At 40.2% G+C, this 121,896-nt stretch overlaps 1 protein-coding gene across 3 annotated transcripts; it reads left to right on the top strand.

The window, feature by feature from the left end:
* The first annotated feature begins 719 nt into the window (after window positions 1-719).
* LOC136114527 (homer protein homolog 1-like) lies at window positions 720-100,226 on the top strand. Of its 3 annotated transcripts, XM_065859900.1 has the most exons (10): window positions 720-1,449; window positions 4,023-4,143; window positions 37,881-38,037; window positions 48,325-48,456; window positions 53,539-53,631; window positions 63,116-63,258; window positions 79,412-79,568; window positions 90,491-90,601; window positions 92,272-92,352; window positions 96,754-100,226. In XM_065859900.1, exons 4-10 carry the CDS (start codon window positions 48,355-48,357, stop codon window positions 96,940-96,942), a joined length of 876 nt encoding a protein of 291 aa, XP_065715972.1. In that variant the 5' UTR covers window positions 720-1,449; window positions 4,023-4,143; window positions 37,881-38,037; window positions 48,325-48,354; the 3' UTR covers window positions 96,943-100,226. The 3 variants fall into 3 exon arrangements, with proteins under 3 accessions (XP_065715972.1, XP_065715971.1, XP_065715974.1); XM_065859899.1 differs by lacking the exon at window positions 4,023-4,143; XM_065859902.2 differs by lacking the exons at window positions 4,023-4,143; window positions 90,491-90,601; window positions 92,272-92,352; window positions 96,754-100,226 and adding an exon at window positions 81,640-84,084.
* The last annotated feature ends 21,670 nt before the right edge of the window (window positions 100,227-121,896 follow it).

Here is a 121,896-nt window from a genome sequence, read left to right as displayed (position 1 = left end):
CTAGAATCTACTTTTTTTCCCCCAATTTTAGAATGTCTGCTGTGTTTCTTTCCTGTTTAGCTAGTAATGCTGTCGAGTTTGAAGTGTTTGCAAAACAGGGGGAAGCAGGCATGTGTTTCGGACACGGGACCAGCTGCCTCTGGAGTCGGGCACCCTGCCCGGGGCAGAGGGCTGGAAAGTTGCCGCAGCCGCCTTCCGCAGGAGTTTACATCCGGGTCTCCCCGTCGACCGAAGAACACACTGCTGCTTCAGCGGCACCCGGTGCGTTGCCGTGGAGATAGCGCCGCAGGGGGCGGGGGCAGGAGGAAGCGACCCGAGCACCACACCGCGGCGGGCCCCAAACTCCCCTTCCCAGCCGCCATTCCCAATTATGTAAGCGCTTCCGGCGTCGTGGACCACTCTGACATCATCCCCCGCATCCCGGTGATGTCAGCGCCAGGAACGGTGCGTGACATCAGTGCGTAGGGGAGCGCGGTGACATGTGCTATTTAAAGCTCCCCGGGTGGAGGATGGAGGCACAGTGAGCAGGTGCAGTCGAGAGCAGTAGCAGTCGAGAGCAGTAGCGAGCTGGTTGCTCGTGACAGCGTGTGCGGTGGACTGTAGGGCCTTTCCCTTCCCGACGTGGCGTCTGCGCCTGCCCACCGCGAGGGGATGGGCGGGCGGAGGCGTGGGGCGGAGGATGCAAATGTACAGAGACAGTGGCTCGAGACCGTCAGAGCAGGCGGTCACCGCCTCGCACGAAGCTCCCTTCTTTCCTCCGTCCCACCGGCAGTGCTGAACCCGCGGCCCCGCCGCAGAGGAGCGCGGGCTCGACGGCCCCTCCCACTGGCAGTGACCGACCCGCCGCCCCTCAGGACGATATCCGCCCGCTCGCCGTAGAAGAAGGCGTGACGGCGAGCAGCAGACTCGCCGCCGCGGGAAGGAGGAGCGGCACTCCGCATCTCTCTAGTCGGGAGTGGGCGGATCCGGGGAGCGCGGCGCCTCGGTGCCGGGAGCCAAATGCCAGAGCCGGTGCCGCGGTTCGCTCTGCCTCCTCGGGAGAATGCATTAGTGACCGCCTCGCTGCTGGGGGTGGTGCTAGGGGGACCAGCGGCGTGGAGCCCTGCGCGCACCTCCTGCTCCATCCCTCTCCGCCTCTGAGTCGCACGGAGCCTTCGGCAGCCGCTCGCCTCCCGGCGAGAAGCGCTGCAGCCGCCGCAAGCCCCTCGCGGAGAAGCGCCTCCACGTCCGCCCGCAGGAGGGGACCCATCTGCCCCCGGAGCCGCCGTTGCCGCTCACCCGAAGGCCGGAGCCGCTGCCCGCGGGCGCCTGGCGAGGCCGGCGGCCATGGGAGCTCGGCCCGCGGGGGCCGCTCCCTAGCGCGCGGAAGGCTCCGCTCGGCCCGGGGCTGTGGAGCTGCCGTTGCGGCGAGGAGAGCCCTGGAAACGCGGCACCGCCGGCCGCCATGGGGTAAGGATGTCGCGGGGGCCGCTGGGGCGCGGGGATGGAAGCGGCTGCCCGCGCGAGCTGTTGCTGTTCAAGCGGGCCCCGCTGAATGCGCACGGAGTCGAGTGATTTTACTGACTGGGTGTGTAAGGAGCAGGAATCCTACTGAGATCGATGTTTTGCATCAACCTGATGAAAGAAAAGCAGGGCGTACCGTGATCTTCAGAGGTTTGCCTCCGCCGTAGCCACATCGGATCGCTGGAAGAGCTGCCTTGGCTTCCAGGTCCCCACCGTGAGGACCTTCCCCTGGTCTTTTAGGGCTGGTCAGTCCTGAAAACGACTGCTTTAAGATCAGTGTGACAAGGTGCAAATGAAGAGCAGCGAAGGCTCATTTTAACTCTTCTGGAGTCTTCAGAGGATATAAAAAAAGGTGTGAATTTTCCAATGTAATAAAGAAGGCTCTAGAGAAATCTACTTTACAGCAGGTCCCCTAAGTGAATTGGGATATCTACTTGAGACCGTAAGGAAATTAGAATGAATAAAATCTTTAAAATGAACCTTATCACATCTAATTTAGTAGCTATAAAAGTGATACAGATACCTGTGAAAACTTTCCACAGTTGTATTCTTAGTAATTTGTATAGTGAGATGAAAAAATAAACCTTGTGCTGACCGTTAACATCTGAATAGAACGGAAACATGTCCATATTCAAAAGTAACAGAAACCCAGTATAATTTGACTAACTGCAAGGTGGAGGCAGACTTCTAATGTGTTAACAAGATGCTGGTTTTCTAAGACTTTATGACATAGTTCAGAGTATAAAAGTTATAAGTCATGTCCTTTGTATTTTGGTCATTCAGGAATTCGAATGTGAAGTTGATATAGTAATGTGGAAGTTAAAAGTGTCTCTTTCCTCAAACTGTTAAGGATACTTGGAATTCTCCAATTTATTAACTTCCTTGCATGTAGGGTGATAACAGCTGTGTCCTTGGCTCTGTCCTAGTCACTGGGGCTCACTGTACATGATGTAAGAAGGAATGACTTCTTAGGCTAGCTTTTATTTTCCTGTTGTCTTCCCTTTCATTTGAAAAAAAAATAAAAATCCCAAACAGAATAAACCCAAGCTTGCAGCTGTCTACATATTCAAGGAAGTGATAATGTGTTTCAAATACCTACCAAAATGCTAAATGATGTTATAGTGGTTTTGGGAAATATTCTTAAAACAGCAGATACAGAATTATGTAGCTTTAAAAATTCAAATAATGGAAAACATCTCATTTATTTAAAATCAGTATTGTATTTGTAGATATGTCAGTTAAGTATATCATATTACAAATACAGATAACTGCTGAAGAGGAGTAAACTTTGTACTTTCTCCATTTCATGAACTCCAGTACTGCTAGTGTTTTAGCTTCTTAATGAACAGTGCAAATCCATATCTGTAGAGGGAGTGGAAATAATCCTAAATACTGAAGGACTATAAAAATTATTTGGAGAAAGGTTATAAAGTTGGTGTCATGACTCTTAAGTAGTATCTTGGCATGTTAAGGTCAAGAAGACAAAACTTGCAAATATTTTGAAGACTTATTAGCCAGTACACACTGGGGTACTGCAATATAGTATTCCTTTATAGACTGTCTTTTAACTAAGTGGTCAAAACCAGCAATGTAGGTATGTGTTACTGATAAGCTTTCTCCTTTCTAAGAGTGAGTGACTGCATCCAAGCCAGGATCAAGCACCAGTTCTGTGGATCTGCGGTTAAGTATCAGACATTTACAAATGTTCAGAGCAGAGGTCTTGTTTAAGTAGCTATTTTGTATTAGCATCTAAATGCAATTGCCCATGGATTTCAGACTATTTATAGACTGAGATGTACTGGACTGTTAACACTGCAGTTATAATAGTCTTCTGATGCTCTACTAAGTTCTGAAAATTGAGTGCTCTGGAAGCAAGTTGCAAAATGATTGATAATCCATGTACCTGGCTACGTGAGGGTCAGTGTACTATATTCAGTATTTAATGGGTACTGCTATCCTACAGAAGCTTGTACAGTGAGCTTATAGTACCTGGCTGGTGGAGAGTTTACCTATTCCAGTGGTCAGAACACAGAAAACGTGGGATGGGGGAGATGCTTAGTGCTGTATACCATCTGGGTAGACTGTTTGGTGGATTGAGGAACTGGCAGGATGATCGCATCCAGAGGGTAGTGGTCAGTGGCTCAGTGTCTGGATGGACACCAGTAACAAGTGGTGTCGCTCAGGGGTCCATATTGGGGTCAGTACTGTTTAATATCTTCATCAATGACACAGTGGGATTGAGTGCTGTTGCTTTCTGTGTGAGAGACGGAACCTGACACACCAATATGATGTTCACAGAGTTCAACTTTATTGTCCGACCGAGCTAGCTTTATACCAGAAGCTGCCCTGTCCACGCACCTTGCAACAATAGGATTGGTTACAGCACACGCTATACAGTAACGTGATTGGCTGCATGCACTGTCCACGCGCTCTGCACGCGTGTGTCGGTGATTGCTCATTGGCTGGTAGTTTCTTATAGGATTCCTTTTGTCTCTTTTGTCTCTGACTTCACCTTCTAGCCAGGCTGGCGACAACCCCATCCCCCCAGGATGAGCCCTGTCACTACATCTCCCCCTCTTTCATTTAATATGATGTTAACAATACGCCGTATCATGCTCTGAAGACAGTGCAAAATACAAGGTAAGAACATTAAAACTAATACAATTACAGTTAACAAGAACAGACCTGTTTTCAATATTCCTTTTAACCAAACAAAGCATTCAACCCAAAAACCCAACATCTTCTGTTATTTTCTGGTTCATGTTCTGCAAATTTTTTATCTTTTTATGTATAGATTCTGAATGGTCTTTTAAGTTCAAACAACACATACAATCAAACTCTTCACAACCGTGGCCATGGCCAATAACAAAAAATTAATCGCTGCTCTGTTTTGTAAAGTAGTATGCTCAACACTGGCTACATCCATTGCTAAAAGCGATAACAGGTCTGAGGTTAAGGGTTGTCATCATTGCAGTCGGTTTCTTCTTTGTTAGCTAGCCAAGGTCTCACCCACTTCGGGGGAATCCACAAATTTTTATGGTTACCTGTAGAAACACAAGCATATCCCCTTCCCCAGGTTATTAGTGACATAGGACCTTCCCATTGTTGTGTTATTGGATTAAACACGCTAACCTTAGGTACATTTTCAGAAAAATCTTTGACATTTTTGATATGGTGCATAACCTCTTCTGGACCCACACTAATTCCCCCTTGTTTTTTCAAAACAGACAAAAGATTTTTCAAGGTGCGGTGTGCACGCTCAATAATTGCCTGGCCAGTAGAATTATAAGGGACTCCGAACAGGTGTTGTACCTTCCACTGGACAAGGAAGGTTGCAAGTATGTCAGAACAGTATGTGGGGCCATTATCTGTTTTGATCTATGTAGGAACTCCCATGATAGCAAAAGCTTGTAATAAATGACGCTTTACCGCTTTTGCATTTGCTGAGGTCAAAGCTGTAGCCCACAACAGTCCTGAACAGGTATCTATGGACACATGAATGTAATTTTGTCAGCCAAATGGTGCAAATTCAGTAATATCAGTTTGCCGTGATTGGCCTGGCTGCAAGCCCTGAGTATTTACTCCCTTTTGTTGCAGAGGCACTATGCGAGCACAATCAGGACAAGCTGCGATAACGGATCAAGCTTGTTCCTTGGTAAGGGCAAACTGTTTTCGGAGCGATGCTGAGGACTGATGGAACTCGTGAGCTTGTCTGGCTTGTTCAAAAGGAGATACATCTGTCACGAGTTTGTCTATAATGTTGTTTCCCTCAACTAGCCCACCTGGTAGGTTAGAGTGGCTTTTTATATGCGTTATATATACTGGCACTGTCCTATAATCTAACACGTTCCACAAATCTAATAATGCCTCAAACAACAAGGAGTTGGAAACTCGCTGCAAAAGTGCTCTATGTATTCTTCGTACAACTCCCACAACATAAAGAGAATCTGCTACCAGATTAATTGGGCAGTTATGCCATTTTTGTAATGCCGCTATCACCACTTGCAACTCTAAAATTTGAACTGATCCTTCAGCTACAACAATTTGTGAATGCCACTGACCGTTCTCAAACCATACAAAACCTGCTTCGCGTGAGCGACTACTCGCATCTTTGAAAATGGTTATTGCATCTAATGGGCGCTCACTAACAATTGACATAGGCTCCAAGGGGAGGTTGGTTTTAAATATGGGATGCGGTGGATAATGATTGTCCACCTGCACCGGAATCCAGGTAAGAGCTAAGGCAAGATCGTCATGTTTGAGAAGGATCTGTTCAAACAGATTGAGAGAAATGGGGATCACAATTTTGGCAACATATGACCCAGACAAGGTCAGATATCGGCTTAGTCCTTTCACTACCACTTGGGCAATGGCTTCCCACCTCTGAATGATGTTTTTGTTTTTGATTGTTTAGAAATATCCATTCTAATACTAACAATGAATCCTTTTCTTCCGTACTCCACTGGGCCAAAAGTCCTGCCACCTCCTTATTGGTATTATAGACATGAAGAGTAACAGGCAATTCTGATCTTATCCACTGAGCAGTATTCTGTGAAATTTTTCTTGCAATTTGCTCAAGCACTTTTTGTGCTTCTGGTGTCAGGCACTGTGGTTCTTGGGGGTCTTGTCCCCCGCGAAGGAGACTAAACAACAGTTGCAAATCTGTATTTGTAATTCCCACAACATTTCTTATCCACTGCAAGTCCCCTACCAATTTCATTGCATTGTGAAGGGTTGCTACCTTTCCTTTCATAGTAAGCTTCTGAGGTCTAATCATGGCCTGGGTTAGCTCATATCCTAAATATTTCCATGGTGCAGTTCGCTGTACCTTTTCTGGTGCCACAACCAGACGCCATTGACCTAATTGCTTCGTCAACTGAATTATTGTATCCTCGCTAATTTCTTTTTCATTGCACAAAAGGATATCTTCCATATAATGATAGATGATCATCTGAGGGTGTTGTTGCCTAAACGACTTCAAAGCCAAATCTACATGCCATTGACAAATAGTAAGAGAACTTTTCATTTCCTGAGGTAACACTACCCAATGATATCTTTTTGTGGGAGCTTGACGATTAAGCACTGGAACAGTAAAGGCAAACTTTTCACAATCCTCTGGGTGTAATAGGTTTGAGGCCCTGGATCTTGAAGAGGAGGTAGGTGAGGATGTGGTGCAAGGCCCACCTATGAGGTCACATAGAAAGAGGCAGTTGACCACATGACACAAGACCGCCTCAGATAAGAAAGAAAGAAGGGTAACTGTAGCAGGCAATTCCCTTCTGAGAGGGACAGAGGACCCAATCTGCAGAGCTGACCCTCATCGTAGGGAAGTGTGCAGTCTACCTTAAGCCTGGATCAGGAACATCACCAGGATGCTCCCCAACCTGGTGCACCCAACAGACTACTACCCACTGCTGATCTTCCAGACAGATGGGGAGGAAGCTGCATCCCACAGTCTGACGGGAATGAAAAAACATTTCAAGGCTTTGGGACAGATGGTAAAAGAGTCTGGGGCTCAAGTGATTTTTCTCTTCCCTCCTTCCAGTTTTGGGTGATGATGTGGGAGGGAATAGCAAAATCCAATCCCTAAACAATTGGCTACAGGACTGGTGCTACAGGCAGGGCTTTGGGTACTTTGATAACGGCTGGTTTTATAAGACACCAGTCCAAACAGCGATACGTGGGAAAAGTTTATCTCGCAGGGGCAAAAGGATGATGGGACAGGAATTAGCAGGGCTCATTTGGAGAGCTTTAAAGTAGACTCAAAGGGGGATGGGGTGGTAGCTGGGCTTGCATCAGTAGGACATCACTCTAGAGTTCATGAGGGCTGGGAGGCCCCCCATACCCCTGAGGTGAAATCGGAGTGCTCAGCTCACTCTCTGAAATGCCTGTACACCAATGTATGCAGCATGGGGAATAAGCAGGAGGAGTTAGAAACCAGTGTTAGGGCAGGAGATTATGACCTAGTGGCAATTACGGAGACATGGTGGGACAGCACACATGACTGGAATGTGGTCATGGATGGCTATGTCCTTTTCAGGAAAGACAGGCCAGCCAGGCATAGTGGTGGAGTTGAGAGCAACTACAATGTATTGAGTATTGTCCAGGCACGGATGAGGAGCGAGTTGAGAGTCTGTGGGTGAAAGTTAAGGGGCAGGCTGGCAAGGGTGATACTACTGTGGGCATCTATTATAGTCCACCAGATCAGGGTGAGGAAGTTGATGAGGCCTTCTACAGACAGCTGAGAGCAGCCTCACAATCACAGGCCCTGGTTGTGGTGGGGGATTTTACCTTCCCTGATGTTTGTTGGAAGGACTACTCGGCCGGCCAGCCATAGTCTAGGAAGTTCCTCCAGTGTCATGATGATAACTTTCTGATGCAAAGGGTGGAGGAGCTGACTAGGAGAGGTACATTGCTGGACCTCATCCTCACTAACAAGGAGGGTCTGGTTGAAGCGGTAAAGGTTGAGGGCTGCCTCGGTTGCAGCAACCATGAGATGGTGGAGTTCAGGATCTCATGTGGTAGAAGCAGAATAGCAAGCAGAATTGCAACCCTGGATTTCAGCAAGGCAAACTTTGGCCTTTTCAGGCAATTGCTAGGGGAAATCCCATGGGCAAGGCTGCTTGAAGGTAAAGGGGCTTGAAGGTAAAGGATAGTTGGTTAGTGTTCAGGGACTGTTTTTACCAGGCACAAGATCAGAGCATCCCGACACGTATGAAGTCAAGGAAGGGAGCCAGGAGACCTGCATGATTAAACAGGGAGCTGCTGGGTAAGCTCAAGTGGAAGAGTTTATAGATCATGGAAGGAGGGGCTGGCCACTTGGGGAGAATATAAGGCTGTTGTCAGAGGGTGTAGGGAGGCAACTAGGAAAGCTAAGGCCTCCGTAGAATTAAACCTGGCAAGAGGGATCAAGGACAACAGGAAGAGCTTTTTGCAATACGTGGCAGATAAAACTAACACCAGAGGCAATGTAGGTCCACTGATGAATGAGGTGGGTGCCCTGGTGATAGAAGACACAGAGAAGGCAGAGTTACTGAATGCCTTCTTTGTCTACTCTGCTGGAGGCTGTCCTGAGGAGCCCCGTACCGCTGAGGCCCCAGAGGAAGTCAGGACAATGGAGGAGTTTGCCTCGGTTGATGAGGACTGGGTTAGGGAGCAGTTAAATAGTCTGGACATCCATAAATCCATGGGTCTGGATGGGATGCACCTGCGGGTGCTGAGGGAGCTGGCTGAGGTCATTGCTGGACCACTCTCCATCATCTTTGCCAAGTCTTGGGAAACGGGAGAGGTGCCTGAGGACTGGAGGAAAGCAAATGCCACTCCAGTCTTCAGTAAGGGCAAGAAGGAGGACCTGGGTAACTATAGACTGGTCAGCCTCACCTGCATCCCTGGGAAAGTGATGGAATGACTTATCCTCAGTGCCATCTAAAGCATATCAGGGATAAGAGGGTCATTAGGGGCAGTCAACATGGCTTCACCAAAGGGAAGTTGTGCTTGACCAACCTCATTGACTTTTATGAGGACATAACAAGATGGATGGATGATGGCAGAGCAGTGGACGTCCTCTACCTTGACTTGAGTAAGGCATTTGACACAGTCTCCCACAGCATCCTCACAGCTAAATTGAGGGAGTGTGGTCTGGATGATCGGGTAGTGAGGTGGACTGCGAACTGGTTGAAGGGAAGAAGCCAGAGAGTCGTGGTCAATGGGGTGGAATCTAGTTAGAGGCCTGTATCTAGTGGAGTGCCTCAAGGGTCAGTACTGGGGCCTGTATTATTCAATATATTCATCAATGATTTGGATGGGGAATAGAGTGTACTATCAGCAAGTTTGCTGATGACACCAAGCTGGGAGGAGTGGCTGACACGCCAGAAGGCTGTGCTGCCATCCAGCGAGACCTGGACAGGCTGGAGAGTTGGGCAGGGAATAACCTGATGAAATTTAACAAGGGAAAGTGTAGAGTCCTGCATCTGGGCAGGAACAACCCCAGGTTCCAGTATAGGTTGGGAAATTACATATTAGAGAGCAGTGTAGGGGAAAGGGACCTGGGGGTCCTGGTGGATAACAGGATGACCATGAGCCAGCACTGTGCCCTTGTGGCCAGGAAGGCCAATGGCATCCTGGGGTGTATTAGAAGGGGGGTGGTTAGTAGGTCGAGAGAGGTTCTCCTTCCCCTCTACTCTGCGCTGGTGAGACCCCATCTGGAATATTGTGTCCAGTTCTGGGCCCCTCAGTTCAAGAAGGACAGGGAACTGCTGGACAGAGTCCAGCGCAGGGCAACCAAGGTGATTAAGGGAGTGGAGCATCTCCCGTATGAGGAAAGGCTGAGGGAGCTGGGTCTCTTTAGCTTGGAGAAGAGGAGACTGAGGGGTGACCTCAGTAGTGTTTACAGATATATAAAGGGTGAGTGTCACAAGGATGGAGCCAGGCTCTTCTCGGTGACAACCAATGATAGGACAAGGGGTAATGGGTACAAACTGGAACACAAGAGGTTCCACTTAAATTTGAGAAAAAACTTCTTCTCAGTGAGGGTAACAGAACAGTGGAACAGGCTGCTCAGGGAGGTTGTGGAGTCTCCTACTCTGGAGGCATTCAAGACCTGCCTGGACGCCTTCCTGTGTAACCTCACCTAGGCGTTCCTGCTCCGGCAGGGGGATTGGACTAGATGATCTTTCGAGGTCCCTTCCAATCCCTAACATTCTGTGATTCTGTGAAAAAACAATCCTTCAAATCAATGACAATTATATCCCAATCTTTTGGAAGCATGGTTGGGGTAGGAAGACGTGGCTGCAGTGCCCCCATATCTTTTATTACTGCATTAACTGCTCTAAGGTCTTGTAACAAATGACACTTCCCTGACTACTTCTGGATGGTAAAAACAGGTGTATTCCATGGGCTGGTGGAAGGGACCAAATGTCCGAGACGGAGTTGTTCTTAACCAACTCCTCTAAATGCACGAGCTTTTCTATTTTTGCTTTCTCTGCCTCCTGTTGCAAAATCGGTACCCGTGTACAAGCTTCCACCATCTCTGCCAGAGAAGCAGTTTTTCCAAGCCGGCTAATATCTGTTGTCATTAGGTGTTTGCATTCATCATGGCCAAATCTTTCCCCACAGTGGCTTTTGCCTCTGGAGTCAGGTTAGGAGAAGCATCTATAGCTTCTTTTAAACGGTCCACAAACTTCATATAGGGTTCCCCAGGATCCTGCTTTATTGTAGAATAGGGTGGCACAGGAGTACCTGTATTTGGTAATTCTTTCACTGCCGCCAGGGCAAGCCCTTGCGTTTGCTGTAAAATCCTTGGATGAAGTGCTGCCGGAGTGGCACCATCCGCATATTGTCCACGCTAGCATAATTGGTCCATGCTAGCTAATCTTAATGGATCATCAGCTGTTAAATGAACATTTTCTAATACTGCCAATTCCACCTTCCCCTGCCACTTGTCCAAGAACATCAGATACCCGGTTGGGGTAAGTAATAACTCCATCAATGCCCCAATATCTGTCGGAGTTAGTACTTGCCCCTTGAAAAATGGATTAGCTGCATCACATGCTTATTATCCATACCATATTGCATCACTGCACTCTGCAACTGCTTAACTGTTTTCCAGTCAAAGGGAGACCACTGCCTTTGTCCTCTATTATCTATATGCACTGGCATATAGATAATACTGCCAGGTAAAATAATCCCTTCAATGGTTGCATCCCTGATTGCCCCTTGCCAGCGTTGCCCTGCATTATAAGAGTGATCTCGAGGAATACCTCTACCCTGACGCACAGGGGCAGCACCCAAACTGTCATTACTGTCACTGCTATAAAATTCCCCTGTGTTTCCCTGTGGATCAGTGAGTCGGTGCACATTCACGAACTGATCTGCTGACCCAGTCTCTAACCCTTTTCCATATCGCGCTCGCAAATATTCATCTGCTTCCCTTATTGACCACATCCCATCTTCTACACATTGCTTTTCCCATTTTTGTATTCGCTCCTTTTTTATTCGGAGCTCCTCAGGACTGAGGTCCAATTCCACCTCCTCCCGTTTCTGTTTTCCCCGTTTTTCACATTCCCTGCCAATTGCCTCCAGCCTGTCCTTAATTGCATCTGACACCTTTTTATATGCTATTAACCGCAAAGTTTTACTTGTACCACCATCTAACCGCTTCATTGCTTTTAACACTTCTTGCATCTGTATCTCCTGCTGTCTCAGCAAGTCCTTCAAGCTCTGCATGTGTCTCTCCTTCTGGAAGTCAGGGTGATTTTGTTGTCTGTTGTGGTGATCCATCGAGTCCTCCAGCAGAGGCACATCAGCTGGATTAGCTTGTCCTGGCTTGTTGAAACTTGCTGGTTGCTGCCGTTCATCGTCAGAGGCAGGAAATGGCTCAAAGGGCGCAGACAGTATAAGTGACTTGCCGCCTCCCCAAAACTCCAAGTCTGATACAGGGCATACCAGCGACATTGATTTTTTCAGAGTTCTCAGAGGGGAGGCAGCTCACGGTGGGTAGCTCTTGGGGAACGGCACATACTTCCGGCTCCCCTGAGACTTCCATCAGCAGCCTGATCTCCCGCCACGGTCCGGCGAGGTCGCAAGCCTCGTGACTCCCCCTTTTGACAGCCTCCCATAGTTCAGTCCCTATTTCCTCCCATGTATCAGGAGAAAAAATCTCGTCCAAAGCTCGAACACGCCCCTTCCATTTTGCAAAATGCAGGAGACATTTTAACACATCTCTCTCCAAATATCTTCCTGTTTGTGCAGCCAGCTGCAGAATATTTGTCACTATTGCTTTTTCTTCCGCGGATGCCGCGTTTCCCATGCCACCTGATTCCCTGTAGGCCTACTTTCCACTTTTCTTCGAGCGCCCGGCTTACCTTTGCCGGCCCGGTGGCCCTCTCGCATCTTCACTTCCGGCAATCTTCTTCGATACGAAGTATCACGTTGGGGTCACCAAAATGCTGCTTTCCATGTGAGAGACAGAACCTGACACAGCAATATGATGTTCACAGAGTTCAACTTTATTGTCCGACCAAGCTAGCTTTATACCAGAAGCTGCCCTGTCTACATGCCTTGCAACAATATGATTGGTTAAGCACGCACTGTACAGTAACGTGATTGGCTGCATGCACTGTCCATGCGCTCTGCACGCGCGTGTCGGCCATTGCTCATTGGCTTGTACCTTCTTATAGGATTCCTTTTGTCTCTTTTGTGTCTGACTTCACCTTCTAGCCAGGCTGGCGACAACCCCATCCCCCCAGGATGAGTCCTGTCACTACGGAGCGCACCCTCAGCAAGTTTGTGGATGACACCAAGCTGAATGGTGCAGTTGACATGCCTGAGGGACATGATGCCATGCAGAGGGACCTGGACAAGCTCGATATTAGGAAAAAATTCTTCACGGAAAGGATTGTGAAGCAGTGGAACAGGCCACCCAGGGAAGCGGTTGAGTCATCATCCCTGGAGTTGCTTAAAAGGCGCATAGATGAGGTTCTTAGATAAATGATTTAGTGCTAGAGTTAGGTTATGGTTGGACTCGATGATCTTGTGGGTCTATTCCAACTGAAATGATTTGATGATTTTATGATTCTATGATTCTCCCCCTCTCTCCTAGTTCCTCATCCCTGTTGCATGAAGACAAGTTCCTATTTTGTGTGGGCCTTTCTGTTGGGTTCAAAATGTGTCTCTTTTGTATTGCCACTGTTGAGGAACACTAAATTTGTCAGTTTTGTGCAATTGATTGTCTTTGAGCAGAGGTTTGATTGTATTAAAAATCCTTAAGAAATAGATCTTAAGTAGAAATACTCAGGATGTGTCTTGGTAGTCCAGGTTATTTTATATGTTGATCAGGTAAAGTCTGTGTTGAAAGCTGCAAACCATCACCTTATTTTACTGGTTGTTGGTACCACTTTTTGCTTTCTAGCAGGGGAATTAGAGGTTAGTATTTGCGGACTATGATGCAGTCATTGCTCAGGCGGGAATGAATACATTTCATGCTACAAGTAGTATGTGGACTGCACAGCCATGAATTCTGGTAAGGTTGAGAATTTGGTGTCCTGTTAAACTTAATCTCTTGGATTAATTCCTGGTTTATTAATGACTTGTCTCTCTGTAACTATTTTATGGTCTTCTGTGCTGTGGACAAATATACAAATTAATCTTACTACCTTTTCCCTTCACTCTTTACCTTGTAATTCCTCATCATTCAGCAAAGTTTCTGCAAGATGTGCTTGTCTCTGTCATGTCACGTTAATCAAGGTGTCTTTTTCTAAGGACTTTAGCTTGCCTTCACTTTTCTTGACCTATATTTAGTATGTTATCTTCATAAAGATGATTATGATATATATCAGTTTGAGATGGCAGATTTAGAATACTAGGGTTCTTAAGCTGGCTAGAGAATATTGTGGAAGATGAGTATTTTAGGATGTATTTATTAGCATTGTAGTTACCTAAAATAAGTATTTTAATTTATTTTTTGTCAGATAGGGGAAAATGGCTGTTACTGGTTGATCCACTCCTAGCTCTTACCCTTGTTGAAGGATGGGGAGTTAGTCAAATGCATTTCTTTAAAGCATTCGGGATGCAGAGTCCCCAGTTTCGTCAGCAGGGATATAATTGATTCTCTTCTCCACAACTGCTGTTTCTTTAGCTTCTGGTATGCAGAAAATGCTGGGAAACCTGATGTTGATACTTTTTGCTATGGAAACCAAGGATGTTCCTCAGTTTCCCATGTTATGCAAGTAAGCAGGTGTATAATTTGGGGAGGAGTGTATCCAGGACAGCTGACCCAAGCTGGCCAACAGAAGTATTCCATACCATGAACTTCTTCTTTCATGGCAAGGTTCACTCTATTACTTACTGCATTGAGGAAATATATCAAGCAGAATCAGGTGAGAGTTAGGGTTAGAGTTATTTCTATGGGGAAAAGATGCAAAAGGGTAGAGGGAAGCCCTCCCGTTGGGTCACAAGGTTCAGAATGGACCCCCTCACTTTCTAAACTTCTTCTCAGAGAGGAGTCTAGGCACATCTGGATCCAAACTTAGCCCCAGATCAATGGTTCATGTCAAAGAAACAGAGGGTAAGGGAAAACAGTTAAGGGATTATATGTGTTTATGGCCAAAGGATTATATGTGCACACTCAATTCTTTAAATCACTTGGCTAGGATTTCAAAGTTTCATGATTCTGCATCTCAACCTGCTTACCTCCCATCTAGTGGTCTGGTGCCAGGTTGCTCTGATGTCTGGATTCTAGTTCTCTCAAAGTGAGCTCTCAGGCATCGAAGTTCATTGGCCATGAGGATGGGATCCTAGGTCTCTTGAAGCAAACTCTCAGGCATCAGAGTCTGTAGAAATAAATAATTTAATGGAGTCGTACAGCAGCAGGGCTGGCTCGAGCTGAGTGCCTTGGCAGAGGTGCCAAGCTGAGCATAGAAGTCCCTGGGTAATTATACCCTTACAGACTATTTATCCATCTTTCACACCATGATTCAAGCTCTCTTCCCACACTTCTCGAGTTGAAAATGAACTGGGGGGGCAAAGTCCCTCCCACTGTAAGTGAGGATCTGGTTTGTGACCACTTGAGGAACCTGAACATACGTAAGTCTATGGGACCTGATGAGATGCATCCCAGAGTCTTGAGGGAATTGGCTGATGTAGATTTCAAGCCACTCTCCAAGGTATTTGAGAAGTCATGGCAGTCAGGTGAATTCCCTGGTGACTGGAAAAAGGGAAACATCACACCCATTTTTAAAAAGGGTAGAAAGGAGGACCCCAGGAACTACCAACCTGTCAGTCTCACCTCTGTGCCTGGGAAGATCATGGAACAGATCCTCCTAGAAGCTATGCTAAGGCACATGGAGGACAGAGAGGTGATTCCAGACAGTCAGCATGGCTTCATCAAGGGCAAGTCCTACCTGACCAGCCTAGTGGTCTTCTACGATAGAGTAACTACATCAGTGGACAAAGGAAGAGCTATGGATGTCATCTATCTGGACTTGTCTAAGGCCTTTGACAGGATCCCCCACAACATGGTTCTCTCTAAATTGGAGAAGTATGGATTTGATGGGTCGACTGTTCGGTGGATGAAGAACTGGCTGGATGGTCGCACTCAGAGAGTAGTGGTCAATGGCACAATGTCTGGATGGACACTGGTGACAAGTGATGTCCCTCAGGCATCCGTACTGGGACCAGTACTGTTTAATATCTTCATCAATGACATAGACAGTGGGATCAAGTGCACCCTCAGCAAGTTTGCATATGACACTAAGCTGAGTGGTGCATTCGACACACCTGAGGGACAGGATGCCATCCAGAGGGACCTGGACAAGCTTGAGAAGTGGGCCCATGTGAACCTCATGAGGTTCAACAAGGCCAAGTGCAAGGTCCTGCACCTGGGTCAGGGCAACCCTAGGTATCAGTACAGGCTGGGGGATGAAGGGATTGAGAACAGCCATGCGGAGAAGGCATTGGAGGTACTGGTGGATGAGAGACTGGACATGAGCTGGCAATGTGTGTTGGCAGCCCAGAAGGCCAATCATATATTGGGCTGCATCAAAACAAATATGGCCAGCAGGTCAAGGGAGGTGATTCTGCCCCTCTGCTCTGCTCTGGTGAAACCCTAGCTGGAGTACTGCATTCAGCTCTGGGGTTCTCAGTGCAAGATAGACATGGACCTGCTCAAGCAGGTCCAGAGGAGGGCCACCAAGATGATCAGAAGGCTGGAGCACCTCTCCTATGAGGAAAGGCCGAGAGTGCTGGGGTTGTTCAGCCTGTAGAAGAAAAGGCTCCAGGGAGACCTTACTGCAGCATTTCAGTACTTAAAAGGGGCCTATAAGAAAGATGGGGACAGACTTTAGCAGGGCATGTTATGACAGGACAAGGGGTAATGGTTTTAAACTAAAAGAGGGGAGATTCAGGCTAGACATGAGGAAGAAATTTTTTACAGTGAGGGTGGTGAAACTCTGGAACAGGTTGCTCAGAGAGAGGTGGTAGATGCTCTGTCCCTGGAAACATTCAAGGCTAGTCTGGATGGGCCTCTGAACAACCTGATCTAGTTGAAGATGTCCCTGCTTATTGAAGGGGGGTTGGACTAGATGGCCTTTGAAGGTCCCTTCCAACCCAAACTATTCTATGATTCAGTCCAACAGTAATATTTGAGACTTGGGTCTTCTTGCTTCTCATTGGATCCTTTCACTGACCTCAGACAGGCCTTTGTTTTGTTTAGCTGTAGACATTGTTTACAGTCCATAGCTACTTCATGCCAGCCTTGAATCATAAAATCATAGAATATCCTGAATTGGAAGGGACCCACCAGGATCATTAAGTTCAACTCCTGTCCCTGCATATGACAACTCCACAGTTCGCACCATGTGTCTGAGGGCGTTGTCTAGTCTCTTCTTGAATATTGTCAGGCTTGGGGCCATGACTACCTCCCTGAGGAGCTTGTTCCAGTGCTCCACTACCCTCTGTGTGAAGAAGCTTCTCCTAATGTCTAACCTAAACCTCCCCTGGTACATCTTCCTGTCATTCCCTCGAGTTTTGTCATTGGTCGCCAGAGAGAAGAGTTTACTGTCTACGCTTCCTTCTCCCCTTGTGAGGAAGCTGTAGACTGCAATGAGGTCTCTCCTTAATCTCCTCCAGGCTGAACAAACACAGTGACTTTAACTGCTCCTCATATGGCTTCCTTTCCAAACCCTTCACCAACTTCGTAGCCATCTTCTGGACACTCTCCAGTAGTTTAATCTCTTTTTTATACTGTGGCGCCCAGAATTGCACATAGTACTCCAGGTGAGGCTGCACCAGTGCAGAGTAGAGTGGGACAATCATCTCCCTCGACCAGCTGGCAATGCTGTGCATGATGCACCCCAGGAAATGGGTGGCCCTCTTGGCTGCCAGGGCACACTGTTGGCTCACATTCAACTTGCTCTCACCCCCAGATCCCTCTCCGCAGAACTGGTCTCCAGCCTCTTGTCCCCCAGTCTGGATGTACAACCAGGGTTGCCATGTCCCAGGTGCAAAATCCAGCACTTGCCCTTGTTGAACTTCATGCGGTTGGTGATTGCCCAGTTCTCCAGTTAGTCCAGATATTTCTGCAGGGCCTCACTGCCCTCAAGAGTGTCCACAGGTCCTCCCAATTTTGTGTCATCAGCAAACTTACTAAGCAATCCCACAAGTCCTGTGTCCAAGTCATTTATAAAGACATTGAAGAGTGCTTGCCCTAAGATGGATCCCTGCGGAACCCTGCTAGTGACTGGTCGCCAGCCTGATATAACCCCATTTACTAGAACCCTTTGAGCCTGGCCCATCAGCCAATTGTTCACCCACTGTATTGTGTTTATCTACCTGTATGCTGGATATTTTGCTCAGGAGGATACTGTGAGAGACAGTATCGAAGGCTTTACTGAAATCCAAAAAGATGACATCGACAGGCTTCCCTTGGTCAACTAGGTGGGTAACCTCATCGTAGGATGAAATTAAGTTTGTCAAGCAACAGTTCACTTTCCCCTCACCACAGTATCACAGTATGTTTGGGATTGGAAGGGACCTCGAAAGATCATCTAGTCCAATCCCCCTACTGGAGCAGGAACGCCTAGGTGAGGTCGCACAGGAATGTGTCCAGGCGGGCTTTGAATGTCTCCAGGGAAGGAGACTCCACAACCCCCCTGGGCAGCCTGTTCCAGTGCTCTGTCACCCTCACTGAGAAGAAGTTCTTTCTCAAATTTAAGTGGAACCTCTTGTGTTTCAGCTTGATCTCATTACTCCTTGTCCTATCATTGTTTGCCACTGAGAAGAGCCTGGCTCCATTCTCATGGCACTCACCCTTTATATATTTATAAACATTAATAAGGTCACCCCTCAGTCTCCTCTTCTCCAAACTAAAGAGACCCAGCTCCCTCAGCCTTTCTTCATAAGGGAGGTGCTCCACTCCCTTAATCATCTTTGTTGCCCTATGCTGGACCCTCTCCAGCAGTTCCCTGTCCTTCTGGAACTGAGGGGCCCAGAACTGGACACAATATTCCAGATGGGGTCTCACCAGGGCAGAGTAGAGGGGAAGGAGGACCTCTCTCGATCTACTTACACCCTCCTTGTAATACACCCGACGATACCATTGGCCTTCCTGGCCACAAGGGCACAGTGCTGGCTCATGGTCATCCTGTTGTCCACCAGGACCCCCAGGTCCCTTTCCCCTACACTGCTCTCTAATATGTAATTTCCCAACCTATACTGGAACCTGGGGTTGTTCCTGCCCAGATGCAGGACTCTACACTTTCCCTTGTTAAATTTCATCAGGTTATTCCCTGCCCAACTCTCCAGCCTGTCCAGGTCCCGCTGGATGGCAGCACAGCCTTCTGGCGTGTCAGCCACTCTTCCCAGCTTAGTGTCATCAGCAAACTTGCTGATAGTACACTCAATTCCCTCGTCCAAATCGTTAATTAATATATTGAATAATATTGGCCCAGTACTGACCCCTGAGGCACTCCACTAGATACTGGCCTCCAACTGGACTCCGCACCATTGACCACCATTCTCTGGCCTCTCTCTTTAAGCCAGTTTGCAACCCACCTCACTACTCTATTGTCTAGACCACACCTCCTCAACTGAGCTGTGAGGATGCTGTGAGAGACTGTGTCAAAGGCTTTACTGAAGTCAAGGTAGACCACATCCACCGCTCTGCCATCATCCATCCACCTTGTTACATTCTCATAAAAGGCTATGAGGTTGGTCAAGCATGACTTACCCTTGGTAAAGCCATGCTGACTGCCCCTAATGACCCTCTTATCCCTGATATGCCTTGAGATGACACCAAGGATAAGCTGTTCCATTACTTTCCCAGGGACAGAGGTGTGGCTGACCGGTCTATAATTACCCGGGTCCTCCTTCTTGCCCTTTTTGAAGACTGGAGTGACATTTGCTTTCCTCCAATCCTCGGGCACCTCTCCCATTTCCCAAGACTTAGCAAAAATGATGGAGAGCGGTCTAGCAATGACTTCAGCCAGCTCCCTCAGCACCCGTGGATGCATCCCATCTGGACCCATGGATTTATGGATGTCCAGACTATTTAATTGCTCCCTAACCCAGTCCTCATCAACCGAGGCAAACTCCTCCATTGTCCTGCCTTCCTCTTGGGTCTCAGCGGTACGGGGCTCCTCAGGACAGCCTCCAGCAGAGTAGACAAAGAAGGCATTCAGTAACTCTGCCTTCTCTGTGCCTTCTATCACCAGGGCACCCACCTCATTCATCAGTGGGCCTACATTGCCTCTGGTATTAGTTTTATCTGCTATGTATTTGAAAAAGTTCTTTTTGCTGTCCTTGACCCCTCTCGCCAGCTGTAATTCTAAGGAGGCCATGGCTGTCCTAGCTGCCTTCCTACATCCTCTAACAACAGCCTTATATTCCTCCCAAGTGGCCAGCCCCTGCTTCCATGACCTGTAAACTCTCCTCTTCTGCTTGAGCATACCCAACAGATCCCTATTCAACCACACAGGCCTCCTGGCTCCCTTCCTCGACTTCCTACGTGTGGGGATGCTCTGATCCTGAGCATGGAAGAAGCAATCTCTGAATGTGATCCAGCTCTCTTGGGCCCCTTTTCCTTCAAGCAGTCTTGCCCATGGGATTTCCCCCAGCAATTGCTTGAAAAGGCCAAAGTTAGCCCTGCTAAAGTCCAGTGTTGCAATTCTACTTGCTGTTCTGTTCCTGCCACACAAGATGCTGAACTCCACCATCTCGTGGTCACTGCAACCCAGGCAGACCTCAACCTTTACTGCTTTGACCAGACCCTCTTTGTTAGTGAGGATGAGATCCAGCAGTGCACCTCTCCTAGTCGGCTCCTCCACCGTCTGCATGAGGAAGTTATCATCAATGCACTGGAGGAACCTCCTGGACTGTGGCTGGCTGGCTGAATGGTCCTTCCAGCAAACATCAGGGAAGTTAAAATCACCCACAACAACCAGGGCCTGTGACTGTGAGGCCACTCTCAGCTGCGCATAGAAGGCCTCATCAACTTCCTCAGCCTGATCTGGTGGCCTATAATAGACACCTACAACAGTATCACCCCTGCCAGCCTGTCTCTTGATCCTGACCCATACACTCTCAACTCATTCCTCATCCGCTCCTGGGCAGAATTTAGTACATTACAGTTGCTCTCTCACAGAGAGAGCAACTCCACCACCACGCCTGGCTGGCCTGTCTTTCCTGAAAAGGGCATAGCCATCCATGACCACATTCCAGTCATGTGAACTGTCCCACCACGTTTCTGTAATTGCCACCAGATCATAATCTCCCGACCGAACATAGGATTCTAACTCCTCCTGCTTATTCCCCAAGCTGCGTGCATTGGTGTACAGGCATTTCAGGGAGTGAGCAGAGCACACCAATTTCTCCCTAGGGGCACAGGAGGCCACCCTGTCCTCATCCGTTTTAGAATGGTGCCCCACTGGGACAAGCCCAGCTACAACCCCATCCCCCTTCAAGCCTAGTTTAAAGCTCTCCAAATGAGCCCAGCTAATTCCTGCCCCAGCATCGTTTTGCCCCTGCGAGATAAGCCTTTCCCGCGTAACACTGTCTGGACTGGAGTCTTATAAAACCAGCCTTTATCAAAAAATCCAAAGCCCTGCCTGTAGCACCAGTCTTGGAGCCAACCATTTAGAGATTGAATTTTCCCATTCCACCCCACATCGTCACTTGAAGAGGGAAGGAGTGAAGAGAAGATCTCTTGAGCCCCTGAGTCTTTCACCATCCTTCCCAAGACCTTGAAATGGTTCTTCATTCCCCTCAGACTACGGGAAGCAGCTTCCTCCCCATCTGCCTGGAAGACCAGCAGCGGGTAGTAGTCTGTCGGGTGCACCAGTCTGGGGAGCTCTCTAGCAATACCCTTGATCTGGGCTCCAGGTAGACTACAGACTTCCCTAAGATGAGGGTCAACCCTGCATATTGGGCCCTCTGTTCCCTTCAGAAGGGAATTTCCTATTATAATCACCCATCTTTCTTTCTTATCAGAGGCAGTCTTAAGTTGTGTAGTCAACCGCCTCTTCCTATGTGACCTTGTAGGCAGGCTTGGCACCACCTCCTCACCTACCTCTTCTTCAAGATCCAGGGCCTCAAACCTATTACGGAGGGGCACCTGGGGAGGCAAAGCAGGCAGGGAGGGGGGCTGCCCGTGATGCCGAACTGGAATACGCTTCCACCCCTCATCTTCTTTTAGGTCCCCTACCTCTGCCTGACAGCGACAAGGGTGGGGCTGCCTCAGGACCTCCGCCTCTGTCTGAGAGGGCAGGAGGTCCATCTCCTTTTCGGGGGTACCTCCCTGGGGCCTTTCCGACTGGCACGTCAGGGTGTTACTCCACCAGTCGATCTCCCTTTCGCACTCCCTGATGGACCTCAGCGTCTCAACCTCCTCCTTAAGTTTCACAACCATGTCGAGCAGATCTTGCACCTGCTCACACCTCACACCAGTGGAGTGCTGGCCTCCCTCCTCCGGCAGCAGCAGGCTCTGGCACTCCCTGCAGCCGGAGACCTGAACAGCCACCGTTCGGGACAGAACCTCAGTCTGCGTTGCCACAGTCTTTTTGAGACAAGCTCTCCTTCTGGAGGCGACCATGGTCATCAGCAGTCTGGGACGCTGGCAATAAATCGGAGGGAATGACAAGCAACAAGTGCTCTCTGCACCCTGCTGCACAAGCTGATTGCTCCTCTCTGCACCTGGTGGGCAGCGACTAGTCCTTGCCGTCTCAAAGGCTTTTTCAAGGCAAGGGAAGGAGGTGTGGTCGCCGTCACCGTGGGAACGCCCCCCGCCACGTCAGCCGCTCTCTCGCAATGGCTGCCGGGGCTTCTGAGGGATCGGGACCGCTGGGAATCACGCTGTCCCTGTACGTTTCCCTCTGAGCTTTCTAATCTCGGCTAAACCTCGTAGTCGGCTGAACCTCGCCGGCTCTGGCTCTCGCTGCGCTGATTCCGATCAGCTGACTGTTACTTTTCTTTCTAGCATGCTAGCTTTATTCCAGCATCCAGACTTGCACAAATCTGTGATGGGCTGTATCTCGGTGTACTGAATTTGGCTCTGTTGTATGCACACCAGGTAAAGAATCCTGTTTTGGGATAACAGTTGTAGCACCCCAGATGAGATGCTAATAAAAGCCTTGCCCAGTCCAGCTTACTAAAGAATGGCAGGGAGGCAGGTGCCGATTGGGCTCCAGCGTGCACTGACCTATTTTGTCAGGGAGACCCTGTGGTAGTGTATAAATGTAGGAGTAGTTACATTTATACACTCCTAAAATTACATTCGGCCCTTTGAAGGCAACCACCGGGCTGATGTGGTCCCCAGTAAAAATGAGTTTGACACCTCTGATCGAAACAGTGCAAACACTTCATACGGGTTAGAAACTTAGCTCTTTCACTCTTTCAGATATCTGAAACTGTTTAGACCTAAAGTAATTTCCAAGAAATGATGGCTCTTCTAGTCCAGTAATAGTTTAAGAGGCATCTGGCAAGAGAGTGTGGTGTAGAAATATCTTATGAGGTTGAGACCAGACCTGGAACTCACATGAGTATATGTATATATATACACATAAAGAATTTCAATGTGCTTGTCTTTTAACAATGCGCCCTTTGTATCTGAGACAACCCTGCACGCTCTCAAGAGAAAAATCTCAGGCTTCCCCATGTGTGTAGTTACAGTCTTAGTAAAAGGAAACTGTAACAATGACCAAAGGGATAAAGTATTCTGTATTAAAAAATCAGAGTACTCAGTCCATCTTTTTTTTTTTTTTCTTAAGATACTATGTTAAATTGAAATGTGTATTTAAAGGCCCTACTTATGTGAAAGCCCTCTGTAAAAATTTTTGCAAGAACATGCTTTCTAGTTCAGGGTTTCATGCTCCTCTCCCTGAAAGACTTTTTCAGTTTTCTCTTAAAGAAATGTTCTTGATCCTAAGTTTCTTGTAGCATAGTCTCAGATGTCTGTACTTAAAAAAAAAATAATTTAATCAAAAAAAAAAAAAAATTGAAAGATGCAGCAAAGAAACAGTCTATACTGGGTGCCTCTCAACGGGAGGGACGCTGAGACAAAAGAGGTTTGGGCTTTTAAGCCCTCACAGTCTATGCACTCCCTTTTCACATCTCCTTCATGCGCTGTCCATGCACCTTTTGTTCCAAGAGTAATTCTGGGTCAGAGGCTTCTTTTTTCTTATTGGATTCTCTTTTCTCTGTCCTCCAGGCATCTTTTTGTTGTTCTCATCTTGATGGTTTGCAGCCTCTGCTGACAGTGTTTCCTCTTCTCCAAAGCTGTTTATGAGACTCTGCCAAGGTCGCAGTGTCCTTGCTGATTTTACTGAAACAGTCAGTGGTTCCCACTGCGGCCTAGCCTTGCTATTTATGCTAAGGTCTTCAGAATAGGCTCTGCTCGTACAACTGCTCTGCAGACCCATGTCCCTTATTTTTAAGCCATTCCTCAACATGCAACAAAGTAGATGACTATGTGCTGCTATTAAGAACTTGATTAGAACTCAAAGTTTATGATTATCATTGCTGGCTATGATCACTTAGTGAAATTTTGTATCTCACATTTGAAAAATGGAGTTAGCATTCTTCTGTGAGAAGCTTGTATTGAACAAGAAATATCCCTAACCAGCATGGCACAATAGTAATCAACCTTCATAATTGGAACTTGACAGTCATGGTGACTCACTTATGTCACCTGACACCTTAATGAACGTGATTAAGAAAAACAAAAACAAAAACAAAAACCTTCTGGTTTCAGATACCATTGAGCTTATAAATAAATATGCTTGTATGTCAGAGGTTTGGGAAATTAGTGGTCATGATCAAACTTCACACAGAGGAGGCTAAGTAATTATTAAAACTGCTACTTTAACTAACAAATACAAAATTTTGTTCTTGTCTGCTATATATGTTGTTTATCTTCCTAAAGAACTGTTTATCTTCATTCCCTTGTAAACACTGAGGGGTGTGGAATATTTTTTTTTGGGGGGAGGGAGGGGTGTTTTGGGGTTTTTTGCAGTTAAGTATTATTTTAGTACTTCCTACTCATGGCATTCTGTTTCTAAACACAAAACCTGTTCGAGAGTGGGAAATGGCAGTTTCTGCTACATGGACTTGTATTTGATGCTTTAGTTAAGCCTCTTTTGGACATGAACATGTGAGCATCTAAGTGCTCAAGTTATGCAAAACATGGTATAGTCTTCCCTAAGTAAGTAAAATGTTTTTAAATACAGCTTTCTTTAAAACTGACTTTGCAATGGCAAGCATTCTGTAGGTAAACCTGCTCATTTCTGGCCACTGTTTATTTCAAGGATATAGAAGCACACAGGCTTGGCTTCTTTTGTTTAATATCTATTCTGATATTTATGCAAAGGAGTGAGGGAGGGAGGCTTTTCTAGTTCTTCGTTCATACATAGGTTTTGAATGCATTGAACCCTACCAGTTCATTCAGGTGCCATGTAAGGAAAATAGTTCCTGTTCATAAAAAGAGGCCATACTGAAATAACTAACTAGCTCTTAAAAAGCACTGGTTCCTGGTCTTTGATTAGATGCTTCCTAACTGTAGTAACATAGGGTGTATGATGTGTATGGGATGGAATATTTGGTCAATTTTAGTCACTTGTTCTGTCCACCCCTCCTTGCAAATACACCCCTCTCATTTACAAGACGTGCAAAATTTATCAACAGCCTTGGCTGCCATAGCAATAAGTCTAAACCTGGGCCTCTTCTGCATACCATTGCTACTGTTATCACCTCCAGAGTGAATGGTGTGTGAAAAACATGCAGCCAGATTCAGAAAAGTGCAGTTGATGGAAAATGAGCAAAACACCGTCATTCAGATTTTTATTGTATTCTGAGAAATAGTAATGCAACTAGTGGTTTCAGTTAAAACTTCTCTACTGGTATCTTGAATTTGCTTGGTAAATGAAGAAAAAAAAATAAAGTATCTGTCATGCAGTGAATTTAACACTGACCTACCAAAATAATTTATTCCATCAGTCTCATGAATTTTAAGTTAATATGTTAAAGCCTTCTCCACCTGATGTTAGTCATCTGAAGAGGAGATGAGACACAAGACAATTCTTGGCTTCTGAGTGCTTTTGCATCTTCTGTGCCTGATGATGTGGTGAAGGCCAAGGAGGGCTGCGACAGGGTTGTTCTTAATGTAAGATACTGAGGGCAAAATCTGTTTGCTTGCTGTGCTCAAAGTATGCTAACTGATTTAGTGACCAACTTTATTTTGAATTTTGTGTGTCCTTTTTGCTGTTTGAAGAAATCTGAAATAATAGGTCAGTCTTGTCTGTGTAGCATGTTTGACACTTGATGTGTAATATCTTTGAGGTGTATTATCAAGGTTTAAAGCAAGGTGGCAATAAACCGTGGCAGACGCTCCCTGTTACCCCCTCACCTCCCGCCACCCCTTTCCTTTAGATCGGAAAGATGACAGGGAAGATAAGAGGGAAGGAAGAGAGACTCAGACTTCAAGTTGGAAAGTTTTAAAGGGCTTTACTAATGCTACTAATAAATAGAGAATATATACAAAGTATACAAAACCAATCTTGAATGCTCAATGTGGAGTTGGCGTCACTCCAGCAGCAGTGGAGCTGGGTGTGCGGAGCTGGCGTGACTCCAGCAGGTGCAGGTCAGGCCCCCGGAAGTCATGGGCAGGACTTCACAGCAAACCGGAAACTGGTTGCAGGGATTACAAATATTTAGGGAACATCTGTTTAAGGGACCCTTGTTCCTGCTGTCTTGTAGGGTTTCACAGTCAGTGAGATGTCTGAACAGAAGTGTTGGTGAAATAGATTGGAAAGGTGTATTTTCTAAGAGGAAGGGTGCCAAGGAAGGATTGGTCAGGTCATATTAATGACTTGCAATGAGGCAAGAAGGTAGGTCTGAGACAAGAATCAAAGCAAGGTCACTTGAGTCCCTGTCTAAGACTCACTCCATTCTCCTGTGCCTGGGGGTGCCAGCATAAGCAGTGTCCTCTCCTACCATCACCACTGTCCTGATGATAAACTCGTGCTTGGCTTTTCTTGTTCTCTGTGGAGAATTGGAACCTGGGCACAGATTTTCCTGTACTTTGCAACTCTGCCAGCTTCCATGTTGTTGATGTTATTAAATTTGTGAGACCGTAGTCTGTGCTGTGCTACAGTTGATTGATCTATGCTGTGGAAGAAGCTCTTTACTCTTCTAAATTTTACCAATAACTGCTATCCTTCACTGGTCTCTTATGAATTAGAAGCTTAGACAGAAGAGGAATGAGTTTAAATTAACTTTCTCATTGCTCTTCATAATCCTGGTTTTTGGGTTTTGTAGGGTTTTTTAGCAAGAACCTTATTTCCTTGAGTATGGTAATCGTAACTCTTGTGATTTTATATGATGACTATAAATTGTAAGTGCTAGTCTACAATCGTCTTACAGTCCATACTTGTAGGATGCTCTTCTGCCTTTCTTCTCTCCCTTCCTTCTATGAAATGTCTTATGTATGGGCTTCCTGAGCATTTAGTTGAGATAAGCATGTATACAGTGGTTAATTTATTTCCTCAAATGGACTGTTTTATAGGATTACATGGTCATCCACATCAATGGATGTGCCAAAATGTTATCAGAAGGAATCTGATTTAAAACATCTCTTCTGCCCTACCTTTTGAAGTTATCTGCTTTCTTGACTTGCCTCTTGTGTCATACAGAAAGTTTTATTCATTGATACAAATAATCATAAGTAGACAGTTTTTCTACTAATGAAAGTCCATAATCAATGACTTCTGTATAAAATTTTTTTGTTTTTGTTTTTTTAAGCCTAGGTTTTTAAGGTATGCAAATACAGTGCAACCGTTCCCCAGACTGACTGAATAACAACTTTCAACTAGTGTTTATAGGAACATTGATATTTGTGGTGGATTCATCTTGGCTGGTTGTCAAGTAACCATCAAGCTGCTCTATCACTCCCCCTTCCTCAACTGGACAGGAGAGAAAATATGACGAAAGGCTCGTGGGTCAAGATAAGGACAGGGAGATCACTCACCAGTTATATTCACCAGCAACAGACTCGACTTGGAGAAATTAATTTAATTTATTACCAATCAAGTCAGAGTAGGATAATGAGAAATAAAAACAAATAAAAACAAATCTTAAAACACCTTAAAACACCTTCCTCTCACCCCTCCCTTCTTCCTGAGCTTAATTTCACTCCCGAATTCTCTACCTCCTCCTCCCCTGAGTGGCACAAGGGGATGGGGAATGGAGGTTGCAGTCAGTTAATCACACATTTTCTCTCCTCCTCATTTTCTTCCCCTACTCCAGCGTAGGGTCCCACCCATGGGGTGCAGTCCTGCAGGAACAAACTGTTTCAGCAGTCACAAGTCCTGCCAGCAAACCTGCTCGAGCATGGGCTCCACAGAGTCACAGGTCCTGCCAGGAGCCTGCTCCAGCACAGGCCCTGCATGGGGGGCACAGCCTCCTTCAGGTGCATCCACCTGTTATGGTGGGGTCCATGGGCTGCAGGTGGATATCTGCTCCACCGTTAACCTCCATGGGCTGCCTCACCATGGTCTTCAACACAGGCTGCAGGGGCATCTCTGCTCTAGTGCCTGGAGCACCTCCTCCCCTCCTTCTTCACTAAACTTAGTGTCAGCATAGTTGTTTCTCTCCCGTATTTTCATTCCTCTCTTCTGGTTGCTGTTGCGCTGCAGTTTTTTGCCCTTCTTAGATATGTTATCACAGAGGCTCTACCACCATTGCTAATTGGCTCAGCTTTGGGCAGCGGCAGGTCCATCTTGGAGCTGGCTGGCACTGGCTCTATCAGATATGGGAGAAGCTTCTGGCATCTTCTCACAGAAGCCACCTCTGTAGCCCCCCTGCTACCAAAACCTTGCCATATAAACTAAATACAACATTTCAAAGACAACATATTTCTGAGATTTTTATCAAAATAAAGAGCCAGGTCAGAAAGACTTTATTAAAGTGCTTGTTGAGAGAGCAAGTGCTCAACTCCTAATAGTCACAGGGGAATCTGTTGAGTCAGATGTTCTGCCTCAAAAGCCAGGAAGTTTTCAGGTGGAAGTTTGCTTTTGTTAGACACTGGAGGTCAAACTGTGACTTAGAATTTGGTTTTAGACCAATTTTTATTAATTATACTATTTGTACAAACACTTAAAAAACAAAAGAAAAAACACTTGGTGTCACGGTCCATTTGGTGGACTCGTGATGGTTTGTTTACCTTGATCTTGAAGTGCAAAATTAAGGTGACCAAAATGCCAAGGGGTTATAATTCAATCAAACAGTGTAACTTTATTATTTTGCCCTTAAAGCGGCACGCGATAGAGCAAGTGGAGAAAAAGGAAAGAAAAAAAAGGGAGGAAAAAGGATTATAGCTACCATCACGGGTCCAAAGGCATCCCTATGGTCCCAGATCCCAAACAGCGTCCTGCCAGTCCTCCGTGATCCTTTGGTGGGGAGATCTCTCCAAAGTTCGGTTAGGAACCATCTTTTATGCTAAGCAACAACACCTCACACCTCCTCTCTCCCGTGGATTGAGGCCAATCTCCGCTTAATCCAGACTTAACTGCGCAGACCCAAAAAGTCCCCACTTCGCTTGCCAAAACTTGTCTGCGCCTGCGCCGCCTCGCGTTCAGGGGTCTCTTACTTGACCGCTGGGTGATCTCAAGACCCTCTGTGAGCCTCTGCGCATGCTCCTCTTCGTTGGCCTTAGTAACAGGGAGGAGGTGGGGGCAAGTTTGGCTGAGGCAGCAGGTGAAATCCATCTTCTGGACAGCAGCTACTTGTAGTCCCAGGTCAGAGACTCCCTATACCACGCAGTTCTTTCTCTCAGGCCATTTGTTTCTTGGTATCTCTCCAAGTTCCTGATAGCGATGTTGAGGCAAATACTGTTCTTCAGACCGACTCTTACACTTGGTAAAGAAGAGGAAAAGGGGTTTCCAGCATCACCAACAACTCCTTATTAAATTAACAGTGTGGGACTGTGTGATATGCTGTCTCTTTAGGATGATACAAAATGATACAGGTATAAAACTGGATGAACATGAAGTTTACTGCCACTTTCCCATTGGAATGTGTACCGCGGTATTTCTGTTACATCTTTATTCACTCTTGTTCTGTTTTCCACAAGTCTATCTCCCTCCCTTAATCCCTGTACTCAGATTGTTTTTCTGACATTGATTTATACTTACCCACATGATAATTTAAGGTTCCCATGGCCAAAACCAAATGCATAATTGTCTGCCTTCATTAGAAGTAATACCACTGCTCTAGAGTCTTTTCCTGTAAAATATTTTCCAGGGACTTCTATATGAACTAGTCACAGTATCATTTCCAATAGTAAACAACTTTTACAATTTGGACAGTAACTTAGAGCATGTTGTGATTTCCTCTTCACCAGACTAAAACTATTAAGTCAACTTGAATTCTAAAACCAGCTATAACTCAGTCTGTTTAACGTTAGTGTCACCATTGTGCAGTGCAGTTTGACTGAGAGGGGAGTCCATCAATGCTTTTGCTTTCTTATGTACCCTTTAATGTTATAAGTTGTTTCATCAACTCAGTGAGGGGTTTGCCATTGTTTTCTAAAGTTATTTGACATCTAAGGAACTTCAAAAATCTCATGTTTGAATAATTCTTCAGTATTTTCAAAGTCTGATCTGTAATTTAATAGGATTGGAATTATTTCAAACCATGCTCTGTATTTCTACTGTCTTCAAAACTTCATTGTTCATGTGTAAGACTAGAGCTAATGAGCAAGGAATGAATGTGGATGAAGCATAGATTATGTAGTGTGGGCAAAGGTGTAGGGGAAGGGACAGAGTTTATGGGATGGGGTTTGAACCTTTCCTTCCTAAAAATAGGCCATACTGGGCATCAAAATGTCTGTTGTAGATTTATAAAAATAAATGTTTAAAACATAGGCCACAACTTATCCTCTGAAAGGCAAAGCATTGGAGCTGGCCAAAGCTGATTAAACCAGTAGGCCTAGCAGCTGTCTTTTGGTATATCAGCAAGGCCTTGTCTTCTGATCATTCATGGCAAAATATAAATTTTATAGAAATGAAAATATGAGCAGATCACTAAAACACTTTATTTTTACTCGCTGTGTCTTATGTCCATTAAGTACTGCATGATATCTGATTTCAAGCTGAAACACTTCAGTTGCTTAAAACTTCAGATCCTTGAAAATCTGTCACCATTTATTGCAGGGAGACAATAAACCATGGCAGATGCTCTCCGTTACCTCCCCGCCTTCCCTGCTAAGGAAAGGGAATAGGAGGAAAAGGGAGAGAGACAAGTTGGAAAGTCAAAAATGCTTTACTAATAATACTAATAAGAAGAGAAAAATAATAATGCAAAATATACAAAACCAATATTGAATTTCCCAGTGTAGCGAAGCAGCAGCCCACAACAGCATTGCACCAGCGGCTGCAGGACAGGCACTAAGAAGTTCTGGACTGGACTCGGCAGTAAACCAGAACTGGATTCAGGGATGCATGGCCTGAAACCAGGCCTAGAATCACAGGCAGAACAGGCAAGATCCTCTTTGGATGCCTGCCATCAACAAAGAAGGCGAGACCCTCGTGATCTCCCAATTTTATATGGTTTATGACATGGATGGGCATGGAATACCTAGTTGGTCACTTATGGTCACCTGTTCCATCCGCCTCTCCCTGCAAGTACACCCCTTTCACTTATGGAATGTATAAAATTTATCAGTGACCTTGGCTGCCATAGCAATAAGTCTAAACCTGGGCCTCTTCTGCATACCATTGCTACCGTTATCAGTTCTGGAGCAAACAGTGTCGGAAAAAACATGCAGCCAACTTCAGAAAAGTGCAGTTACTTAGAAGAACTTAGTTGAAAGTTAAGCTTGACAGTATTCAATAAGAGACTGGACAACACCCTCAGACACATGGTGTGAACTGTGGACTTGTCATATTCAGGGACAGGAATTGGACTCTATGATCCTTGTGGGTCCCTTCCAACTCAGGACTTTCTATGATTCTATGAAAGGGAAATTCACTAAAAGAGAATTGGTCTTGTTTTAAACTAAACCAGGACACTAATGTACAGTATGTAATGATGTTTCTGGTAAAGGTAAATGTATTTTTTTTCTTAACCTTATAGGTTTAATGAGAAGTTCTAACCCATTTTTGTCCCTTCAGCTCCTGAAAAATTGCTGATATTATTTGTGATTTTATGCTAATTCAGAAGTGGTAAAAGATCTGATGCTAAAAGCTGATTGTTAAATGGGAACAAAACAGTTTAGAAAACAGTTTGAAGGCACTGCTCTGTGCAGCATTATGTAGCTATAAAACATATTCTATATACTATGGCATTGAACTTTATAGGTAAATAAATGTATACATGTATTATCTCATGATTAAATACAGAAAACTTTCCAAGCTTTTTAGGAAAAACTTCCTAAGCTTTTACTGACCATGAATAAACCTGACTCAAACCCAAAACATAACAGCAAAAGCAAGTCTAAGAATGTAAGTGTAAAACTAGATAAACCACTGCTGGTATGGGAGAGATTTCAATCTGGTTGCTTGAATGTAGCTTCTACTTTTTTTACTCTCTCAAAGCTTGTTTTAAAAATTCTTATTATATGCATGTAATATAGAAAGCAAAATCTTAAGATGTACTCATTTCACAAGTATGTTGAGCATGTTTTGTTTGAGTTGTCAGTGACTTTCTGTCCAGAAAAAGATTTTATTTCAGAGCATTTTCCATACAACAAGAAGCCGATGTTATACAATACTGTCGCACAAGCTATCATATACAGTATTTATCAGACTTCAGAGCATTTTTAGGAATAAGGAAAATTCTGTGTTTTCCTATTGCTTTTAATTGTGTTTACAGAGCTTGTTGACTCGGAGTCCTGAGAAACCATTGGTCATGTTTGGATGCCATAGCTGATAAATTACTTTTGACTATAGCTGCACTTTTAATCACTCTCCTTATTTATTTTCAGGGATCCCTCATGAAGCTGCTCAGAGTAGCAAAAGCTTGCTACAATTTTAGAAGCAAGCCAGGGAGAGTATTTTTAAGACTGTAGATGGGCATTGGGAGAAAGCTGTAGTCTTGGTACACTGTCATTTTGAAAAAGCAAAAAGGTTTTTGTACTGTCCTAAATCTGAGGATAATCAGCAAATGCCTGAAAGATCATGCAGGGGATTCGTGTTGTCTGATATGGGGAGAAATCACCTTGTATGAGAGATATTATAGAGGCTCAGAACTTGCCGTGTGCAAAATTAATACCTGCAAAAATGTGCATGTGATGCCTACCGAGAGAGTTTGCAGTCTTTGGGACTGCCAGAGTGCATGTGCTGAGCGTGCAGGCTGTCATGTTGCAGGGTCTGCTGTGCCCATCCTGGTCTCCCATCCCCTTGCCACAGGTAATACTCAAGAGATGGCAGTCAGTGCCTCTGGTGGCTGTTTTTTTTTTTACTCAACACCTCCATGGGCCACAGTCCCCTCAGTGTTGTACCTGCTCCCATGTCTGCTCCTGCTTGGACAGTCCCTGACTTCCTTCCACACAGTGCAACACTCCCACTACCAAAACCCCATCAATTTACCTCAACATGGGGGACTGTGTGTAATTTATATATTTTTTAGCATCATTAACAGACCAAAATTGGGAGACAAGTAGGACATCAGCTAATGTTGTACAAGTTCATACCTTCTTTTCAGTGGCCTTATTGTTTTTACAGTAACTAAGACAACAAAACCCCAGACTTGAGAAGTTGTAGATATTATGGCAATGAAAATAACTTTGGAGTCATGGTAAACAGGGTGGGGAAAGAAGTAAGAGGAAGGAGGTCTTTAGCACTAGTGTTGGCATGATCTGGAAGTACCAAACACATAAAAGAATAATCCTTTTTTTAAAGCAAATGTTAATTACAGACTAGCAAGGAAAGTTCTTTCTAACCTTCTATGCTAACTTAAGCTGCTTTTGTGAAAGCTTTAATTAATCTCACATGTGGAGAAAGGAACCTGTAGATTCTTATATTCAATAGTCTGCATTTTTTTGAAAAGGATGTGTTAAGATGTCAAAATGGAAAGAGGAGTTGAAAACACTGTTCATTCAACTGCTAAGACACAGGCTTTTCTCCTAAGCCTAGCCTAGGACTGATCACACATCAATGAATAGATTTCTGTATCAATGATAAAAACTGGTGTGACTCTACCTCCTTAAGTGGTACTTCTCATCCTTCTGTAGTCCTCATATTCCTGCTTAAGTCAAGGAGGACTTAGCACTTCTTTTTAGTCTGCATTAGACTGCAACACTACAGTGGTCAAAGTGAATTAAGAACAACAGCATATTAGCCTTAATGTTTCTGCCATGCTAGAGCAGACATTTTTAATAGTCAAACTGCGTTACTATGACATTTTGTTAGTTTCTTTTCTTTTTCTTCAGCATCAAGATATTTCTGGAAAAAATAATTAATTCTCTTTGTAATTAGTAATGAGTTATTGTCTTAGTTCCTGTTAGTATTTTTAATGAATACTATATACTTTGTGGTAGTGAAGGAAGCTGAAAGAGGAAGAGAAGGAAGAGTAAGGAACTGATAGTAGTTTTTACAGGATTTTTTTTTTTTTTAATTTGTTCTTTTCTTCTTTCTTTCTCAACTCTAAATAAGCAAAAGTACATTTATATTTTTTTAAGTATATGTGTCCAAGCACTTAGCAAGGGAAAAAGGAGACTACTCTCCTATTTAATATAACTAATACTACTTCAACTGAGCTAATTGAAACTTCCAGATTGGGAGGGCATCATGTCATGTGTGGATTATGGAAAAAATGGAAGTCTCATACTAAAGATTGTTTAGCTGAAGTTGTAAATCTTTTATATGTTTTACATATTAACTTTTGCTTGTTTCTGAATATTTAAGTAAATCTAAAATTTAAGTAGCTCTATAGTGAGTTGCCAAAGAAAAGTACATCAGCTTCGAAGGGCTTTAGTGGCAAAACAGTGACTAATTCTATAACACATTTCATCCTATAGACATAAGGTGTGTAACTTCCATTTGTTTGAAAAAATAATCAATAAAATCTTCATCATCAAGTGTCAAAATGTATTCTACAGGGTGTTTCAAAATGATGGACCCAATTTCAAAGCAGTTGCAGGGTTGCCATCTTGCAAATTCCTGAGGCTAGGTGCTGTTTGTGAGCTGGGAGAGGCATCTAGCAGTAATAATTTGAAACTCTATGCCCCACCCTTTCAAGTGGGAAAAGTTTCATTCATGGGCGGTTTGTGGTTGCAATGATATAGTGATTTTGAATTGGGTCCATCTTTTTGAAACACCCTGTAGTTGTTTTAATTCTAGAGGCATCTGAAGTTTGGCATTGTTATTGGAACAAACTCCTAATTACTCAGTAATTTGGCAAAATCACAATTTCTCCAACTAGCTTAACAAAGAGCTCTATGTTTTTTTGCCACAGAGTATAGACAGCTTGTTATTCAGCCAAGCTGTAGCTTCAGTTAAAACATGGAAAGAAAAGACTGTAACTCTAGTTTATCAGAAGTAACAAAAAAGCGCAGGTAAGCTTTATTAATGCTGTTGTGTACCTAACCGTGCCCTGCAAAGTGCTCTGGTTTGTTTTTGCAAAACACTGCTGAGCAATCAACAGGAATATGCAGGCCATCTCATAAAACAAATAGAGGCTATTTAGCTGGGGTTATAGAAGATTTTTGTGCTGACAGTGGAGGAGAGCAGCAACTCAAGGCTGAACAATTGGACTTTTACTGACACTCCTACTTGCTTTAGTTGTATAGGTTTTGCCTACATTTTACATATGAAAATCCTAACCTGTGGTATGTTGAAAGCCTCAGTTGTGTGATATACTGTATTGTGACAGAACTGAATAGCATTTCTGGTCAAATGTATGTGTACTCATTAAGCATACATCTATGATTTGGATTCAGTTATTCTTTTGTCTTTTTAGTTAATATGTCAGAGCCTTTATTTTCTTCTTCCAATGTCAATCTTCATCCAAAAAAATTGTCAGGTTTCTAAGACTTTTGTTTTGATGGTCTCTTTAAATTTCCAGAGTTAAAGAACTGGTTGCACTATAGTAATATGCATCAAATTGCATTTGGGTATGCTTAATTCAGAGGTAAATATATCTAATATTGCAGACAAGAACTAAAGTTTAGGTATGGCTGAAGAAGTAATTGTAGAGATTCAAAAGAGTGAGAAGTAGTGCAAAGGTTATGTTAAACAAAATGGCTATAAAAGTCACCTTTGCATAACCTTTGTGATTGTGCAAGGGATTGGAATCAAGAAAACAGCTATCCAATCTCCTATAGCATGGTGATTTAGAAGGAGAAGATGAGTTGGTGCTGAGGGTACAGTGACGTTTTTGTGGAGGACTAGCATGTGCATTGATTCCCCTGGGTTACCTTCTTCCTCCTTTAGGTTTGTCGCGCTTTAACCCCAACTAACAACTAAGAACCATGATAGCTGCTTGCTCACTCCCCCCTCCCCCTTTCCCCAAATAGGGGAGAGAACTGAAAGGGAAGGGAGAAACTCATAGGTTGAGAGAAAAACAGTTTAATAAAACAAAATAAAACTGATATACTACTACTACTATATATAAAATAAAATAAATGATACTTAATGCGCTCCCTCAAGAACCTCCAGGCATGCTGAACAGCCAGTCCCAGAGAGGAGAACACCCTGATCTCGAACAGCTGATCCCAGCGAGAGAGAGCAAAAAGGCAGAAAGGCCCAAAGGCCAATTGCAAAACGGCAGAACGGCAACAGGCTGAACTAACAAAACTAACCAAACTAATGGAACTCCCGAACGGAGATGAACCAGAACAGATCTAACGAGCCAGAAAAATCAACTCCAATTATATATGAAGCTCATGGTATGGAATATTTTAATTGATCAGCCTGGATGTCAGTCAAGATCTGTTCCCATCTATGCCCCCCTTCCTAGCTGCCTTGCACCTGCAGATAGAAAGCCTAGAAAGATCTTGGTCTCCCTGACAAGAGTTAAGATATTAGTAAATTCTTACATTCTTTTCATACCAACTCAAAACCACTGAAAAGTTACTTGAAGAAAACATTAACTCTATCCCAGGGTGCTACCTTATTATTCTCGAACTAAATCCAAATGACAACCATGCTAGCTACGAAAGTTTCTGACTGCATGAAGAAAATTAACTCAATTTCAGTCAAACCATCACAAGCTTTCAGTGAAATGGTGCTTCAGCATAGAAACAGATGGGCTTCAAGGAGCCTTAACTCCTAGCTGAATAATATGATTTTGCTGCTGAAAGCAACTGGTCTTGGTTACTCTAACTGCCAAGCAGTAGAGATATTTCTGACAGTTCACAAGTACCCCTTTGTAATGAAGCCAGATTGAAACCCTTTGACTATGAGTACTCCTATTTTTTTATTTTGCTTTTATTTTGGGAAGAAACATGTATTAAGAACTTATCTCTTACTTAAAGGGAGGTGAAGGCTGGGACAAAGGATATGTTTCTTCACATTCTGGAAATGGTAGAAAACAAGAGAGTTCAAAAACCTACAACTTTAAACTCAACTTAAAATTCTGGTATTTAATATCTTTGGGATTTGATGTCAGCATTTCCTGAACAATACAGCAATCTATCAGTAAAATGTAGCTAAATTTAAACTGACAACCATCTTAGTGATACTAAAACATTTTTAGATTTCTATGCAATACTATATGTCTTGGTAAGGATCATGGGGAAAAATAAGTTGTAAATTCTAAAGTACAGTATTTTTTTTACCTTACGTAATTTTATTTGCTAAGCAGTTAACTTTGAATCATGTATGTTATACATATTTAGTGTTGCTATGAAAACATTCAGATGTGAAGCTCCAAAGAGTGAGGGTTTCACAAAACATGTTCCTGACCCTAATTAACGTTACTTTTAGAATAATTGCATTGAATAAGCTAGTTAAGTTTCAGATTATGGCCTAAAATTGATTAGAATAATCAGAGTATTAAATGATTTTTGAGAAGATCAGAGTTTGAGGTAGTACATATTCAGCAAAGTGCAGTGTAATGAGATTAACTTACATATGTATTGATGCCAGTTAGTTTAAAGGCATAAATGGAGGGTGAGGGCTAGGAAGGTGATGGGAGAAGGCTGAATCTATATTTAGAGATGTCCATCTTTATCTGACTCTACAGCTGGGTGCTGATTTTTCCTTTAGAAGACTTGCATTTTGCTTGCATATGTATATTAATGCACTTATCTGCTCTATGCAGCAACACGTACAGAACTTAGGAAAAAATTATCATGCAAAATGAATCATGTACATCCCAGTGGGCACAACTGGCAGATAACTTGTGTGCAACGATATGATGTACAAATCAGATTAATGACTTTTACTCTCCTTCAGGGAACAACCCATCTTCAGCACCCGAGCTCACGTCTTCCAGATTGACCCAAACACTAAGAAGAACTGGGTTCCCACCAGCAAGCATGCTGTTACTGTGTCCTACTTCTATGACAGCACAAGAAATGTCTACAGAATAATTAGTTTGGATGTCTCAAAGGTAAGCTGTATTTCAGAGAACTTGCTTGCTGATCGACTTTTATATTTATTTTCCGGTCTGACGTCCTTTATGTATCTTACCAGTTGCTTTTGTCATTATCTGAGTAACAGATTCCTGATGTGTTAAAATGGAGCATCTTTCTTATGAGCTGATACTGAGAGAGCTGTATCTGTTCAGCCTGGAGAAGAGAAGGCTGAGAGGGGATCTTATCAATGCTTACAAATATCTGAAGGGTGGATGTCAAGAGGATGTGACCAGACTCCTTTCAGTGGTGCCCAACGATAGGATGAGGGGCAACAGGCACAGACTGAAGCATAGGAGGTTCCATCTGAATATGAGGAGAAACTTCTTTACTTTGAGGGTTGTCCTGTCCCAACAGATGGGATGAGGGATGAGTTAATTCTGAACACGACATGCGCCCTGACTCAACAGATGAGATCAGGTGTGAGTTAACTCCGGGTAATTCTGCGCGGCAATGTGAAGTGAATGACAGACAATCACTTCGAGGGTCCAATTATGAATTTACTAAAAGCACATGGTGGTATACAAATTACAGCAATCAGTGACTTGGCAAAAGTATGTTATAATATCACAAAACTTATCAATACATTGACAGCAAAAGCCCTTCTAAAAATGGTGGATTGGCAACAATTAGTAATGCAAAACTTAACAAGACTTTAGCAGCAGAACTTACAATGATATTACTTTATATGTTTAAGAAAAAGGAAGAGAGAGAGAGAAGAGGACAACTAAGATATCAGAAAGAGAAAGGGAGAGAGAGAGAGACAGAGAGGGAGAGTAAGATATCACCACTCCACAGGTACATCGGTCCCGCGACAACCTCTGGAGGGGGGGACGTGTTGAAGATTTACACGCCGCCAACCTGTATCATACGTGAGGTTGTTTTATAACCCAGTTCATTTACATGCGAGATAGGAGAAGGCGGTTCATCTCCTCCCTCTGCTCGTTCTTCATGCTAATTAGGAAGACTCTTCTGGAAATGGGTCTGGGGTCTTCAAATTAGAGGAAAGTTCATGGTATTGACCAGAAGTGAGTTGTCTTGCCCATCAGGGGTAGCTGTTGGTTCGTGGTTTCTTCTGATAGTTGGTTGTCCGACAGATGGTTCATCTCTATCATCCCAATTAGGCCATAAGACCTTTTACAGCAACACTGTTGAATGTCCTTATCTTCCAAGGTGTCTGCCTCCATGGCCATAAAACTTTGTGAAAGATAAGATGAGGTGTCATCTATCTCTTCCTCCCAAAGTAACAAAAACCAGACGTTTAAGGCATAACAAGGTCTTTGTTCTGCTAAGCATGGGGGGAGTGCTTCAAGGTTGTCACAAGGGTGACAGAACACTGGAACAGGCTGCCCAGAGAGGCTGTGGAGTCTCCTTCTCTGGAGACATTCAAAACCTGCCTGGACGCATTCACAGAATCACAGAATTGGCTAGGTTGGAAAAGACCTCAGAGATCATCAAGTCCAACCCTTGGTCCAACTTCAGCCCATTTACTAGATCATGGCACTAAGAGCCATGTCCAATCTCAGTTTAAAAACCTCCAGGGACGGTGAGTCCACCACCTCCCTAGGCAGGCCATTCCAATGCCTGATCACTCTTTCCGTAAAGAACTTCTTCCTAATATCCAGCCTAAACTTCCCCTGGCAGAGTTTAAGCCCATGTCCCCTTGTCCTATTGCTAACTGCCTGGGAGAAGAGACCAGTTCCCACCTGACTATAACTTCCCTTCAGGTAGTTATAGAGAGCAATGAGGTCACCTCTAAGCCTCCTCTTCTCCAGGCTGAACAACCCCAGCTCCCTCAGCCTCTCACCATAGGTCATGTGCTCAAGTCCCTTCACCAGTCTTGTTGCTCTTCTCTGGACCCGCTCCAGCACCTCAATATCTTTCCTGAACTGAGGGGCCCAGAACTGAACACAATACTCCAGGTGTGGCCTCACCAATGCAGAGTACAGGGGAAGGATCACTTCCCTTGTCCTGCTGACCACACTATTTTTGATACAGGCCAGGATACCATTGGCCTTCTTGGCCACCTGGGCACACTGTTGGCTCATGTTGAGCTTGCTGTCAATCAGTACCCCCAGGTCCCTTTCTGTCTGGCTGCTCTCCAGCCACTCTGTGCCCAGCCTGTAGCGCTGAAGGGGGTTGTTGTGGCCAAAGTGCAGGACCCGGCACTTGGCCTTGTTGAACTTCATCCCATTGGAATCAGCCCATTTTTCCAGTCTATCCAGATCTCTTTGCAGAGCCCTCCTGCCTTCCAGCAGGTCAACACTGCCCCCCAACTTGGTGTCATCAGCAAATTTGCTGATGGTGGTCTCAATCCCCTCATCTAAATCATCAATAAAGATGTTAAACAGGACTGGACCCAACACTGACCCCTGGGGGACACCACTAGTGACTGGCCGCCAGCTAGATGCAGCCCCATTTACCAGCACTCTCTGGGCCCGGCCCTCCAGCCAGTTCTTAACCCAGCAGAGAGTGCACTTGTCCAAGCCATGGGCTATCAGCTTTTGAAGGAGTATATTATGGGAGACAGTGTCAAAGGCTTTGCTGAAGTCTAGATAGATCACATCTACAGCTTTCCCCTCATCCACTAGGTGGGTCACCTGATCATAAAAGGAAATCAGGTTGGTCAGACAGGACCTGCCCCTCCTAAACCCATGCTGGCTGGGTCTGATCCCTGGTCCATCCTGGAGGTGCTGTGTGATTGCATTCAGGATGATCTGCTCCATCACCCTGCCAGGCACCGAGGTCAGGCTGACAGGCCTGTAGTTGCCAGGGTCAGCTTTGCAGCCCTTTTTGTGGATTGGGGTAACATTTGCCAGTTTCCAATCATTTGGGACCTCCCCAGTGAGCCAAGACTGTTGGAAGATGATGGAGAGCGGCTTGGCGAGCTCTTCTGCTAGCTCCCTCATCACCCTAGGATGGATCCCGTCTGGTCCCATAGACTTATGAGGATCCAGATGGCTCAGTAAGCCACCAACTATTTCCTCTTGGAATACAAGGGGACTATTTGGCTTCCTATTCCTGTCAACCATCTCCAGAGGCCAGTTATCCTGAGGGCCATCTGTTTGACTGGTAAATATTGAGGCAAAGTAGGTATTAAGTACCTCAGCTTTCTCCTCATCTTTGTTAACTATATTTCCCTCAAAGTCCAGTAGAGAATGGAGGTTTTCCTTGCCCCTCCTTTTGTTATTAACATATTTAAAGAAGGACTTTTTATTATCCCTAACAGAATTGGCCAAATTAACTTCAAACTGCACTTTTGTTTCCCTGATTTTTTTCCTGCACGATCTAGCTATTTTCCTAAATTCTTCATAGGTAGCCAGCCCTTTTTTCCACAGTCTGTAAACTCTCTTTTTATTTCTGATTTCCTTCAAAATCTCCCTGTTTAGCCAAGCCGGTTGTCTTCCCTGTCGGCTAGCCTTTCGGCGCACTGGTATAGCCTGATCCTGTGCCCTCAAAACCTCCCGCTTGAAGTATGTCCAACCCTCCTGGGCCCCCTTGTTTTTAAGCATTGTTTCCCAGGGTATGCTCTGAACTAGACTTCTGAATAGGCAAAAATCTGCCCTCCGGAAGTCCAGTGTAGAGGTTTTATTGGTGGCTCTCCTTGCATCTCTAACTATTGAAAATTCTATTATTTCGTGGTCGCTATGCCCCAGGCGGTCGCCAACCACTACATCTCCCACCAGCCCTTCTTTGTTTGTAAACAGTAGGTCTAGCAAGGCCTTACCCCGGGTAGGCTCATTTACCAGCTGATGAAGGAAATTGTCCTCTATACACTCTAGGAAATTCCTAGACTGCCTCTTCTGTGCAGTATTGAGCTCCCAGCAGATATCTGGCAGGTTAAAGTCCCCCACAAGAACAAGGGCTGTCGATTTTGAGACATCTGCCAGCTGCTTGTAGAATAATTCATCTCCTTCATCATCCTGGTCGGGTGGTCTATAACAGACACCCACAAGGACATCAGCCTTGTCGGACTTGCCCCTGATTCTGGTCCACAGGCACTCAACCTTGTCACTACTGACCTCAAGTTTAACAGAGTCAAGAGACTCTCTAACATATAAAGCCACCCCTCCACCTCTCCTGCCCTGCCTGTCTTTTCTGAAGAGCCTGTAGCCACCCATAGCAGCACTCCAGTCATACGAGTCATCCCACCACGTTTCTGTGATGGCAACTATGTCATAGCTTTCCTGCTGCACGATGGCTTCCAGCTCCTCTTGTTTGTTGCCCATACTGCGTGCATTAGTGTACATGCACTTCAAGTGGGCTGCTGATTTCACTCTTAATTCAGGCTTTTTGTCCTTAGGCTGATCTTTGGAGAGCCCAGTTTCAATCCCTTCCCCCTTCAAACCTAGTTTAAAGCCCTCTTGATCAGTGCTGCCAACTTATGGGCTATAGTCCTCTTGCTCTTCCCAGAGGGATGAAGCCCATCTGATTTCATGAGACTAGGTACCATGGAGTTTGCCCCATGGTCAAAAAAAACAAAATTTTTATGGTGGCACCAATCCTTTAGCCATCTGTTAATGAGGTGGGCTTTTCTGTTTCTCTCTTTATTTGCCTCCTCATCCATTCCGGATAGCACAGGAACTGAGGCAAATATCACCTGTGCTCCTGTCCCATGAACTGACTGACCCAGTGCTTTAAAGTCTTTTTTAATTGCCCTGATACTTCTTCTGTTAATGTCCTCACTGCCAGCTTGGACTACTAACAGGGGATAATAATCTGTGGGCTGAATTAGCTCCGGCAGTCTTCTATTGATATCCCTCACCCTGGCCCCAGGAAGGCAGCAGACCTCCCTGTGGGAAAAAATATGGAACGCTTCACGAATTTGCGTGTCCTGTGCAATCTCCTCTAGGTGAACCTGCTTCAGTAGGTGGGTTGGACTAGATGATCTCCAGAGGTCCCTTCCAAGCCCAACCATTCTATGATTCTGTTTACATTGCTTCATTACATATTTCAAGTGTTTATTGGAAAATACTATTTTCCATGCACTCATATTTAGTTTGATAAATCTATTGCTGAATTGAAGCAATGACCCATTGGTTAATATTTTGAGCAGTCTAAAAACGCATTCCCTGTGAGATACATTAAAAAGTACAAATAGGGTTATAATAACCTGTTTTCATCTCCGTATTCAATGATGTTATCAATATTGATGGTTTCAGCGTTATGAAGGACATCTGTTTAGTGCCCATAACCACTTAGTAAATCCTTCTCTGTTACATAATCTTCCAATTTTTTCGGTAAAGAATGAGAGAAATACACTTGAGATTTGAGTTACAATCCCATTTCTGCCCCACATCTTTACCCCTCTTTAGGTCAGTAGGTTCCAGTAGGATTTCTGGATAACATTTAACTTATGTACTGATTGTTTGAACATCATTAAATCTTTTTTCTTTAAAAAAAAAAAAAGAAGACATTTTTAAGATGTGATCTTCACTCACCTCTGAGATACTACTGTACATTGCAGATTCCCACTTGAATTTGCTTGTGAAGATCTTTGGTCTATTTTGAGAGAGGGTTTTTTCCCCCCCTTATTCTGTGTCAATAGGTCTATGAGCCAGATTCAGCTGAGATAGGTCCTACAGAAATAAGTTCTGCTTATTCTTTCTAAATTCTGTGTAATGTTGTTTCCTGAATCTACAGTCTCCTCTTGAAATATCTGTCACAAGAAATGATGCATCTCCCTCTATACGTAACTCCATAAAATGTTTTAGGACCATAAGGTGTTCAGTGTACAGGCCATATTTTATAGTCGCATACAGTATCTGGATCCCATGTCACCCATGTCAAGGAGATCCTGATGCATATAATCAGAATCATATTGGTTGGAAGAGACCCTCAAGATCATCGAGTCCAACTGTTAACCTAACATTGACACTAAACCATGTCCTTAAGAACCTCATGAGGCAGGACAGAATAAATGCTTAGGAAGGGAATGAGGGGAAATTTAAATGAACATCACAAAGAAAACTAAACCAAACATGCAGGAGCAATGTTGATCATGAATATGTATAGACACATACACACAGATAGATACACACATACACCCTGTGCCCTGCCTAGGGTCTTCTTCCATTGTTAACCTGAAGTCACCAAGTTTCCTCCCTCAAACAAATCCAAAACTTTGTTTTGAAGCTGCCTTCTTTCTGGTGAGGGTGTTTTTTCTGTCCAGCTTCTTCCCCATTCTGTCTCAGATGGTAGGACCCACTAGCAAGAAAATGCAACAGAAAGCTTTGCACCTTTGTGCTGGATTTGAGGAGGAGACCACAGCACTGTACTCCCAGCATTTAGTAAATATGCAAATTGCAGTCTAATATGAAAAGTCTCTAGTTTGTTGCTCCAAACAAATAAAGCAAGCTCTCCATTTGGCAACATATTTATACATAACACTATGTGCTTTCCACATAAAGCCTTCCAAGTCAACTGGTTAATTATTATTATTTTCTGTTTTGCTATTAGAAAAGCACCTTTCATGAAAACAATAGCCTCATTTTGTTGGGCATGAGATTAATTAGCAGTTGGAACAGGACTCACTCCCTCTCACAGCTTCCATTCTCCCATTAATGGTCTGTGGCTTGGTGCTAAATCTCAGAAGACAGTCCTGCTATTTACTGTTCTGTTCAGTGCGAGATTGCTAATTCTTATCTGTCTAAACACAACTGATGTTAGGACAGCTAATAAGCAAAGGCAGTTTGTAAAGACTAGTCTTAATGTCACTGCTGATCCTAATACTTTTATAAACTAGTCATCTTTCTTATTTCATTCCTAAGCATTAAAACACTATAAAAGAACAATCAGCCTGAGATTTTGGAGAGAATACTTTTTTTTTTATTTATATAATTTGCTAATTCTGTTGACTATAGTCTTAATTTGGAAATAATTTGCTGGAGGTCTTCTTTGTGTATTGTTGTCCCTCCTTGTGTGCTTAATTAGTCAAAAATGATTCTGCATTACAGATGGATCATTTTAACCTCCTTTGGTGGTCAAACTGATCTTGCTCCCAGTCCATACCCCACCCAAACTGAGATATGTTAGTGGCTTGACTGAACCACACTGCATTTTGCCTTTGAGGTATCTATGCGAAGATAAGCTGGCACCCAGTTGAAATTGCTTTAATTGCAGTGGGCCAAAACTACTCAGAAACTTGGAGGAGTGCACATATAGCTGAGCAGGAGATGTCATGTCTCGTCTCCATTTCTTAAGCATCAGTGTCTGACTGTCAAACAGCTCAGTTGTCTGAAAGGCTGCCAGAGGAGCTGTAAGCAGTACCTCAGCAGGAGCTGGTGTACCCACTGCACCATGCAGCAAGTTCTCCAAGCAGATCCACAGGCAGCAAGCTTTCTTCAGGAGCAGAGACAGAGCACATCTTCACTGCAGCATGCCAGCTGGTTCCTGGAGATGTGCTGATGGCCCATCAGGACTGAAAGAGCTGTGGGTTCCAGCACTGGAGCTGGCTTGCACCCAGCCTGCTCTCAGGACCCGCAGAAAGCTTCAGTCTGCCTCCTGCACCACTCTAAGTAATCCCATGCTTAAAGCTTTGAAAACTGCAGAGTTTACAGTCAGATGCTGGGTGAGTAATTTTCTTTCTCTTCCCTCATTTTTCCCCACCAGCAATGATAAAATTCTCATCTAACAAAACTACAGAATTCAAAAGATACTATTACTCTTCAAAAGCCAGCCGCAGTAACAAAAAACTTAGACATCCTATGTGCATTACGCTGAATGTTAGGGAATTTCTGGACAATCGCACTTCCAGCTTCAGCCCCATCCAAGGAGAACATTTAACACAAACAGAGGGTAGGATTTAGATTTTATTTTGCTTATACCAACAAAACTAAGGTCTGAACCTGTTTAATTACAGTTAATTGCAGAAGTTCCACTGACTTCAAATTGGATGTCTAATGAAAGACTTAATAATCTGCATTTTAAACATGGCACTGGGTACCTGTCCTGTGCAAAGATGCAGAAATTTTAATCTCGGAAGATATATTTGCACCTGGCTTCACATCACCTTTAATTAAACTTCACCCAAGAGGTTTTTGTCTGGTTTTTTTTTTTTTTCAATTCAAAGACAAAAACAAAAGCCCTTTCAAAAACTTAAGATTTTACTTTTTTTAAAGGCTGCTTATATTCTGTGAATTATGCACTTCTGTAGATTTTGATTAACTGTAGCGCTGAACTCTTATGAATGATTCCTAAGGAATATGAGGTTATCAGTCTTTAACTTGAAACTTTAAAATACTCCAATTTTTAGTAGTCTGGGACCTGCCTGTTTGCAAATAGATAGAAACATATATAATGTTGAAAGTATTCTTGTACCCAGTTTGACCAACAGAGGAGATTATGGACCAGGTTTTAAGAATCCTGTGATCTCAATAAAATATCAAAATATATTGATCTTTCAAAATCCAGGTTCCAGCAATAACTGATTATCAGAGTTTAAAGAGATATACACATATACATCTAAGTGAGATCTGTGAATTTTTAAAGTCTTGCTTATTTTTTGGTTTGCCACTGGAAGAGGGAATTAGAAGGACCCTTTCCAGATGCATTTCGAGGCTAAAATGATTAACAACATAACAGTCCTCCTGGTAAAACTCATGAGTTGGGCTAAAAACGGTTTAACAGAACAGTAAAAGAGAAAATATAAACAATAATAATAATGAAAGAATATAGAAAGCAAGGGAAACCAAGGAATCACTCACCAAACCGGAAAAAGCAATGTCCAGACTGCTCCTGATCAGCAATCCCCCTGAGCAGTGATTGCGAATGCTGGACTGCAGCTTGCGCTTGAACATGCTCATGCAAACACCCCATCCTGGAGCAATGGAGTCTCGGACTGCATCTTGTGCCCGAACACAACTGCCCTGCTTTGCAGGTCCCAGAGAACAAATAGCACCCCAGACCACATGATCCCGAAGCAGCAAGTGCAGCAAGTGCAGCAAGTGTTGCATGTTTCCTCCTCCTGTATATCACAGCTGACTCAGAGCACTTATCCTTGACCTGATGAGGCTTGTTGATTCAATGAGGCTTCTTGATTCAAACATAAGCATTCAGATATTCCAAACATTTCCAGGAGTTTTTCACAATCGTAGCCAAAACTTGCATTTTGAGGCAAAGGTTATCAGAGAAAACTGCCTGTTTGATATCCTCAGCTACATCCAGATTTGCTCTTCCAATTTAATGAGAGCATAATGGAGCTGCCAAAGCCACTGCAGAAGATGCCAGTTTTATTATGGAGCTTACAGGGGATCTTGAGAGGCATTACTTCAGGGGATAAAGAAATACACTTGTAAGACAAAAAAAGACTTTGCCAGTTCATAGAATCATTCCAGTTGGAAGAAACTTCTAGGATCATCGAGCCCAACCATAATCTAACTCTAGCACTAAACCATGTCCCAAAGAACCTCATCTATACAACTTTTAAACACTTCCAGGAATGGTGACTCAACCACTTCCCTGGGCAGCCTGTTCCACTGCTTCACAATCCTTTCCATGAAGAATTTTTTCCCAATATCCATTCTGAAACTCCCCTGGTGCAACTTGAGGCCATTTCCTCTTGTCCTATCACTTTCTACTTGGGAGAAGACACCAACACCCTCCATGCTACAACCTCCTTTCAGGTACTTGTAGAGAGCAATAAGGTCTCCCCTCAGCCTCCTCTTCTCCAGACTAAACAGCCTCAATTCTCTCAGCTGCTCCTCATAAGACTTGTGCTCCAGGCCCCTCAACAGCTTTGTCACACTCCTCTGCACTCTCTCTAGTACCTCAATGTCTTTCCTGTAGTGAGGGGCCCAAAACTGAACACAGTATTCAAGGTGGGGCCGCCACCAGTGCTGAGTACAGTGGAACGATCACTTACCTAAAAGTTATGCCTTGTCAGAAGTGGTATTCAAACCCACACCTTCAGGGGAGACTACGACCTGAACACAGCACCTTAGACCATTCAGCCATCCTGACAGCACTAGTTCTTCTATTCTGATGTCATTATCCTATGTGGATACTTTGAAAGACTTTTAGACTTGCTAACTATTAAATGACTGCTTGCAATTGCTCCCTTTAAAGAATGTGTGCCAATATATGCTTTCATAATTTTAGCTGTGATTGAATTAGAAGAAAACTGTTCCCTAGTTGTAAGTTTGTCTCATTTAGTGTACACATATACTTGTCTATATTACTGCATGTTCAATTACTGAATAGTCTTTTTAAAAATATCAAAACCACAGAACTCATTGTTTATAACTATTATTTTTTTTTATTTTCAGGCAATAATAAATAGCACTATTACCCCCAATATGACATTTACTAAAACATCCCACAAGTTTGGCCAATGGGCAGACAGTAGGGCAAATACAGTCTATGGCTTGGGATTTTCATCTGAACATCACCTTTCAAAAGTAAGTATGACCAATAACAACTATTCAGTCAGTCAAGCAGCTTAAGAGTATTCTTTCTGTTTGTATCTTGACTCATTGCTCACTACAGTTATTTAAAAATAGTTTACGAAAAATGTTCTGTATCCATCCTTATAATGTAAAAAGACAAGACAATTTGTTATAATACTTTGTTGCCTATGAATTTTCTTTTAACTGATTGAGGAAAGGAGAGAGATTCAATCTATCACAGTGTATGCTGTTAATACTTTCTAGGTTTTTACTTGTTAGGTTTTGTTAAGTTTCTCTTCTTTAAATTTGTTCTTCTGTTACAGTTTTTCATGACAGAATTTAAAGGAGTAGACTATGTAGTGTTTCTTCTGTGTTTAGATCTCCTAGAAAAAAAATGTTGGTAATCTTCAGATGCATTTTTGTCTTTTAAGCCACATTCATTTTCACTTTTCTGCTGTGTACTGCATCAAATTATAGACATTTCAACATGTGCAGGCTTAAAGAAAAGCTAGCGGGAAAAATATGCAGTGTAAAAGAAAACTATGTTTTTTTGTTGGAATACATAAGTTGAAATTTTTCCTAAAGAAACTCAGTGCCCTATGAGGTTTTTTTCTGATCTACTTGTGCAGGAGGGAAGTCCACCTTAATCCAAGGAAAGCAGTAATTCCTTTTTCTCAAAGTGATGGTATGGTTCCTGTGAGCACTCTTTCTACAGTCCCTATTGTTATTGATACTACTCTGGTGGATGACTCCAGGAACCTGTAAAAGCCAATGCTGTTTTTCTTGAGATGAATTCCATTCTCAGTTTAAAAACATGTTTCTACATTAAGCAGAGAATTTTCATCTTTGAAATATACAAAAAATCTGGAAATCCAAATGCAATAAAAAGGAATGTATAATAAATGTTTGAATAAAGAATAATAGTTGGCTTTCTATTAAAAAAACCTAAATAAAATAAAAAATCACACTGGCCCTTTTGAGAAAGTAATTGTCACTATCCAATGATAAACGTGGGCCTCTCAGAAAACCATTAAAAAGAGAACCAGTACATCTGCTTTATTCAGACAGTGTGATGTACTTGTAAGATTTCTTCCTTTCAGAATCCAATAGCTTTCATTTCTGCGAAGCAACACAAATCCAGTAACTCTGAGTGATATTCATATTGAATATATGCATGTGGATTTGTGCATGCGTCATTGCTTCAGTGAACTTAGAAACTTCGTCATTTATTTAAATTGGTGTATATGTCCTAGAGGCACTTGCTTACCAACATGGTAATAACTTTTGTTAATATTTCAAAGGATTTAGCATAAATCCTAATTTAGTTTACCTCTCATATACTACCTTATTTTCCTTAATCATGGAATGCTTCTTTGGAGGCAAAGTATCATGCCATAGTCATGCATAGCCTGTGTTTGCCTGCCTTTCAACATTGGGTTGTCCTTGCCAGTGAAAATATTTTGATTTTTTTTCATATGTCTTTTCCTTCACTCTTTCCTTGCTCTCCCCAAGTGATACTTACTTCCTTCTTAATTACAGTTGTTTCAATCCCATTCTTTCGCTGCCCTCAAAATGATGGCTAAGAGTTTTCAGTATGCCCTTGGCTTAATACTTTATATTACTGTTGAAAAAATAATCCAAAAAGCTACAGTAGATATTTTGTCTTAAGTACGTTTGATTAGCAGTTACTCAGATTGCTGTGATTTATGAAGAATACACAGATCTGTTGAGAAAAATGCCAAGTCACGGGCCTTTTCAGAAGCTTATGGTGATGAATCTTCAGGACCTTGTCAGTAAACTGTTTTCCTTGTATTATATCTTAATTATCAAATTGTGATTTTCATATGAATTAATATTGCTGATCATTGCTACTAAGATTCATAAAGGTGAAACTTTTTGTATTATCATAAAATTAGTAAACATATTTGATAAAGGGAAAATAAACTTTTGTTTAGTTTACAATCTATTCAGTCACTGGAATTGGTAGATATATTGATCTTGAAACCAGAAAAGCTGAATTAGAAGCCATGGACCTGCTGTGTAGCTTCAGAGAAATCACATCTATCTTCTCTTTCTTGTCTTGTGTCTCTACTCAGATTACTAACTCCCACTTTTGTGCACTGGCATTGTAGTCAGATTTACCAGAACACTCCTTGGTACACCTAGCATTGTAGGACATGAAATCTAATTTAGGGCTCAAGGTACTACTGGATATTGGTAATAGTGCTAACAAATAAACTGCATTAATGGATTTGTTCAGAAACAGGTTGCCTTAAAAATTGATTCTGAAACTTCTTTTCTGTATTTGGTTTATGAAAGTCCCTAAGTGAACAGCCCTGTTGTATGTAATATGTTTTGCAGTAGTGTCTCTGGACCCCAATGAAATATTTACAAGTTCCAGGGAGCAAAAGGCAGTCTGCAACCACAAAAAACTTAGTCCAGTCTGTGACTGACATCAACAGGTTAATGAAGCAATCAATCAGAGCAGAGATAATAAAAGTCATGTCTTCTAATAAACTGGTTATTCTCAGATCATTGTCTGCTTCACTATGTTACTCTAAACAGGCAGATGATTTCCAAAGCATATATTGTGTTTGGTTTTTGGACTATTCCTTTTTGGTTCATGTGCTTTTGTCCTCCTAAACTGATTACTAGGGTAGAGTAAAACAGCAGTAACCTCTTTCTGGATGATTATTGTGACTGTGAGAATTATTGGAGCAAGGCTATCCAGTATAAAAATAAAGGCATTCTAATCAACTTCACATGCAAACAGTATAGAAGAAAACTAATTAAACATTTGTTTCTCTTCATTAGACCTTTTCTCAATATGTCAGACCACAAATTCATCTCAAGAATGTTCCATCAGGAGTCAGGCAGAAGCCAGTGATAGCTAAAAGATGATTCCTATGTTGAAGAATGTTCTTTTTACACGATCAGGATTTCCTGGCACAGTCCCTCTTGCTGCTGTAGTGGGAACAACAGAATGTCACATGATATTCAGAGAAAATGGAGGCTAGTTTCTCAATCAGAATGTAAATCTGTGCTTTTGATAGTATCCTGCTGTATGGGAAGACATATTTCTTGTCAGGATTGCTGTCTGTTTCATCCCTTTGAATTAGTTGGCCTGTTTTATTCCAAATGAGTATGCTAAATGCCAAAAGGACCATCACAGGTACTTGTGAGATCCTCTTGTAGTCTCCCTCCACAATTTTTCTGTCTTTTCCTTCAATTATTAATCCTCCAGAGAACCCTTCATTTCATATCATGAGATCTCATCTTTGTTATTTAGGAATTTTATGAAGAGATTGCTATTATTTATCAGCTGACTGCCTCAAGGAATTTTTGAAAATTCTCTTTATGTTAGCCTTGTTGACTTTTTCTTAGAATGTTATCTATTTATCTGTCTATTCATTATATATATAATTTTTTTTTTTACAGTTTCTACCACTGTGATACAGAAGATCATATTTACTGCCTTGTGTGTCTTCAGCCATTCTAAACCTCAGCATCATGTTTTCTCACTTACCTATCCTCTGGTCCTAAAGCAGATTTAAATAATAGGTTATTCATCAGATTCTGAGGTTTATCTACAACTCTTAAATGAGTATCATCCAGTTCCGGTGATCTATTACCAATTTTATTGTCTATTCTGGGACCTTTTTCGATGCTGCATTAGAGTTTCAGGATAGTATATTTTGTCTCCTTCTATATCCAGGAAACATATGCTTTTAAATAACCTGACAGCTGAAATACAGGATACCAGTGGAGAGAAATGATACTTCCTCAAATACTAATAGCCTACCAGGGAAAGTAGTTTAAAGACAATAAGGTTTTTTAGATCTTGGATAGCAAGTTCTGATTGAAAATATTTGAGGAGATTGTGTCACACAAAGGTAACCTTCATCCCTTCTAAATACATGCAGTGCAAAACAATTTATTTGTGTGCTGCTGCTGGAGAGATTTAGAAGCTGTTGATGAATTTTCCGATGTTTTTGCAGAATCATTTCAGTCTTGAGCTGATCATAATAAGATCGTGTCCTGTATAAAAGCAGTAGCAAGCAAAAATGAATGCTTGGCAACTATAGCAATTAGTGTAGTGTCAGGCTGAGATCTATGAAGTAAAATTTTCTCATGCCAGAGAATCTAGGCCCTATTCTTAATAAATTGATTTAATCTATCAAGTTTAAGGGTATGTATTTCTAAATTGCTTCTTTAGCTGTGTCCTGGTTTTGGTGGCAAACTATTTTCTGGAAGAGGCACGTGTAGCAGAGAAATCAAGTTTCATATGGCACTTCAATGTAAAACTCTTGAATTTTAGTGTTCAGTATATGTGAGTGTTCTTTAAATTTGTTCTTTAACTTGATTGATGTCAATGAACAATCAAGAAATGAACTTGACTCAGTATTCCCACTGCTGCATTCTTAATTAGCTACTGAAATTATAAATGCTGTTAAAATTTGGGAAGAAATTAGTATTGTTTCAGTCATGAAAGAAAGAAACCCATTCAAGGCTCTAGAAAAGGGCTGTCAAACTCATTTTCACCGAGGGCCATATCAGCCTCACGGTTGCCTTCAAAGGGCCGAATGTAATTTTAGGACTGCCGTTCCTAATTTTAGGAACAGTAACATTTATACAGTCTTAAAATTACATTCGGCCCTTTGAAGGCAACCGTGAGGCTGATGTGGCCCTCGGTGAAAATGAGTTTGACAGCCCTTTTCTAGGCTAATAGTGATCACAGTAGGCTTCGTTCATTGTCAGGAAGACAGTAAAACCTGCACCTGAAAGCAGCTGTGAAAGGTAGTTTATCATTATTATTAGCCATATATGAAATGGGTTTTTTAACACTATCAGCAACAAATTAAACTTTGTTACATAATAATTTTCCTGTCTTATAAACAGTGTACATTATGTCTGAAAGGTATGTCACCATGTAACTCTCTTAAATGAGTATCTAATTAGGAGAAAAATTTAAAAATTCTGCTGACAGATTTTGACTTTGTAAAATATTAAGTACAGCATTTTGTTCTGCATGTAATATAACTACTTCACGCCTACTCTTTTTCCTTTTTTTTTTTTTAACGTACATACCTTCAGTTTGCAGAAAAATTTCAGGAATTTAAAGAAGCTGCACGACTAGCAAAGGAAAAAACCCAAGAAAAAATGGAGCTGACAAGTACACCCTCTCAAGTGAGTCTTATTCCCTGATTCAAGCCTAGTACTTCATAGTCTGTGCTACTTACCATGTCTTATACACACATTGTATTAAAAATGAACAGACTACTTCACAGTTTTACTGAATTCTCTCAGCAGTCAGTTAGAAGTGTCAAGAAGTCTAAGAATGCATTTAATATATATTGCAGAAGCGTCAGAGGCTTGACTTAATATAAAATTGGCCTTTTGTTTATTCCCATCCCTTTTTTTGAGCTTTCCCCAGAAAATACATTATGAGTAAAGATGGTGAGCAGTTATGTAAGTAAATCTATAGTAAAGACCTTTTGTGTTTTTTTTCTTATTGTTTCTGTGAAACTTCAGGCAATGCACTGTAAAGGACTTTATATAAGAATCATTATAACAAAAATTGAAGTTAAAACTGCAAACTATTTTTACTTATTTCCTCCTGTTGTAGTATTCACTTGTGAAATGTGTTGAAGGAAGATGACAGATTCACATGTGGGTTCTGGAGTTTTATTGCCATGTTGTAAAAGAAGAGTGTATAAAAGACATCTCAAAACATGAGTTGGGTTAATATAGGCCTAACAGGAAGATAAATTAATATAGTCATATTTATATTAGTCATGTCTAAAATTAATTTACTTGAAAATGGATACTTTTAATTTGCTTTGAAAAAAGAAATTGTGTGAAATTATGCCCCTCCCCTCCAGCGTTTCTGGCTGTGTGTGTAAATATTTCGAATCATAGAATTGTTTTGGTTGGAAAAAACCTTTAAGATCATCGAGTCCAACCATTAACCTAGCACTGTCAAGTCCACCTCTAAAACATGTCCCTAAGAACCTCATCTACACATCTTTTTTTTTTTTCCTTTATTTTAAGCAATAGTGAAGACAAATTAATTCTTTCTCTTGGAGGATGAAGCAGCTTTAAAACTGCAGCAGGGTAAATACATAGGTAATGGAGGTAGATATTTCAGTATTCTTAGTATACACTTGGACTTCAGAAACAGTAACAGGCCTCTAGTTACTCAATATTATAGGCAAAACAATTACTCTGCTTCTCTTTTGACATGATGATTAATAGTCTGCATCGGAAGTTAAATCTGACACTGTTGAATGGATTGACTTATTTTGTTTGGACATAAATTTGAACTATTCATTCAGAGACAAGATGCTTTTTTCTAGCGGTTGCCCAGGGTTAAAGTTTTCTCTTAATCTACATGAACTATTAATATTGTTCACTTTCCAGTACAGATTTCCCTTTATACCTGCAGCCTAACATTTTATACTATAGGCAATTATAGAAATGTTACCTTGAGCAGTTCTGTAATGCATGTTGAGACCTGTGATTTATTTACTGCACACTTCAGAATAATTTCATATTCAGGCCTTACTTTTTATCTCTTGGCTTTTAGCTGTGTTGATAAGTTAGCATATTATTCCAAAAGATACAGTTAATGCAAGTACTGACACATCAGCATAATAGTGTTCACATACTTAATGCTTCTCATTAGTTCCCCAGAAAGAAGGGAGTTTGGAGCGGATGAGAAGCAATGACTTCATGGCAGACTGCAGCACTTCCATAGCACTGGAGCTTATTTGAAGAGATTTATGATTGGGGGAAATACGGGTGCTTGGTAGTGGGGAGGGAATGTGGGACCCTAGAGACACTTGAAGGAGCACTCGCTCTCATTTTGGTCATCTGCCAAAAAGTGACTGCAAGGCTTGTAATTCCAGTGTTGCCTTCCTCAGTCATTTTACAGATCTTTTTTTTAACCTTTTGCATAGTTATACTTTGCAGAGAGGGGGAGTAAAAGAAGAAGGAGAGATATTTTCAGTGGCCAGTCAAGACTTTGTAGGAACCTGACTTAACATGAAAGGCATTGGGAGGTAGCATGTGAGTAGTGAGGTCTATAACAGTAGCTCAGTTAACTACAAGTATCAATCCCTCTGCTGTCTTGGACTTGCAGATATCATTCTGCATTAAATTAATAATAGGTAGGACGATACTGCATTTAAAAACTGGAAAATATACATGTAAAACTTAAATAAAATGTATTGCATCTCTCTTGGTACTGCTTTAAAAAATGCATTATTTTGCTCATGTCATAAACCTGTAGCTCTTACAGTGACAAGCCACCCATGGTCTGTTTTCAGTTACAGGCTTGCCTATGCAGTGAAAGTGCAACACTTTGATCTGGAGTTCACTGAGCAGCATGAAACAATAGGCTGAAAAATGTGTGTTCCTTCCCTTGTTTTCCCCTCTCCCCTCCCTTTTTTTTTTTTCGTTTCTTTTTTAAACTAATGTTAATTAGGTTCAAGTACAGAACCAAATAGTGCAGATTGTGGGGTTTGCACCCTCACTGCATCAGTCTTACAATCAACTGGAGAACTAGAGTCTGAACCTCAGTTCTTTTTTTTTTTTTTTTCTCTAAGCAAGAATCTGTCTTCAGATATTTCTTGTGATCCAGGTCATTTCAGATTAAGACCTCTGTTAATTTCTGAAATTGTGTGGTGAGTAAATTAAAATAGTCAAATAAATCAAAATAATCCAACTCTTCTATGATTCTGAGACCCTCCTATACTACTAGGAGTAGCTATTGTCTGAAAAGTGTTTGTATCATAACATTTTTATAATGGAAGGAAGGGGGTGGTTTTGTCAAAATTGTCATGGTTTTATCATCTGTTGGCTTTTTCTTTCTAGAAGTATACAATTTACTTCCAAACCTTGTAGAAAAAGTGACTTTCTGGGATATTGTGTGAATTTCTATACTGGAACAAATGTTATGGTATCTGAATCAGTAGTGAGCAGCCTTATGCCATTGCTAGTCAATACTGAACAGAGCTCTGTGAAGAACAGCGATGCCAGGGGAGTGTACGGAATATTTACTGAGAAAACAGTATCATATTTAATAAAAAAGAAGCTGGAATTGGTTTGGTTATGGGTTTAGAATCACCTATTCCTTCTTCTATTCCACATTTAGTCACCATTAAAAGGTGGCTTGATCTGTGCTGTGAAGTCTGCTTGTTTTACTTTAGAGACTCTTCTGCGAGTGCATGCATTTTGTTTATAATATTTTGAAATTTAAGGCATCGTTTGATGAATTCCCCTCTGCGGCAATTAGAAATGATGCACACTGGGAGGTAGACAGAGATGCATGCACAGACAGAGATCTTGTTCAGGAAGGAGCACAGAGCTGGGCAGAGCAGAGAGCTGAGCCAGGCTGAGGCCTTCTTTATTAGTCAGTGACAATTTATAGGATTTACAAATACGGACCTGGACTAAGCTGTCACATAAGATGTTTTTCCAATAATTGTTTTTAAAAACACACCACACGGATGTTATCTTTGTTTCAGTTACGTTCCCACTCATTCACAGACCAGGCCCAAGGACATTCACAGATCATACATATGGGGGCAGTTTTCTGACCCGAGATATCATTCTCACTGGCCTGGGCTATCACTTCATACACTCATAAAAAACATACTTCTGTATAATCTGTCCAAGGCCCTTTAGCTGGAACTGCTGTTCCCACATCTCCCCCTTTTTTGTTTTTGAACATCTGGTTCACAGTGAGTGCAATGAGGACCCTGGCTTTATTCTTCTTTTAATTCTGTATCATTCTTCAGATGATTCGGAAGACTACAAGAAAAAACATTACACAAGCACATCCAATTCCCACAAAAACCCATATATGCCTGAAAACCAAGTTTTTGGGTCTAATCACTTTATGCTATTAGATAATGTTAGCTATTATGTCTTACAGTGCTAATTCTTACAAATTATGCAATTGATTTGCAGGGCACTGGCTAAATCCTAAATCAGGCCTTGCACATTAGCTGAGACTGCCCTTTGGAGGTGTTATTTTACTTGATTTCACTCATAAACACTGTAATTCAATTTCAATGGCATTACACCTATTTAGCACTCTGACAACATAAAATACAGGTTCAGATATCAGTTAAGGAGATTATTTGAATACAATAACATAAGAATAATGAGGATCCACAACATGCATGTAGTCACTCACTAAAAACAAAACTAGAGGCCTCTTACATCAGGGTACTCACAGAAATAATCACTTGCCTGGGTTAGGCGAAGTCTCATTCAAGGATACATCCAGTAAATATTCACTCACCCAAATGAGGAGGTGAGGTGTTTTCAATCCCAGTAAGTCTCCTCAGATGGTGTTCCTGTCTAAGGAAAGGACTCCATTTTACAGAACCATTGCTCTGAGAAGACCACTCAAAGGGTGTCTTTGGCGGGAACCCCGTTTTATAGTCTGGTCAGATATGGCTGTGGGCATTATAATATAGTCCAGAAGCTTCGCAGCTTCTCTGGGCACCTTCTTTGTTGAGGATCCTGTCAAATGACTGAGAGTCCCACCCCTCCTGCCCCATGAGTTGGTAGAGGTGAAGTCACCCTGCCCCGAGGGAGGGGAGGATGTGACTGACAGCACCTTGATACCACCCTAGGTGTGTACTTTGGGTCAGGCACAGTGGGGCACACAGGTGCTAAAGAGCCATCAACGTCCTCATTGAAGGCTCCAGATTTTAGGGGAATGTGCAACTGCCACACAATCTACCCTGTGACCACAGTCATCTGACAAACTACTTTGGAGTGGTGATGCAGTCACCTCTTGCCTCCAAAGTCAAAAGGGGGCATTCTGTTGGTGAGTTTGAATGCCCACTGTGGATCATCATACCTTATGTGTCATTTTCCTGGTATACATTATCATTACAAAACAACCTACAATAGAATAGAATAATGCAAATTACAACAATTACAGTTATTAACAAATATTGGAGAAAGCTGGTTAGCCATCCTAATAAAGAAAACAAATGCATTGAAAGTTTCTTCACCAGTTAGACCCAGTCCAAATAATCAAAATCTGTATCATTCTGATATGCTAGTGCCTCTTCCTTTGGTCTCTTCTGTTTCTTTGTTGCCCTCTGCTGCAGGGACAGATGCTGTATCTCTGGCATTAGGTCCTGCATCATGTTTGTCCAACTCATAGTCAGGTTTAACACATTTCGCAGGAAGCCACTATGGTCCTGTTGGAAGAAGAACACAAGCATATCCCCTTCCCCAGGTGATTAACTCTACAGGCCCTTGCTATTGACTGTTGTGCAGGGGATCCTGATACAAAACCTTTGGTCTCTGAGATAGTGACTGAAACACGGAAGTGTTTTTCCACTGCTGTGATTGAGGAGGGAGGCATAGTACGATTCAAAAAATTTAAAGTATATGTCACATTGTCTATTTGTTCTTGAGGAATCATATTCCCTCTTTTTTGTTTTAATAACATTTGTTTCAGTGTGGAATGTGCTCTTTCAATGATAGTCTGTCCAGTGGGAGAATGTGGAATACCTGTGACATGCGAAACACCCCATTGCTGTAAAAAATATTGCATGGATCTAGCAGTGTATCCAGGACCATTGTCAGTTTTAATCTGTTGTGGCACTCCCAGCACAGCAAAACAACGGGTCCAGTGACGCTGAACATCTCTGCTTTTCTCACTTGTATGCGCAGATGCACAAAGCATACCTGAAAAAGTATCTATAGAAACATGTACATATTTCAAACGACCAAAAGATGAGACATATCTAACAGCAGTCTGCTAAATGGCATTAGCTGTGAGACCATTTTGACTTTCATGTTTATTGGATATTGTTTTTCCTTACCAGAACAAAGTCCTGTTTGAGTTCTATCAGTTTAGTGTTGGCTTTACTGATACTTTGGGTGCCCATACTAGTGGAAATACAGCATTCAAACTTTCCTTGGAGATTTCTTGCTTGCAGCAAGCAGATCTGCACCATCCAAGCAGCTTCTTATGGGACATGCAACTGAACAGAATTCTCAGAAAATGTTATTTGAGCTTACAGTTTACTTAACAAATATTGACCCAAGAGAGGTATAGGGCTTTCTGGCAAATACAAGAATTCATTGGTTAAAACTTTGTTCCAAATTTGGCATTCCATTGGTTTCAAAAAGTGGTCTTTCTTTCTTTCCCACGATCTCAAAAACTATCACGGTGAATTTACTAAGAAGTCTCTTACAACCAGTTACCACAGAATAAGTCTATTAAAAATTTTTGGTTTATTTTCCCAGTTTCATTAGAACTACGGATCTGCTAGGGATGCCTTTAAATTCCACCGTCAGACTGCTCCATTCAGTATTACAACATTGCTACAGTGGTGGGGAGAGACAATCCTCCTTTCACTGCTTTAATAGCGGGCAGCCAGGTTTTCCTATTTTTCTTTTCTTTTTCTTTCTCTCTGCAGTTTAGATACAGGCAAGACCACACAGGTGGCGTTAATTGCTGGTGCTAAGTGGGAGCTGCCTGGGAGCTGCCAGGGAACTAAGTTTATCTTGCAGCTTGATACAGGCCTGGGATAGTTTGCTTTTTTATTTTCCCATTTCATTCCAGCCATAATACACTCTATATGCAATTCTAATTAGCTGAGCAATAGTTACATTCCTCAGCCCCATTTACCTTTTGCAATTTCTCACAGATGTCAATAAACAGCATATTAGCCATCAATCCATTACTTTAATTTTCCTAGATACAGATCAGTTCATATTCTAGCAACTTTTAAATACAACCTCTTCCAAGTGAACATCCAACATAGCATTTAGTTTTATTTCCCATACCTTCAGCTAGCACATAAATTCAATGTGAATCAGAGTTTAACAACTTAAATTCTTTTCTGGTCTCAAAATTATTAGATAACAATAAGAGCAATTACTTTAATGTGTAAGGATGCATCCTAAGGGGGAACAAGGTGGCATTTTAGTAGCAGAATCTCCCCAAACAACATTGTTTTGGTACCAAATATATATATGCAAACTAAAATGCTGAGCTCAGATATGAAAACCAAATACCAAGTTCAAATATACAGATGGATCACAGTTACACTTATTCAAGACAATATCTCAACTTTAGTATTGTACCTTTGGGCCGCTTACTGCTCAGCCACGGGGAGGTGCCGCTGGGTCTTCCTGACAAAACAAGTCAGTGCGCACTGGAGCCCATTCGGCACCTGCCCCCCCCCGCCCCCCCGCTGCCCTAGCAAGCTGGACTGGGCAAGGCTTTTATTAGTGTCTCATCTGAGGTGCTACAACTGTTATTCCAAAACCAGGGTTCTTTACTTGGTGTGCATACAAAAGAGCCAAATCCAGCACATCGAGATGAGACATAGCCTATCACAGAGTTGCGCAAGTCTGGATATTGGAGTAGAGCTGGCATGCTAGAAAGAAAATAACAGCTGTCGCACACAAAATCTTATCATCACATTCACGCAGTAAAGAACTGAACTAATCACGGTCTTCTGTATAATCATAAAACGCACATTTTGAGTCCATGGATTCTCATTATTTAACAGTCTATGAACTTACTGTACCATATAACAGACAAAGACCTATTAAACTGTAATATGCTTAAACAGATACCTACAAAGAAAACAGGTTAATAAGGAAAAGTATCTCACAGAGTTCAGCAAGTTTTCTATGACTTGTGTGTTATCAGTTAATTCTCTCCCAACTTGTTGAAGTTCAAGCCATTCCACCTGTAAAATTGTCTGAAATGATTCAATGATATATGGTATATGGTATATGTTTTCTAGAACACCTAGTGCAGTCTTGAAAGAGGAGGAAATAACAGAGAAACTCTTGGGTCAATAATGCCTTTAATGGCAGTGGAAACTGTTTATCAAATCAGAGGACAACAGACAAAACCACATAATTTGCATAAAATAATTCATGTGCCTGCTTATCTTGTCAACTCTGTTCTCCTTTAACATTGTATAACTTGATGAATGTTAAATACAATAGAACTTTAAGTTATTATTAAAATGTTTTAATATAACTGCGTATTACCCACTAATTCAAGTTGTAGAGTGAAATGTCTCTCACTATGTGAGAAATACAGTAGAATAAAAGCAAAATTTTGACAATTGTGCTGCAAATGCTTAATATAATTTAAACTGTAATGAAAATGTTGAACAACAATGTTTTTGGTTGACACTAGTGCTTTGTCGAAGGTGATGATGACAGCCAGATCTTATTTTCTTTAAAAGAACTGAGTTTTTCCACCTGGTTATATCTCAAAGTCAAGGGCAACATTTCATATAGATATAGGATCAGATTCAGTATTGACTTTCAAAAAGCCTTATCCTTGTAAAGGATACTAGTGGAGGCTCAAAATTAGACCCTCATCTTTTAAGATCCTGATTATCTTCAGATACTTTGCAATGCTAATTCTTCAGCATTCTGTGCAGTGTCCAAGAGCTGGGAAGAGGAGCTGCTGACCCTCCAGAGATTGTGCTTGTGCTTCAGTTTAATAACATTAAATAGCAGTTCTGTCTCTTTCCCATGCAGATGGTAAAAGGCTGTGAGGCCATAGTAGGTTCTTAGCTTTTGGAAATACTGTAATTCAGTACTGCTGTTTAGACACCCCTCCATGATATCCATTGAATTCTATTCATGAAACTATTCTATCTTATAGTTAAATTTTACCACTTGATTACTAAAAGCCTACTAAGACATTTTAAAATTGAGATGAGCTACTTAGCCTATATGACTCACTTATCTCCAGCAAAAATCATTATTTGAGAAAGTATATAATAGGAAAGAAAATATTAAAATTAAACCACATACAGGGACTGAAAAGCCTATAATGTTCTAACTTAGGATGTGGGCTACACAGTGCACTTTGTTTTTTAAAAAGGAAGTACTTTTCAGTGACTAGAAACTGGAAAATAGTGTTTGTTGACCAAAACATAAATATATGTGTTGGTGTGATGAAGGCTGATTAAAACTGCACAAGTGCCTTTTGCTAGGAGACAGCAAATAAGTTTTTCAGGTGTCCGGTTGCATAGCAGTAGCTGCCTGGGTATAAATGGAATATTCTCCTTCCCAGATAATACCATGACCAGCAAGATCTAGGCCAGGCTAATGTGTCTACAAAAGTTTTGTGAGGACTATGCTGAACAAGTTTTCTTTACAAATGGTTCATAGATGAAACTGTGAATGCGCCACCAGTGGCCCTTGCACTGTTCACTTTGGTTAATGCATGAAATGAAAGCTAGTTTTTGAAACAAATATTAGAATTGTTTGTTTCACCATGTTAGAATATAAAGTAAGAGATAAGAATCCTGGATGTCAATAGTCGCCTGGTATATAGTTGGCTGAGGGTTGAATATAATATCAGGTACGAGAGAAAGGTCTGTAATAAGCCGGAGGCTGGATACTTGCAAATAAATCATAGATCAGTTGTGTTTTGTGCAAGATAATGTGAATCCTATGGTAACATACTTCTAAATTAAATTCACATTATTAAATATGACCATAAGGTATGCTGGAAATCTGTGAGCCTCAGATTAATACTGCCTAAAGTTTGTATCTCATTTAAAAATTAATGTTAGTGTTTATATAAAAGTAGTCTTGCTGAGCAAGTCACTTGGTAATTCTAATGTGTCATTTGGTTGTTTTACTTAAGGAATCAGCTGGAGGGGATATTCAGTCTCCTTTAACACCAGAAAGTATAAATGGGACAGATGATGAGAGAGCGGTGCTGGAAGTGACACAGAACTCAGAACCAAGGGCTGAACCAACACAGAACACATTGCCATTTACCCACAGGTACAGATTCCATTCCCACATCCTGATTAAGTGATACTTGTCTCCTTCCTTGTTAAAGGGACCTTCTCCCATTTCATGGCTTCCACCTAGCAAAGTTGAGAATTAAATTACATGATTTAAAAAAAAAAATATTGGCTTTCACAGATTTGCAGTATAATCTTTGTTTTCACACACACAAAAAAAAAACACACAAGGAAATCTCTTTGAATAAGATTTTGGGGGTGTTATTTTATACTTTAATCAGCTGAATGCAAGCCTTGAACACTGATTGGTGCAGGTGTCCCTTTAACAGGAAGAATTATTTCAATGTTTGAGATCTTAGTAAAGTTAACTGCTTCTTAGAATAGTCCAATTAAATTATTTTTGCACACATATTCTTTAAATGATTGATAGGATTGGATGTCAACCTTTCACTGATAAGTTGTTGGAAGGGACTCTTACAACACTTTCGGATTACAATTTTTAAAGCAGCCTTTAACTGAACAGTTCTCTGACAGTTGAAAACATTTTTCGACTTTTTATTTGAAACATGAGAGAAGTGTAGTTCTGCTTCAGACTGAATTATAATTCCTTGCACTAGGAATACTGTAATCTGTTCTTTAAGAAAACTAGGACTTTTAATTTAATGATACAAATAACGACTTAAGATTGGTATATCTCACCTATTAGAAATGATTGTAAATGGGACATTCAATAAAATGCATTATGTACTGAGACCATGGAGAGTAACTTAAATATTTAATAAATTTAGAGCAAAGCTAGAAATACCAGATTTATTTTTTTAAACATGGCCTGAATCAGTTTAAATAGAGTTTAAGAGCACTTGATCAAAGGTTGGGGAACACTAGGATGTCAGATATGTCATGCACATATTTCAGAATGAGCAGAGATTGAATTGGAGTTGTTCAAGACTTCTCACTTTTCGTAAGAGAATAATACTATTAAGTAAATCTGGAAAAAATAATTTACATTTCCAAATGAAAATAATTGGACTTTTTTAGCAGAGTGATTCTGTTTATTTTTATATTTCAGTTTTCATCAGTGCATCTATTACATGTTTTACAAGAAATGGTGCTTTGTGAGCTCTGTGCATGTTGAAGGAGTGTTACAAATGTTGTACATCAGTGTACATCAGTAACAAGTACATTTAAACTTACTGTTTGTGTGTTGGAGTTTTCTGTCAATATTTTTGTGAAAAGGAATAGTGGTGTTTGGTTTTTGTTGGTTGGTTGGTTGGTTTTTAGTTTTTGGTTTTTTTTGGTGGTTTGGTTTTCTTTTTATTTCTTAAATGACAGCTGCAAGATCTTCCCTCTGGCTTTACATATGTAAATATGTTTTCTGATATGCTGATATAGTAACTACAGTTTGCTCTGCATTGACCATGACTGAAGATATTTTTTGAAACTACTCAGTTGCAATTTTTGATGGTGTAGAATAGAGGTTACAAAATTTTTACATGCTTTGTACTTTTATATCTACTTCATGTATGCAGTGTGAGTGTCTTTAGTTTATTATCATGTTAAATGCCACTAGCTAGTATTGGTCTTCCGACAATAACTGCATTTTGAGGGTCACTTCTCATGATGAGTCTCATGAGAATAATTTGTCTTGCTAATGGTAGCTTCAAGTTTGTTAGTGAGCTGTTACCAAAGAAAATGCCAGTTTTTTAAACCCTTTGAAATTAATTGAATTTTGGATTAGATAAAGTTTTTATTATTAAAAAAAATGATTCATGTAAGTTACTTTTTTGTTTTGTTTTTAGCACTGAAAAGCTCAAGTGAGTACATTTATATATCTAATATTATTATTTAACCCAGAGAGAACATGCTTTCAGGTGCTGTCTGAAAATTTTTTCATATAAAAAGAAAATAATTCTTTGTGTGTGTGTGAGTATCAAGGAACACTGTCTCAATCAGAGGGAAACTACCATTTTAAAAAATGTATATTCCAAAAGATTCCAGTTATTTCCCAGGCACCATCATGTTTTTCAAGTTGTTGACAGAACTTAGTTTGGAAATCAGCTGCTTTGATTAGATTTAATTTTTAGCTGTAACGAAGGCTCTCTAAAACAGCACTATGTAACACATGCATGAAAGAGATGGAAAGTGAAGCCTCCAGGATTGTTAGTGCTGATTAAATAGCCATGTTTTTGTAGCAGCATTTCATAGTATTAAATTGGCAACTAGGTAGACATACCTAGTTGCTTGTGCTGGCTGCAAGGGTGCTCTCAGCAGGAAGTTTGTTTGTCCCTGATTTAAAAAAAAAAAAAACAAAAAACAAACCTTACACCCCAGTCATTGGAGATTCCCTGAGCTTTTCAAGTGTCAGGGGTGCAGAAAGTGATTGTGCTCCTCCTTGTTCCCTGCCCTTTTGATGTTGCTGTGTATTGGTGACACTCTATGTGTGATGGAGAGGAGTTACCACACTGAACCCTTTCCCTGTGTGTCCTGGTAACTCCTGCCAGTCACTGAGCCTCTTCCCCACCCTTTGCTTCAGCAAAGTTAAAGTTGGGTGAGAAGGATAACAGTGGAAGGACATGTGAGTAGTCTTGCACATGGCAATGCTTTTTACGTATTTACTTTTACTCCTGGAGCTGTTGATCAATTGTTAGGTGCTTTTCAAAAGAAAAGATAGTATGGTCTTCTCTCCAATGCGGTCAGCTATAGGGGACATGGGAGTCTCTGAATCTGGCCATGCTTCACTGAAATAACACTAGCATAACGAGTTCACTTATTCCATTATTAGGAAAGCTATATTCTGCTCTGGTGTGACAGTACATACCCTGTGAAGGTCCAAAAGTAGTGGTCCTCATTGTAGGCTGGAGCAAGCATAGAGCCACCTGGCAGGAGCCCAGGCAGCCATGGGGCAAAGGTTGGGACTTCATGGGCAGAATGAGGTGCCACAGCACCACACAGCGAGGATGACTGCTGAGGTGGGAACTGCGTTGCTGCTGAGAGGGTCAGTGAGCTTAGCCAAATGCGGGCAGATCTGTAGCAGAGAACAGGGATAAAGGTTTGAAGGGGGTTTTGTCAAGACAGTGATCTAGGGAAGAGGTTTTCCTGTCTGTATGAACTGAAAGGGTCTGAAAGGAGTTAACAAGGTCAAAATGAGAGGTGTGGAGGTCATGCTTTAGTTTACATCTTACTACTTGTCATTTTTAATCTACACATGCCAAAAAATGTTCAATTTCATTTTGTTGTAACAACCTCTGGCCAAATAAGTCCTCTTCTGCAAGGATTCTGTGTGCTTTGTATGTCTCGGTGTAGGCAGTTGGGGGCTGTGTTATTTCAGCAAAGTGTAGACTATTTTGGTATTTATAGTTATTTTCTGACCATTTATACCCAAAAACTGAAAGAAAACATTACTTAAGTCATCAGAGTTTTGTTATTAGATCTTTAATTTTTTTGTTATTTCGGTAAATAATTGTAAGTATTGAAATGAACATTGTCCAGTATATGTCTACAATCCTATTCATATCACATGAACATAATAGAGCAAAAGTCTAGTTGCTTCAATTTATCTTTTATTTGGAAAGTCCTAACACAAACAGTGTGACACTAGTGAACTAGTTATGAGCCTTGCACAGAAAGATAAACTCTTGCAATTAAACCTCTTGCCTTTTTTAAACTAACGATGAAGGTTAATGTTGAATTTTGAAGTAATGTTGCTTGGAAATTCCCACATCTTATAATATAGCCTGAGTACTGCTCTCATTAGTAAACATTGCCAAAACAAATGAAAGTAAAGTGTAACCTAAGCCTGGCATTAGAATTTTTAAAAGTCATGACTGAGACTCTGATCAAGTCTGATTTTCTGAATGATGGCTAGTCCAGGAAGGCTTCTTTCTAACAAAAGCTAGTTAATAAAATCTAATACTAAATAATACTAATAGACTTTTAAAACTGTGTATTTTCTTAACTAAATTTTTGTTTCCTCAGTCATCTTCCTTATATATATGTATATATATTCCACATTCTTTAAATTGTGATATTATTTTTTTTCCCATTTAAAAAAAGTTGACCAAAAAAGGTGCGAGAGAAAAAAGTCGCTAAAAAAATTTGCAACCCTTTTCAATGTGACTGCACCTGGCTTGTAAATGTAAGTTTTAATCCTGCTGGTGCATAGTATACAATTCCTGATGGCTTGAATGAGCCCAAAGAAATACTACACTGAGCTTATTTAACCCTAGATACAATTAGAATATTAAAGCTGAATAGTGTGTCTGGTTTACTCTGCAACAGCTGTTTAGGACTTTGAGGCGATTAGGAACGACGCATACCAGGATGCAGACAGAAATTCGCGCAGAGGTAGAGGTCTTGTTCAGGAAGGAGCGCAAAGCCTAGCCAAGCAGAGAGCTGACCTAGGCCTAGGCTGCTTTCTTTATTCACCATTGACAATTTATAGGATTTACAGGTACAGGCCTGGACTAAGATGTTTACAAAAAGGTGCTTTTCCACTAATTGTTATTAAGAACACACTAAACTCATGTGATGTTTGTCTCACTTGTTTTTCCATTCATTCACAGACCAGGCCCAAGGATGTTCACACATCCCATGCACTTGGGGGCGGTTATCTGGCCCGAGATACCATTCTCACGAGTCTGGGCTATAACTTTTTACAATTACGAGAAACGTACTTCAAAGTAATCTGTCCAAGGCCCTTTATATATTATTATGTTAGTATTATGTCTTTGACCATCTGGATGGTCATGTTAGTATTGATCTTCCTTTATCATCCAGGTGGCTGGAACTGCACATCTTGCTTTCCTATATTTTACTTTCCAACAGACTTTTTGGTAACTGTTTGGTAAACTTGTTCTTTTGCCTTTGAAGAGAATACTTTTGTTTATAACAAGTTTTATTCCACTTTTGGCACCTCATGAAGCTGTGAGATAAAACACTTTCAGAAACAAAACTTAAAATAAGAGGATTCTTCTGTTAACTGTGACTTTTACCTTTTACTTCATTTTTTCATGTAATGCTTAAAGAAGTTCCATCTAAATTTAATGAAACTTGGAATTTCTATTACACAGTGTTTTTATTAGACAATTGTCATGGTTTAAACCCAGCTATCTATCAAAACCATGATAGCCACTCACTTACCCCCCCACACCCCCAAGTAGGGGAGTGAATCAAAAGGGAAGGAAGAAACTTGTCGACTGAGATAAAAACAGCTTAATAAAATAACAAAATAATACTAATATACTACTACTACTAATATATGTATAAAATGAAACAGAATGTAAAGAAAAAAAATAATGCAATTCCTCATGAACTCCGTCCCTGCTGAGCAGCCAGTCCCAGGAAGAGAGAACCCTGGTCCTGAACAGCCGATCACGGGGAGAGAGCAAAAAAGACCAAAAAGGCAGAAAGGCCTAGAAGCTGACTGTAAAATGGTAGAATCACAAAAGGATGAACTAAAGGAACTCCTAGACAGAACTTAACCAAAACAGGATAGAACTGGAAAGGGTCTCCTCAGCTGGAAAACCCAACTCTCATTAAATATGAAGCATAATGCTAATGGCATGAAATATTCTCATTGATCAGTCTGGATGTCAGTCAAGGTCTGTCCCATCTATGCTCCCCTTCCTAGCTGCCTCGCACCTGCAGAAAGCAAGCCCAGAAAGACCTTGGTTTCCCCAACAACAGCTAAGATATCACTAAGTTCTTACATTCCCTTCATTCCAACTCAAAACCACAGGAAAGTTACTTGAAGGAAAACATTAATTCTGTCCCTGGGTGTTTTCTTCTTGTTCTCAAACTAAATCCAAATAATGACTGTGCTAGCTATGAAAAAGAAGAGTTTCTAACTACATGAAGAAAATTAACTTGATTTCATTCATACCAGCATGACAACATATATGTGTGTGTTTGTTGCTTGTTCGTTAAAATTCCTATTTTTGTATTCAAACAAGTTTTTATTATGAAATTTTGACTCATTACCTTAGTGAAAATGGACTTATGATGTTTATATATTAGATATTTTGTTGTCTAGATAGTTTACTGTTTAATAAATAATGCTGTATGTAATAACAAAGAAAAAAGATCTTGCTGCTAGCTCATGTTTCTTCACCGAGTTTTCATTAAAATTTGTATGCAGGAATCTGTTTAGTAGATTTTTTCACTTTGTGTGTTACAACTACTCACTTCTACAAGCTTAAATATTTTAGATATGTTACAGTAAAGACACGTGAACCATGCTGAACTGTTACGTTGGCTTTAAAGAAAAGTTTTGACTTAATAATTTTTGTGGCATTTTGTAATTTGAATTTATACTGACATCCTAGTATTTGGATGTTTTGTTTTGGTTTGTTTTTAATAATTCATATTTTTGAATGCTATTTAGCCTGATGATAGGATAATCTCATGTTGTGAGGAAACTCAGAAATTCTCTAATCCAAGGTCCTGCTCAGAGAAGGTCAGCTATGAGATCAGACCAGGCCTGCTCTAAGATATATCCAGTTGGGTTTTGAAAACCTCCTAGAATGAAGACTGATAAAGCTAGGCTTTTTAAAAAGGTTTCTCTGTAACATAAAAGGCAATGTCTTCACATTGCACAGTACTATAATGAACTGTGACATTTTAGGGCACACTAGAGGAACTCCGGTAAATTCAGTTACTCTGTTGAGAAAAGATTATTGAGGTATACTCAGAGAAGAAACTCAAAGGTGATATGTTCCCGCTGTCAGTGTAAGTAAATAACTGGTTAATATAGCAACTTAGAAGTAGGTCTTGATTTCACCTCAACCAATACTTGTTTGATGTTGTGAAGGTCCTTGCTGTGTTGTTCGTCTGCCTCTTGTGCTCCACCAGCAAGAGCCTGGTGGTCTCAGGAAGAACCACACAGAGAGAGATTGTTCTCCCCTCCCTCCCTAATTCTTACTGCTTCCCACACTACTGCACTTTTGTCTGAACTGCTGGGATTTAGCTCAACTAGGCTATCCTTCAAAATAAAAGTTCTTGCTAGGAAACTATTAATTTGAAAGAAAAATCTTACCTTCTATTTGTGTATTTTTTTTAATGTTTCTGATTTTCCTGATTGTGACAGTTTCTGAAAATTCTGTAGGGAATCTCTGTAATATGTAGTAAACCATTACATGGTTTTAAACCAGTATTGTGTCATACACAGCATAATATAGCTCATACTGTAACATTTTCATAAGATATCTCTAGTAATAGAAGGAGAGGTAGAGAGGACTTGTATCTGCTATTAGAAGAATGGTCATGGTGTATGTGTTGCTTATCATCTCTTTAAAATTAAGCAACTCTGCAACTGATAGAGCTAATTTTAATGGCTGGAGGAATGGATGAGAGCCAAAACTAAAAATAGCCTAACATTTAAGAGAGTAATATCACAATTTCCTTTGTGGACCTAAGGAAGTTTTAGTTTGGGGCATGTGAATTACCTACTTCCTGCTGTTTATTTAGTGAGAACTGCAAGGGGTGATTCAGACAACGTGAGATGGGTGTTTGAAATTAGATTATATAAATACCATCCTCATGGACAAGTGAGCACTCAGTTCTAATATATCTGTCAAGTGTGTTCTTAGAAGAGCAATATAATCTTTATGTAATTTATATTAAAAAACATGCAACTTGTAACATGTAATATTTTCTTCCTTTAAACACATACATAAGAATTTTTTAAAAGCATAGTAAAAATTAAGAAAAAAAAAAAAGGAACTCGCTTGCTTAAGGAAGGAGCTTTCATTTTCTAAAAGAATATATCCATTGTGTTCAACCAATCCAAAATATGTATGACATTAAAAGATAGTGTGTTAATACTTCAGTAACTGTAAATATTGCCTCTGTAAATTGGGATATGTGATACTTAACACTAAATCAGATTCTGTGGGGTGTGGGGTGTTTTTGTTGTTGTTGTTGCATCCATTAATTCACAATCATTAATTTTGTTACGTATTTTCAATAATATAGTTTTCTGAAATGTGTTATTCCTTTTAGGAGTCTACTATTAACAGACAGTGACTTTTTGTTGTCATCTTTAGGCATTGATGGAGGACTTATTCTCTTTATTCTAGATTTTCCTAGTAATTCAGTTGAATAATGAACTTTTTCTGTTGTGCATTTTGATACCATGTGTGTATGCTTGTTTAAATTTGTGAGCAGTGTCTGTGAGGTTTCTTTTATGGGATGATTTGTACATATATGGTTTAGAATATTTGCCATTTTGTTAGTTCTAAGCTCAAACATGCAATCCTATTTCCAAGAAGAATTCAAATGACAGTTATAGGAGATCTTATGTAGACAGTTGACACCTCATGTTTTCTTCACTCATACTTCCATCTTTCAGTGTATTTGTATTGTATTGTTGAGAGTTGTCATAGGAAATCTTTCAACCAGTAAGTAGGGATAAGCTGCAAACTGAACTTTCCTCAGACACCATGAAGGAGTCCAAGGTGTTCTCTGTAATACACCAAAGATCCCTCTGGGTAAATTTTGCTGAAGTTAGGTCAGCATTTCCAACTACAACAATGTCTTTCGAAACATTTTTTTGAAAACTGAGAAGTGTCACTAGGATCAAAGAGAACAGACAGCAAAGAAATACAACAGGTCTCAATGCACAGTCATGCAGAAAAAAAACACAGTGAAAAATTTTAAGAGGAAATAGCCACTTTGTGCAATTGCTTTTTATTTTAAAATAATCTGTGGAAAGTCTTAATACTTTGAAAGCACAAATGGCATGCCTTATTTGGATTGAAAGCCTCAGTGCATACTTAAATATATTTTTCAGCCACCCATTTAAAAAAATATATTCTACAGAAACAGAAAGCCAATAACATCTGAACTTACCAGGGGTAAAACAACACATAGCTATTCATCCCCCAAGTCTCAAGTTATTACAAAAATTACAGTCATGACCCTTGAAAAGTGAAGCCTTTTGTGAAAAGCAGAGGGGATGTTTTGCAGGACAAATATGAACATATTTTTCACAAAGTCTGATTGCTCAAACTTCACTGTCCCATCCTGGTTTGGGAATTTGGTGCGTGAAAGTATCTCACGATTAAGATTGCTCGTATCTTCAGTTTGGGATTAATTCTTGATGGTGAGTGGATGACTATATAGCACTACTAGATAATTTCTTCTGAAAGATATCTGTGTTTTGTACCTTGTCTGTCCACTTTATTCTCTTTAAAAGAAAGGATATATGTTAAGTTTTATAGGCAGTGGGGCCAAACCAAGTGGAGTACTTGAGGAAAGCATTTTTTAAAAATGAGAGAAAAAAAAATAAAACAAAAAGTCTCTAGCCTCTAACCACGTACATTTTAGTGAAGCTGAAGCTCCATTGATACCAATTTAGTCCTTCTTTTATTGATATCAAGAAGTTACTTGCTGTCTGTGTTGTCTCTGGTGTAGTGGTGGATAATGAGAGACATGGACTTCTCATATGAGAGATATAGATATATATAGATAGAAGATTTTAGAACTATCTATATGCTGTGTGATTATGGTATCACTGCCATCTGGAATGTCTAATGGTAAGCATACATGTATGATGACAACATTAATGACTAAAAAGTAACTATTCTTGAAACAGTATAGAACTAATTTTTCTCAAACTTCCAAGCAGAATACAAATAAATGTACCTTCATCCTTTAATAACTCACATTAGAGATGAAATTATTGATTTACTTTATGGATATATGTATTCTTTTTAGTCTTTTTTGTATTACTCCCTTTTTAAATACCCCCTCTCCTAGGAGAAGAGGAGCACTCTGGAAGCAGAAATCAGTCTAGCTAGCACCATCCTCTGCAGTCATTTGAGCTTAAGAACTAGTAATTTATTTTATTCCTGTTGTGTTAAGAGGATTAATTTAGCAGAAGTTAAGCTGCCTTGCATTCCAGTATGTCCTCATTGTGTGCACTGTGACCCTGGGGACGGCTGAGCTGAACCCCTGAGTGATGCCCAGTTACATCAAATAACTTCAAGTCGGCACTATAAGTCCGATCGTGCTCAACAGCCAGTCTGGCATAATGTTGAATTCACACAATTGGATACACAAGTAGTGAGGGGCAGCTGTGGCCATTGAATTTACACACTTGCACAGATTCACAAATAGTATAATATATACTATATGATACTATAAGTCTGAGTGCATTCAATGAGAAATTCTCATGGCTAGATCCACAATCAGGTTTATTAAAGCAACAGGTACAAGTTCTTTTAGATTGCCCTTGATAAAATACACTGTCTGCAAAAATAGACTTTAGTTGTAAAAAACACGTTAGTTGCAAGAAATAAGTATTGGTACCAAATATATATAAATTCTAAGATGACTATATAGCACTACTAATGTGATTACAAATATAAACTTGAAGTCTAAGTGTCCTGGGGAAAATTTGGTATAACTAAGTGCACAAATCTTACCCCAAAGGATCCCTTTGGGGTGTAGAAGCCCATTGACTGGTCCCAGAAGCCTTATTATCCTGTTCCTTTGACTTCTCAGTTATGATGTCTTCCCTAACTTTCCCCTGTTGTTAGGGTTTTTTATACTATTTTCTACGTTTAGGTGGAGCTTGAGTGACTCTAGTCATAGATACCTTTGTTATTGATTGATGTAAAAACTCTCGCTTTGATTTTTAAGGTAAAAACTTCACCACGCTTGCTCAAAGGAGTGTGAGAGGTGGGTATCCTTTGGGATGGAGGTGTGTTTTGGTATTATAATGAGCAAAGTTCATCCATAGGACAAATTTCTGGCTCAGTCACTAGCATTTTGGACAGAACTGAACATTTATCCATTTTAATTGACAGCAGCTATACCTTATCTTTTAAAATTAGCAGCAGCTATACTATCTGGTTCCTGTACCTGCCTTTTTACGCAGGGCCTGGCTGTGGTATCTTCACACCATTCCACTTCCCCTTACATCTTAATTACTGGTCCACTGGGCTTCCCCATGCACAACCATCTAAGAATGCAGGCCAGGTGGGGGGTTGAAACCATACAGAGCAGATTCTTTCCCTGTTGTGCAGCTGCCTTATATGCTGAAGATGTGGATATAACTTTATTTTCAATAAGTGTATCCTTGATAATTAGTTTCAATAATTTGCTCCCTCAGTAATTATACCACAATTCCTGCTGGCATTAATAAAGATATGGAACAGGGGAATTTTACATTACATCTGACCTGAGTTCGAAGGTGTCAAACACCTTAAGTCATGGAGTGTTTCCACTTTCAGTCTTGATGAATTATTAGTTGTGGATTCACCTAAAATGCGCTACGTAGATCCATGGAGGAGTGGTTTGCCATTTGCAAAGTGCTTAAATTGTGTTAATGAAGCCCGTGTGGACTTGTGAATCATCTAATTTTTCATCAATTAGATAATTTTCTCCTAGAGGATTGACTATGGAAGTCAGAGCCAATGATAGCTAGCAAAAAATATTTAAGTTATGAATTCTCTTCCTGTTGAAGGTATGAGATAGATGTGCTGCTGTGCCAAATTCTGCTTGGGTTAAAAGGAAAAAGAGATGGAGCATGAGTTTAGGAGGTGGCTATAGCTCCTTTTCCTTTGCTACCTCTCTCGTGACGTAGTTCAGAATTAGACTGTACCTTGAGCAGCTGATACGGGCTTCAGTGGTTACACAGAAAGGATGATTGTATAGACCTGAGTGAAGACTTCTGTCCCGTGGAATATTTTTCACTCCCAGGCATGTGTGGAACCTGGCTTAGGAACTAACTGTGCCATGTCTGTTGACTTCTCCCATTCATACAGTTGTCTGCATCATGCAAAGAAATCATGGTGAACTTGATGAAGCCATTTGCTGATCTTATATGTTTGTTAATAATATTCAGCTAAATGGATTACTTCTACAAACTTCTTGAAAAAACGTGTATTTAAAAACTAAAGTTTGACAAAGCACAGAAAAGCAGTTTTGAAAACTCTGTATATTGAAAACACATAGCACAAGTACTAACAACATATTATTTAAATAATTGTTTCATATTTAAATAAGTCCCTTATAAAAAATAACTTTCATCAAAGGTTGTTTTGTTTTTGTTTGGGCTTTGGTTGTGGTTTTGTTTTGTTTTGGTTTTTCTTTTTTCCCAGAATTTATCTGGAATAAAACTGACTGATTTTCATAAACTGTGTAGTTGTACATGCTTTGAGGGATCACTTTGCATCTCTGCAAAACATGTAGGACCAAGGACCAGGAACTCTTAATGTTCACATGAAGTCAAAAGCTTGGTTTTAAGTCTAATCCAAAAGATCCATGCTGTCTTACTTATATGATACTCTTCAAAGTGTGTCATTTTTGTCAGATGAATTAAGATTGCTGACAATTTCTCCCTTATTAGAGGTAGGCTTTACAAATAAACCTAGTTAAGGTATTACAGTACTTCCTTTGGAAAATTCTCTGTCTGGGTTCTCTGGGGGAGAACTGGCAAATTCTACCACATTCACATGATACCGGGGCCAAAAAAATTATGCCTGAGGGGCTTCCGTAATGCCTGATGCATTTCTTCCTAGATAGGTGTCACAGCTAAGTGGTTTAGGGTCCTGCTTGCTGCAGAACAGTGTTTAGATTACTTTAAAAAAAAACATGACTTAACAGAGTTTGATGGCAAAGTTCACTCTACTTACTGCATGGAGGAAATATGCCAAGCAGAATCAGTTAAGAGTTGTTTTAGAGCAATTTATATGGGGGCAGGAGATGCAAAAGGGCAGAGGAAAGCCCTCTCGTTGAGTCACAAGGTTCAGAGTGGACCCCCTCACTTTCTAAATTCCTTCTCAGAGAGGAGTTGAGGTGTGGCTGGATTCATCGTTGACCCAGACTTGGTCAACGATTCATGTCTAAGAGACATAGAGGGTAAGGGAAAACAGGTAAGGGATTATATGTGTTTATGGCCAAAGGATTATATGTGCACAACCGATTTTTTATGTTGCTTGGCTAGGATTTCAAAGTTTCATGATTCTGCATCTCAACCTGCTTACCTCCCCTCTAGTGGTCTGATGCCAGGTTGCTCTGATGTCTGGATTCTAGGTCTCTCGAAGTGAGCTCTCAGGCATCAAAGTTCATTGGCAATGAGGATGGGATCCTAGATCTCTTGAAGCAAACTCTCAGGCATCAAAGTTTGATGGCAAAGTTCACTCTATTTACTTACTGCATGGAGGAAATATGTAAATAAATAAATTACTGGAGTCATACAGCAGCAGGGTCGACTTGAGCTGGGTGCCGAACCGAGCATAGAAGTCCCTGGACTTCTTACAGACTATTTATCCACCCCTCACACAATGATTCAGTCCAATAGTAATATTTGAGTCTGGAGTCTTCTTGCCCGGCTACAGCTCAGGCCTTTACCTCCTTTGGAGCCTGTACTACTGCTGGTTTGGGTGGGGGAAATCAAGTGCATCCATCACAATAGGCACCCAAGATGGGTAAGATAAAGTGACATCTAAGGATACTTCTCTTAGCTTTTAAACATCTAAACCAGGGGAAGATGGATTTCATCCACTAAGCTCTCTTTACCAGGTCCATCATTTAATTGTACCTCCTGCCAACATGACGACCCAGAGTTGTACTTCCTGTTTTCCATGGAGGCAACATAGTGTCGCATTCCCGGGCATTTCTGTCACCCTGCTGTGGCTCCTGGTGGACTGTGTCATTCACTCGGCCCGCTCTCCAGGTGATGGTTTCTATTCAGATAGTATAATCCCCCAGAAGATTAGATTAAAAGCTCATTGATCAAGTAAAAGTCCAAAGTTGTTTTTCTGTAAGCCATTTCAGAATGTGCCTGAATCACAGTGTTCACTCTCCACCTGCAGAAGTTGTGTTATTGAAAATAATTGTGTCATGCTGATTATTTTCTATTGTGCTGTGGTAGGCAGACCCCTTGCAGTGGAAGTTCAATATCATTGACCTACTTCCTGAAGACATAGGTAAAGGTTAGGAGCAGACACACATAAACACAGAAGTGGAATATTTTGTCTGTCAAAAATATGAAGTACTGAATATATTATCTTTTTGAGGAAAGAGTTAGCTTGAAGAATAAAATGGGGAATACAGTTAAATGGAGATCAACATCTCCTGTAATTTTATATCAGCTTTATGCTTTAGGGAAGCTTTCTGTACCTAAAGTGTCACATCTTTTGAGTTCCTTTAATATCACTGTAGATGCCACCAACATTTTGTATTACAGGCAGAAAGAAGTTTGTGTTGATCAGTGTTTTGATCATATAACAGGGGGCTCTGTTGGGATGAATTCAAGTTGCTGAATAGTACTTCGGTGAGATGTGGACAACTGGTAATTCATAAGAAGCATCAAAATATTTCACAGTGACACCAAACAGTGTGGGTTTTTTTGTTTTTGTTTGTTCATTTCCTTTGTTTGTTTATTTTGGTTTGGTTTTGTGGTTTGGTTTTTGTTTGTTTGGGTTGGTTTTGTTTTGTTTGGTTGGTTTTTTATCAGCTCTTAAGCTGTTTGGCAAATTAAGGAAGCTGGAGCTAGACAAAGGTGCTGAAATAATTTTTTGATCTGCTGTGCTACTATAATGAAAAGTAAATTTGATCAGAGAAACAAGATTAGACATTGTTACAAAATTTACTTTTCATCTTCTTTCATGTGTGAGTCAGTGTTCCTTGATGAAAAAAGGATTATTGTTATTTTAGTTCAGTGATTTAAGATTTAAAATTTCCAGTGGTGAACGTCTTATAAGTTGAATAGATCATGAAATGCTAGAGCAATTTGAAAGAACGCATATTCCTCTTCTGAAGGAACCTGTATTCCTGTTCAAGGGGACAAAATGGTGTATTTGGAAGGAAATACTGGAACGTGGAAGAATCAGACATCACATTTTAGTGAAACAGCAGATGTGATCTGAATGGGTAATGAATGTTCCTCGGCGACTGCTTAGAACACCTAAGGAGCTTTTATAGGAATCATAATATTTTTTAAATATACTTTTATGGGATGGGCTGTGCATATGCATGAAGTGGGTGAAAGAAGCTTGGTGGGCAAAATGGTGACAGAATGTTTAATTGTTCATATGTACAAAGTTCAAATAAACCTATAAACTTACATGCAAAATAATAATTATAATTTATAATTAAATTAAGCATATTAAATATATTTATTATAATAAATAATTATTTTTAATTCACCATAAGCCTATATACAAAATAATTTTGACCAGAGTTACAGATCATTGATTTTCAATGATGCCTTTAATAGTAAGCTAATTAGACAAAATAATTACCTTCCGCATGTATTTTCCCTATAGGTGGGCACCCCAAATGCTGTTGACATTATACAAGTAAAAACATTAATGACCTATTTTCATACTTTTACATTCACCTAATGTGTCTGAGATGTTTTTCCTTTGCATACTCAGTGCAAGGATAGGGTCTGTGGATGATGACAGACTAATTATCTGTGAAGAATAAAGCCCTGTGTTTCCTCAGAGAATAACTAAACTGTAGGGAAGGATTGTTCCTCCATAAGCTACGTCAAGAGACCCCAACATCAGCTTCTTCTTTGCAAGAAAGCAATAATATCTCAATGCTCCTTGATCTTTGGTCTCTGCTGATATTATTGAAGAAAGGCACATTAACAGTATTATGGTGTTGAAATTCAAGGTTTTTGAATTTGTAAGTAGAAATTAAATGTGGTATTTAATAAAGTATTTTTCAGACATAGAAGATTTGCATTAGGACAACTAAACTGTAATTCCAAGGCACTAGATTAGCTCTCTTTAATCAAGCTGGTGACAAACCTTTTTTAACAATATATTTCATAAAGTAGTAGATTAAAAAAGCACTCTCAATACGTATATATTAAAATGGTGACTAGTAATATACATATTCTAGAATTATACACTCTTGCTTTTGGAAAGATGCTATAGATTTCATCATCCTTAACATTTTATTTAAAAAAGTACCCTGTTGAACTGAGAAGGTAGAGGTTGTTTTCCAATAATGATATATCTGTATTAAAAAATCTGTTGATTAATATTTTCTGAATTTAAAGTTTTGATGATTTGAATGCTTAGATTCTCATTTGGACATTCAGTCATAGGATTTTTGCACAGTTCTATTTCTCCTGGATATTTTGGAAAAAAAATAAGATGTTTGAATGAAAAAAAAAAAGAGAAAAAAGATATGTGAGGGCTCTGACCATTCTCACTCTATCTGTGCAGTTCGACAATCAGCAAGCATTGGGAAGCAGAACTGGCCATGCTCAAGGGTAATAATGCTAAACTCACAGCAGCCCTGCTGGAGTCCACTGCCAATGTAAAACAATGGAAGCAACAGCTTGCTGCATATCAGGAGGAAGCAGAACATCTTCATAAGCGGGTAAGTCGAGACAAATGGCCAGGATCCTAGTGATGGAAGGACTGGTAACTGTTTTCACTCATTTTGAAGTAAAATAAGCTTATTGTTGGGGCTTTAGGTTAATCTTTGAGACAGAAATTAATTACTTTAAAGCACACAGGGTTCCTCAGTTAGGAAATTCTTTCTTTTGTAGCAGCTCCTTTTCTGCAGACGGTTTTGTTGCAGGAAGAGTTATCTAACCTGTGATATTCAGGACATGTCTGACAACTTTCATTCTTCATTTTCTGCCAGCTGCATCACATCTGTTTCAGGATCTTCTCCATAGCATTACACTTTAGTCCCTCTTGCATTTAAGTTAAAGGAACGATGTTGTAGTTTCCACATATAACAAAGACCAACAGCTTCCTTTCATCCTTGCACCTAAAGAAAACTGAATGTAGAATCAAGCTCATTATACACAATTAGAGATCTGCCTCTGCTTTCATACAAGAGGGAAGCAGTTACATTCCATTCACTGTAAATTTTGTTTGCAGAGGTCATTTGGCAAACCAGAAATTAGAGTACAATGGGGGCAGAAATCAAAGAATATCTGAGATTGGAAGAGACCTCTGGAGATCATATAGTCCAATCCACCTGCTAAAGCAGGTACACCTAGAGCAGTTTGCATCTGATTGCATCCAGACGGGTTTTGAATATCTCCAGAGAAGGAGACCCCACAGTCTCTCTGGGCAGCCTGTTCCAGTGCTTTGTCACCCTCAAAGAAGTTTCTCATATTCAGATGGAACCTCCTATGTTTCAGTCTGTGCCTGTTGTCCCTTATCTTGTCATTGGGCACTACTGAAAAGTCTGGCCCCATCCTCTTGATGGTTGTCCCCTTGACCCTTAAGACATTTATAAATACTGATAAGATGCCCTCTTGACCTTCTCTTCTCCAGGCTGAACAGACCAAGTTCTCTCAGTCTTCCCTTGTAAGAAAGATGCTTCAGTCCCCTAATCATCTTTGTAGCCCTCTGCTGCACTCTCTCCAGTAGTTCCTTGTCTTTCTTGAACTGGGGAGCCCAGAACTGGACACAGTACTCCAGATGTGGCCTCACTAGGGCAGAGTAGAGGGGCAGGAGAACATCCCTCAACCCACTGGCCACGCTCTTCCTAATGCACCTCAGGATGCCATTGGCCTTCTTGGCCACAAGGGCATATTGCTGACTCATGGTTAACTTCTTGTCCATCAGGACTCCCAGGTCCTTCTCCACATAACTGCTTTACAGCAGGTCAACCCCTAACCTGTACTGGTACATGGGGTTATTTCTCCCTAGGTGCAGGACCCTACACTTGCCTTTGTTGAACATCATTAGTTTCTTCTCTGCCCAACTATGTAGCCTGTCCAGGTCTTACAGAATGGTAGCACAGCCTTCTGGTGTGTCAGCCCTTCCGCACCTAGTTTGTTATCATCAGCAAACTTACTGAGGGTGCACTCTGTCCCTTCATTCAGGTCACTGATGAATAGGTTGAACAAGACTGGACCCAGTACTGACCCCTGGGGAACACCGGTAGCTACAGGCCTCCAACTAGACCCTGTGCCACTGATCACGACCTTTGGCCACTCAGCCAGTTCTCAATCCATCTCACTGTCCACTCATCTAACCCACACTTCCTGAGCTTACCTATGAGGATGTTATGGGTGACAGTGTCAAAAGCCTTGCTGAAGTCAAGGTACACAGCATCCGCTCCTCTCCCCTCATCTACCCAGCCAATCATGCCATCATAGAAGGTGATTGGATTGGTCAAGCATGATTTCCCTTTGTTGAATCCATGTTAACTACCCTTATGATCTGCTTTTCCTTCACATGCTTAGAGATGACATCCAGCATGAGTTGTTCCATCACCTTTCCAGGGATGGAAGTGAGGCTGACTGGCCTGTATTAGGTTGGTGCAAAAGGAATTGTGGTTTTTGCATTGTTGAAATTTGCTGTTTGATATTGGAATACATTCTTAAATAAATGTGCTTATGTTACACATAATTTTAATGTGTTTTTCTCACTTTGTTTTTTTGCTACTGACTTATTACTTGCTGTTTATTTTATATTTATTTTAGACTATGGAAATGATGTTAGACAAAAAGCAAAGTCGAGCAATTTTCTTATTCGGGTTCAAAATGGGTCATAAAGTAGCGGAGACAACTCGCAACGTCAGCAATGCATTTGGCCCAGGAACTGCTAACACTGCAGTGGTGGTTCAAGAAGTTTCACAAAGGAGATGAGAGCCTTGAAGATGAGGAGAGTAGTGGCCGACCATCAGAAATTGACAATGACCTATTGAGAGCAATCATCAAAGCTGATGAGAAGTTGCTGAAGAACTCAACCGTATCCATTCTACAGTCGTTCAGCATTGGAAGCAAATTGGAAAGGGGAAAAATCTTGATAAGTGAGTGCCTCATGAGCTGACTGATAATCAAAAAAATCATCGTTTTGAAGTGTCATCTTCTATTATTCTACACAACAACAACGAACCATTTCTTGATCAGATTGTGACATGCAATGAAAAGTGGATTTTATATGACAACCGACAACAACCAGCTCAGTGGTTCGACCAAGAAGAACCTGCGAAGCACTTCTCAAAGTCAAACTTGCATCCAAAAAAGGTCATGGTCACTGTTTGGTGGTCTGCTGCTGGTCTGATCCACTATAGCTTTCTAAATCCTGGTGAAATCATTACATCTGAGAAGTATACTCAGCAAATTGATGAGATGCGCTGAAAACTGCAGTGCCCGCAGTCAGCATTGGTCAACAGAAAGGGCCCAATTCTTCTCCACAAAAACACCTAACCACAGGTCGCACAAACAACACTTCAAAAGTTGAATTAATTGGGCTACGAAGTTTTGCCTCATCTGCCATATTCACCTGACCTCTTGCCAACTGACTACCACTTCTTCAAGCATCTTGACAACCTTTTGCATGGAAAACGCTTCCACAACCAGAAGGATGCAGAAAATGCTTTCAAAGAGTTCGTCAAATCCCAAAGCACGGATTTTTACACTACAAGAATAAACTAACTTATTTCTCATTGGCAAAAATCTGTTGCTTGTAACAGTTCCTATTTTGATTAATAAAGATGTTTTATAGCCTAGTTATAATGATTTAAAATTCATGGTCCAAAACTGCAATTACTTTTGCGCCTAACCTAACAGAGCTCTCAACCTTCTCTAATCTGCCCAGAAGCAGTTTAACAACAATGATTTCCTGGAAATGGAGCTGGGGAGCACTCCGACACACCTTGCATAGCTTTTAGAAGTCAAAGTGGGTTCATGAATTTAGAACAGCTCAGTAACAGAAAGAAAAACCCTGAAGCGAGCTACTTCAGACAAATGGAATAGCATTTGTACTAACATTAATCCTGATATCATATAAAGGAAAGAATTGTATGGTGATAAAAATTATGGAAAGTAACCCAAAGTTTCATCTTTGTTATTTAAAAAAAATGAAAATTATACATTTTTCCTGCATGCTAACTCCTAAAATAAATCATCCTATGACACTAGGCAATAATGCACAGTAATAACACCAGTGCATAATAAAGGAGCTGCAGTTCTTGAAGAACATTCAGTTGCAGGAAAAGAAACCTGAGATAACAAGAGATGATGGCAAGTGATCAAGCTCTTGGGTATTCCTGATAGAATAGAAAGGTAAACTCCTGAATTCTTGCTTATTACTTTACCAGGATATCCAAGGAAATAAGTTAAAAATATCTTCTTATGTTCTGGTTCTTTCATTCAGTTAATTAAATGAGGACATCTTATGTAGTCATCAAAAACACCTGACAAATAATGGACCCTAATTTCACTCCTGTTAAAAGAAATTTTAAAGTAGATATTAAAAAAATGCATGAACGTACTGAAATAAAACCATGGTGATTTTACCGGGTTATTTCTGTGCTACTTAAAGAAAACAAGAATCTATAAAAAGCAATTATTAAAGTCCACAAGAAGTATGGGATTTCATTTAAGCCATCTGCTCAGATTGTCCAAAAAATTTCTGTAGAAAATCTTTGCAGACCCCTTAGCAGTCACTTCCACATTTCCACCAGCTGCATTAATAACTGAATAACCAAAACTCAATTTCAAACATACAGATGTGTGATAAAGTTTCTTGCTGAATCAGAGCCCATATTGTGGGCTTCTTACTTGCTGAGAAGTCAGTGCTTATTAAACAACTTATTAGCACCATTGTAGGTCTACTGTGAATAACTGTTTGGTTTTATATGACCAAGGAAGGATATTTTCTAAAAGTGGAAATATGAAATAAAGTGACAGAAAGTGTAGTAACAAGAAATTTATTAATGGAGTTTTGATAAAAAAAATTATTGGCAAAGGACCTTTTTTTTATGTGATGCCTACCTCTTGTCATCCTTCCTTTAAGACTGAGTCCCTCCTACCGCAATTGAACAATGAAAACTTATGTTTAAATTTGGTTTGATTGATTAAAGAAAAAAGTTATACAAGTATAATTTCCTTCTTAAGATGTTGTAATTAGCATGTGGCTAGATAGTAGCTTGATACCATTTGTTTAATAAAGAAAATAGATGAGCATTTTACAGGGTAAATATGGTTAGTTTGGCAATTTAATCAAAACAGGTAATCAAAAATGGTAATCAACATTACCATTTTGCTTGTATTTGTCTATGCATTTAATTGAAACAAGTGTGTGCGCAGATAGACCAATCCTGAGTGCACAAAAAATGGACAACTAAGTCCATATTTTTACATATGCAGTCCTTTCATCTAGAATTGCAAGCAAATTCTCATTGCACTAAAAACTCCGCAAAAGGCAAAAAAGAGGGCAGTTCTTGCCCAATTGAAGTCATAAGGTTGACTATTGACCAGATATTAAAGAGAGATGTTCTGGGGAATATTAAGGTTTTCTACAACACAGTAAAATCTGGAAAAGCTAATTGTTCTAACTGTGACAGTCAAGTTTTTAGAAGACATGTAGGAATATAGTGACTTTGGTTTTTTTTATTTTTGAAATTACAATCTTGCCTTAAAAAGAGTTTATATTTTAGAGAAGGCTGTAATTATCTGCATGAGGTCTGTTATCCTTCTTACAGTGGAACTGATGTCTAATAAAAGGAAATCCAGAGTAATATTTTAAAAATCCTTAAGATAAACCATTGCAGAGGCTGATCACCTTCTTTGCATTAAATTAGGGGATACCAAAGAAACAATATGAGCATTTTATTTCAGAGGTTATATTTTTTTCTCTCGGGTATATATTTTTACTCCTCCAATATCCATTTCATCTATCATAAGTTCCATATTAATTTTGAAATGTTATATATTGTCAGTCTTGACATTAGAGTATCAGAGCATTTCCTAGGACCGGATTTCTGAAATCCAGTACATACACTCAACTCCACTTCTATACAAGATTCCTAATATAAATAATACATATCTAGACTTTTTCCAAGGTTCAACCCTTAGTTAATACTTACAATTTACTAAAAAGATGGGACCTTTTCAGACTGAACAGGTGAATCAGGTTATGGTAGTTTTGTTTTCTGAAATCAAAATGTGAATTCATCATTTTTAATGGATGGTGAACTGAAGGCAAGTCCTTTCTGTGTTTTTCTGTTTGCCTTGACTTGTTTTTAGAGCAGATTTGCATTTAGGACCCAAGACTATTTCATTAGGTTTTTTTCTGGGAATTCACTTTCACTGAATGTGGGATGATACAAAAGTGTCATATACAAGATTATAATTTGGAAAAGAAATAAAAAAAACCAACCAAGCTGCTGTCACTCTGGGAAAGGAAAAAAAAAACACAACACCTCTCCCTGCTCTCAGGTTGTCATTTTATCAATGGGTAAATCTTGGAAAACTACAATAATTATTATAATTATAATTATCTTTAGGAAACAACAAGTTAATAGTGCCAGGTATATCTATAAAATAGGCTGCAGCTACACTGAAAATATATTCTAATCTGTCTTTCTTTGCATTTCTGTAGCAAAGTAATTTCTGTATGAAGTGTAGAAGGAATTTCATGATCTGATGGCACTGAATTTAAGATGCTGAATAAAAACTATTGTTGTTTGAGATTAGAAATGTACAAATTTTTCTCCAGGAAGTGGTTTGAATAAATGAATCAACCTACAGCAAACATAGCTATATAAATGTAGGAATAGTTACATTTATACAGTCCTAAAATTACATTTGGCCCTTTAAAGGCAACTGTGAGGCTGATGTGACCCCTGGTGAAAATGAGTTTGACACCCCTGACCTAGATCAACATTTCCAGGAAACTCTCAAATGGCCTCTGCTGAGAAGTTCTAGTCTTTGCCACAACAAGTTACCTTGCTGTCTTATTTCAGCTGAAGTATTTCTCACTGAAGTGTGCAGTTAAGTATAATAATGGTCATATACTAGAACAGTTAGCTCATTAAATAGTCACTAAAAAGCCCTTTCAGAAGTTTTTTCCCTACGTGCAATCTTTACCCGGATGACAAATGAAAAATAAAGAAACAGAGGCTAAGAACAATATTTTTCTTTCTTTTTTTAGCCTCAAATACAAAGCCACAGTATTAACTTTTTTCAGATATGCAGGTCAGTGCAGTCTTAAGATAGCACAACAGAAGAACCTTGTTTAATCAGTTATTGTTCAGACTTATTTTTCAATCTGAATTCTGTACTGGAAAAAAGGCTTAATCACAGGTACATTGCTTAGTGTTGCTGTGCAAAGGTTAGAATGATTGATTGAGCCTTGCTCTTAAACATGAAACACTGAATGAGGAGAATGTGAGGGGGTCAGACTAAAGCATTTTAGCTTCCTTTTATGGCTACTTGTGTGCATAGTGCATAAAAAGTTGGTTTTAATGACTTTTGGACCCCTGGCCGTGAGAAAAATAAATCCAATTTGAAACAAGAAAATAGACCAAGTAAATAGCTTCAGATTTTTGCCTAGAGCTTTGTCTTTTGTTGCTTTTGTTTTCAATTGCATATTCTTTATATCACATAATTTTCCAGCATCACAATACGATTTTCTTTTTTATAGGTACATTCAAGAAGAGATCATGAAAATATTTGATGTCTTTTCAGATCTCTGTAGGGCATTTAAATATGACTGTGTTTAAAGTAAACCCATTTTTTTAATTGAATTTGTTCTTTTTTTCCAAGTTACTGATTTTTCAACAAGCAGTGAACAAAATAATTGAACAATGCATTATTTTCTTGTATAAGCGGTAAGAGATGGATGTTTGCCCAGAGAAAAGCTGGACCAGAGTTAAGACATCACAGTCCCTTTAGTGTGGGTAATTAATTGCCCTTCTGACAGTGGTTGCCTCTGTTGGCAAGAAGGTTTGTGAAAGGACTCCCTACTATGCTCAAAATTAACTGTGTTTGCTTAAGCAATTTCAATAAGTGTCTTGAGTTAGTATGGACTGGACTACACTGGGGAGTGTTCACGTGAGCCACACAGCCATCAGGGCTGTAGTGGGAGGTGATTTCAGCCAGCGACAATACATGCAGCTGAGACCTGTAACATTTCATCCACCTCAGTTCAGTTCACCAGCCTCCTTGGACTCCAGGCTCTCACCAACACGTGCATCCTCACCATGTGTACCAGCTCAGAGGAAACCATGTGGAGAGCAGTGAGGTCCAAGCCCTTCCTTAGTCACAGGATGGGACACCTCTGCACCTGCTTCTAGGGCACTAGGAGAGAGGTGGTTCAGAGACTGGGTTTTCTTCTATCACTCCTGTTGAGGCTCTTTCACTTTGCATAAATGAGTATTCACTATGACAGAATTCGGTAAAAGCCAGCAGGTATTGCTGAATACAAGAGCTTTAAAAGAGAGATTGATCTTCTTGGAGGTTACCACACAACCTTCTGGTCTTTACCAATGGATAGGAGAGGGTCTGACCCTGGGTTCCCATAACAACCCTAGTCCTGGGTTCACAGAAGCTTCCACCTCCAATTAGAGACTCAGTTCAGCAAAAAAGCATGGAAATTTTTAACAAGTTTGTGGTGAATGGGGTCAAATCCAGTTGGCAGCCGGTCATGAGTGGTGTTCCCCAGGGCTCAGTATTGGGGCCAGTTCTGTTTAATATCTTTATCAATGATCTGGATGAGGGGATTAAGTGCACCCTCAGTAATTTTGCAGATTACATCAAATTGGGTGGGAGGGTAGGAACGCTATACAGACGGATCTGAACCAGCTGGATCGTCAGGCTGAGGCCAATTGTATGAGGTTTAACAAGGCCAAGTGCCGGGTCCTACACTTGGGTCACAATAAGCCTATGCAATGCTACAGGCTCGGGGAAGAGTGGCTGGAAAGCTGCCGGACAGAAAAGGATCTGGGGGTGTTGATCGACAGCCAGCTGAATATGAGCCAGCAGTGTGCCCAGGTGGCCAAAAAGGCCAACAGCATCCCGGCTTGTATCAAGAATAGTGCAGCCCAGCAGGACTAGGGAAGTGATCATTCCACTGTACTTGGTGCTGGTGAGGCCCCACCTTGAATACTGTGTTTAGTTTTGGACCCCTTGCTTTAGGAAAGGCATTGAGGTACTAGAGAGAGTGCAGAGGAGGGCAATGAAGCTGGTGAGGGACCTGGAGCACAAGGCTTATGAGGAGCAGTTGAGGGAACTGAGGCTGTTTAGCCTGGAGAAAAGGAGGCTGAGGAGAGACCTTATTGCTGTCTACAACTACCTGAAAGGAGGTTGTAGCATAGAGGGTGTTGGTCTTTTCTCCCAAGCAGCAAGTGATAGGACAAGGGGAAATAGCCTCAAGTTGCACCAGGGAAAGATCAGATTGGATATTAGGAAAAAATTCTTCACAGAAAGGGTTGTGAAGCACTGGAACAGGCTGCCCATGTAGTGGTTGAGTCACCATTCCTGGAGGTGTTTAAAAGGCATTTAGATGAGGTTCTTAGGGACATGGTTTAGTGTTAGAGTTAGGTTATGGTTGGACTCAATGATCTTGAGGGTCTCTTCCAACCAGAATGATTCTATGATTCTGTGATAAATTGAACTTCAAAAGGAGTGAAGATGGATGAGGTGGGTGAATTTGACAGTTCCAGAAAAACTTAGAAATTAACTAGAGCTCTGCATAAAGCTGCAGTGGCAGAAATACAAGAGCCTATGTACAACTGTAGTAGATGGTGAAGTGTTCTTGACTGGCCGAGACCCTGAGAAACCAAATATGACTTCAAAATGGGCCCTAATTTGAGCAGAGGCCCTCTACCAGATGACCACCAGGGTCCCCTTCCAGCCTAATTTATTCTGTATCTCTGTGATTCTTGCTGTATTTAGATGTTAGTTCAGACACTGTTTAGACATAGGGTTTTCCTAGTCAGTGTGCCACAATTGTGCTTGTTTGGTTTTTGTGTAATTATAGTGGTGAATACTGTAATAGTCATAATTGGTGGCAGTCATAAATCATCTAGATATATTTTTGTGTAATGAAGCAAATTAAGAAAATTATCCAAGACTTCACTTGTAATGCTCAGTGGCATATAAAACCAAGCAAACTTCTATTACATTTTTTGCCATGAGCACTGTTATTTCTTTTGGGACAATTCCAGCCAATGAGATAGTTCTTGGGGGTGAGGGGTGGGGTGTTGTGCTACCAAGCTATCTCCTCATCCCTCATTCCCCTTACCCCTTCCAAGAATTTACTATAATCTCAGTTTCTTTTCATTTGTAAGACTTATATGCAAAAATGTCTAATCATAGTTTTCCAGTAGAAGAAACTAGACTTCTCATAGCTGTTACAGAGGGGAAATTTATGCTTTGTGACTCAGAAAGGAGAAGCTGATAGGGATTTTGGTTTAATTTTCTTGTATTTCATCTTGGCTTTCCTTTGATTTCTCCCTGCACTCAGTAATCTACCTTTTGAGCCTACAAACAGTTCAGAGTCTGAAAGCACTGACATCACAGTGGCTTCATGAGCTAGACTACATCGGTGCTGGAGGGCACCAACCTTGATTCCTCAAGATGTTCTTTTATGTAAGAAATAAAATTTTCTTGGAGAATACATGCCCTCTGTCTAGGGGCTACTTCTCTGAGAAAGGTAAATGGAGACCTTAAGGGTTTTGTTGCAGAACTGGGTAGCACAGAAATAAACTTTGTTCAAAGGAGTTTTGGGGCCAGATTTGTTAGCTACTGTACATAGATGATGCAGCTTTATTGAAGACTGTATACTAAGATTGTCAGGCACATATCTTCTGGAAAAAAATGAGTTATTGTATTTTTAATATTTTAACAGTTTGTTACTAAAGAAAAAGGTTTTGGTGCAGACATCCATGCAGGCATATGTTTGCTCCCTGCTAATAAAGAGGACCTGTATAAATACAAATTGTGCCATTAAGCTGTTGACTTTGTGACTGAGAGATGAGATCCGAAAGAAGAGGAAGTAAGAAATTGACAGCTGTACATTGGTGGCTGAGTGTCTGCTATTGTATTGTTGATGCTGAGTCAGAAATTGAGGCTGTGAAATGTCAGTTGACTTGCTAGGAAATAGGTGAGCATTGTAGCTTAGTTGATTAAGAGAGTGCAACATTAGAAAGTGCCAGATGGAGAGGTTAGTTAGACAAGCAGATCTGTGTTTAATCATCTAGACATTACTGTTTCTGAAATGGTAATTCAACTGCTTTCATAAAATTTTCAAAAATTAGTAAGTACAACTTTTAACTAATGTTTTTTCAGGCTGTAACATACTGAATATATTGATTCCAAGGTATTACAGTAAACATTAGAAGTCATAGCAACCATTTTATGCAAAACAATTTTTTAACTAATTTTATGCTAACTTCATAAGAACACCTTCACCATTTTAATCAACGTAAGTCACTCAGAACTAAGGGTATATTTCAAATGCAGCTATTTATCCAAAGAAGTGATAGTACCTTGAATTTGTTGCAATAAATTCTGTATGTGTTGCTTCTACTTATTTCAACAGGTGACTGAGCTAGAGTGTGTGAACAGTCAAGCCAATGTAGTCCACAAGCGTAAAACAGAATTAAACCAGACAATACAGGAGTTAGAGTCTACATTGAAGAAAAAAGAAGAGGTATTTGCTAACATTTATTCTTGCCTTTTTTGTTGCGTCATTTCTAAAGGCTTTCAATATTAAACTTGTGATGACTAATAAATACTGTATTATTTCCTATAGCCGTTATGAAGTAAAATCCATTTTTTTCAGCTTCTTTGAAATGATTAATATTTTTCCAGGTATATAATTACATCAGTCCAATATAGAGCTGGGTATCTGAACAACAACAAAAAAATATCATTTTTTTCTTGTTTGCTTTTACCAAGCATCTCTCTTTGCAAAAGTAACTCTGCATTGAGGAATATGTAGTTTCTACAGTGCAGCCATCACACTGATGCAGTCCAAATTCACTAAGAAGGGAAGAAGTTGTAAGCACGCTTTCCTTGTTTCTGGAGAGTAGGGTTTTGGGCTGTAGGGTTTGGAGCAAATAATAGATCCATGTGTTTTTCAGGCCAATCTGTTTTTCAGGCTATGTTAAGATAGCTGACTTTTACAATCCTTAAGATCAGCCTCTTCCTTAAACGGATGCCCAACCCCCAGCCTGTAACTTGATGTTATTGCGCCATCTACCTTGGGCTGGACCAGCAGCAAGAAAATGCGAGGGAGTAACACGTGCACTGGCACGGGTCCTAGAGGAAAGCAGATTTGTGCCACAGAATGATCAAGAATCGCCCCTTTATGGATGAGAAAAAGGAGGTGGAAGGAGCCACGTATGAAGGATTGTTTTCCCCGTGTAAGACCAGATCCCTTGAGACCTCTGTGACAGACACAGTGGGCACTGGTGTGGATGTTTTGAGGGGCTGTGTATCTTGCAGGGTCTTGCCTCCAGTGGAGCTGTTGTGAGGTGTTTCCAAGGAGGATGCATGAGTTACAGAATATCCTTCCAAAATGGAACAAACTTTTTCCAAACTCCCTCATACTTAAAAGATTAGCCTCAGGTTGATAATGTTTCTTATTTTGGTGCCCATGCACTTTGGAATTATGCTGAGCTGTTTGTTGCAAAGAGATCTTTCAGAAAGGAGTTCTGGGAGGTGACTATGATTTCTGAGGAAAAATACTAGCTTTAAGTTTTATACCTTTTAGTTTCATTAATTGTTTTGATTCTTGTCTCCTGAAAGTAAGCCAAGAAAAAATTTCTCTTTCATTCATTATTTTATCTATATTTGTTATTTTTTATACTTTATTACTTTTTTCTTGCTAAATTAGGGATACAATTTCTTTTAGACTCTCTTTTTACAGAAATTAATGGTCAAAGCAGGCAATTTTTTGATGCCCAGCCCTGCTAGTGACATAATAAGCAACTCACAAATGAAAACTAGATTTTTCTCTTGAAAAAAAATGGAGGATATATTATAATAGAATTTAAAGTATAAAACTGTTCCTCTAATTAAAAGTACATAATTTTCTAGGATAACATTACTTCATATCTTTTGTGTGGGAAAGACTGGGATTTTTATAGCAAAGAAAATGCTTTTATGTGTTTATTCACAATAGAACTTCTCTTTTTCGACTGTGATTTAGGAATATTGGAAGCAGGGCTTAAACTTCATGTGCTATGATGGGCAGTAGCTAACTGCCACTATTGATATTGCAATGGCTTGCTCAGGAGAAGAAGCTGCAGCCAGCTTACCTGCACTGAGGCCAAATCAGGTAACATGTTGCTAGTGAGGTTGTTTCTTCTTCCTTAGGAAATAGAAAGACTGAAACAAGAAATTGACAGTGCCAGAAAGCTCCAGGCACAGAAGGATTCTCTGACCCAGAAGTTACAGGTGAGCTATAGTGCACCATCTCAACTTAGACAGAAGGGAAAAATTATCATCAAGTGAGCAGTTCACATCAGCAACTTGTGGTATATTCACTGAAGGTGCCAGATAAATATGCAAATTACATTGTGTTGCAAAGTGGTGGGTTGGGATGCTCCTTGGGAATTTGTACCAAAATTTCCACCTGCTGTAAGTCATTATTTTTTCCTGAGGGAACAGACACAAATTTCATTTACAAGTGCATGGAATACACTCAGACTAGCAGATGTGCTTCATTGATACAAGTTCTAACCAATTCTGGTGTCATTTTCACTGCAGTGTCTTCCCAGAAGTCATGTGCCACTGAACTGTCAGGCTGTGTATCATCATGTTGGGATGAATTTGTATTCAGTTTTTAAACGTGCTTTGAGAAAGTAAAGGTCAAAGTGTTGTGTAGTACAGACTTCAAAAACACACTCTGACATTTTCTTGGAATTAGAATCACTGTGTTTTTATTGTTTTTTCTGGGTTGTTTCTTTACTGTGTGTAAAGCCAGATACCTCAGCCTACTGGAAGCAGTATGCCCTCAGTATACCCTCACTTGCTATGTCTAGGCTCCTGTCCTTCTGTCTCTGAGCTGACCAACCAGCACAGACACACCTCCCTTGTGAAACCTGTCTTCTGAATGAGGCTGACCCAAAGCTTAGTTGGGTTTAAACTCTGAATTCAGACTTCAGAGTTTTGATAGGACTGGAAACTCAGGCATTAAATAACTCCAAATCCAAAGTACTGAAGGTGAAATGGTGTTTTCTTCTGTAGCTGCAGACTAACCATCTCACATCCGTTCACTTAGTTGATTCATCATCTGTTTTCAGGGTGATTGTCTCCAGGGTCTATATCTGTTTGTCTCATTCTTTTTTCTTCTGCTTTATTTTTTTTCCCTCTTGTGTTTGCAAATGGCTTATGTAACTCTAAAGCATTTTGGAATATAGCCTGTATGAAAAACTCTATGCAAAGAAATTAGTTTTTCAAAGTGTATGACATTTCTGACACATTCATATCAGGGAAAGAATTAGAAATCTATCATTGGCAAATTCCAGTATGTTAGCACTGTGAAGGGTAAGTATCAGAGTCCTTATAACTCAAAAATTTAATTAGTAATGTAGAGAAGACCTGTCAATGAGTTGTAATGCGTATCATTCTCACAGTAAGTCAGGATATCTTTATTACTATGACTGATTCCTAAATATAGCTGTTGTCTATGTTTCAAATATTTTATTCGGATCCTTGCACTGAATTCCACAAAAGATTATTAAAGTGCAAACAACAATCATAACTTGTTAATAATTTTTTTTCTAAAACAAAACAAAATGTATGACAAATTATTGTCCCTGGTGTAAGAAAAGCTTGAAAAAACAGTGTAAAATAAACCATGTAAAGGGCTTGAATGTATCAGAAGAGTTAGTTTATTGTTAGATGAGTTTAACTGCACATAAAGTTAAATTGCACAACCAGGGGAATAGATTTTCTCATATGGACATGTCTCCATTTCTTCCCATCAAGAAGTAACAGTTTTGAGGTACACTGACTTGTAATAAGAAACTGCACGAGCTGGGCATGTAATGCAATACTATTGCGAAAATCAGTAATACTAATCTAGGGTAAATATGTATAAGGATCAAATATAAAATTTGGGAAGAAGTGTTTTCCAGAAATTAAAAGCAACAGCTCATAGCATATTTCAGTTAGTTATACTTACCATAAGTCATTAAATATGTTAAACAGAAGTTAGGGAAAATAAAACAGAAGGAAGTATGTGAGAAAGTATATCTGAGGATGTGTTTGGGGAAGCTAAATGAAAGTTTAAAAAAAAGAAGGAAACTTTTCTGTTTTGAAGAAATGCGGGGTAAGGACTAGCAATGGAGAGTTAAAGGGAAACACCTTATGCTTAATATGGATAAAAGTTCCTACATCTAACATAAAGATTTTGGTTTTGTCTGGGTGCTCCCACCTAACAGCTCACAGCAGAACAATTCCTCAGTTTAAGAGCATCTGAGGAGGGCCTGAAAGATGATGTTCAGTGCTAGATATAAGCTGCTAGATACAGGCTGCTTTTCAGGCCCAGATGTCATGAAATAAAACCATATGCATATCCATGGATTTGTTCCCTTTCATCACTGGCTTGCCTACTTACAAAAATTAAGTATCTCTGGGGTAAGAGCAGTGGCAAGGACACTTCCTAGAGCACATGCATTTCATGAGTAGAAGAGGAGCAGTGACAGGAGAAGCAGAAAGAATGAGCAATCGGTTTTCTGTGAGCTAAAAGAAGGACATTCCCGCAGAGCTGAGAGGACTCTGAATTTCCCTTTTCTTTCTGTACTGCAGTTACTCAGCCTCAGAGGGCCTTGAACCCATGCAGTCATTACACTGGGTAGTACTTGTCAGTACTGTTTGGAGGGCAGGAGGAGAGTCAATGAAGGAGAGTTTACAGAGTGAATGGACTGGGTTATATTCAGTTAGCTTGTTCATTTGTAGCAACAGTGGAGTAGCTAATCCTTACATAAGCATGTAGACATTTTAATTTATATTGTTTCTACAAATACTCTTTTCAGTTAGCTTCTTTTAATGCTTTGGCAACTATATTATTCAGTGTTAAACAGATTAAGCTAGTTCTTCTCTTGGTCCTGGCAGCAAGGGGTAATTCCTGCTCTTAGCTGTGCTGTTCAAGACCAGTGGCCAAAACTCTGTAATTTCTAACTTGCTCATTTACAAAGAAGGGAGGTATTCCAGTTCAGCTTGGATGTAACCCTTGATTGCACAAGCAACCACAGCTATGAGGAGATCAGACCCCCAAGGCTCTCCCTTCTCCACCTGCACTGCTGCTGGTGGTCCCAGAGCTACCCCCCCTCCAAGGCTGGGAGCTGACACTGAGCTCTGGCCACATAGAATTATAGAATCATTTTGACTGAAAGAGACCCTCAGGATCATCGAGTCCAAGCATAACTTAACTCCAGCACTAAACTATGTCCCTAAGAACCTCATCTAAACACCTCCAGGGTTGGTGACTCCACCACTTCCCTGGGCAGCCTGTTCCAATGCCTGACAACCCTTTCCATGAAGAATTTTTTCCTAATATCCAATCTAAACCTCCCCTGGTGCAACTTGAAGCCATTTCCTCTTGTCTTATCACTTGCTACTTGGGAGAAGAGACCAACACCCTCCATGCTACAACCTCCTTTCAGGTAGTTGTAGACAGCAATAAGGTCTCCCCTCAGCCTCCTTTTCTCCAGGATAAACAGCCCCAGTTCTCTCAACTGCTCCTCATAAGACATGATCCCATCTCTCCTCTGGCCAGGGGTGCAGCGGCCCATCAACATTGCCATCACAACCCTCACAGATGGAAAGGCCATGGACTTTGACACAAAGCTACCATTTTATACCTGTTACTCTTGACTGCCCAAATACATATTCTGTATGGCTCAGGTTATTTCTTATGGTTAGCTGAGATCTCTTCAATATAAACATGAATGTATTTGTTAGCTTTAAGGGAGACAGAAGAATTGTAAAAAAAACAGTGGAAGAGTGAGAGGGCAGAAAGAAAGCTGGCTGGAATGAGAGAGGTTCTCTTCATCATTAACAAGAGCTGAGTTTGCTCAGGGATACCCTCAGCTATGTGTAATGTGCTGCTAATTCATCCTTCCATCCGCTGTATGGGAACAGCTTGTCTGTACAGAACTGGTGGCTCACGCACTTTCCCTGCTCCCACAGCTGCACTACTGCAGAACTTACAGGTGAGAGTTTTGGGGCACAGTGCAATGAGACAAGATTGCACTTGCTGGTTTAAATTTGTTACAGTCGATTTCACCTTGATGTTAGTCTTGCCAGTTTATGTTTCTGTCTTAATTTTCAGGTGAAAAGGCCTATAATGTGGGACAGGAGTAAGGTAGTACTCCTCCATCTGTAAAGCAGTATTCTGGATGAGCTTCTATATGAGACCATTTAATGGGGACTGTATACTTGAACAATTCATATAGTCTAAATAAGGGAATACTTGAACTTAGGGAAACCTTTGAGAAGCTGTTTTCAGTAGATGGCATATTTCTGTATGATAGAATCACAGAATCACAGAATGTTAGGGATTGGAAAGGACCTCGAAAGATCATCTAGTCCAATCCCCCTGCCGGAGCAGGAACACCTAGATGAGGTCCAAAAGTTTCTGTCCTTCAGATTAATTACTGAAAAAATGGAGGAAATTATAGTACATATGCAATCCTAATAACAATTTGGGTTCTGGTTTTGGCTCAGTGGAAACAATCACAAATTGTTTCAAAAACCAGTTGACGAAAATAGCACATGAATACCAGCAGGAGGTTAGACTGGTTTCTATTTGCAGACAATACATTAACATGTTATATATTTTCTTTGAAGGAAGTAGAAATTAGAAACAAAGACCTGGAAGTCCAGCTGTCTGGTCTAGAGCAACGTCTGGAGAAAAGTCAGAATGAGCAAGAAGCTTTTCGCAATAACTTGAAGACACTTTTAGAAATTCTTGATGGAAAAATATTTGAACTAACAGAGTTACGAGATAACTTGGCCAAGCTAATAGAATGCAGCTAAAGAAAATGGGATTTCAATACCAATCAGCCTAAAGATGCACTGTCTCTCTTCATAGGACTGTGTTGGACCCTGCATCAAAGTTTCACAAAAATAGAAAATGCTCCTCTGAGAGGGATTGTTTTAAATTTGAGTCATATTTCAATGTAAAATTTAGAACTCGGCTTGTAGCTAGTTGAGGAAAAAAACTACAAACAAACTTGAATTACAAATTACCTCCTTGTACATTATTGGCCATAGATAACTGGAAAGATATTAACAGTCACTTAATGCAATCCTTTTCCAGTTATCAGTGATGAAAGAATTAGCAGTGTCCCAGTTCACATTCCCTTTTTGTGATAGATACAATATAGGTTATCTGCTGTTTTATTTATTTAAGATATTTAATTGCTGTGTTTTGTGCAAGAACATGTGATGACAGCCCTGTATTTCGTTGTTCTTAATAATTTCTCAGGATACTTTTAACTATGGAGCAGCACTGCTGTTACTAATTTATTCCTTCCAGGAGTGAGAGAGAGCTGCGTCTTTAATTGAAACAACATTACTATATCTGCTTGTATAAATGTATTCTTTTTGGGGTTTTTCAGTTAGTTGGTTGGTTGGGGATACCATATTTCTTTATGGAGCTTACTCTGGTGTTCTACAGTATTGTCAATGTAAGGTTTACTTTTTCATATGAATTCCATGTAATTATAGTGAAATACTATCTTCCACTTAACTATATTTTGAAGTCAACCAATGATGGCAGGTGAGCCTCTCAGAAGAAAAAACTGTTAACCTGTTCTTCAGGAGACTTATTCAGAATGTCACATGAATTTGAGGTTTTGGGAATAATAGCTTATGAGGAGCATTGTTTATTACAGATTGCATTAAGGGCATAGAGCTATTGCAAGGGATTACATGTACACTGAACTTGTCCAGACGAGAAAGCTGTTTCTAAAAGTTTCGTTGTCATAACAAATTGAAATGGAGATATGTTTTTATGGTTTTTCATATCACATCTTTATTGAAACTACACAAGGCAATGTTCTGAACTGTTAACTAAATGTTTAAAAACAGGAAATCAAATTCAGTTATCCTCAGTGAACAAGTTTTCAAGTTGTTTTGATGTAATTTTAACAGACTTTTGACAACACATGCATTTCTTTATATAATAGATTTATTTAAAAACAAAGAAAACAAAACAAATCTTTGAAAGGTAAGCCAAGTGTCCTGTTTTGCAGCAAAGTACATTCTTGCCATAAATTGCTTGTAATGTTGAAGAGAGATTTTTTAAAACATATGAATGTGTCATACTTCAAAGTCAAAAGATGCAATGACATTTGTTTGCTCCCCAAATTAATTTGAATGTTAAACATGAAATCTAGCTGCTTATTAAATTTGTACAATACAATTTTCTCCACTAGAGACTGCTATTCAAAACTAGAAAAGATAAGTTTGGTTTTATGCGTGTACTGTGTGTATATACCATATAATACACACAGGTTCTCATTTATATCAGAAATACATACTTTATTTCTAAAATACTGGGGTTTTTTTCTTTACCAGTAATTTATTAGGTGTCCTCTGACTAGTCAGGAAAATGGTTTAGGTCAAATGCTAAACCATCATGTATTATACTGTGTGTAATGTACACAATGTTTTAAGTTTTCTCCATATTTATTTTCTCAATTATTTTATTTATTTTATTTATTAAAGGAGTGGGGGGAGCTTGGTTCAACATGCTACTGGTTGAAAACTTTGTGGTAAGCTATGGGTTTTTCATTTGGTGGATTTTAGATGGTGGGGTATATATATTATATATATATATGTCTATATATCTTCATCAGGTCCAAATGAGCAGATACAACCAGTTTTTAATTTACCTGGGGATGTTTGGGCCTGATTCTCTTGTCACTTGCGCTGCTGTTAACCAGATGTGTCCTTGTGATGTCAGCAACATTCAGTTGGCACAACATTTGTGGAAGTACAAGGAGAATCTGTCCTGTTAATGCTCAGTGGACATAATAAGGATGAAGAAAGAATAAAACCACAGAAAGCTGATGATGGAATAAATGTAATATTATTTTTAATTATATTATTATTGACATTTTTAAAGATATTATGTCATTTACATGTGGGAAAGTAGTGACCAAACTATTTCCACTTAAATTTTGTGAATATGTGTGGTACATGAGTATTTCTATGTGTACGTACACACATATGTATAACAGAACATGAAAAAATTTAGATGTGCACATTTTAAATATTTTCCTATTTAAATTAAATTTAAAATTGGAAATTGATATTTGAGAAGTTATTTTCTCCGTAGATATGCTTCCTTTCCTATTTTTAAATAATACAATTACTGAGGGCTGCACCTTTGAATTCCCAAATAGTTGTCAAACATAAATATGGGTGGACATATGTGCACATATAAATAAAATCTTATTGCTAAGAGTATTTTTAATGTTTATTTACAGTAGGTGTTTTGAAATTGCAACCTACTGTAGCCTCTCCACTTCTAAGATAAAAGTCTGCTTGTTGGAAACATTACTTTTCCCAGAGACAGGTATTATGCATTGTATCTACCTTTGATGAAACTATGGGAATATGTATACCAGAAAACAGTGTTGAATACTATAGCCTGAAAACATGACTGTGAACTTGCACAGGAAGGGAGAGCAGGCACATCACATATAACTTGCATGACAACCAGACCAAAACAGAAACACACACACACAAAAAACAACTAACAGAACCACCCAACAAAACAACAACAAAAAAGGAAAGTAATCAAAAATACACTTTTTATTTTGAAATACACTCTCTGTTCTCTGGAGAATGTACTTTTACTCTTTTTTTCTTAAAACTTTTTCAATTATGTGCAAGTGATAGCAGCAGCTACCTTAATCTTTCAGTTACTACTGGATTTTGCATTAGCATGTTATGGTGTGAAATCCTGACTTGGACATAAAAGATTTTTTTAAGTATATCCCCATCTGGATAGTTAGGTTTTGGAGTGTCTTGTTCATAATCTATATGCCTCAATGATCCAGAAATTGCATTTCTCTATGTGGACAAAGTAAAACATGTGAATTAATCTGTTTGTTGCAGACTGGGAATTTATTTTCCTGGTTAATATTCGCAGGAAAGAGGAGAACAAAATGAACTGATAATGCAGAAATGCTGTTTTAAGGTCTCTAAGAAAATACATTTTCAGGTATAATAAATATATAAAGGGTTAAACCAGATGTAACACAAATAAGTATCATTTAATGCTATTGGTGGCATTCCCAGGATAATCCCTTTAAAGAAAACCCTGCAAGACTGAACAATGCATCAATTAGAGATTAATATTTTGAGATGTATCTTTTCAGTTGTAAGTTGTGGAAGGCTTCTGATTTCTGCTCATTTTTCTTCCAGATAGGGACTAACTTCATGCTTATCTTCAATAAGGGGCTAAAACTCAAATAGTTTTTTCATCTTCTATATTCTGTACTGAAGTGGCTTCTGAAAAGCACTCTCTGAACACCTCATTCATTTTAAGTTTATTTCAAAGGCAAAATCAAAGCCTTTTTCAGAAACAGTGCATGAAAAGAAGAATGAAAAACTGTTGCAGACTTTAACTCTCTGCAGGTAAAAGCACTTAATTTATTTGATTACAGAAATATTGGATGAGGTAAAATATAAACATGACTAGAGATTAGGTCTGAATGTCAAAAGACAAATAAACCCAACCAATCAACAAACAACAACAAAACACAACCAACCATCAAGAAACTCCATCCAAATGCATGTAGTTCAATCTCAGTAACTGTACATGTCAATTAAATGCACAGTTATAAACTGATTTTTTTTTTTGAGAATGGACCTGACTCTGCAAACTAATGTTCAAATTGTCTTGTTTACATTTTCTTAATAATGCTGCATATGTGCACTACCTCTCAATGGTGCTAAGCAGAGAACATATCATGGAATAAGAGGTGTTTTTTAAAACAATTCTCTATTTTTGCTTAGTAGCATTAGTTCCACTCCAGACAAGTAGGATTAATTTTCCCCATTATGTTAAGTGTTTGGGAATGATGAATAGAGTTTTGTGTTAAATCCTGGAGTCAGTTCAGCTCATGTCCAGTGTTCTGGCCATGCAACATAGCTGGGAAGCAGGTGCAACTGTTTATATCAAAAAACCTGTGATACCTCTAGATAGCATGGATTCTCACACCATATGGGATCTCATAGTTTGCTTGCCATAAACTCTCAGGGACTTGTAGCTGCCAGTACTACCTCGGCGCTGTTGGCAGCTCAGCCTAGGACCAAATAAACACAAGCATAATTTATACCCACTTTCTTCCTCACTGCCTGGTGTTGCACAAGCATAGTTCAGCGGCAACAATACATCTGGCAGTTTGTGTCATTTTCAAATGCAGGCATGGGAAGGAACAGTAACAGTTTCAGATTTTTGGGGGAAAGCTGTCAAAAAGATTGCCTTACATGGATCTTCAAAAACAATATGTGCATCCAGATGCTAAGGGGAGAGCAAGAAGGACAATGGCCATTTTGGTGAGTATAGTCCAAGCTTTGCAGAGATTTTATTCCAGAAACTCACCTATTCAGTAATTAGTTTGCTGTAGACCAGCTTGATTTCTCAGATGGTTTTAGGAACATTTTTCTGAATTCTGAATTGAAAAAGAGGTGTTGGGGATTAGGGACACTCAACGTCTCCCAGCTGTGTTACTGTGGTTGCTGTATGTTTTGGATTTCCATTTTGCATATATACAAATACAGCATCATAAGATGAAAGCTCAAGAAATACAGATGGCTGCAGATTGTATTGCATGAATGAAGCCACTAAAGGTTATTTAAACTAAATTATTTTTTAAGCCTGTTGAATAAATGAGAAATAATGAAAACCAATTTGCCATTCACTAGTTTTGTGCATTATTGGTAGACTTAAACACTAGCACATTATGCTTGGTTTTAAGAAAGATCTTTAACTCTGTTATATTCAAAAGGACATATTAAATGCATATTTTACTGTAAGCAACTTAGCAAATTTACTATACCTAAAAATGCTCAATGCTATAAAGTATTAAGCAACAAGCATGCTTAAAAAGTAAAAAAAAAAAAAAAAAAAAAAGCAAACATTTTTAGCAACACTTAAAAACTAATAAAGGTTTTAACTGTTTGCCTTTTGCTCTTTTTTCTTTAGTGCATGGCATCTTCTGGGCTGCGACGGGAGCTTACATTCTTTGGCATGGTGGCCCCGCTCACTGCAGGTGTAGCATTTGTCTTCTCTTTTGGGTTTCTTCTTGCTGAGGTAGTAAGTGCCACCCGGGCTGGTCACCGAGAAGGACCAAAAAGACCAAAGGGACCAAAAGGTCACCCAGAAGGTCCAGAAGGACCAAAACATGTCAAGGTGGACATAAACTAATTTCTCTGATAGAATTTCAGAAAGGTTTTGGTTAATTACTACACATTTAAAGCTCTGTTCTGCAGAAGTGGGCAATGTAATATATATACTCTGATTGTTTTGATTCCAAAGCACCAATTTAAAGCATTCCCTCATGGTTTTATTCATATCTTGCTCATGCCAATTTCCATCCCACCCGTGCGGTAAGGTTATGAATGTAAGAAACACCATTTCCCAGGTTGCGCCTGGGTTACCCTTCAGGGTGCTTTGCAGGCTTTCTTCACTCTAGAATGATGGATCCGTGTGATCTGTTCTTTAATCTTGATAGCAGTGAAAGATGTCAGGAGGACTTGAAATGGACCTTCCTATTGTGGTTTCAAAGTCCTATTCTGCAAGAGACTTCACATACACATAATCTCCCAATTGGATGTTATGTAATGGCCCATCCAGAACCCTACTCCAAGTTTCAAGGACGTTTGTCAATTTTGTTGTTTACCCAATACTACCATATAAGAAGTCATAACGTCATCCCCTTCTTGTACAGACATCTCCTTCTGTACACTATAGGGTCTCCCATACAGGACTTCAAAAGGATTTAACCCTTTCTTTGCCCTTGGCCTTGTTCATATGCAAGAGGGCCAAAGACAAAGATTGAGACCAAGTCAAATTTGCCTCCTACCCCAATTTTACAATTCGTTGTTTAATTAGATGGTTCATTTCATTATTTTTCTTTCTACCTGGCAACTGGATTAAGAATGATAAGGGGTATGTAGTTGCCAGTCTATTCCCAAGTACTGACTGATTTGCTGTACAATTTTTGAAATAAAATGTGGCCCTTTATCAGAGGATATATCAGCTGGAACTCTAAACCTTGGTATTATTTCTTGTACTAATGTTTTAGTTACCTCCTGAGCTTTTGCTGTTCTGGTAGGGAGTGCTTCTGGCCAACCTGAAAAGGTATCAGTTTGTACCAACAAATATCAGCACCACCATTTTCCTGGGAGTTCTGAAAAATCAATTTGCCATTATTGCCCAGGTCCATTTACTTTGCCAGTTTAACTCATTTTCTGGCTTAGGTATACTCTTAGGATTAGTCTGGAGGCAAAGATCACATTGCTGTGTCACCAGTCTTACAACAGTATACAAATTTGTAGTTACTATTTTTGATCAAATGTTTATAGAATGCTTCTGCTACTAAAGGCCAAACGAAATAGGAGGTAACAATAAGTTTTCCCTTGTGAGGTGTGAGCCCACCCTTCCTCATTATATGATTCCTCTAAATCTATAATAAGTTTCCAGTCTTCCTTAGTATATTCTAACTTACCTTCTAAAATAACTTGCCCGTCGGGGACTAGGGCACTTTCCACTTCTACCTTTTGCTTAGGCACCAGTTTTGCCTCTCTGTCTACCAGCTCATTTCCCTTCTTCCAATTCCGAGCTCACTTTCTGGTGCGCTTTGATATGCATGATTGCCACCTTCTTAGGAAGCTGAGCTGCCAATATTTCTTCTGCATGTTTGATATGTTTACCTTGAGAGTTCACGAGTCCTTCTTCTTTCCAAATTGTTCCGTGCACATGCACGACCCTGAAAGCATACTTAGAGTCCGTATAGAAGTTCACAGTTATACCTTCAACTAGTTCTAGAGCACAAGTAAGGGCAATTATTTCTGCCTTTTGTGCAGAAGTACTTTTAGGAAGAGGTCCAGATTCCATCACTTCATGGCTAGTAGTAATAGCATAACCAGCATGCCTTTCACCGTTCAGGATATTGTTGCTTTCATCCGTAAAGCAGTTCTCAGTGTTCTTCATAGGATTATCCTTTAGATCTGGTCGGCTGGAGTATGTTGTTTCAATGGTTTCCAGGCAATTATGATGAACTGGTTTTCCAATGTTGTCACTGAGGAAAGAAGCTAGATTGACGATGTTAGTGACGATGATTCAGCTTGATATTTGAGAAATCTTTGTGGGGAAAGTCAATGTCCCCCTTTTTCTTCTAGAACTGTAGACACCGTGTGGGATACTAGCACAGTCATTTTCTGACCCATGGTAAATTTCCGGGCCTCCTGTATGTTCAGTAGCACTGTTGCAGCTGCCCGCAGGCATCCAGGCCACCCTTTTGCAGTTGCATCTAATTGTTTGGAGAAATAGGCCACTGCTTGTCGATACGGGCCAAGATACTGTGCCAGTATACCCAAGGCTATTCCCTGCTTCTCGTGAGAGAACAGAAAAAATGGTTTACTCACATCTGGGGGTCCTAAAGCAGGCGCTGTCATGAAAGCTTCACCAAGTTCTTCAAAGGCTTGTGTAGCTCCTTTATTCCATTGCAGGTGTTCCTGATCTGTGGCTGCTAGTACATACAATGGCTTGACAAACAATCCGTAATTATAAATCCACAACCGGCACCACTCTGTCATGCCCAAAAAGGGTCCGTAATTCTTTTATAGTTTGAGGCATTGGAGTTTGGCATACAGCATCCTTTTGAGCCTGTCCCAGGGTACTCTGCCCTACACTAATTTCATAGCCCAAATAAGTTACTTGTTGCTGTATCATCTGGGCTTTCTTCTTTGATACCCGGTATCCTTGGAGCCTGAAAAAGTTCAATAAACTTACAGTTCAGGTTATGCATGTCTTCTGTGTCCTGGTAGTGATCATCCACATATTGCTGCATCTGTCCTTCATCAGATGGGGCTTCCCAAGATTCAAGATCTTTAGCAAGCTGATTTCCAAATATTGTCGGGCTGTTTTTAAATCCTTGTGGCAACACCGTCCATGTGAGCTGGGTTGTACATAAATATTGTCTGGCTGGTTTCACAGAGAGAGGCAAAAAGGCATCTTTTAAATCTAAAACAGTAAACCAAGTCAAATTACAATTAATACAGTCAGAAAGGTGTTTGCTACCACTGGGTAGAGGTCCTTTGTTATTCTGTTTATAACCTGATTTGTATGAATTTCTCTATTACTGGCCGAACTCCTTCCCTGTCCTCCCTTTTCTAAGGGCATTTTTTTATCCTTACCAGCTTTTCTCCTTCTTTGATTTTTACCTCGATGGGTACAGCATTTTTGCCCTTCCAGGTACATCAGTAGTCTATATCCCGGAATACACTTGGTTCACGACTTCTTCATTAATCTTGCCTTCTGTGGGAACAGTTGCTAAAAGCAAGCCCATTATTTTCATATATTGCTGATCATTTACCTCCAGAGTAATTTCTCCTTTTTCGAATCTGATTACTGCATCCATTTGTTCCAACAAATTTCTCCAACAAGTTTTCAAGGAATTGGACATATATAGAAATTTATCAACACCTACTTGTTTACCCAATTTGTATTTCAAAGGTTCAGAAAAATATGCCCTTTCACTTTGGCCAGTGACTCCCTTTACCTACTATGTAATTGTTACTTATTGTCAATCCACCAAAAATTCCACTTGTTTCTGTTCATTCCAGGTTCCCATCAGTCTTGTTCAAAACTTGCTACTGTCCATTTCTCTCTCTGCCTACTTCCTCTGTACCTTCTCCAACATTCATTTTCCCAAAATATATACTGACCTCTCTCTAAAGGCTTTCAAAGCCTTCCAACCTCTTCAGTTCCATACTTTCTTACCCTTTCAACAATCTTCTTTTTCCCTGTTACTAAATACTCTCCAAGCTTCAACTAACAACATTTCCAAATTTCTACTTTCTGTTGCCCTCAGTTTCTGTAACTTCTCTAGGGGAGCTTGCACCATTTTGGGTGTCAGGCTACCTTGAGAGGCATACGGCTTGTCCTCCCCCCGCCTCCTTCCCCCTCTGCCGCTTCTAGCAATGGTGTTTTTTGTTTGTTTGTTTTTTTTTTATTTTTCTCTCTATTTTTTCTTTCTCTCCTTGCTACAGTTTAGACACAGGTAAGGCCACATGGACGGAGGAGGTTGAGTTTATCTTAGAGCTTGGAACAGGCTTGTAATTTATGTTACAACACAGGCCTGGGACATTTCGCTTTCTTGTTTTTCCATTTAATTCCAGTCATAATACACTTCATATGCAATTCCAATTATCTCAGCCATAGTTACGTTCCCCAGTCCCATTTACCTTTTGCAGATGTCAGAAAAACAGCATATTAAACATAAGTCCATTATTTCTATTTTCCTAGATCCAATTCAGTTCATATTCTAGCCGCTTACAAACCACTTTTAAACACCATCTCCCAAGCTCACATCTGTCGAGGATTAAGATTGCGGGGTGACAATCAAACCCTGGCAGATGTATTGTTAACCTCCTCTCCCCCCCACTTCCGCCTTTTTCCCCTCCCTCTCCCCCCTTCCCACTCAGGACAGGCGATCGGGAGGGAAAGAAGGACAGAGAGAAGAGAGTTGGAAAAATTAAAGATGTTTTACTAATGCTACTAATAAGAATAGAGAAAATAATACAAAATATACAAAACCAATCTTGAAAGTCTCAGCAACTGCAGAGCCAGCACCCAAAGTCCTGGATTAGACTCTGTAGCCAACCGGAGCTGGATTCAGTCTCTCACTAGGCCTCAGTTCGCAGGGACGACCAGCAAGGTCCTCTCCTAATGTCAGCCATGAGGAAAAAAGGAAGGAAAAAGGGAAAAGGGACGAGATCCTCGTGATCTCCCACTTTTATATGAAGTATTCACATGAATGGAATGTTATACACCGTTGGTCAGTTCCTTGGTCACCAGATTCTCATTGCCCCTCTCGCGAGATGTCCATCCATGCTTATCAATAAGTTTGCATTCCATTGCTAGGTTTACCAAAACATGTGTCTGGTTCTCCAGGAAAATCCAGCTAATATGAAGGCTTTAGCCTTGTTTTTTAACAGAACCAGGACAACATCCATCATAATATTTAGTTTGTTCTTTTTCCATATCTCCGACTAGCACATAAATTCAATACAGATCACAGTTTAAAAACTTAAATCCTTTCCTGGTCTCAAAATTATTAGATAACAATAAAAGCAAATTATCTTAAAGTACTGTATCTCATCCTATTTTCCAGGTTCTGCAGAACAACATTTAATTGCCACTAATTGATATAGCCCCACATTCAAATCACAAGTGAATACAATATTGTTTCAAACTTTCTCTTATCAGGATTCCCCACTAAGTGACTCTAATGTGTAAAGATGCATCCTAAGGAGAGCAAGATGGTACTTTAGTATTCTAATGGAACCGGTTCCCATTTTGTTACGTCCCTGATTTTGGAGGGTGAAAAACATATCTGCATATACTTTCTTACATTACACGCACTGTAATTTTAATTCATATGTCACATGACTTAAATCAAGGTGTTTTAAGCTCATCTTCTGCTTTATACAGATCACATGCTAAAGCGTACCACCATAAACAGCAATTACTGTAAGTAGCACACACTCACACAGCTCACACAAACACGGCTGGTTGGTCTTATGATTTACGAGTTACTTTACGATTTAGAATGGAACGCATGGAATGCCCGGGTACTTACAGAAGATAACATGCAGTTACAGAACAATTATTCCTTTTTCACTATTACCTTTTTCAACAGCTGAAAAAAAAAGATTTCTGCATTACCCTTCATTCTTGCTAAATTAGTCATTAGCAAAAGTCCATCCTGGCTCTCGGAATCGAGACGCAGAAATCACAGAGTTGCTCTATCTACCCCCAAGATCACTGGCGGCTGTACCCACAAACAGACAGCAACTCCCCCCATTTCCCAGGTATCTCTTCCCACTGCGGAACTCTGGCCACATATGAGACATCTCTCCATGCCTTACTGGCTCGCCGCCAAATACAATTAAATGCATTTAAATTAAATTTATTACAACATACCTTATCCGCTATCGAGGCCAGAGGTCTTTTGTCTGCTCCTGCAGTGAACAACGGGGACTGGAGATCTTTCCGAAAAAAAAAAAATTTGGGGCGCGCCTAAGACATCCCTTCCCAATTGTTCAAAAAGGCAAGCAGAACACCCTCCTGGCTGGCTCGCCAAAATGAGACATGGAATAACCTTACAACCCTTGAGGTTATAAAGAAGGTATGTATTTATTTACGATGCCGGACACACGGGGAATCATTTCACCTAATACATGTGTAAAATTACAGTAGCTCTGAGCTTGGTTAAATGCAGTAAAGTGTTACATATTAATGAAAGTTTTAGGAACGTCTATACTTATTCATAACCTGTCTCCGAGAAGGCGGTTCTTATTACAATGAGTTCCAGGAGACCATTTCCAGAGTCTCCACCTCCGTCTCCTCCTGGTTGCAGCTGTGCAGTGATCGTGAACCCGGGTCCTCTTTCTCTGTACACCGTCACCTTTGGTCCACTGTGATGAGTTGGTTAGGTCTCAGACTGCTGAGTTGGTTAAAACTGGCGTATCTCCTGTCCTGTGCCCAAGTTTCTGTTATCTGGTTCACTCAAGGATGCACCCAAGGATTATTATTTTTGCAAGGCGTCAGTGAAGTCCTGTTTTTCGTACAATAAGTTACACAGAGCTAAGCAAGGCTAGGCAATAGTGATGTGGGTTAAAGGGTTAGCTCTCTAAGTGTCTTTAGTGATGTGGGGTAGGGTTAGTTCTCAAGTGTCAGTTCTTTAAGTGTTAATTAGTTAATTGTCAATTCCCTGTATCAAAACCAAGTAACCTTCTATCAGGCAGGTAGTAGAACTTTTTGAACAAGATGGCTTTCCTGTTTGCAGCCAAGAAAATCAAGACAGCTGCAATGAATCCAACATAATGAAAATGTATATTACATTATACAGGGTGTTTCAAAAAGATGGACCCAGTTTCATCAACCCAATTTAATCTTGCAGATGACTGAGGCTAGGGGCTGTTTGTGTTCTAGGAGAGGCATCTAGCAGTAATCATTTGAAACTATGCCTTGGTACGAGTTTCATTCATGGGTGGTTCATGGTTGCAGAGATATAGCGATTTCAAATTGCATCCATCTTTGTAAAACACCCTGTATTTCTTGACTTTGAAACTCAGGTAATGAGTATGCATCTAAAGTATTGGACTGCGCAGTCACAGAAATGCAAGCACAGAGGAGAGCCTACATTCTCAGCGCTGCCATTTTGTGGCTGATTTTACCTAATGTATGATTATTATATATGCCAGTGAGGGAAGCAGCACTACAATCAACTGCAACAGCATGCATTTTACTGCTTCCCTGGATTCATATAAATATCAACACCTAGTCACAGCATTCCTATATAAATTTCCGTCCTTTATAATTAATGAAAACAGAGAAGAGTTAATACTTTATCACAAATCCTTCCTTTATCACTGCCATAGTTTAGCCCTAGCCCCCCTCCCATCCAGTAACTAAAGCCACACACCCCTGGCTCACCCTTTCCCCACCCCCGGTGGGATGGGGAGGAGAATTGGGAAACAAAAGGCAAAACTCATGGGTTGGGATATTAATAGTTTAACGGAACAGTGAAAAAAACAACCAAACAATAACAACAATAATAATGAAAAACTATACAAAAGCGATGGATACACCGTGCAATCTCACCACATGCCAATCCTGATGCTGCAGCTTGCCTCTTCCGAAGCAGCAAGTGGATTCCTGAACGCAGTACGCACGGAAACCTCCTCCCGGACAGCAGCTCATCCCCAAAACACAACAGCCCTGAACCACATGGTCCAGAGAAAACCAAAACTGTCTGTGACAGCCCCACTCCCAGCAGTAAAAGAGAAACTACCCCTCTAACCAGCCCCCTTAAAAACTGAGCATGACCTTATATGGTATCAAATATCCCTTTGGCTAGTTAAAGGATCAGCTGTCTTAGCTGTATCATCCTCCCAGCTGCCTGTGGAAATTAACTCTATCTTGGCTGACCCAGCACAATTGCCAATTTGAAACTAGTTCTCTGTAGAAATAAAAATTAGGCTTTGGCTCTTTGAAGAGCTACAAGTATGTAAGATTTCTATGTCAGAAAATGCAATATAATAAAGCACAACAGTCCAAAATATCTCCCACACACTAGCACATACAATGTACAGCCCATATCAGTCAACAGATGACTATCCATCTCCATTTTTTGTGTATTTTGTGTATTTGTATATTTTCATATATTTTTAAAACATGTTTTGCATTTTTGAGTGGATAATAGGAATAGACATGAGGAAAAGAGAGAAACAGAAGAAGAAAACAAGGCTGCACATTTGAAGGAGGAAGGACTGTAAAAAGGAGGAAGGACTGTAAAATACTCATCTGTCAGAGACACCAATTTCTGAAGCCACTTAGAGACTTGGAATATCTCAGGGAATACAGAGCAGCAGGCAGAGTGCTGCTGCAGATATTAATGATGCTCTTAACAGAAAGGATATAATTTGGTTTTATATTTGTCATTTTATGATGTATAATCAAATTGCACACACAACATATGTTTCATATGTGCTGGGTCAGCTGAGATAGGGTTAATTTCCACAAGTTGATGGGGGAATGACACACAGCCAGGACAGCTGACCCAAAACTAGCCAAAGGGATATTCAATACCATATAAGGTCATGCTCAGTTATAAAAGGGGAGCTCACCAGGGAGCAGTCAAGTCCAGGACACTCTTGGTTCTCTCTGGACCGTGCATTGGTGCTGTTGTGTTTCAAGCGTGAGCTGCTGTCCAGGATGGGAGGTTTTGGTGTGGGCTGCGTTTGGAATTGCTGCTTCGGAGAAATTGTTTGCTCGGATAAGGTGAATGGCAACACCAGGATTACTACGTGGTGAGAGATTGCACTGTGTATCCCTCACTTCAAATATTATTTCATTATTCTTATTGTTTTGTTTTACTTTTTTTTCGCTGTTTTGTTAAACTGTTCTTATCCCAATCCATGAGTTTTGCCTTTTGTTTTCTGCTTTTCCTCCCCATCCCACCAGGGCTGGTGGAGGGGTGAGCAAGCAGCATGCGGTTTTAGCTGCTGGCTGAGGGGGGGTGCTGGGGCTAATCTACGACAATAAAATTGAAAAATAAAATAGTTATCAGAAAAAGAAACAATAGGACTACAGAAAAATAAACATGGAGTACAGCAGCATCAAAACTGAAAATGAACTTAAGACACTGTACCTGCAATTTGTAAGACTCATAAGAGCTTAAAAATTCTATAACTATTCAGTTGCTTCAAGGTAATTCAGTCATTTAGGACAATTCTAGAAGAAACACTCCTTGTTTCTGCCTGATAGATGAAAACAGTTCTAATTTTGATTTTATCTGGATGAAGGAAAATGCCAACTGAGGGATGTTTTCTGTAGCTGTAACTGACAGAGCCATATAGAACTTTTAATATTAGGTTGGTGCAAAAGGAATTTCAGTTTTTGCATTGTTGAAATCTGCCATTTGATGTTGGAATACATTCTTAAATGAATGTGGTTATGTTAGACATAATTTTAATGTGCTTTTCTTGCTTTGTTTTTTTTTTTTTTTTTGCTACTGACTTATTACTTGCTGCTTATTTTATATTTATTTTAGACTATAGAAATGATGTTAGACAAAAAGCCAATACAAGTGATTTTCTTATTCAAGTTCAAAATGGGTCATAAAGTAGCGGAGACAATTCACGACGTCAACACATTTGGCTCAGGAAATGCTAACGAAAGTATGGTGCAGTGGCAGTGGCAGTTCAAGAAGTTTCGCAAAGGAGACGAGAGCCTTGAAGATGAGGAGCGTAGTGGCCAACCATTCAAGTTGACAATGACCAATTGAGAACAATCATCGAAGCTGATCCTCTTACAACTACACGAGAAGTTGCTGAAGAACTCAACGTCAACCATTCTATGGTCATTTGGCATTGGAAGCAAATTGGAAAGGTGAAAAAGCTTAATAAGCGGGTGACTCATGAGCTGAACAAAAATAAAAAAAACCCATCATTTTGAGTGTCGGCTTCTCTTATTCTACACAACAACAATGAACCATTTATCGATCAGATTGTGACATGTGACAAAAAGTGGATTTTATATGACAACCGACAATGACCAGCTCAGTGGTTGGACCGAGAAGAACCTCCAAAGCACTTCCCAAAGCCAAACTTGCACCCAAAAAAGGTCACGGTCACTGTTTGGTGGTCTACTGCCGGTCTGATCCACTATAGCTTTCCGAATCCCAGCAAAACCATTCCATCTGAGAAGTATACTCAGAAAATCGATGAGATGCACTGAAAACTGTAACACCTGCAGCTGGCATTGGTTGACAGAAAGGGCCCAATTCTTCTCTACAACAATGCCTGACCGCTCGTCGCACTACCAACGCTTCAAAAGTTGAACAGATTGGGCTACAAAGTTTTGCCTCATCTGCCATATTCACCTGACCTCTTGCCAACTGACTACCACTTCTTCAAGCATCTCAACAACCTTTTGCATGGAAAATGCTTCCACAACCAGCAGGATGCAGAAAATGCTTTCAAAGAGTTAATCAAATCCCAAAGCACTGATTTTTACACTACAGGAATAAACAAACTTATTTCTCATTGGCAAAAATGTGTTGATCGTAATGGTTCCTCTTATGATTAATAAGTACATGTTTGAGCCTAGTTATAATGATTTAAAATTCATGGTCCAAAACTGCGATTACTTTTGCACCAACCTAATCCAAGGTTATTACAACCATATTACCATAGTCTAAACCAAGGCCCACCTGAGGTACTTTTTCTCAGTGACTTCCAGTAAAACAGTTCAGCTAAGCACTTTTGAAAATCCCATCTCTGATTTTCAAATAAAAGCCTTGTTCTAATATAGCTTGTTTCACTGAAACATCAATATTATTTTGTTCATCAAATGTGGCTGCCATTCTCCTCATTTTATATATGGGATAAAGGATGAATAGTTAAAAATAAGTAGCACAGAATCACAGTGAAGTTGTAACAGTTTTTGATCTTTTAACTATTTATTAACACGCTTTGCTAAATTATTATAGATTTAATTCTCACTTGTAGTTAAATGTATATATTCTTACTTGGCTTTCAAGGGGACTTGATAGTTTGTACATTTTTGTATAAAAATTTGAAGAAAACTTGAAGAAAGCAGTCTCAGGTTTTCCTATGTCCCAAGACAAGTATTCATTTTACTAGGTCATAAATTATGTAAAATTCTGTTATTAAAAAAAACACTGTGCTCTCAGGTGAAGCATACAATATTTGCAGTGCTAGCTGTAAAGAAGATAGAATCTTTTAGGCAATGTTTAGCTCCACTTTTTAGATAGTATATCATAGGATCAGTTTCACAACTGTTTTTTGTCTGACTGAACAAGCATACCACACACTGTCATACAGGTCCTAACATTTGAGTTGCCAACATTTGTCAACTGAAAAGGATTTAACAACTTTCCCATTAATAATTATAAATAAATCACAGCATACACTTCTATATATAGCAATTCAAAATAGGAATTGATGTGCATTTCAATTAAATACACAGAAATTAAAACATTACCTTTCCTCCTATGTAAACCTTCTTGATCACCGGTCTTCTTAAGCTTTTTCTTGGCACTGAGTAGCTGACTGCTGTTAAACAGATGTACTTTTGGGACACTGGAAGAGTGCTGGACTCCTTTCTCCTCACTCTGACGTTTAACAAAGCTGTCACTTTTCTCTAAGGATTTGGTATCATCTTCCTTGGAGGGCAAAGGTAGAAGCAGAGGTGGAGGTGGTGGAGCCAAATGGGGTGGAAGTGGTACTACAGTAACAGTCTCTGGTTGAAGCTCATTACTGGTGAGTGGAGAAGTACTAACATGAGGCAGTTCAGAGGTAACACCATTGGGAGGTAATGAGATATCTTGAAGTTGTTCTAAGCTTGTGGATTCCTGCACTTGCAAGGGCTGAACTGCATTTTCCAATTCCACCTTTTCACTTTTTTCTTGGGTTTGTATGGTTGCTGGCAAAGACTGAGGCTGATCTACACAGGACACTGAGCTGGATGCACATTTTCTTCTTGCATCAGCCAGTCGTAGTCTGGTTGATTTAAGTATTACTTGCCCAGGGTACCACTAAAGTAAAGCAGTAATTTACAATTAGATAAATACATGCAACACACTATTTTAGATACTAAGTACTTGTCATTAGGATTTACCTTTTTGACAAGTAGAATTCATCTACTATTTTCATTCATTTTGCTCTGGGCATAACAAAAAGGTAAATATATTGTCATCTTTATGCAAAAATGATCCATTTTCTTAATTTTTATTCTTGATTGAGCCATAAATTACATGTAATTGGTCTAGTCAGGGACATACATGGGTTAAAGTTAGGATTTCACTAAGAACCAGACTGTACATTCAAAACTGTTTCTTCTGAAAACTAAAAATCAAAATTCCCTTTTACTTCCCTTTTCTAAAACTGGTCAGTGGTGCCCTCTGCAGCAAAGTCCTCTCTGACTTAATATGCTGGCCTTAGATGTGAATCACACTGCTTAAAAAGGTATCTCTTGAAAATATCAAACAATTTGAGAATTTCCAAAGTGTGTCTTAAATTTGCTGCTTCAATATTTGTCTTTTCAAATTAGCTTCATCCATAGCCATTTAATGCAAAAGTTAAAGCTGCTTCTGAAATGCAGGTCTAAAACATTTTAGATAATTGTGGCAGGCCTAAAGCAATATAGATCATATCAATATAAACGTGTTCATGCATAAAGTCAGTTCATTAACAGGTGATGGTTAAAATAAGTAAATTTGCTTTAATTTACAGAAGCTGTGCAATTCAAAAGCCTTGCAAACAATATGGATATGAAGAGCATACTGGTAAGCAAGATAGCTTTCCAGTAAAGAAACTTCTCATATCCATGTTTTTTAATGTATTCGGCAAAACAAAACAAGAATCTTCACTAATTAATACAGTCTCTGTTTTCTTGCACTTTCATCCCTCTCTTTATTGTTTCCCTTTCATTCCATCTTCTATCCATTTTCTGATACTTATATTGTAGTAGGAAGGGGAAGGTTTTGGCAGGTGTTATTGCAATCAGTGGTAGTAGGGGTATGTCAGATAATGGTCTTGGTGGGAAATACCATTTAGATTATGTTGGAGCGATAAAGGACTCAGCATTCCGATTCAATGTGAATCACACAAAGCCATTTATTACAGAAACAAGTCTCCTTATATACGCAACTATTCTCTAATCATGCGTCCACGCTCCAAGCATGGATTCGCTAAATGAATATCATGGGCAGTCCACACGCTGGAGCCCCACCGATGATAGGTCTGACGACTCACGCCATGCTGAGGCCCTGTTAATGAAGAAACGCCCCTCTTTCTCACAGCAGATTCTTTTCTCAGCTTCTCGAAGTGGCCTTGAGATTCCTTTGGGCCTGACTAATTCAACAACATATCTCCATCTAACCAAACCCCTCCACAAGATTATACTTCTTTTCAGAAAGTTTGCTATGTGTCTTGTCATAACGTGTAGATGTGACAGCAAACAGAAGCTTTTACAACACTGGGAACACAACAGCCAGACAAGTTCACTAACACCAATGCCATATTTTCTTGTAAATTTTCCATAGTATAGTCCTGGAATGAGTGAAAATTACTTTTGAAAAAGAAATTGGTGGAAAAGAGCAATTTGTCTTCTGTTACCTGTTTAAATGTGCGAAGCTTGTCCAGTGTTTTCTGTCTTTCCTGACTAACCCAGAAGCTCTTTCTTTCCTCTTCATCTTGTAGTTGATCTTGCTTCTGAAAAAATATATGGAAAACATGTAAATATTACACCCAATGCTATGGTTAGCACCATAAAAAAACAAAACGAGAAAACCACAAAATGAACCAACAAAAAAACTCAAAACTGAATTAAAATAACTCTTCTAATTGTTAGGAATTACCTAACTTCTCAAATAAACATGTCTCTGACCTTCAACACTTGCCCTTTGTCTTCCCCTTAAAAAAATATTATGCATTTCATGTTTTATAATCTTGAAGAAATGCTAAGCTCAATAAAGAAAGATTTTCATCTGGAACTGGAGCACTTGAAGACTGGAACTTTTTACCATGAAAGATGATAAATAACTAGAGACATAAGAAAATATTATACTGAAAACAAATCCCATAAATTAAAAATTGTATAAGTTAGCCAGACAGTAAACCAGTATCCATTTTCTCTCATTCAAAAAAAAAAAGACAGTTCAAATTGCAAGGTTGCACATTTAAAACACAGAATCACAGACTGATTGGGGTTGGAAGGGACCTCTGGAGATCATCTAGTCCAACCCACCTGCTAAAGCAGGTTCACCAGAGCAGATCACACAGGAATGTGTCCAGGCAGGTTTGAATGTTTCCAGAGAAGGAGACTCCACAACCTCTCTGGGCAGCCTGTTCCAGTGCTCTGTCACCCTCAAAGTAAAGAAGTTTCTCCTCATATTCAAATGGAACCTCCCATGCTTCAGTCTGTGCCCGTTGCCCTTCATCCTATTGTTGGGCATCACTGAAAAGAGTCTGGTCCCATCCTCTTGACATCCATCCTTGAGATATTTATAAGCATAAATAAGATTTCCTCTCAGCCTTCTCCAGTTATATTACATTTTTTACAGTGCGAGAAGCCACAGAACTCAGTGCCATAAGGATTTGAAGTCAATATTGAGCAAATTAAGTAAACATTTTCATTATAATTTACACTAGTAAACTCAAGTTTTGTATTTATTTAACTTAAGCTGTCATTATTTCATTGAGCTTGATTTTCTGTAATCTTTAAATAAAGGTTTGAAGGTCTTCCTTGCAGCTAAGACAGTTATATTTTTTCTTGTTTGGGGATCTTACTGCAGTGAAAACACACATTTGGATACACCTCCTTTAAATCATCCATTTTCACAAAACTTCAGCAAACTTACTGAGAGGGCAAAAACTCATGGACTCCACACAATTCAATATGAATTCAAGCAAAGCCATTTATTACAGAAACAAGCCTCCTTATATATGCAGTTATTTCCTGATCACACGTCCACGCTCCAAGCATGCATTAGCTGATTGGATATTGTCCATGTTCACGAGCTGTCCACGTGCCCGAGTCTCACTGCTAATAGGTCTGTTGATTTACATCTTGTTGAGGCCCTGTTATTGTAGAACTGCCTCACTCCCACAGCAGGTACTGTTTTCAGCTTTCGAGCTGGCCTTGAAATTCCTTTGAGCCTGACTAGTTCAGAAATAAATCTCCATCTAATAGAAACCCATCCACACAACAACCTCAAGAAAATCCCTCAAATCTCCCACAAGTTACTACATCTTTGAAACAAAACACTATGCTTGAGTCAAATTTATTGAAAGTGGACACTAGTTATCAGATGGCAAAAGTCACTGTATGTATAATTTCGGAAGTTATGAGGAAAAGTGATACAACAGATGACTTATATAGAAAACCTCCTGAGCAGAAACAGCAGCTTTAATTCTTAAAAGACTCACAGCATTAAGTATTACTTTTAAAGGGTGATGATCATCATCATTAAAAATATGATGTCCTTTACAAAGGGCCAACTCCTGTTGATTTCAAGGGAGATAAGTATAGACATTTTAGGGAGAGGAAGAGAAGGACTTGTCAGAAAAATGGTAAAGACAGTAAACAGGAAAAGGAGAAGAGGACTAGAAGCATGTGTTAAAAAGAAAATAACTAAGTAATGGGGCAAAAAAGATAAAACAGAAGCATAAAGAAAATATTATAGCAAGAAGAAAAGAGTTCTATCACCACACCTGCATGTTTCATTTGCAATCAGGTAAAAATTTTCCTGAAGCAGTCTCAAACTGCTGGTTTTTTTGTTTGTTTTGGGTTTGGTTGTTAGGTGTGAGGGGGAGTGGGGTGTTTTGGGTTTAGGGTTGTTGGGAGGGGGTTAGTGTTAAGAACAATGAAATTGCAATTCTTATTTGGTTTCAGGTTTGGAAACCTTTGAGGTTATCTTTTAAAAATTTTTCATGAAAACCAGTGGCTAAAACCTATTTTACAATAATAGCAGAATTTTTCAGTCAAATTACTAATAAGAAAAAAAGACAAAAAGTTAACATAAGGTTCTTTATAAATTGCAAGTGGGCAACTCCATGAAGTAAATAATGAAAAAGCCCTGTAATGTTTCAGAGACAAAAAAGTTCTTCAGCTTTGTCATCTTATTTTTAAGAGAGTGATAAATGGACTGCAATCCACATTGCAAATTCCTTTGCCTTATTGTAAGAACTGAAAAAAAAAAAAATCTGTTTTTCTAACTTCCTGAAAGTGTGCACCAATATGAATGTGTATGGTTTCTTCACTCATTTCAGCATATCTGACACTGTACTCAGAGATGTCCGGAATCATTTATGTGCACATGATAAACTGCATGCAGCCTAACCCTAGCAGTAATCACTTACAGTGTGAATCTAGTAATAATGAACTGTTTTAATTGCTTGGATTTAATGTCATCCTAACACAGCTATATACTCCCCCTTACCAGCATAATATGATACAGAAATCCATGGTCCAAAGGTCAAGGATACACACCATCTTTTTAAAACAGCTGTCACTCCGAATGCTCTACTAAGTAATGTATAATGAGGAAAGCAAGCTATTAACTAAAGGCTAAACACAACAGCAGAAAACTCAAACTTACTAGCCGAACAGTATGGTGATCACTCTGGTGATGTTGCTGAATCTTTTCATTATGCTTTGCGATACACATCTCCTGTAGAGACATAAAAAGTTATCTATAAAATATAAATTTCAAATATCAGTTTACAGTGTATAATGTCACATTTAGCAAACAGCACTAAGAATTAGAAAAATAAAAATTACAAAGCCCGTCTCAGGCAAGCTAATTTAACCAAGCCGATTTAACTTACAATAAAACCATAAAATGGAAACAAAACCAAGACAAACAAACCCAGACCTATTACTTTTAACCGTCAAAAGAATATACACGAGTAACAGCTGCTTGAAAAGTTTCTTCTACAATACCAGTACAAAAGTAGCAAGAAATACTGATTTGTCAAATACTTCATAAAATTATTGTGCAACCCCATGTATTTGTATACATGGACAATAACTAACTCACAAATATACTGCCTATATCTGTTTAGACAACTAGGCAGCTTCCCATTTACAAGTGTCGGTTCACCTTCTGCATGTACAATTTGCAAGCACAAATATTAATAAAGTTGTTACAGTTTTATGCATACACAAGCAGGTTCACTCATTATACCAATTTCATGTCTGTAATGTCCAGTTTAAAAACAAGCATTTGTTAGATTTCCTGCGAATAAGAACAGGTTAAAAAGAAAACAGGACATGGTACAATAGATGACAGGAAGAAGCATGACACTCAAAGTTAAGGTCGATTATATAAAAAGAAATTAATTAAGTATCAGTTGCAAAGAAAAGATATGTGTAGGAATTTATAGTAGCGAAGAGACAGACAAGCTCATAGGACAATACTGAAGACCAGAAAATCAGACAGTACGAGCAATGAAATTAGGCCTGGTACAAGCACCAGACAGAACTAGAACAAGGTCAGATGTGCAGTTAGAAACAGGACTCATGGCTGTGTAAGAGGGGGCAGTGTTAGGAAACAGTTTGGAACGTGACTGCAGCTAGAAGAATACCAAAGTGATGGACTTTCCAGGCATCAGTCACCTTGACTTACTGGGTGGAGCCAGACAGAAGCTTTGCTGTCACAAGCATTGCTTGGGGCAGCTGATGGAGTATCAGCCATCAAGCAAGATAATACAGTAGTGGCAGAAAAACACAAAAAACAAGGAGGGAAGGGATAGAAAAGCCCACAATTTTGGACTCTGAGAACTGCAGAAAAAGCTATGTTCTCCTAAAAGCTATGGACATATTGTGATCAGGGATCCTGCCTAGGAAAGAAATGCCATGCTGTCTTGAATGTTTCTAAACAGTAAGACCTGTTGTCACGGAATGCACCCCGAGATTAGTTTAAGGGACAACAGGGTCCAAAACAACTTTTATTATACCGGTGAGAAACAGGGTTTTAACACTCCAAAAGTGACTTAAATATAGGTTCGGGTATCAGTTGAGGAAAATTATTAAGGGGCAGCAACTAATACAACAGGCGGTCCACAGAGTGTATGCACGTGGCTTCACCCAAAACAATGCCGGAACCGCCCCCGAGTCCCAGAGGAGTACACACTTGCCTGAACACGGTGCGAGATTATTCTTAAAGAGATACAGGTAAAGCGTACGCTGGCGATTGTGCAAGGGTAAATTTATAATACACTCGCAATTCTGCAAGGGTTAATTTACTTACACGTGCGAATGTGCACGGAATACTACATGTGCTTATGTGGAAGCACGGGAGGAAAATACACTCGCGATTGTGCGAGGATAAATTTATAATACACTCGCAATTGTGCGAGGAAATAAAGTTACACTCGCAATTGTGTGAGGAAATAATTTAAAGTACGCGTGCAAATGTGCACGGAATAAAGTTACACTCGCGATTGTGCGAGGAAATAATTTAAAGTACACGTGCAAATGTGCACGGAATATAAATACACTCGCGATTGTGCGAGGAAATAATTTTACACGTGCTTGTATTAAGCACGGGAAGTTACACGTGCATATGTGCACAGAAAGGATAAATATACTCGCAATCCTGCGAGAAGTTTTACTCACACACGTGGTGGCAAGACAAGCGGAGTCTCCATCCCGAGAAGGGGGGCTCTCGGCGGTAGCATCTTCAGCTCGCACTCCGAGAGACCGGCGACAATGGGCCGAGTCTCGACGAGAGAGTCCCGTTTTTATACTGGCTGATCAGACCTGACTGTAGGCATTCTAGAAGCTTCTCTGCACCCCCACACCGTGTGTGGGGTGCCCCTGAAGCCTCCAAACATCCCCCACACTGGTCACAGGTGCCCAGCGGCTCACTGGGGCCTCGGCAATCCCTTCTCCTAATGGCCCTGGTCAGGGTGCTCTGGGGTCAAACAAAAGAAGCTGTTAGCCTCACACAGAGAGAGAGGGGGATGTGCCTACTCCTTCCATGATGAAGGAGGGAGGGGGAGAAAGGGGGGTTTGCATTCTGCCACACCTGTATACAGGTAATGCTCCAACAAGAGCACAGGTTTCTGTAGAAACACTGTCCCAGGTTCAGAGGAGGAGGGGTGTGCGTATATCTATATATATCTAAACTCTGTTGGGTTCTATGCTTGTTTGTGGTTTTTTTCCCTGATGAAGAGAGTGTAACACAGCTGGAAAGGTTAATCCATTTAATCTGTAACTGCAAAAGTACAAGGTACTTAATATCTACATTCCGAAGGCACAGCAATAACTTTGGAACATTATTAGAGAATGTGGAAGACTTTTTGTAATACTACTACTGATTTACCTTTATAGTTTATTCTCTGTTTATGCATTAAGTTCAATTAAAAGAATATTTAAAGTAACAAGAAAGACTGTATGTTTTTTGGTTTTGTTTTTTTTGGTGTTTTTTTTTTTTTACAGGTTGGCAAGACTAAAGAAATAAAAAAAAAAAAAGGAAAAAAGATACTTTAATATACAAATTACCAGAATATACTCTCATAAACACTTGGAGGGCATGCTTTTCTGAAACATTTTCTCTTTAGCATCAAAAAGGTATTTTAAGCACGTAAAGAAAGAGGTTAAACCAGACCAAAACATATTCGGTGCTGACTTTCATAGAATCATTT

Source organism: Patagioenas fasciata, chromosome W (assembly GCF_037038585.1).
Source record: "Patagioenas fasciata isolate bPatFas1 chromosome W, bPatFas1.hap1, whole genome shotgun sequence".
Taxonomy (NCBI): Eukaryota; Metazoa; Chordata; class Aves; order Columbiformes; family Columbidae; genus Patagioenas; species Patagioenas fasciata.
The sequence above is the reverse complement of the archived record's forward strand: the minus strand, read 5'-3'. Positions and strand labels throughout refer to the sequence as shown.

Coding starts and splice junctions, on each gene's coding strand:
- LOC136114527 (XM_065859899.1), top strand. Junction 38,038..48,324: donor TTAGTTTGGATGTCTCAAAG/GTAAGCTGTATT, acceptor TTTTATTTTCAG/GCAATAATAAATAGCACTAT. Junction 90,602..92,271: donor CATTGAAGAAAAAAGAAGAG/GTATTTGCTAAC, acceptor CTTCTTCCTTAG/GAAATAGAAAGACTGAAACA.